General features: G+C 43.9%; 5 protein-coding genes across 12 annotated transcripts; 3 read left to right on the top strand and 2 right to left on the bottom strand.

Annotated features, from left to right (window-relative positions):
* Positions 1-1,260: 1,260 nt before the first annotated feature.
* NOSTRIN (nitric oxide synthase trafficking) lies at positions 1,261-26,591 on the top strand. 2 transcript variants are annotated; one of them, XM_035133169.3, is made up of 16 exons: positions 1,261-1,366; positions 6,815-6,900; positions 9,041-9,124; positions 9,813-9,875; positions 10,084-10,165; positions 11,384-11,446; positions 13,385-13,483; positions 14,795-14,920; positions 17,730-17,828; positions 18,684-18,809; positions 20,234-20,342; positions 22,388-22,476; positions 23,234-23,356; positions 24,386-24,500; positions 25,738-25,848; positions 26,406-26,591. In XM_035133169.3, the coding sequence occupies exons 1-16, from the start codon at positions 1,340-1,342 to the stop codon at positions 26,555-26,557; spliced, it is 1,554 nt and encodes a 517-aa protein (XP_034989060.1). In that variant the 5' UTR covers positions 1,261-1,339; the 3' UTR covers positions 26,558-26,591. The 2 variants fall into 2 exon arrangements, with proteins under 2 accessions (XP_034989060.1, XP_034989068.1); XM_035133177.3 differs by lacking the exon at positions 9,041-9,124.
* On the bottom strand, positions 26,583-35,204 carry SPC25 (SPC25 component of NDC80 kinetochore complex). 2 transcript variants are annotated; one of them, XM_035133188.3, is made up of 7 exons: positions 35,078-35,204; positions 32,114-32,271; positions 31,408-31,473; positions 29,670-29,816; positions 28,513-28,608; positions 27,259-27,357; positions 26,583-27,008 (listed from the first exon to the last, which is right to left on the bottom strand). In XM_035133188.3, exons 2-7 carry the CDS (start codon positions 32,265-32,267, stop codon positions 26,884-26,886), a joined length of 687 nt encoding a protein of 228 aa, XP_034989079.1. In that variant the 5' UTR covers positions 32,268-32,271; positions 35,078-35,204; the 3' UTR covers positions 26,583-26,883. The 2 variants fall into 2 exon arrangements, with proteins under 2 accessions (XP_034989079.1, XP_088516929.1); XM_088660803.1 differs by having other exon boundaries at positions 35,101-35,204.
* Positions 35,205-45,633: 10,429 nt separating this feature from the next.
* On the top strand, positions 45,634-51,069 carry G6PC2 (glucose-6-phosphatase catalytic subunit 2). Of its 2 annotated transcripts, none has more exons than XM_035133211.2 (5): positions 45,634-45,794; positions 46,358-46,467; positions 48,616-48,727; positions 49,330-49,445; positions 50,429-51,069. In XM_035133211.2, exons 1-5 carry the CDS (start codon positions 45,736-45,738, stop codon positions 50,938-50,940), a joined length of 909 nt encoding a protein of 302 aa, XP_034989102.1. In that variant the 5' UTR covers positions 45,634-45,735; the 3' UTR covers positions 50,941-51,069. The 2 variants fall into 2 exon arrangements, with proteins under 2 accessions (XP_034989102.1, XP_034989093.1); XM_035133202.2 differs by having other exon boundaries at positions 45,634-45,953.
* Positions 51,070-56,676: 5,607 nt separating this feature from the next.
* On the bottom strand, positions 56,677-104,623 carry ABCB11 (ATP binding cassette subfamily B member 11). Of its 4 annotated transcripts, none has more exons than XM_060280342.2 (29): positions 104,502-104,623; positions 100,433-100,527; positions 99,227-99,251; positions 94,875-94,928; positions 93,073-93,115; positions 91,878-92,119; positions 90,870-90,957; positions 89,262-89,395; positions 87,661-87,832; positions 86,180-86,304; positions 85,193-85,367; positions 84,310-84,423; positions 82,573-82,683; positions 82,337-82,462; positions 80,673-80,876; positions 79,362-79,532; positions 77,529-77,730; positions 75,835-75,898; positions 73,143-73,278; positions 72,829-72,993; positions 70,761-70,865; positions 70,482-70,643; positions 68,423-68,626; positions 66,150-66,391; positions 65,678-65,834; positions 61,281-61,478; positions 59,126-59,332; positions 58,476-58,622; positions 56,677-57,165 (listed from the first exon to the last, which is right to left on the bottom strand). In XM_060280342.2, exons 2-29 carry the CDS (start codon positions 100,506-100,508, stop codon positions 56,965-56,967), a joined length of 4,050 nt encoding a protein of 1,349 aa, XP_060136325.1. In that variant the 5' UTR covers positions 100,509-100,527; positions 104,502-104,623; the 3' UTR covers positions 56,677-56,964. The 4 variants fall into 4 exon arrangements, with proteins under 4 accessions (XP_060136325.1, XP_034989142.2, XP_060136329.1 ...); XM_035133251.3 differs by having other exon boundaries at positions 99,227-99,248; XM_060280346.2 differs by having other exon boundaries at positions 100,433-100,524; positions 104,502-104,606.
* Positions 104,624-116,636: 12,013 nt separating this feature from the next.
* On the top strand, positions 116,637-124,637 carry LOC118093693 (dehydrogenase/reductase SDR family member 9). Of its 2 annotated transcripts, XM_035133284.3 has the most exons (5): positions 116,637-116,771; positions 118,921-119,272; positions 121,765-122,023; positions 122,922-123,085; positions 124,150-124,637. In XM_035133284.3, the coding sequence occupies exons 1-5, from the start codon at positions 116,763-116,765 to the stop codon at positions 124,374-124,376; spliced, it is 1,011 nt and encodes a 336-aa protein (XP_034989175.1). In that variant the 5' UTR covers positions 116,637-116,762; the 3' UTR covers positions 124,377-124,637. The 2 variants fall into 2 exon arrangements, with proteins under 2 accessions (XP_034989175.1, XP_034989165.3); XM_035133274.3 differs by lacking the exon at positions 116,637-116,771 and having other exon boundaries at positions 118,803-119,272.
* The last annotated feature ends 1,884 nt before the right edge of the window (positions 124,638-126,521 follow it).

The following is a 126,521-nucleotide window of genomic DNA, read 5'->3' as shown; positions in this document are numbered from 1 at the left end:
CTCCCCTTAGCCTCAAATTTATACCCCAAAATTTTCCATACATTCAAATATAATTTCTTTTATCATAATAACATTTAAACACTTAAATCTAAACCAGCCCCCCCCCTCCCCTGGACTCAGGGTCTCCTAGATGAATCAGCCATTTCTATAGGTCATTTCAGTTTTGGGCCATCTTGATCAGTCAGAAAATAACATCCTTTATTACTCCTCCCCCCACTCCTGCTCTTTCACCACCTATCCACCACTCTCCCTCCCTTCTGCCTCCCCAATTTCCTAGCTGTTGCACAATACATCCAACTACATTTCCACTTTCCAGCCATGTCTCAATTTTGATACCACTTAAGTTCTGGCCCCAGCATGGGTCCTGTCCTCCCTCTCTCACTGGGAGGGCATTGTTCCATGCTGGTTCTTGAACGTGTGTGATTCGTGCACCCATTCTGCAGAAAGGCGAAATTGATCTTTTGTTTTGGCAGGTTGAGAAGCTTTGGAGCTGGAGGGAGAGACTTTGACTTAATGTTCAAGAAACAAGAGAGCAAGCCAAAAAAAAAGTTGATAGCGCCCTTCTCTCAACACACTTAGTGAACCCCCCCCCCAAAAAAAATTCCATTCCCTTTGATCCACACAACAGGTGTACAAGGTAGTTCAGCCTGAGATATGCAGCTGGTCCAAGATCACTTAGTGAGTTTCGTGGCTGAGAATTTGAACTCTTGTCTCACCAGCCCTAGCCTATAACAGCACCACGACGGAGCCTTGTATGAACACCACAACCGTGTCCCATTAGTGCAGTCATAAGGTTGCCATATTTCTATAAGTAAAATTCTGGACACAAAATTTGTTAAGCTTTTTTTGGGGAAATGAAACAAGGTTGTTGGGCTTTTCTTAAGCAATCAATCTCAAAATCACCATTTCCCAAAACTTCCTCCCGGCTGCTATTTTCACTTGGAAATTCCAGGTGTATGGCAACCCTAACTATGTGCTACATAGGACCAGTCAAACCCAAGTAGCAAAACATTTGCCCAAAGTTAAGCCTGGTTTATTATTAATGAATTAATTCATAAAGAATTTCAAAACATTTTGTAAGTGCATTAACAGAAAAACAAGGCTAGGGGCAATAACAGTTGTTGGTCACCTTGCTGTATACGATTGTTTGAGGGGCTCTGGATCCTGTTTGCATTACCAGGAAGTTGCTGGGATGAAACCAGCTGCAGGGTTAGTCCCATAATTAGCTGCTTGCCTGACACACCGGCTTGATTGCCATGGAACTTCCAGCCTCCTAGAATTCCAAGCGGACAAGTTAGGGCAGAGGCAGAAATACGAGAGTCGAATCCGGCAGTTCAGAATGAAGAACCCACTGGAAGGCTGCACAGTGAGTAACCTCCTACTTCATTCATAGGCTCTCTCTCAGCTTAGTATATGTGGGGTTTGGGGGCCACAATGAACTCATCATTCACAGCCACTGAAGAATACCTGGCTGGTGGTCTACATCAGAGAGAGGGACTGATTTTTCTGCAAGCTTGGTGTCTGCCTGCCCTTGAGCTGTGACATTGATCTTCCAAAGTGCTTTGCTGGCAATGCAACATGCACACACACACACACACACACACACACACACACACACACACATCCCGATTGCTTCTTCAAGATTCCTCTTCTCAGCCTCGCAGATGGGGCACCGGCTTTCTGGACAGAGGCCTAGCGAAGCTCGAAGAGTAGCCAAGGATGCTGGACTGAGCTAACCGAGTTTCGAGGGTGGCAGGAGTCTCGTCCTATCCTGGTCGGAAACTGGAAGGGAGAGAAAGCTGCTGGGTGGGGTTAAGTTGCTGTTTCTGCTATTTTGCAGCAGGGCAGTTGTATATATTTGTTGTTGCATTCCCACCCATCCCCGGGAGTGGATTGTGGGCATGTGCTGTTGCCAGAGCCACAAGTCTCCCACCCTGCACACCTCTTGCAAAGCTAGGCAGCTTGTCATTTTCAAAGGACCAGATTTGGCCCCAAGGCCTCCTGTTGCTGATTATCTCTACTCAAATGTTAGGCTTAAGCCATATATGTGATGCCTGATCATTTGAATGGTTTCCTTGAGTTCGGTTTGGAAGCTGTAACGTAGATTGGAACAGAGAAGCAGGCCAAAGTGACACACACTTCCCTGGAGCAAGTCTAAATCCTCCTTTGGTTGTGAATCTTACTGGGTTATCTTGAGCCAGTCATTACTTTTGCAGGGCTGACCTGAGGATAAAACGGGGTTTTCTTAGAAGAAAAGCCAATCTGAGGGGAAAGGTGGATAAATATGCAACAGAAAACCGTGGGGAGAACTTAGAAGAGGTATATATCCAAAGATGGATGTGAGAAGCTGAGAAAGAATAATAATAGAATTGTTGAGTTGGAAGGGACCCCAAGGGCCATCTAGCCCAACCCCCCTGCAATGCAGGAGTCTTTTTGCCTAACATGGGGCTCGAACCCACGACCCTGAGAATCGGAGGCCCTATGCTCCATCAACGTGAGTTATCAAAAATAAGGACATAAATAAAAAGTCACATGAAATTGTCTCCTCTAGGGAGACACAGGGATATAGACAAGATATACAGTATAACCGTAAGTTCAGGGCTGCAATTGTAAACACACTTTCTTGGGATTGAGCCCCAATTGGATCTGCTTCTGACTAAACAGAGGGGAGGAAAACGGCGCAGAGAGGGTGGTTTTGATCAGGAACACAGCATGCAATTAAAGAGAGGAGGAGTGCCATAGTGTGGGTTGCCTGAGCCTGGGGCCAAACTGGGGGGGGGGGTGGGTGGGTGGGAAGAAGGGAAACAGGTGCAGTATGCATGCACATTCAACTGCCCAACAGCATCCACATCACCTGGGAGATCTCAGCTCCAGAGCTAAGAAGAGAAGAGTTGATCTGTTGTCTGGAGCCCAGGAATGGAAGCTCTACTGAGGCAGCACTGGGTGTCGAAAGTTGGCACCCTTAACAATTTTGCACCTGGGGCAACTGCCCCGATGGGCCCCCCCCCATTCTACACCACTGGAGAGGAGCACAATTCCCCACTGCAGCCAGTCCCGCCCCCAAGATGCGCACTTCCGTACAGCTGCGTTCAAAAACAAGCCAGCAAACCGCACCCACGTTCACGTGGCTGCTGGATGCCTTGCGCATGTTGATCCTTCAACATCTACCAAGGATTCGAGCAAGCATTTTGTTTCCTTTGCCTCTGTTAAGAGATGGCAGGACCGCTTGCAGTTCCAGGCTTGTTGTGCATCCATTATGTGTGTGCGCGCAGGGGGAATTGCTCCCAGTGCTGTTGTTTTGTTGTTTTGTACGGCTCAGCTTCGTCAGCGAGTGCCGATGCATTGCAAAGATTTAACATCCGATATAAAATATTAATATGGCTGCTGCTTCTAGCAAACTGCATCTTGCACGGGAGGAGAACTGGGAGCGAGCCAGCAGAAGTTTCTGCTGCAAAACCTGCTTCTTTGGATTTGACATATTTTCTTTTAAAAAACCCCTCTAGAAAAGAGAAATGTTACCATAATGCCTAGTAATCAATTGCAGGGTAAACATCCCTCGTCGTAGGCTATTACCAGCATGACAATTGTAACTAATGAAAGCAATAATAATATTTTTTTAAAAAACAATTTATTAAATTTTTCCAAATAAACACATTAAAAACATTAAACAAAACAAACATTCAAAAACAAATACAACACACACAATTATCTTTTTAACAATTCTTCCCAAATCTCTAATTCCCAATGCTCTGCCGAGCTTTGACTTCCCTCCCTCCCTCCCCTCATTTGGTTTTCTCTCCAACTCCTATCTCGCAGTTCCTTGTTCCTTATTTAAATTCATTTCGTAGGATTTATTTCAGTCCTGCAAGTGTTTTTAAACTTCTACAGTTCTTTTCCATATGGTCCACAAATTTACTCCAGTCCTTTTGGAACCTTGTCTCCCCCTGGTTCCGGATCCTGCTAGTTAGTCTTGCTAGTTCCGCATAGTCTATCATTTTGGTCTGCCACTCTTCAATCGTCGGTAACTCCTGAGTTTTCCATTTTGGGGCTAATAAAGTCCTAGCCGCGGTTGTCGCATACAAGAATAGTGTAAGGTCCTCTTTTGCAATCTCCTGTCCAACAAGTCCGAATAAGAAAGCTTCTGGTTTTTTGGGAAAGGTATATTTCAGGCATGTCCAACAGGTAGATCATGATCTACCGGTAGATCACTTGATGTCTGTGGTAGATCACTGGCTCCCCTCATACATCCTCAACAACTTTGGCTCCCCTAAAAAAAGTTCAACAGTGTCGGACTTTCCTTCCTAACAGGGCTTTCCTTCCTTAAAAAAAGCTCAACAACTTTGATCTGAACCCCCCCAAAAGGGGTAGATCACTGCCAGTTTTTAACCCTATGAGGTAGATCGCAGTGTCTTGAGAGTTGGCCACCCCTGGTATATTTTTTAAAAAGCAATAATAATATTTTATAGCAGCTGTTAGCTTTGGTCACTTTGGGAGGAAAGGCATGGTACAGTATTTCTCAAAGCTATACTGAAATTAATATAGGGTGGTGGTCAACCAACTCTATGAGCTGGCACACTGGTCCTCAAAGGGTGTGGCGCACCACACTGGCGTGGCAGGAGAGAATGGCAAGTGCGACAGGAAGATTCAAGGACAATCAAAGAAATATTTAAACATTTCATTATGGCATGGTATGGTTTTGGGGAGTATTGGTCATCCGTTTTCAGAAAACTGTCTTTGTGAGTTTCTCCATGTAAGGGGAGCCCAAGGCGATTCTCTGGGACCTTCTCAGTGTCCCTATTTCCCAGGGACAGTCCCAGATTTACAGAAGCCATCTCAGTTTCTGATTTGATCCCAGAATGTCCTGCTTTTCTTTAGGACGCCCCTATTTTCGTGGGGGGTGGGTGGGAGGTGGTATGCAGTTTTGCGAACCCTGAGCCAAGGAGATAAGTAACTATACAATCTTTTAGTTACAGGTAGGTAGCTGTGTTGGTCTGAGTCGAAGCAAAATAAAAAAATTCCTTTAGTAGCACCTTAAAGACCAACTAAGTTTTTATTTTGGTATGAGCTTTCTTTCGTGTGCATGCACACTTCGTCAGATACAATCTTTAGAAGACATCTGAAGGCAGCTCTGCAGAAGGAAGTTCTTAAATGCTTTATTTTTTTATATGTTGGAAGCCGCCTAGAGCGGCTGTGGCAACCCAGTACGATGGGCAGGGTTGTTGTTGTTATGGATGTCCCTATTTTTATTGGAGAAATGTTGGAAGGTATGTTCCCCCCCCCCCCACCTCTCCCCTTGCTATGTGCATGCCCTTTGCCATCCCCACATCTGCCTGTCGAGGGGGAACCCAGAACACATTTAGCGGGAATGCCAAGACTGCAGGAGGGAAATGGTTCTGTCATGCAAGGAAATATCCTCGCATTGCTGGAATGCTCACCTTAGCACTATGTTGAATGAAACCAGTGATCTATTAATATAATAATTAAATAGCAGGCTATATGCAGTAGCGGTTGTGAATGTTGAACTCTACTGGTATAATGAATGGGTCTGTGCTGAATTGTCACAGAGCATGCTTTTCACAAAGCAAAATAAAAATAAAAACAACAAAATAAAAAGTGCCTTTTCTTGAGAAATCATGATCTCTTCCTCCCCGTATCTCCTCCACCCTTTGCAAAACACTTGCAGTTGAGGCAGAGAGCATCTCCGGCCACGTTTTTGTGGATAGCCTCCTTTTTTAAAATGTTCGGTGAAACTATATTAAAGGAGGTAATCCATAGCAGCATAGGGAGAGTGACCTTCCGCTTCTGGCTTGCGAAGAGAAAGGGGAGCATCGCATTGCAGAGGAGCTTCTTCAAAATAGTGACTTGCCTAATCGCAAACTGGACCTCGGCTCGCAGGGAGATCTGAATGGGCAAGCTGGCGTTCCCAGGAATGCTTTGTGCAAGTGAGGAAACCTAGCACACCAAATAGGAAGCTGCTTTCTACTGGGCCATGGGTGCTTCTAACTCAAGATTGACAACGCAGGACCTCTCAAGGCTTCCAGCAGGAGTCCTTTCTAGCCCTACCTGGAAATGCCAGGGACTGACCCTGGAATCTTCTGAATGCAAAGCTAAGACTGTGCTACAGCCCCATCTACCCTCCATACACTGGCCTTTCCCCAAATTGGCAGGAGGGGAGCCTTTAATGTGAAAGGAGAGTAGCACAGAAATAATCTCCATTATTTATTTTTCAGACCTGTGAGTGCGTTATAATGGAAATACTTCCATATGGGCTTTGATCTGGCACAATGTTTGAACGGGGTGATGGAATTGGGAATGGAAAACAAAATGAACCCCGAGAACCGTTTTATTTAAGCCGTGTTAGATCTCTCAATGCCAGAGAGGGTGTGTAGATGTGTGGGTGCTACAGAAACTCTGTTGATTTTGTAAAGGTCTCCTCCCTGTGTGTGGATGTTGGGTGGAGATTTTGGCTAGATTTCAGGGAGAAGTTGCAATCCATCCACCGGGAACTTCTACCTGTTGTTTTAGTAATGATAATAGTAACAATACAGGAGTATCTAAGGACATTGTACATTATCGTCAGCTGGTGTTCTGGCTAAAAAAGTACGCAATCACTTTGCATGCCCCATTCAGGGATGGAAAAGAAAAACAAAACCTTTGCTACTGCGAATACTCATTCTCTTCCCACACTAGCTGCACACCTGCTTCCTACTCTCTTTTCTTTTCCTGGATCTGTGTGGCAGGCAGAACAAGTGCAGACCTGAAATGTTGCCCAAACCTTAAAGCCTGTAAACAAGTCTGTATCTTGTTTTTTCAGTATGACAGGGCATATCAAGATCTGAAAAGATTTTCCAAAAATGGAGATAATTTCTGCAAGCAACTCATGTCTATTCTTCAGCAGAGGTATGTATGTGTCCCCTCAACCTGGTAGACTTCGATCTCCTTGTTTGCTCAGATGACAAATTATTTTCTCCAAATGGTATGTGTGTGCTGACGGAGGGAGTGGGGAGAGAGTTATTGTTCTCCGGAACAGACTTCTATAATACAAGGCTGCTTATCATTTCCTCCCTGCGTGTTTGAACAGTTTCTATAAGGCTTGGTCTGATGCCACTTGAAATATAACTTGCTCATCCAGTAATTACTAGGGTGACTGCTGGAATGTGAAAAGGGGGAGTGGATAAAAGGTCTAATAGCAAGGACCAGCTTCTTCCTTTGGCCTGATGAGCTGATTTAGATGTAACCCTAAACCATGGTTTTTGCATGATTGAGACAAAGTAGTCCAGGGAAACCTGCTTAACTGTCCCTTCCCTTAGCTTCTTCTGCTGGATCGTGCCCCAATTTAGCAGCCATACTGTTCCTGCAATTGCTATTGGTTTTGTAAAGTCACAAACAGAGCCTTGGAAGATTTACTAAGACACATTTCACCCAAGGGGGAAGGCTGGGAGGAAGGCTTTTAGCTCTGACTTGTTATTTCCTCCTGAAAACCTAATTCATTTTACTGTCAGATATTCTGAGTAGAGAGAGCAAGGATTTCATTAGCTGTGCATTCCAAAGAGAAATTGCCATTCCATAGAAGATTTGCCTTGCATCTTAAACCTCAAGGCTCCCCTTTCTAGGAGACACCTTTTTGAAAGTAATTCTTTTCTAAATATGATGAAATGCTTTACCACTTATGCAGCAGAACAAGTGAAATTCGGGCACACACAAAAACCCCTCAATTCTCTTCCTTTTTTTACAAGCTTGGGCTATCATCATTACTTCCATGCTACTTGGATAATAAAATATGACATTGGCCAGGAGATGAACTACATTAAGCCACGTTGGTGGGTAATAAATGTACCTTGTGAACATCTAAGCCGCATCATCAGCTGCTCCGATTCTTTTACATGGAAATGAAAAGAATGGAAACTTCTGCCTATGAAGTGTGCGCTCTACTACCAAGTGATGGTTGCCTCCCCTGAATATTTTTTGGGTGCCCCTTTGATTAATGCTGGGGTCTCCAACCTTTTTGGAATTTTGAGAAAGTGCCTTGGGCACCAGCCACAAAATGGCTGCAGTGGGGATGTGGCTTAAACCAAAATGGCTGCCGCATCTAAAGAGCTGGAAAATAGGACCACAAAATGGTGTGAGCTAAGGAAGCACGTACATCAGTCATCACCACACTCCCAGAGAAAAGCTATTTGCACCACTGCCTTTCTTCAGAACAGAAGGGATGGAGGTAATCAAATTATTACCTTCAGTCAAATGTGGGCATCGTTAAGGAGACTTGGGGCAAGCAGGTGCGGAGCAGGAAGAGCAATCAGTCTCATGTGTATTGTGGATTTTTGAAGGGAGATTTACTGAGACCTTTTTGAGGGCATCGTACAAGGCACTGGTGGGCTCGCTGGTGCCCACAGGCACTGTGTTGGTGACCAGTGTTATTGCCTGAACGGTGTATGTGTGAATGAGCCATTGCAAATTAGGCAGTGCACAAATACAATGTTCATTTCACCTCAAAAGACAATGCACTTCAGTGAAGTCAGTTTGAACATTTAATTGCATGCTATTAAATGATGTGTAAGAAGTCGATTTAAGTGAAGTACATGTATGAAGCAGTGCAGAAAACAGTTCCATTTGTGCGCACAATTCACCTTAATGCACCATTTCTGCACCAGAGAATTGGAAAGCTTGTCATTTGAGCTCATTGTTTTTAATTACGTGTCAGGCCTTGTCCTCCGGTTTCTCTGGTACCCATGCCCTGCCGCACCCCTCATTTGAAGAGCATTGATTGGTAAATCAAATTCTAATAAAAGCCAGCAAGAGTGGCTGAGTATTGCAAAACGATTTTCTTGGGTAAATTACATGAATGTTGAAGGCAAACAGGACATAACTGATTCATGATGGTGCATTAGCAGAGCACCGAGGAGTGGTTATGGCACGGCTGAGTGACGTGAATTGTGGGTCAGCATGGAAGAGTAAGAATATACTTCCAAAATGACAGATCATTGCTGTCAAGATACAAGGAGCTGCCTGCAATCATGACCTCTGGTTTCCTTGTTGGCAGGGCTGATTTGGAGATCACATATGGCAAAGGGCTGGATAAACTGGCCCACAAGCTCACCAAAGCGTTGGGCAAAATGAAGGTCGGGTAAGTGACATCATTTCCCGCCCAGCCCCCAGTTGCTCCGATGGGCTTTTCTTTTTCCTTTGTCATGGAAAGTCGTAGTCTAGAGCCCTGGGTGTACATGGGGCTCCCATTGCTTCCTGTGGCAGATGGTGCTCCAGAAGTGCACCTGGTCCTTTGCCCTTCTGTGCCCAACAATGGAAACCCCTTGCTCAACAAAAGGTCTGCCTTCTTGGCAGCCATACTTATGCTGCCTTCTGAGCTAGGCATATGTATTGAGGGAATGCTGATACACAGATGCTGCTGCTGCCACATTCTCAACAATAGGATGGGGTATGGGGGCGGGGGGCGGGGAGAGGTCGGTGGAATCCCCAACATCTAATAGAATGGGGCAGCTGTTCCCTGGAACCAGGTTTGTCTTTTCTCTAAAACGACTGGCACAAGTTTAAAGTCATCTTCTGCGTTTTTAAGGTGACAGTGGCTTGCCAAACAGCTGCAATTCCTCTTGCAAAACAACCGTTGTGGATTGAGTTTGATACCCAGTTATTTGCACAAAATGGCATCCTATGTAAATCTCCGTGCAGAACTGTTAAAATGTATTGTGTCTGAGACCAGATTTTTAGCAGACGTGTTGAAGTAAGAATAAATGTGTATACTATATTTCCTTTTTCCTTTCCTCCTCCTTCTTTTTTTTTTTTTGGTCTCCATTAAGTTATATTTGCAGTGCCTGGCAATGTGTTTCTGAAGGGATGAAATCTGCTTCCGATTTGCACAAGTAAGTACAGTCCGGTCCATTATTCAAAGTCCACTGAGAGCTGGGAGGGTTTTAAAACCTGTACAATCAACATGGCAGTTTTTATTGCCTGCTCTGGGATTGCATGGAGAATATTTACTGCATTTCCCTCGGCGGTTGTCTAGCAAATAATTTTTCGGAAGGCAAATGTTAATGCAGCAGGTGTATATGTTTTATGTTCTGTGCCCAGGAAACTTGGCAAAGCCATTCAGATGGAAGCTATAAGCCCAACAAATCACGTCCTGGAGGAGCATGAGAAGAGGAAAAAAGCAGTGAGTTCAAATAACCTTGCTTTTCTGGTGATCTGGTGCAATGTCTGTGCAGGTGATGATGCATAATGCACAAAGTTTTGTTTCTAAGTAAGGCTGCAGTTTTGCATTGTTAAAGTCAATGGCTTCTGATTGCTGGTGGCTTCTGATTGTTTCAGCAGGAGCAGGATCACAACCTAAGTCTATGAGGATTTGGTTTTGCAAAGGGCCTCTTACAAATCTGGTGTGATGCTAATATTATTGTCCACTTGCCATATATATATATATATATATCTCCTTTAAAATCTTTAGATTCCAACTTTCCTTAAAAGGCCCAATGTGGCTAGATTTTTAGGGACCCAGGTGGCGCTGTGGTTAAACCACTGAGCCCAGGGCTTGCTGATCAGAAGGTTGGTGGTTCGAATCCCTGTGACGGGGTGAGCTCCCGTTGCTTGGTCCCAGCTCCTGCCAACCTAGCAGTTCGAAAGCACGTCAAAATGCAAGTAGATAAATAGGAACCGCTCCAGCAGGAAGGTAAACGGCGTTTCCATGTGCTGCTCTGGTTCACCAGAAGCGGCTTTGTCATGCTGGCCACATGACCTGGAAGCTATACGCCGGCTCCCTCGGCCAATAATGCGAGATGAGCGCGCAACCCCAAAGTTGGTCACGACTGGACCTAATGGTCAGGGGTCCCTTTACCTTTACTATGTTTCCTTTAAAATCTTTAGATTCCAACTTTCCTTAAAAGGCCCAATGTGGCTAGATTTTCTTAGGCTGTACATTGATAATGGAACAAAGCCATATCGTCTCACCCCTCATATACCCAACCCATCACTGTGCTCTGCAGGAGAGGGCGTCTTGCAGATCCCATCTTAACAGAAGATCCATTCCAGACCTTTGGATTTCCCTCCTGTTACATATTAGTCAGGAACTATCTCTGTTGAAAGCCCTTCCTCTTTCAACAAGTTAAGATCTGTACTGTACATGTATCTGTACTAGAACCATTTTTATATATGGAATTGTCTTTCAAGTGTTTGCATTTATTTTTATATAGGTACCTGCTTTTAATTGTTTTTTTGTACTTCAATGTCTCATGGTTGGTTGGTTGTTTTTAATCATTGTACATTTTATGGTTGTAGCCTCCCTGGGGATGTTATAGTTAAGGACAGAGGAGAAATCCAATCAATCAATCAATATGCAATGATATGCTTCTCAAATGTCATCATGTTTCTCTTCTATAAGCTAGATAATACAGTTGTGAAGGCAGCGGACATGGTGACCGGCAACTGGAGCCAACAAATAAAGGCAAGTTTCCATCTTTCGTCGTTGCAAAGGTACCAAGTCAAGATCAACCCACAGGAAACTCTTCCGCATCCCGTTGAATTCAGTTATGTGAAGGGGGCTAAGAAGTGCTTGATTAGATTATGTCCCATGGTTTGAAATAAAAGGCATTGGTTAGCTATGCTAGAATGCAGATATACAGGGAGTTTGAAAACCCATCTATGGAGAGGAAAGGCAGCCCCATGTGGCATCATCTGTATGAGCATAGAAATGATCTATAGGCTAAATGGAGCATAGGAAGCTTCCTTACATTGGCCACTGGTCCATCTAACTCTATACTGTCTACACTGACTGGCAGTGGCTCTCCAGAGCTTCACAAATGAATCTTTAGTTGTCCTACCATGATTTGGCCACCTACTTTGGCCATCTCATGAGAAGAGAAGACTCCCTGGAAAAGACCCTGATGCTGGGAAAGATTGAGGGCACAAGGAGAAGGGGACGACAGAGCAGGGCCGTCTTAAGCATATCTGGTGCCCTGGTGCGAAGATCCCTCCGGCGGCCCCCCCGCCCCGTTTCCCAGCGCCCGCCGCACGGCTGCCACAGGCACAGCAGTGCACGGCGCCCTGGCGCCCTGTGCCACCCAGCCTTGTCGTAGGGCCGGCCCTGCGACAAAGGATGAGATGGTTGGACAGTGTTCTGGAAGCTACGAACATGAGTCTGACCAAACTGTGGGAGGCAGTGGAAGACAGGAGTGCCTGGCGTGCTCTGGTCCATGGGGTCACGAAGAGTCGGACATGACTAAATGATTAAACAACAACAACCATGATTGAAGATGGGTCCTTCACTTCACTTGGGTATACAGTCAAACCTTGGTTTGCGACCACCTCCGTTTGCGACCGCTTCGGTTTCCGACCACCGCGGACCCGGAAGTGTTTACATCCAGGTTCCACGGTGCTCGGATGCGCAGAAGAGTTCTGTGCAGCGCACACGTGCACAGAAGCGCTCTATTGGCGCTTCGGCATGCGACTGATTCGAGGAGCGACCGGCTCTGCAGAACGGATTGCTGTCGCAAACCGAGGTACCACTGTAGAACTTTCCTTCCCCTCACTCCCAATGGAACAACAAAGCTGTCTACCATTTTTCTGGTGCAAGGCACCTTCCTATGTTTCTATCAACTAAAAAGGTATCCAGCACCCAAAATTTCTCTTGCAGGCATTTGAAACTGTATAGATCTGTGGTGCCCATCTTTGCTGTCCCAGACCAGATCAACAAGGTTAAAAATGATTGTGTGTGTGTGTACATATTTGCAAGTAGTTTCTGCTTGCATCCACTCTATAAACTTAAAGCACATGGCTTCCCCCAAAGAATCCTGAGAACTTCAATTTGGGGGGTGCCTGGAATTGTAGTTCTGTGAGGAGGGAACTAGAATTCCCAGGATTCTTTGGGAGGATGCCATGCACTTTAAATGCACAGTGTGGATTTGACCTCTGTGACACAGGTGAAGAAGATACATACATCCCAGGAATTCCAGCCCAGGTTGCTGTTGGTGAGCCTGTGCAGATCAGTTTGCTGCATCTGAATCTCAGTGGAGGTCTTTAGATCAACACCATTTGTGGAGCTTACAGACACAAGGATTAATTTATGTGTTCAAGAGCAGCTAGTAACTGAAGGCAGCATAATGAGAAGCCATCACTTGTCCTCTGCCTGATGATATCTCCTTTGCACCATACGCTGCACTCGCCATTCCAAGACAATGACATCTTACCCACTGTCAGAGTCGCGCCCTAACCCCTTTCGTCAGTGAAAGACGAGTCTGGGCAGAGAACAACAATCACGACATCAAAGAATAAATTGTCTATGAGAGATCCCTACTCAGCTCGACCCCCAGCTCAGCTTGAAAAAAAATACGCAGTTTCCTTCAACCCCTCACATCCCAATTGATTTCTGTGTGTTTGGTGGCAGGCCAAGAAGAAATTAAAGGAGCTAACCAAGAACCACGAAGCGCTCTTCCGCGAAACAGAGAGCTCCCAAGCGTTGGCTTCACCAAAGACCAAAAGGAAGGTAAATCTTCAGACAAGCGCTTGCCTCTTGGTTTGCAGATTACCTGCCTGCAACCACGTGGGTTGAGTGTTAAGAGAATGGGGTGTCCCCAGGAAAATTCCCAGTGTCCCCTGGGCCAAGAGCATTAGGTCACATGATGCAGTGCAATCTCCTCTGCAGTAGAAGCTAAGGTAGGTGACAAATCATGAAGACAGTGTGGTGGCATGGTTAGAGTAGGTCCAGAGAGACCCAGATTCCATACACTCCAACATTTCTCTGATGAAAATTGGGACGTCCTATATATTTTTTATAATAATAATAATATACCCCACCCATCTGACAGAGTAGCCCCGACCACTCTGGATGACTTCCAATATACGTATACAAAAAACATACTGAAACATTAATTAATTATATTTATAAGAATATAAGTTTACCACTTCTCACTATCCTCCCTCCCTTCTTCTTCCCCAACCTTATTTTGTACACAACACTAATGTCTCACATCATATGTAACTGATATATAGAAAAGACTTTACAACCTGAGAATAGAAACAATGCACATACTTCTGTAAATGAAGAAAATCTTTAATAATATTTTTTTTAATAAAAAAGTAAACATTTAAAAACTCCCCTATAGAGGGCTGCCTTCAGGTGTCTTCTAAAGATTGTATCGTGGCTCGGGGGTTGCATAACTCCAATATTTATCTGATGAAAATAGGGACATCCTAAGGAAAAGCGGGACATTCCGGGATCAAATAAGAAACTAGGACAGCTTCTGTAAATCCAGGACTATTCCTGGAAAATAGGGACACTTGGAGGGTCTGAGAATCAAATCCATGCTTGATGGTGACCTTGGGCCAGTTACTATCTCTCTTCCCAGCTAATCTCATAGGGTTTATATGAGGATAAAATGGTGGACAAGAGCTGTGTGTGAGGTTATTGAATTGAACAGTGGGCTATAAAAGTAGTAATGATAATAACAGCCTACTTTTCTGAAGCAATTGGTCCCGCCAGGCTGCTAGACAGAATGACAGGAATAGATCTATTAGGTGTCTTTGAGGGGAGAGGGTGACTTTCAGCATTGTGAAGCAAAGACTCATGATTTGCTACACACAAAACACACTTTTCTGCATGTTGTCATGCACATGGCACATTTTAAACCGTAGGCACACTGTTAAGCTGTTGGCCTTGCCTCTCCTGACCTTACAGGTGCATAAATAGAAGATAATTTGCACCTGCCAACACGGCTATGAGAACAATGCCTCTGGTGAAAGAAGTCAATCATCTTTCTCTTTTTTAAAACAACTTACACTTATATTTTCATTTCAGTTGCTCAGAAACCTGGAAAAATCTGCGACAAAACTGGCAAAGGACGATGAAGATTACTATGGCAAGAATCTAGCCGCCTGTAAAACTAGGTTGAAATGGGAAAGCACTTTAGAAAATTGCCACCAGGCAAGTCGTTTGAGGTTCTTTTCTTGTGCTGTTGTACATTTTCATTCTGACACTTCCCCTTGAATATAAACAAGCCTCATTTCTGCACTGCCATTCATTTTTTTATTTTGATTTGCAATTCAGCGGGGACAATGAGGCACCTCCTGATTTACAGCTGTGTGTTCGAGAAGGGAAAGGGTCCTGGGAGCAGAGGACCACTCTTCGAAGTTATAAACATTAAAGGGAGGAGCTGCAGAACAAAATGCAGCTCAAGATTTGAGCACATGTTCTGCAAGCAGGACGGTTCCAGGTTGAGTTCCCCAACTCTACAACTAGAAAGGACCCAGGCTGGAGCCAGTTAGAGTAGGCAACCCCAGGTGAACCAGACCCAAACTCGGACCCAAATGTCCCAAGTTCCATCTCTGGCATCTCTCCAGAGAGGGCTGTATAAAACTCCAGAGCACTGCTGACTTGGCATATCCTCAGAATGACACAGCTTCATACGTTTGCGCATGCATTTGTCACCCCATGCATAGAAAACCGTCCCAGGGAATAAGAAAGTCAGCCCTCCAACATCCACTGGAATTGCTTGATGATTATGATGATGATGATTTTATTATTTATGTCCCACCTATCTGGCTGGGTTTCCCCTGCTTCTCTGGGCTGCTTATATTTCCTAGATTCTTAAGGGAAGATATCCCTTTGGCACCAGCACACCAAGCAACTTAATCTAGCCTTGAGATTGCTTGACTCTCACCCATCTCAAAATGCTTGGTGGAGGCTCACCCAGAGCCCCCGTTTGCACCTAACCGTAAGCCAAGCTAATGAAGAAGCAAACGTTTGGGCTCCTGGAGAGGAGATCCCAGCCTCTTTGCTGGTGATCCCTAGTCATTTTGCTGCATTGAGCTGAGCTGTACTTAGTAGTGTAGTAGAAGTAGTAGAAGTAGGCCTAGTAGTGTGTTGCCTGGGGGTGGAAAACAGCACTCACTGCCATGACTATGACAGGGCGTGGGAGGAGAGAGGCTCAGAAGCGTCACTGAATGTGAGCCATGGGGTCAGTGTGGATGTTTACCCCCATGGCAAAAATTTGTAGATCCAACACAGCCGCAACATCTGGTTTGTGATAGACAAGGCTTTTTAAAGAACGCCCCCCCCCATACACACAAAAAAACAACCAGTGTCAACAGATTGGCCGTAAATTTCATAATCATTTTTTTCTAGAAGCAGAAATTTAATTAAATGCTGTTAAGCATCACCACCTCCACAGAGTTACTGTATTTTTAATCACATGCTGAGCTCTACTCCAAGCCTTTTAGCATTCTTCAACTAAAGGAACACCTACATAAAAGAGACGAAGGGTGCAATGCAGCCAAAGCGAAACACTTTTAAACCCGGCTGATTTCAGTGGAAGGAGAATCATGTGCTTCACATGTGTGCCTATGGCTGTTTGGGTGTGCCCTTTCCACTCACGGGGGTCCTAAGTACCTGTGTTATGTAATGAGTAGGTTGATAGTAGGGACGCGGGTGGCGCTGTGGTCTAAACCACTGAGCCTCTTGGGCTTGCGGATCAGAAGGTCGGCAGTTCGAATCCCTGCGATGGGGTGAGCTCCCGTTGTTCTGTCCCAGCTCCTGCCAACCTAGCAGTTCGAAAGCACGTAAAAGTGCAAGTAGATAAATAGGTACCGCTGTGGCAGGAAGGAAATGGCATTTCCGTGTGCTCTGGTTTCCTCCATGGTGTTCTGTTGCACCAGAAGCGGTTTAGTCATGCTGGCCATGTGACAAGGTAGTTTACAACAATAAAATATACAAGGTAACACAACTTATAATAATCTGATCCAGTAATGGATTGTATTTGGAGAGAATACAAAATATTTGATGCAGTAATATTAGAATAGAATCATAGAATCATAGAGTTGGAAGAGACCACAAGGGCCATCCTCTAAGGTCGCATCAGCAGTGGTGAGTGGGAAGTCATTTATTTGTATTAATTTGGTATTGTAATAATTTGTGAAGATTGGGTTAAAATTCTGAAATTCCAAAAATCAATAAAAATAATTGGCAAAAAGAAATCTCATCCACAACAAAAGTAATAATAAATACATAACTTTAAAATAAGCAACTTATGTTAAATAAAGCAATATTCAACAATCCTTTAGAATGGTTGAGCACATAAAATTAACACATAAAAATAACTCTCAAAATTTTAAGAGTATGTTTATTCCCCCCCCCCACACACACACGTTCATATATGACCTCAAAAAGGTTTTGAGGGGCAAATCGCTACTTTCCTGCTTAGGGTTGCCATATTTTGAAGAACAAAAAAGAGGACACATTTGCCAACTTCTACTTTTAACTACAGAACACTATGACAACTCTCATTTTACATACTCGTGAAAAAGAGGATGTGTCCTAGAAAAAGAGGGCATATGTGGCAACCCTATCAGTCTCATCATCGGCTAAAGACTCGCCCATTCATCCAGGCTTTGGAGAGCTCCTGATGACTCATAGCGAACTGTATTGTTGCAGTATGGGGGTTCTGTAATGCCATACCCACTTCTGCTTTTTAAATTATGTACAGTTGTACCTTGGTTTTCGAACAGAATCCGTTCTGGAACGCCATTTGATTTCCGAAAACGTTTGAAAACCAAGGTGCGGCTTCCAATTGGCTCCAGGAGCTTCCTGCAGGCAATCGGAAGCCGTGGAAGCCCCGTCGGACTTTCGGGATTGGATATGGGGTTCCTCCAGTGGCTCTGTGTACAGCAGACGTATCTAATCCTTGCAGATTGCCCATTTTGTGTGTAGTAATGGCTTCCTCCCTTCCTTTAAACAGAGCATCCTAGAACTTGAAAAGGAGCGACTCCATCTTCTGTGGAATACATTAAATTGTTACAGCCAGCAACTTTCTAGTTTGGCACAGAACCTAATTGCGGTATGTAATATTAAGATTTTTCACCTCCAGAGGTTAGAAAGTTCATTTTTAAAAAGGAACTGTTTCCAGTTCAAGAACGTTGTTTTGCAAAATGAACTGGTTCAGTTCCAGTTCATCCAAATGAACCTTTTAGTTCATAAAAAGTTCATCCTTGGCATACATTTTTTCAGCATTCAGAATGTTACCAGCCAGTATGTTGAACCATAGAGTCCAAAAGCAAATTGCAGGCCACACACAAGTAATAAGATGATTGACAGACGGAATGTAAGCAGGTTAAACTTTCCCCATGATTGTATTTCCATACTAGAAGACTTACTCTGTTTTATTTCTGCCACCTGCACAGCTTTTAGAGGCACAAAGGAATGTGAGGCATTTCTCACTGTCTTCTAACCTGAATAGCTTGCAGCAAGAAGTACAGGTCCATGAACAGATGCAGGAAATGCCTCACATTCCTTCCAATTCCTTAGCAACAGTGACTGACTTAGTGTCCTTAGCAACAGCCTAATAAGCCTTAGACCGTTCCTGCCACATTTAGCTTTGCAACTTTCTTTAGAAATGTTTTTTTAATTTTTTTTTTAAAAAAATGAAAGTTCAGAGTCTGGGTCTCCTGGTGAGGGCAAAAGTAACGAACATAAAGATGAACTATAAATCATTCAGTGCTACCCCCAAAGTGAACTTTATTCACCTTTAGATCACCTGGCATTTACAAGTACTACTTTCAGGTTAGTTCAGGGATTTTTTAACTAGTTAGTGAACTTTGTTCAATGGGACTAGTTCATTCCAAGTGCTGTTCACTTCCAGCTAAATATTATTAGAACATCTTTTCATATTGAATTTTGTTTGTCCTTATTCTAGTGCCACACAAGGCTTCATCATGCGGTCAGTGAAGTTGATGCACACAAGGACACACAGATGTTAGGAGAAGAAATGTCCATGCCTGCTACAGAGACCAAGCTGGAGCTGTTATTAACAGACTATTATGTAAGTGCACTACTGAGATGCTTGTCATCACGACAGGCAATGTTTCTATGGAAATAGGAACTGCCTGCTAGGGCTGGGCGATATGTCGTCCAAACCCAGTTTGAAGTCCATATCGTGATATCGGTTTCATAATTTTTGACCTGGCAATATATGGCAAATAAGGACATTTGGGTTTGATGTGTGCTATGCAAAAATCACAATGTAGGAAAAAGCATGGAGCCAACCAATGCTGCTCTTGATTCCTGCAGCCCGTTAGCTCTTCCAGGTCATATGCTGGCATGCTAACATTACATATGAATAAACCATGGTACGTGCATTTTACTGTGACTGAGCACACACGGGATATTCAGGCTTTACCCATGGCCCACTTCTTGTAAAAATCAGGAGTGTGTTGCAAGAGTGGGACAAAACATTGAGAAGCAGCTTGTGTCTTAATAAACAGATACTATGAAAATATTGATTTGCGGGTTGCAAATAGGTTTGTAATTACCCAAACACTGTTTTGTTCTCTCTTGCGATAAATGCCATTGCAACCATGTTCGGCTAATAATGCAAGTTCTAAATTAACACCCCAAATGTAGAGCATCTGAAGCAGCCAAGCCACATTCTAGATCAGGGGTCAGCAAACTTTTTCAGCAGGGGGCCGGTCCACTGTCCCTCAGACCTTGCGGGGGGCCGGACTATATTTTGGGGGGAAATATGAACAAATTCCTATGCCCCACAAATAACCCAGAGATGCATTTTAAATAAAAGGACACATTCTACTCATGTGAAAACACACCGATTCCCAGACCGTCCACAGGCCGGATTTAGAAGGCGATTGGGCTGCATCCGTCCACGGGCCTTAGTTTGGGAACCCCTGTTCTAGATCCTTAAAAGGCCTTGTAATATTTCGGCACCACTGCTGTTTTTGCTTCACAAAGGACTGATCACAAATCAACGGGTACTGCCATTGCTTTATCCACACAGAGGAAGCAGTTGACATAAATCAGAAAGTAAGGTCCACAGGGCCAAAAGCCACAGCGGGTGCTTTCTTGACTATTATACTTTTTCGTGTGACTGTCTATATAGGGGAATCCAACATCATGCAATTACTAAGCTATAATACAATAGCAACAGAGAGCTGCTTTTTCAGCACTGTCGCTTTGCATGCCACTTAATCGCAAGGTTTTATTGGCATAGCAATTATGCTTATGCATTGCAAAAGCACAATATGATAAGCAGAACTGGAGTATCCAAATAATGGATCTGGATAAGCTTATTGCCTATAACTATTACTATTCGTGCTTGAGTTTAGAGTAGTACCAAATGCAGGCTTCATTGTACTTTTGCTCTTCTAATAAACATCTTTCTGCTTGGGTGCATTTTTTTCTTTTCCATCTGAACTGCATGTCTAAAACGTGGGTTTATTTTCCTGCAAAAAGGAGGAAGATGCTACGAGCCTCATCGAAAAAGAGAGGAGGCAGGCTTCCATCAAAGCCAAAGTACTACGTGTTCAAAAGGATTTGGAGAAGGCATTACAAGACAAAACAGGTGCCTTGAAATGCTGCCTGTATGCCTTGATATATTGGGTGTTGTCATTCAATCCTTGGCATTGCTTCTAGAGGAAACTGGCCTAGACAAGAGTCCATAGTCGATAGACTAAAACCTTTCCTTATTATACCCCTGGAACTGAAGACAAATGTGTAAGGAAGCTATGTGTATTATTAGCCCTTCAACACACAGCTTATTTACCTATACTGTACTTATTTATAAAACTTCTTACCTGTTCTTCAGCATAAGATCCTGGGGTGGAGTTACAATAACAGAATATACCATTATAAAAACAGATAAAACCATTATAATTATAATGCACACAAAAGCGTTCCAAATGGAACAGTGCAGTGTACAAAACAGTGTGGGATGGTTCCACAAAACAGCTTAATTTTCAAAGGGCAGGGGAAAGAGATCTCTTTAGCCCAATGCGAGAGCAGTAGAGTCATACCTCGGTTTAAGTACGCTTCGGTTTGAGTACTTTCAAGTACTCCGCGGACCCATCTGGAACGGATTAATCCACTTTCCATTACTTTCAATGGGAAAGTTTGCTTCAGGTTAAGTACGGACTTCCAGAACCAATTACACTCATACTTCGGGTTAAGTACGCTTCAGGTTGAGTACTCTGCGGACCCGTCTGGAACAGATTAATCCACTTTCCATTACTTTCAATGGGAAAGTTCGCTTCAGGTTAAATACGCTTGAGGTTAAGTACAGACTTCCGGAACCAATTGTGTACTTAAACCGAGGTACCACTGTACAATGAAGATGCTAGATACACCTCTGTGGGGAGGGAGGTACAGTCGTACCTTGGTTGACGAACACTTTAGCTCCTGAATGCCCGGAAGCTCCTGCAGCCAATCAGAAGCCGTCCCTTGGGAGTCTAACGTTTTGGAAGTCAAACGGACTTCCGGAATGGATTCCATTTGGCTTCCAATGTACGGCTGTATATCATTTTGGAGCTGCCACAGAAAAAGCCCTCTCAGGCTGCCATTCCTCATCCTTCTGATGTGTTTTAACAAGAAGGGCCAGTAGGGATGGAGATGGTATTTCGTATATTTGGGGCCTAAACTATTTAGAGTTTTAAACACGTGAATTAGCTTGGAAACTGGCAACCTGTTGCATCCTCCGTGGTGGATAGCGAGCGAATGAAAGCAAACAATAAATGCACGAGTCATCCTTAGCTAACAGAGGAATTGCCCACTTAATAGTCCAGGTTGGCTAGCCTCTTCCTTCTTGCCATTTTGAAAGTTAATAAAGGCAGTACTTAATTTAGGTTAATTTGTTCCCCTTGAATCATCTTGGGTCCTCCAGATGACTGTTATTGTTGCGTCTTTTATTATCTTGTCTGCTTTATCACAATATTATTGTACAGTGGTACCTCGGTTTATGAACACAATTGGTTCCGGAAGTCTGTTCATAAACTGAAGCGTTCATAAACTGAAGCGAACTTTTCCATTGAAAGTAATGGAAAGTGGATTAATCCGTTCCAGACGGTCCGCGGAGTAACCGTTCATAAACTGAAGCGAACTTTTCCATTGAAAGTAATGGAAAGTGGATTAATCCGTTCCAGACGGGTCCGCGAAGTACTTAAACTGAAGCGTTCATAAACTGAAACATGGGTGTAATTGGTTCCGGAAGTCTGTTCATAAACTGAAGCGTTCATAAACTGAAGCGAACTTTCCCATTAAAAGTAATGGAAAGTGAATTAATCCGTTCCAGATGGGTCCGCGGCGTTCATAAACCGAAAATTCATAAACCGAGGTGTTCATAAACCGAGGTTCCACTGTACACCACTTTGTGGGCCTATAGCGCCAAAAAGCAGCTCTTAATTTTTTAATATACATAAATCTGTTCTGGGAGTTTTCTAATGGCACTGTAACGCTTTACTGTTGATTTCCAGAAACATTTTATGAAGCATTTGTTTTCCAGAGACATATGCATGAAAGATTAGTAAATGTTCGGGGGGGGGGGGGACACACACACAATAGTACAGATTGTTTAATCTTTTATAAATGGTTATTCCTTCAATATTCTTTTTAAAGGTCTGGAACGAATGCTTAACGCTTATACGGAATCTCCACAGTTCTCAGATGCAAAGAATCAGAATGATATCACTGAGCAGCTTGATGAGGTAACATTTTTTGACTGTAATCTATAGTTTTATACCATCTTTTTAATGCCTGCCTGGGCTTAATTTGTGTTCAGTTCAAATCCAGCTTTCACTAATATCTAATGCCCATGCCACCCACAATCACTAGAAAATCAACTGGGCAGGTTTGGAATAGAATAACCTGCCAAATTGGATGTGATTTGTTTTAGGACAAGAGACAGTAAGAGAAGTAGTACATTTTAAACTGGAAGTCTGACTGTGTGTGTGTCAACTAGTGATGGTACAGAAATTTGATTCAGTTTGCATTTAAAGGTGAACCTATGTAATCTGCATTTTTCAAAACAATATGTAAACACAGCCATCCTTCAAAATTCACTTCTCTAAATTATGGCATTGCAACCAAATCCTGCGTACAAAAATTCATATAAGTAGGATAAAGTGTGCATACAAATGCATATATTACTGAAAACAATATACAAAAAATAATTATATTGGGGAAATTGCTTTGCAAGAAATATCTTTTAACAGGCAAACTTGCATACAAACGTGAGTATATTAGGAAAAATGTGCAAACATGAAAATGTGGAGAACTAAACTGAACATAAATTGGGAAAACGTGGAAACGAAGGGAAATCAAAACTGAGATTCACCCATCCCTAGGGTCAACCCCTGCCCCCACCTGAAATCAACATGAAACAAAATACCATTTTACTAAAAGTAAATTGTAAACAATTGTAAAAACTATTTATTTTATTTTAAAAACTATCTGCATTACTAGACATCTCTGAAAGTTATCCTTCTGCAAGCAAACCACTTCAAGCTGGCGACTGTGCTTGCAGAAATTGAGCAGATGCCCAAACCAGTCGAACCCTGGAACTGCATTTCAAAATGGAAGGAAAAGGTACTATGAAGGGTTGTGGCTTATGTCAAAGCACTTTTAGGGAACACTAGCTGGCCCTGCCGCACATTGCTGTGGCTAATCCCTGTGACTGCCCCCACCCTGTGCCGATCCATGACGTATCCCGTCCCCTCCCCCCCAACTCATCCCTGTGAATGGTCCCACCGTGTCCTGACCTATCCCGTCCCCTGGCCCCCCCAATCCCCACCCAGGCGAGTCAGTACCTCCGTTTGGCCTAGTCTGTAAAGGCTTCGGTCTAGTATATAAACGGCAGCCGAAGTGCTGTTGAGAGGGAAGGTTCTATAGGTATAGTACCAGTGTAGCCGCCGCTGGAGGGCGCTGGTTTGCAACCTGGCTCTTTTCCCAGCATGCACTTTTGTCTGATTTGTGAGTTCTGGAACACGTGGTTTTGGGGTTTTTACCTGGCCCAGGTGCAACATCTGTCTACGCAAACGGTATGGGCTTGATCTCATACTCGCATGCGGCATTGTGTCAAAATTTGAACGCAATCGGTCAAGCAGTTTTGGTGAAAAGTAGATACTAACAGACATGGCCAGTTTACATTTATATACATATAGATGTGTGAAACTATTACAGCCTTCTGTACATCCTAGTCCTTTCACCTGCCATTAGTGGGACCAGAATGTCATTGCTGGTAAGAGCATACATTTGGGAAAGATGATGATGATGATGATGATGATTATTTTTATTTTTACAATACAGCTAAACAAAAGTTTTTACTTACTCTTCAAAGTACTTATTTAGTTATCCTGTACCTTGAACTTTAAGTGTCTGCTTTGGCATCACAAATCTTACTATGATAGAGCAGAGTAATCTTTAGGAAGTCTTTTGGATTGCTAGATTGTGCTGTACACTGGTTTTCAACTGCTCACTTTTTAGCTGCAAACTGCACTCCTGTGTTGTTCAAGTATATTTATTTTCACCTGCCTTTAGGTACAGTATTTTTCCCAAAACTTTTAGCATTTCTCCTGTTAACAATAATGCTTTTTTCTTTCCCTCAAAACATGATAGGACTGTGTGCATCACTCTGTGGCAATCACCTGCCCTGTTAAGAAGAAACACTTTAAGCAAACTTTGAGCACAGGGGCCACCAGTGAAGAAGGAATTAACAGGAGTTGTCCGCCAGGTAAGGACACAATCCACTGCAGGATCAGCATGTGAAGTCTAGGGTTCCCTTCTCTCTCATAATCACATAGTTGGCAAAATGGCTGCCATTCTGGTACAGTGGTACCTCGGTTTTTGAATGTCTCCGCTGATGAAGATTTCGGATTTTGAACGCTGTAAACCAGAAATGCTTCGGTTTTTGAACACGCCTGAAGTCAAACATGCCACGCAGCTTCCGCTGAGTGCAAGACCCTGAGGCCTAAGCTGTCGGCTATTGAGTTTTTGGTTTTCAAACGTTTCAGAACTCAGTCTTCCAGAACGGATTACGTTCGAAAACTGAGGTACCACAGTAACAGTAGAAAGCTAAGGAGCAAGTGAAAGGTTTCTAGCTAGTAAGATGTCTCTCAGTTTCGGTACAAATTAGAAGCATAAAAAGCAGCTGAGCCTGCTGGCGGCTCAAATATTGTGTTAGTAATAATGATGATGATGATGATAATTTTATTATTTGTACCCCACCCATCTGACATAATAAAGCATTTAAAAGCTTCCCTATACAGGGCTTCCTTCAGATGTCTTCTAAAGAATAATAATAGGATTATTCTTCCCCTTCCTCTGTGGTGAGGCTCTGCATTTTCTGAGTGCTTGCCACCCTCCGGTCCTTCAAATTGCTGTCAGGTTCTAGAAATATGCATGTACAGCTATATAGTATGGGTGCTTTTTCTGTCCAGAAGCAAATACAGTGGTACCTCGCAAGACGAATGCCTCGTGCAACGAAAAACTCACTAGATGAAAGCGTCTTGCGATGTTTTTGGTGACTCGCAAGACGAAGTTTTCAATGGCCGCACTTCACAAGACAAAGTTTTTTGGCTTTTTTTTTTTGCCGCAGCAACCCGCACTTTGCAAGACGAAATTATTGCTAGACGAAGCGACTCGCGGCACGAATTAATTTTGTCTTGCGAGGCACCACTGTAATGCCACCTGCAAAAAGGGAAAACAGCAGTACAACTCCCAGGCCAAAATGTAAACTATAATCAAACATCAGTTTTCTTAAATAATTTAAAAGAGGGCAACATACCTAAAATGGAACAAAATACACCTGGCCCTTCAGATCCAAGCTGTTTTCAAATCTCTCCATCTCAAAAAATTAATTCAGGGGCTATAATTGGGTTGTTGTTGTTTTAAAAGAGCTAGCTGTTAGCACAAGACAATATTTGTTATAGCCTGCTGTAAATATTATCACTTTTGTCCAAACTTTACAGTAGCTGTTAGCAATTCTCTACCGCCAGAGAATGGTGATGCAGTGTATGGAACTTGTACAGCTTTATATGATTACCACGCTGAAAGGGAGGACGAGCTGTGCTTGAATAAAGGTAACGGCAACATTTCCCCTTCTCTAATCTCAATGTAAGAGAAAAGCCCCACTGGATCAGACCAAAAGCCCATCTACTCCAGCATCCTGTTCTCAGTGGCCAACAGAGGGACTAGCTTGAAACCCTTGAAACCCATTTCTGGCTACAAAACCAGGGGTAGAGTTTTAACTTTATACTGAAATAAGCTCTTGGGGGAGGGACTGAAACCTGCCCACTCTCCATCTAGTTTGGCTCTAAGCATATATATGGAAGAACACTTAAAAGCACAAGCCATACTCAAGAATGGTTTATCTGGTTTGGTCTCCACAGAGAAACCCTTCTGTTCTTTTGAAGGATGGTAAAGACAGAGTACTTTCTAAACCTATGTCGCTCATAGCTGCCAAGTTATCCCTTTTTTTAAGGGATTTTCCCTTATGCTGAATAGGCTTCCTCGCGAGAAAAGGGAAAACTTGGCAGCTATGATGTCGCTTCCTTAAGAAACTTGTGTGAACTGCCCCTAAGATCTTGTTTATTTGACCAAGGAAGTTAAAGTAACACTATGCACATTACTTTATTAGGTGATGTGATTGAAATTCACCAGAAGGAAGAGGATGGATGGTGGTATGGATCTCTCAATGGGAAAATAGGTATTTTCCCTGCTACATATGTGGAAGAATTAATTCCCTCTACCACCAAGAGCCTCAATGAAGATGATGAAACGTCATTTTAAACTGAAAAACCACAACTGGGACAGATTGCAAATGCAACTAACAATATGGATTTATTCACTTTGACAAGACATCAGTTCAAGCTTCTCTAAGTGCCTGCTCTTTCTTTCTTTAGAACTTTTTCACGTTCTAAAGAAAATATTGAGAAAGCCTTGATATGAAACTCAACTTTCATTCGTTAAATTATTGTCATTATCATAAATAATTAAAAACAATTGTAATACCAAATTCAAGCTCTATCTGAAGGTCAAATATTTACGATAAATGCCTACTTTCTTTTATTTAAACAGAAAAGATATCCAGACAGATTTACATATATAACAACATATCATTTGTAAGTCAAAGCGATGAAGGCTTTCCTGATGTTAGCAATAAATGCAGAAAAATTGTTGGTTTCCCTCACTTTTTGCTGCAGTTCTTCTATACAGTCCAGAGGAGGAAAACAAGAAACCACTAGGAGAAAATAGTGATAAACATGAGTTGTTTCATAAATTGCTACTTTATCCAAACCATGAAGTTAGTGAATCTTAATATACAGTACTGGAAGTAACAATTCTTGCTGCAAAGATTAGATGACTTTTAAAAGCAGAATCTAAAAACTAATGCCTTTTTACGTGTGGAGAGAGAATGAATATCTGAGATTAGATTTATAGGAAACAGTTCCACTATGAAATGCAACAGTGCCTGGAAACTTTATACATACCTTCATAAGCTCCCTCTTCATTTATGGTAAGGGTAAGTATGTATGGTTTCTCAAGATCTTTGTGGTCAATACAACGGAATATAAACTGCAAATGATTTGCTGAAGGCAAAAACAATATTTTGTTAAGTGTGTCAGGTAACATAAATCATTTGCATGCGTTTCATGTCCCTGCAACGTTTTACTAAGTCTTAAACTGCTGCTGTATTTTTACCAAGTTAAAGGATTCACATTACATAGAAATGTATCTGCTCAGTCTCGATAGCACCAGTCATCCTATTTTGTTCAAATTACGCTCTGAAAATTAGGGGGGCTGGATTCAGAGATCCACGGATGGAGTTCTGCTCATGGGATGCTCCTGTTCACAGAATGGGGAAAGGCAAGTTTCATCAATCCCACTCCAAGTGAGGGAGTGCCTCAAACCACATAAGAGTTGGTAGGGTAGGCTGCAGGGGAAAGTAGCCCTTTCCATGAGCAGAGGCCTCATTAGAACATGTGCCTCTTCAGTGAAAAGGATTCTCATTCTGATGACTGATATCACCCTATCTGATTACTTAAATCGTTATCATCTAACGTGAACTGCCACCCTCCTATCTGTTTTCCATATACCTAGCACAGTATATTGCTCAATCAAAACTGCATTTGGAAGGGAAGAGAGAATGTGTACAATAATCCCAATTTCTGGCCTCTTCCTTATGGAAGTATGCAAGTAAAACAATCCAAGATTATGATAATTGATTGGATAGGCAACATGAACCCACAGGGGAAAAAACAGAAGCAGGCATAATTTTGGTTTAGGTACTTAGAGAACTGATAGCGTAATGATACATGATGTAATGCTAGGGTGTTCCATCTCAAAAAGCTGCCTTGTGAACAAAAAAGCAACATGTTTGTTGCCATGATTGCAAAATCCTCTTTTCCCTACTGCCCCTGTAAAATGAGATTACTGACAGCACCGAACAGTTGTAGTGGTTGCTTCTCACTCATCTATAAAGGACCCAGAAAGGACCGGCACTATCAGCACCAATTATCCATTAGACAATGCACTTGCAGCACACGAGTATATGCTGGAGGCAGTGGCTTTCTCCTTTACAGCAGCCTTTTGTACAGGTGTTATGGCAGACTTGCATGGGAAACTGTTTCTATTCAAGTTCACTCTTGTTGCATTTTATGGGGCAGTTAATGGATTAATTCTGCTACAGCAAAACATTACTTAGTCACACCCAGAAATTATAGAAATGAACACATCAGTCTTACCACCAGTTTTGCGTATTTCTAACCCAAGCCGCTCTTTAAATAGTTTTTCGGACTTATGAAGTCTTTCCATGATTTCTTCTGTGGGCTTGCTTTTAACTGAGATTTAAACAAAATAAGACGCAGTATTTTTTTTTCATCCATGCCATTAACCTAAAGTTGTATTTTTTAAAAAAAGTATTTTATAAACCTATCAAATCATGGCCTCTCTTTTTTGCTGCCTCGTCTGAATTCTAAAAAATGAGGAATTAATCCATGCTATTTTTAAAAAATATACTATTCAATGAGCCACCTGCCCCATCGAAATTTCATTTTCTAGATGTGGTTTGTCCCTACTCAACCGAATACCTTAATATGAAGACATCTTTCCCACCAATGTTTTTTTATATATATATTAAGGTATTTTGATGGGTCATTTTGCTTCCCAAGTAAGAAAGCAAGTCTTACCATATAATCCTATGTACAGTGGTACCTCTACTTACGAATTTAATGCGTTCTGAACGCACATTTGTAAGTTGAATCCCATAGGAATGCATTGGGAGAAAAAATTCGTAAGTAGAAAAAATCCTATCTAAACCGCATCCAAGATGGCGGACGGAGCTCCGTTCGTAAGTAGAAACATTCGTAAGTAGAGGTACCACTGTATATATACTCAGAAGTATGCCAAGGATTGCAGTCATAGTCCTTTCTATTGCCCTAAATGTAACACACTTGTAAAGCTCCTAAAAGTGTCATATTTTAATGCATCCATTCAGAAGTGACACTTGCATGAGCTGTCAGATTTTTATAAATCACAAGCAAATACATCACACAGTCATACCTCGGTTTAAGTATGCCTCGGTTTGAGTATTTTCAGTTTAAGTACTCCGCGGACCTGTCTGGAACGGATTAATCCACTTTCCATTACTTTCAATGGGAAAGTTCGCTTCAGGTTAAGTACGCTTCAGGTTAAGTACAGACTTACAGATTTACAATTGTGTTTGTAAACTGAGGTACCACTGTACATTTTAGTACACATTTCACTATGGGGAAATCATCTTCATGGAGTTAAACTAATGTGATGTGGCCTTTTGTCACACATTTCTCAAATAGTATGGCATTCTCCAATCTCTCCAGAACTAGAATTCATTACAAGTATCACCATTTTGATTGTGACTTACTTTTACTTTTTCTGATCAATTCTTCTCTGAGCTCTTGAATAGCAGCCAGCAAGTCTGCCTCTTCCTTTTTGCCATCCTTAAGGTCAACAAGAACTTCAGATAATTTCGCCTGTTTTTCCTCCATGGATTTGTTCTTCTGATAAGCTTCTACATGCAACAGGGAGAACTTGTAAAACTTTACTCACTGCTCACCCCATATTCCTGATAATTTACAAACAAGTTGAAAAGCATTGCTACCGATATTAATAATTGGCAGACCCCACCTCTTATATCCTACCATTGTGAGAACTGTCCACTTATTTCTATAATCAGCTTCATGTTCATTATGAGTTTCTTATCCCATAAATTCTAAGTCTGCTGATTAATCTTTAGTAACAGAACAACAGTTTGACATTTTAGATTTTAGATCCTATTTTGCTGCTTGAAGCAAAACGGGAAGTGGCACCCTGCCCTGCTGTTACCCTGCACGCCCTGCCGTATTTGCCATGGCAGAGAAGCGGTGGTGCTTTTTTCAGACAATATCTCACTGATTTGGGGTGAGATCTCACATAAAATGGATGTGATCTTATTCAAAATTGGTGCTGCTGGCAGTGCTTCTCGGCAGCTGGCAGAGGGGCAAGGCAGGATACCTGCAAGAGTGCCACCTGAGGCCGTGGGCTCTCCCTGCCTAATGGCTGGGCCAGCTCTGGAAGCCAATATCTATAAGTTAACACAACAAAGCATTTCTCAACTCCCTTCTCACTATATTCAAACCTTGTTTTCAACCACCACATTTTCCCGTGTCCCCCACCTTCGCTCGCTCTACTCAAAACTCAGCCATGGTTTAAAACTACCACTTCCTGCCCCCCCTCCCTTAGTGTTGCTTCATCCCTGCCTTACTTAAACCTCTCCATCTTCCATTCCAATATTATTTGACTCCTAGTACCATGTGTTGTCTTCTACATTAAGTTCCAGATTCCATGTAGCCATTTAGAACAAGTCTTTAATTAACAAGCAAACACTCATATATTACAGGTAGGTAGCCGTGTTGGGCTGACGTGGTCGAAACAAAAATTAAAAAAAAAATTCCTTCCAGTATGAGCTTTCGTGTGCACGCACACTTCTTCAGATACACTGAAACAGAAGTCACCAGACCCTTATGTATAGTCAGAAGGTGGGGAGGGGTATTACTCAGAAGGGTGGTGGGAATGGGTGATTGGCTATATATACATAAGGGTCGGGTGACTTCTGTTTCAGTGTATCTGAAGAAGTGTGCATGCACTCGTATATTTTCAACATCCATTATTTAACCTTCTCTAACTAAACAAGCTCAGTGACAGGCTTGCTCTAAGATTTCTATACACCTTAAAGATACAGTAAGATACGTCTGCAAAAGTGAGAGGGCTACAGAATCAGAGGGAGGAAGAGGCATGGAAAAGGGAGGAATCTCAGTGCAAGCAATAGTTGAGAAAAGGAGGGAGGGAAAGGGAGGTGAAGATGAAAATGAGGGAGTGCAAAGGGAGTTTGCAAAAAAGGAAGGAGTAGGCATCATGGCCATGATTGTGAAGTTGAAAGCAGGAGTATGACGATGACTTCAGAATAGGAGGGGATATTTGCTTCATTATTGGGCAGAAGGTGAAAAGGGTGCTTAGGAGGAAGGTGGGATGGAGTTAGTTTGTGTACAGGGTGGGGCTCGCAGAAAAGGGGAGACAAGGTATGAACTCATGCAAAAATATTTCATGAAAAACTCATACTCTACCATCTGTATACTCATGAAATTTAATGATCATCTTGTCCCCGTCTATTAATCTCTCTGACCATTTATCTGTAATTAAAAAATTAAAAAACAGAGTTATCTGCCAGCCCGATCCTGAAACTTTTGTGCTTTCGAATGACTCGACAACCGAATTTTTCGACTTACGAATGGGGCAAATGGCTGCGTGCTTACGATTTTTTCGACATCCAAACGGAAACTGTGGTGCTTTAAGATAGGGTTTTTTTTACTTACGAATTTTTAGATGGGGTTGCTTCGACTTACGATTTTTTCCATTTCCAATGCATTCCTATGGGAAATCGCATTTCCAGTGGCATTTATCGACTTATGAAGGTGCCTTCGGAACGGATTAAATTCGTAAGTCGAGGCACCACTGTATACCCATATATGCCTCCCCAACCCAACATTGCTGAGAGACACGTGCAGGAGATGGGATGACATGGGACCCAATTTGGCTTTTCTTTCTCCCCCACCAGCCTCCCTCCCAACAGCTTCTTAGCCATGGAAGGGGATTGCTACTAAGGTGCGTCCTGCATTCCACAAATGTTTTAAAGGTTCACCACTTTCTCAGAGTTGCAGTTTAGCATCCCTTGCACGTAGGAAACTGTTTCTGTGTAGAACACCTTTGCCTCCATGGCAGGAAGTGTCAATTAACAATAACTTAATAGCAATAACCCATATAAAATTGTACCTGAAAGTTTACATAAAGACTCCATGCATAAATCACTCCGCGTCAGCGTCTGGTCAATCTTCTCATTGCTACAAGTGATTTTGAACTTAGTCCATAATTCCTTAATGTGTTCTGCAAGTTTTGCTGGTTCATCGTCACCTTTTTCCTGGGCCATGATTCTAAAAAATAGATTATGGCATAGTCACTCAGAAGTTTCTCCAGGTAGACAGACAGGCTTGCTGATTTCCTGGGCAAACGTAAAATAATTGCTTATTAAAAAATCCCACGTACCCAAGTCATTTAGATTTTAAAGGGCAAAACTCTAGGTATCAGAATAAGTGTTGGGCTGTTTACAACTGAATGCTATCATTAATCATAATGAGAGCCATAAAAGCTCTCACAAGACCCTATGTAAATCTCAACATGACAGAGCATATAAAATTAATCCTAACACACACACAACCCTTCAAAATGAATACAGCTTACAGTAATTCTTTAAATACTAAATAATGATGGAGCCAAATAAATTTTTAGTGGGAGTGAGTTTCATAAACTGCCAAGAAAGCCTTGCTCTTGGTAACTGCCTCTTACGGTAGTGATGGGTGAGACTGCAGGACCTGATTTTGTGTTATAAGGTTTGGTATAAGAGGCAACCCTTCGCATAGACAAGACCCAAACTCAAAATATCTTACCAGTACAGAATTGTTGCAATATGCAGCCTCCTGTGCTAAAAGGAATTTCCAAACCATCCTTAAAAGCTGCCTTACTTGCTGTGCTAATAATTCAGCTTGGAAGGAGTCAGAACATGACTCACTAGGGCAAGATTCCCCAGGAATACGATCACAGCAGGCAAACTAGCTTGGCCACAGATGCTCCTTGCACCTCCATTGGCAATGTTTGGGTGCAGATGCTCCCTACAACTACAGCTCATGTAAATCCCTCCCCTCACACAAGACAAGCTGCACAACTCCGTCCAGGTGTTGCCAGCTTTACCATTTTTAAAAAGGGGCATGGGGCCAAAGCTTTCCAGGGGAAGAAATCCAGTAGCAAAATCAAACCATATTGTAAGAAGAGATGAAACTGTTACAATTCTCAACAAGGATAGCTCAGTCAGTAGAGCACGAGATTCTGAATCTCAGGGCTGTGGGTTTGGCCCCCATGTTGGGCTAAAACAGGCATCCCCAAACTTCGTCCCTCCAGATGTTTTGGCCTACAACTCCCATGATCCCTAGCTAAGAGGACCAGTGGTCAGGGATGATGGGAATTGTAATCCAAAACATCTGGAGGGCCAAAGTTTGGAGATGCCTGGGCTAAAATATTCTGGCACTACACGGGGTTGGACTAGATTACCTTTGAGGTCCCCTTCAACCCTACAATTCTATGATTCTTTGAAATCCAGTTGGCAGAGTAAATAAAAAGTCAGTCTTGCTTTCTGACCAGCCACTTGCTTTTTTTATTTCTTTCCAAAATCTTCCTGAGAATGAGACCCTCACGACGTTAATGATGATGTCTATCTAATAAGATTTTAATCATTGGAGTCCATTCCAAATCTACAACTCTATGATTCTAAGCAGGGATCTTAAGGGGCTCCCCAGCCCCCTAAGTATGGAGCTAGACCAGGGGTCCCCAAACTACGGCCCCCGGGCCGGATGCGGCCCAATCGGCCTTCCAATGCGGCCCGCGACGACTCCCGCCGCCCGCTCTCACGGCGCGCGGCGCAGCGACGATCTAAAATATCGGCAAAAAATCGCCGAAAATCCTTTGTGCGCATGCGTATGGGCCTCTCCCGACCCGGAAGAGGTCATTTCTGGTGCACTTCCGGGTCGGGGGAGGCCCATACGCATGCGCACAAGCGATTTTTGGCGATTTTTTCCGCCCGTGTGCGTGTGCGCATGCGCACGGGCGCGCACTCCCCCGCCCTCCGGCCCGCTGCGCGCGCACTCCCCTGCCCTCCGGCCCACTGCGCGGTCGGCGCGGCGGGCACCGGCCCGCCGCGCAGAAAGTCTGGGGACCCCTGAGCTAGACTATTTAACAGAAAAATATCTGACCATTCTCTTTTTTTAAAAAAAAGTTTCTACTTCGTCTGGCAAAATCTGAATTCTCCCTCTCTCACACACAATATAGATCCACAAACTATATAGACATATATACACTACATATAAAAGGTAAAGAGACCCCTGACCATTAGGTCCAGTCGTGACCGACTCTGGGGTTGCACGCTCATCTCACATTATTGGCCGAGGGAGCCGGCGTACAGCTTCCAGGTCATGTGGCCAGCATGACAAAGCCGCTTCTGGCAAACCAGAGCAGCACATGGAACGCCGTTTACCTTCCCGCTGTAGCGGTTCCTATTTATCTACTTGCATTTTGACATGCTTTCGAACTGCTAGGTTGGCAGGAGCTGGGACCAAGCAACGGGAGCTCACCCTGTCACAGGGATTCGAACCGTCGACCTTCCGATCAGCAAGCCCTAGTTCTGATCAGCAAGCCCTAGGCTCAGTGGTTTAACCACAGCGCCACCTGGGTCCCACTACATATACGTACACTACATATACATACACATACACATATATAGACAAAATAAAAATAAAATAGAAAAATTCCTTCCAGTAGCACTTTAGAGACCAACTAAGTTTGTCATTGGTATGAGCTTTTGTGTGCATGCACACTGCACACGAAAGCTCATACCAACGACAAACTTACGGTAGTTGGTCTCTAAGGTGCTACATGAAGGAATGTATTTTATTTTATTTTTATATTGTTTCGACGGCAGACCAACACGGCTACCTACCTGTACATATATAGACACTACTGTACACTACATACACATACACATACACACAAACACATAATATCCACTATCTATTCTATACACACCACACACACACACACGCGCACACACACACACACACTTATATAACGAGAGAACACGCCAGCAGACACTTCCCTCCCCCCTCCGTCAGACGAGTTCCCCCCCCCCCATACCAAGGGACGCCACGGCTGCAAACCCGAGCCTGTCTCCCCGCAGCGAACAAGTGGCCGTGTCCACGCCGCCTTGTTCTCGGAGCGGGGCTGCCACTCAACTCACGCCCCGCGCGCGGCCTCCAGACTCGCTCAGCTCCGCCCTCACTTTGTTCAAAACGCGCGTCGTCTTCGCGCCCGCAGCCAGCGGCCAACGGCCGCTTTCCTCCTTCGCGCTCAGCGTGCGCCGCACCACGGACCCAGCGATTGGTCCGCGTGCGTCGAAGTCACCGGCGACGTCGCGTTCTCTCTTCGCTATTGGCCAAAGAGATGACGGGTGACGATCTGCATGATGGGAATTGTAGTTTGTTTAGGTCTCTGTTTTTCTCTCAACGACGAGAGCGGGTTAAAGCGCCCAACACGTCCCCTAATACTCACGAAGGGCCTCTCTGATCCAGCATCCTGCTTCTCGCAGGGGTGCTACCTTGTCACAGAATCAGAGTTGGAAGGGATCCCCAAAGGTCATCCTGTCCAACCCCCTGCAATGCAGGAAAATCTCAACTAAAGCATCCAGGACGGATGCCACCCAACTATGCCAAGCTCCAGACTAGTTTTTTATATATTGTGTAATATTGTGTGTTAATATTGTAAACTGTAAATTGGGAAGAGTGGCTGTATAGAAATGTAATAGGTAATAAAAATAATAGTAATACAATTATAGGCTAGTGCTATCTACTACGACTACAGTATTTATTGAATTTATATACAGTACTGCCCTATATCCAGGGGTCTCAGGGCAGTTCACAGAATAAAATCAAGATCTAAAACCACAAAATACCTAATAAAAAAACAACAACAACCCAATGGTTGCTACCTGACTTGACTGACACTGAAACACACAAACACACCTTTTAACTGGAGATCCTAGCGACAACCTATATTTAAAGCTCCTTTGTCACGGTGACAGTCATGGCAAATCTGAATCTTGTAAGTGCACTGGAGTCCGGAGCCTTACCTAGGGATAGGGGAAATATACAGTGGCACATAAGATGTGGCCCTGCTGGATCAGGCCAAAGGCCCTTCTTATCCAGCATTCTGTTCTCACAGAAGCCAACCTGATGCCTATGGGAAAACCACAAGCAGGATTCGAGCACAAGAGCCCTCTCCCCTCCCTGTGGTTTCAGGAGCATACTTGCCTTCAACAGTGGATGCAGAACTTAACCATTGTGGTTGGTAGCCATTGATAGTTTTTTCCTCCATGGATATATCTAATGCTCTTAAAGCCATCAAAGTTGGCGGCCCTCACTTATCTTCGGGAAGCAGATTCTATAGTTTAACTATAAAGAGTGTGAATAAATACTTTATCTATCCCGAATCTTGCAACATTTGGCTTCGTTAGGTGTCCCCAAGCTTTGTACTATGAAAAGGAGAGGGGGTGAACCTTTCTTTGTCAGTTATCTCCACACTAGAAATAATTTTCCGCACCTCTTATCATGTCTCCTCTTACCCTTTCCTAAATGTTAATTATAATCTGCTCTGCCCCTTGATCAGTTGGGTTTCCCTTTTCTGAACCTTGTAACTGGTATGGGCAGCCATGGTTTTTGTTTTTTTGTTTGCAGAGAGTTTTACATATAAAAAACAAACGTGTAAAATAATACAAGGACTGTACAGATTCTGTTTCAGTGAAGACTGATCACATATGCGTGAGGTTGTGGTCACCGCATGAAGCATCCTGTTAGCTGTGGCCACAGACCAATCCTGCAGGTGGTTGAATCCCAACACAGCACTGAGCAAAATGTTATAGTAAAAGGGCCAAGAGAGAGGATTTCTAGGGCCTTTACAGCACAATTTTTATAAATCAGAACTCCAAGGGTTTTGTGTTAGCTGTAAAAGATCCGGCTGAGATCAAACTAAAGCAATGCAAACGTTAGTTATGTTGGTTCAAGGAATTCCTGGAGAATTCCAGAATGCCATGATCCAAGTTTGGGGCAAGTACTCTTTGGTGAGAGAACCCCAGTAGAGATTTAAAATCACAGAATATGCAGAAAAGCAAAGCGTGGAAATATAGGCTGTTATACATTTAAAAATATGCCCTTCCAAGTTCCTCCCCTAGTGTAGAAAATGACCACGTTTGGTAAGTTAAAAATGGTTTACTTGCAAACTCTCCAAAGGTCAGATTCATGTACTGTCCTGGAGAGTTCCGGACAGTAAAACTTGGCTTAGTTACAGTGGTGAAAGTTCCTAAATTATTGGTTTTGGAACTCAAGAACATCGTGTTAGAGCCATGCGGTCTGAGCTGCAGCAACCAGCTGAGACCTCCTCACACCTTGAACTTCTCTGGTTGACTGAAGGGGGATAAAGGCTTGATTACCTAGTCCAGGCTTCCTCAACCTCGGCCCTCCAGATATTTTTTTCCCCACAACTCCCATGATCCCTAGCTACCGGTAGCAGGACCAGTGGTCAGGGATGATGGGAATTGTAGACTCAAAATATCTGGAGGGCCAAGGTTGAGGAAGCCTGACCTAGTCCATCCCAAAGTGAGTTAAGCCTGGCAGTACAGCTTACTCTATGTCTTAATCCCTTAGACTTAAGCATGTTGGTTATATGAGGCTCGTTATCCCGTAGGTTATTTGTAATAATGTTGAGGAATCTCCACTGGGGAAGAACAGTTGGTTCAGGGAGAATAGCCTTTGATATTATGTTTGAGTTTGCAGAACCCCAAAATATACCCTAAGTTACAAGACAGTTGGTAGACGGCATATATTTTTGAAGCTGCTTTAGCAGCATATGGAGTTCATAGTCAATGAGCCCATAAAACCTATTTCAAAAATATATATAGTATTTGTAAGGTGGTAATCCCCAATATAATAAAATGTTTTTCTAAGCTTTTCATTAAATACTCAGCACAGAAAGGAAATAAGGATACACTTCTGGTTGTACAAAACCCGACACACCAGGGTATTTTCTCCCTGCCTTGTCAACATGTTGTTCTGAATCCTGTTTTTGCAGACAGAGAGAAAAATCTTTTTAAAACCATCTGTCCACAGAATGTCTAACAATAAATAAATTAGGTTAGCATTGATTTTCACTTCCCTTTCATTAAATTTAATGCAAGCGTAGCTATTTCTTTTCCATTTCAGAACCTCTATATATGTCATTAAGCCTGCAAGGACTCACTCCCCTAGACTGCAAGTGCCAACAAAACTCAATGGAGTTTACTTCTGAGTAGGAGTTCACTGTAAGATGACTAAGTTGCACCTCTCATAAATTCAGGGCCAGAATGGGATAAAGAGCAAAGAATCAGACTGCCAGCTGAACTGCTATAATAAAACAGCTTTTGGTTCTTCTTCAGTGCTTGTAGGCTGAATATTTCTTTCATGTCACCTGCCTCAAGTTTGGGAACACATCATCCTCTTGCTTTTTAAATCACCGTGTGTTGCTTCCTAATGAGTGCTGTGTGCAGCAGGATGAGCTGAATCCATTCATTTACCTGTTGCAAAAATAGTTCTGTGCAGCATGCGTTGATCTTTAGCATCGCTCTCCAAAGGGGAACGATGTTTCCCTTGACTTTTTAGATCCAGTGAATTATATTGCATTCTTCTATTTTTACCTGTTGTCTAGCAAGCTGCCAACATGTCTTATTCCAGTTCTCCGTCTGTGCAGGTGCTGATGAGAGACAGCAATGGCTTCCTCCCGGCTATATTATTTTCCCATTGACGAAAATGTATCTACAGTACACAAAAAGGAGCCAGCACTCACCCGACAGAGTTTGCTAGCAATTCTCAGCTCTTTTATTAGGACTGCTCACCTCCAATTAAAAAGACCATCTGTTTTGTGTGACAACGACAGAGCATTATTTATTCGCGCCATTAAGAAGGATGAAAAAAGTTTGCAGATTTTTCCAAATCTGCTCATAAAGGACAGAGTACAGGAAGCTCTGCCTGAGTGGGGAAATCCTGTTAAGTCTTTTGCACAGTCTCACCTGATGAATGCAACCACGATGATGATGATGATGATGATGATGATGATGATGATGATGATGATGATGATGCAAGGCACAACTGATAATAGCTGCTTTTACAAGCAGCTCAACAAGACCCCATAACAAAACAGTAAGGTTGTTACAAACAGGCAGGACAATGGAGAGGAGAAAGAGGATCTTGGCGAGGGGTGTAGCTGCAACTGGGCATAGCTGCCAAGTTATCCCTTTTTTTAAGGGATTTTCCCTTATGCTGAATAGGCTTCCTCGCGAGAAAAGGGAAAACTTGGCAGCTATGCAACTGGGACCCACCGGGGCAAGACAGGGAGAGGGTGGTGTTGTGGGAAGCGCTTACAGGATGACAGGGGACGGCGAGGGGATGGGGTCCAGTGTGCAGGGACCAGAGCAGCAGGACCCATCACCAGAGCCAAAGTGGTCTCCACGAACAAGGCAGGCTCTGAGGTGTAGGGAACCACGGGAGGTATGTTCGGAGAGGCTGAGGCAGGCAAGGGCCCACAGCCGGCCAGGTGGGGCTCCTTAGCTCTGGGAGAAGGTTTTTGATTCCTCAGCTGGATTCAGCTCAGGACAGATGAGGGCCACATGCCTCAGCAAGCCCAGGTACAACCAAGACACAAAAGCAAAAAGGGGAGCAGGCCTGTTGGGCTGTGTCTGCCTATCTTTCTTTGCTGATGGACCTCAACTTGGAAGCTCTAGGACAGGCATCCCCAAACTTCGGCCCTCCAGATGTTTTGGACTACAGTTCCCATCTTCCCCGACCACTGGTCCTGTTACCTAGGGATCATGGGAGTTGTAGGCCAAAACATCTGGATGGCCGCAGTTTGGGGATGCCTGCTCTAGAACCTCTACAGGACTGTGTTTTAGGTTGGACTCTGGACTGTATTTCCTGACCATTGGACTTTGTGCTTGGCCTATTTGGATTGACCCTGGACTGTGTATCCTGGCTGTTGAGCTTTGGACTTGACCTACTGTATTTGCCAGTGGGACTTGGAGTCAGGGGTTCAGGACAAAGGTCAACAATGCTGCTGTGATTGTTGATCCTAGCCCAGGAGCTACCACGTATATTCATTAGGTCCAAAGTGTCAGTACTGGACAATGCACTATAAGATGCACTATTTGGAACTTGCATGTGAGGCATGAAAAGGAATCTCATAGCTGCCAAGTTCTCCCCTTTTTAAAGGGAAATTCCCTTATGCTGAATAGGCTTCCTCGCGAGAAAAGGGAAAACTTGGCAGCTATGGAATCTCATGGTCAGCAATCTCATCCTGTCGCTTCTTGCTCTCTGACCAGTCTTACCAAGAAGTCTCCACAGGACGCACGATAAATGGAGGCACATCAAAATTTGATAATTCTGAACAAAACGAATTAACTGAATTTTGGCTCTTCATCATCATCATTTTTCATTCCAGTCGTTCCAGATGATGGATTTTATCATCACTGTTCCATTCTGACTCTAAGAGGAGGGGGAAGGAAATTTGCTGCCTGATCTAGGATGACGCCTGAAGTTAATGTTATTGTTGCCATGAATGAAAAAACATCGTGTACCAAGGGTAAGTGGACTTCAGCTAATACTGTTAGAGAAGTCATTTTGCTTTGCTGCCTTTCCCTTCTCCTTGCAAACATTTGCTTAGCAACACCTGACCTCGGTTATCACATAGCCTAATGTTTACTTTGATAATATGCATACAGTAATCATGGACATTTTCTTGCATTAGTTAAAAGGTTTGTGAACTGAGGTCTGGGGATCCCAGAGATGCTTGTTGGGTGCTTATCAGGGGCTCCTCAGTGAGAAGACCAGCAATGACAGACAAGCTTGCCGACCACTACAAAGCTACACCTGTCATGAACATACATGACAAAATTCAGGAGTGTCCTAGCCGTCATCCTAGGGTCTCGCAGGGTGACAGTGAGGTGCAACCTGTGTAAAATGCTTCACTCTAGAACACCCCTCAGAATCCTAGTTGATATGCACGGCCTTAGGAACCTTGCAAAATTCTTCTTTGGGCTATCAATTGTAAAATCACTAATAAAAGGGAGCGCCCAACGATTCTCGGGGTCGCCTTCCCATTGATACCATTCTGTCTCATCGTGTCGTTCTTCACTGGCTACAACAGCCTACAGTAGGTCCCGATCTACTTTCTGCCTCCCTCAATGCTATTCGCTCATAGCTGTATACACAGGTTACAAAGACACCAGTAAACCTCTGCCTAGCCCAGGCACCCCCAAACTGCGGCCCTCCAGATGTTTTGGCCTACAACTCCCATGATCCCTAGGTAACAGGACCAGTGGTCAGGGATGATGGGAATTGTAGCCCAAAACATCTGGAGGGCCGAAGCAAATGAAATCGATTCTTCGAAGACTTGATCCGTTAAAGAGAGCACAAAGCATTCCCCCCTCATGAGTAAATTGATTTAAGGTCAACTGGTACTTTGTTGGGGCCAGAAAAAGAAAGAGCTGTCGGACCGTCAGGGATGAGCGCTTAAAGGACTCAAAAATGATGAGAAGCTTCATTTAGAAAGGATTCAATGCCACAGATTAGTCTGTATTGTTGAAACAATAAAAAGAGAGACCGATGTCTTGACATTCCGAAGCAGGCTGGGAGGCAAGGCTGTCCACTCATGCCAATAAGATGCTTGTGCTAAAATAATTTCCACAAGGCTCTAGGTGGAACTAAGGCTATGCACACATTTGAGGCTTAAAATGCAATAAGGTCATTCCCCCTTGCTGCTTTTTCAAGTTGCTTTTTCACATTACAGTACTGTACTCACCAGAGAGTGGGTGATGTCTTCACTCAATGCACATTTACCCAATTTGCTTTCCCTCACCAAACTCCTGTTCAAGGAGGCTGTTGTCTGTGCATGTGTTGTCAACTGCACATGCACGACAGCTGTCTCAAATGCACACACCTAAGCTTCACGTTTCAAATCGGATGGAAGCTGGTTTGAGGGAAAATGCATCAGAGAGCAGTATTTCATGAACTACAGGAGACAATATGGATTGTGGCTAACTTCCTCAGCTTCAAACACCACTGGAAGGAGCACACTGAAGCCAGAATCAATGGCAATGAGTACACAGCCTAAATCAGAATGGAAGTTGTGCAGAGTAGAGCAGAGTTTAAATACTTTAAATAAATAAATGTCTTGCTTAAAACTCTCCCTAGAAATTAAACATTATACGATTGAGATAGCATCATAAAACTAGATCCTACATTGTTTTAAACAGTTGCTGATTTATTTATTTCTCAAGTGGTTGAGCGAAGACATATGGGTATGTTATATACTGTGATAAATAACACGGTTAAATTAATATCTAGCCAGCCAGCTAGCAAACAATAACATGGCCGAGCCACCTTGTGGAGCAAGGTTGAATTTGACATCACTCACACACTTCATCAGGAGAAGGACAAAGAGGAGGGGAGGGGGGGTGCTCCAATCTGAATTACATAACAAAAATGCTTCTCAAACCCAGAGCATTAGGAAGTCAAATTACCTCTCTGATGCCTTTCCTCATAGCTTCATCAAACACTGCAGGACTTGAATCTGCTAAAAGGCTTCTTCAAACACATTTATCTTTGCTAAAGTAAATGAGTGAAATAGCTCTCCAGTAGAAAAGGTCCTTTAAGTTCACCCATGGAAACCATCTGTTGTGTGAATCAAACGCAATACCTTTATTTGGTTCCATTAAACACACAACATATATAGTTGGCAGAACATCTTCTCACCCCCTCATATTTTTTTATTAAAGAGCCACGAGAGGTTATTTACTTTTATTGTTTTCTTCTTCTTCTTGTTGTTGTTGTTGTTTAGTCATTTAGTCGTGTCCGACTCTTCGTGACCCCACGGACCATAGCACGCCAGGCACTCCTGTCTTCCACTGACTCCCGCAGTTTGGTCAAACTCATGTTCGTAGCTTCGAGAACACTGTCCAACCATCTCGTCCTCTGTCGTCCCCTTCTCCTAGTGCCCTCAATCTTTCCCAACATCAGGGTCTTTTCCAGGGAGTCTTCTCTTCTCATGAGGTGGCCAAAGTATTGAAGCCTCAGCTTCAGGATCTGTCCTTCCAGTGAGCACTCAGGGCTGATTTCCTTCAGAATGGATAGGTTTGATCTTCTTGCAGTCCATGGGACTCTCAAGAGTCTCCTCCAGCACCATAATTCAAAAGCATCAATTCTTCGGCGATCAGCCTTCTTTATGGTCCAGTTCTCACTTCCATACATGGATCAATGCCCTTCAATGCCTTGTTGTGGCGAAGTGGCTTGAATAACTCAGAGAAGCTATGAGCTATGCCATGCAGGGCCACCCAAGATGGACAGGTCATAGTGGAGAGTTTTGACTAAACGTGATCCACCTGGAGAAGGAACTGGCAAGCCACTCCAGTATCCCTGCCAAGAAAACTCCATGGACAAAGACAACAGGCATATTGTTTTCTTAATTCCTCTTTTCTTTCATGTTATTGGCAAGGAGCACCATGCACGCTGATTTTAAAAATGCCTAGACTGGTTCCCTCATTCATTTTTTTTTTATTTTTTATTTTTTGATACGGTAGTGTCATATATATTTTTAAAACCATTCTAATTTCATCTGGGGAATATTTTGTATGCAGGCACCCCCCTGTGGTGACAATTGGTATTTATGCCAAGTGAAAAGCTTGAGAACTGAACAGGATTACTTGACCAGGTAGAGATACCAGCCATCTTCACACAGCCAGGGTCAGGACACATTCCTAATTGTACACGAGTGAAATTGAGCGCAACTTTAAAAAATCTCCTCGTGACTTTGCCACATCAGATGTGGTGGGAATCCTTGCTTACCCAGTGCTATTTTTCTAGAAAAAAAGAGGTGCTGGAACTCACCATGAACACCTCCTTTGTTCTCTTATAATGGCAATGGCGCCCACCTGAGAAGGTCTGGAACTGAGTTCTGGCAAGTTCCAGCTGAGAAAAAGCCCTGCTTAAGGCTACTCTAAGGCCAAATATGCTACAGTCCTGTTGTTGTCCATGTAAACCTGATACCTTAGGGAAGGGCCACACATTATGAACGATACAGCGCTGCTGTTTAAATGGGCATCCCCACGGTGAGGTTTCCTCATCATCATCCCTACAATGAGGCAGAATGAGGCAGATGCTTCAGGCGGCAGATTCTGAGGTCCAGGAGCAGCTAGAGCTGTGAGTGCCTACGCCAGCCTCCTGCCCTCAACTGCAGTGGAAAACTCTGTCCTTTCCCAGGAATGGAGTAAGATTCAACGACCAGTCCAACTGGCTCCTATCTGTGCCTTGGGGAAGGCGCCATCTTGTTCTTCACCTCAGGTGGCAAAATGTCTTGAACAGGCCTTGGCAAAAGGGAATGTGGGAGATCTCATAATGGATTACCGTATTTATTAACAGCAAGCCTCTTTTAAATACATGCACTTCTGCCCTTTTTCTCAGTATTTTCTAGACCAGCACAATGACCAATAATAATAAATAAATTAATAATAACAAACCTTTATTGTCACTACACCACCTGTGTGCAGTGAAATTAAATGAGCCCCCTCCCCCCATACACTCAGTCTTGTTTGCACTCTGTGTGCTTGTCGGAAGTCAATTGCATCACTATTCCCCCCCCCCCATTCAGCAGCCCAACAGCCCACGGATAAAAACTGTTCTTTAACCTGTTGGCGCGGCTGACTATACTTCTATATCTCCTGCCCAAAGGTAGGAGATTAAAGAGGTGCTGGCCGGGGTGTGAGTCGTCCCCGAGAATTTTCCTCACTCTCCTGAGGCAGCGGTCTCCTGTGATGTCATCTAGCGAACCAGGGGACAACCCATGATATCATGTGTTGTATTCACCACCCTCTGTAGGGACTTCCTGTCCATGGCTGTCAAACCAATGCACAGAAGGTAACCTATTTGGACGCAACTGGGTTTTGTTTTTAAGATCTTGTTGCTGCATGATGTATTATTACTGTTTACAATTGCAATTTAGAAGTATAATAGGCTACGCCAGTGCTATTTTTCTAGAAAAAGAGGTGTAGGAACTCACCATGAATGCCTCCCTTCTTCTCTTATAACGGCAATGGCACCCACCTGAGAGGTACCAAAACTCAGTTCCGGCTTGGGGGGGGGGGAAAGCCCTGGGCTATGCTTAGAGATGGGCATGGTGACAGAAGCAGGTTTTAATTTCAAATAAAAACGCAGAGCTTTAATGGCTTCTGCCTGCAGCGATTATTCATGTATTTCTGGTTTTTATAGCAGCAGCGGCGGCAGTAGTTAATCAAGGGTGCAAATGGCCAGTGCCCAGTCTTGAAAGAAATGAGCTGTGCAAAAGATTCAGACAAACATGGCCCAACTGTTCATGTAATGGTTACATAAGAGGGGTATTTAGCATCACACACCTTTGCTCACAATTTGCTGCAGATCAGCATGTCCTTCAGTTCTCTTCCTCCATTAAAATGGCAAGCAAACAAAGAGGCGGCGGGGAGGGGGGGGGGTTCCTTTCCAAAACCAGGGGAGCCATGTGTCTTTGCCAAGAGTCACATGCCCCAGGAACGGACAGTATAAAAGCAAAAAATCAACTACCGTTCACTGCTTTCATGTCCTCGTCTACTCTCCTTCCATGGTTTTAATTCTCCCATTGAAGCTAAAGAACAAAAGGGAACTTGCTTCATGCAAGGGACTCGGTCTTAGTGCAGTTTCTAACAAGTTAAGATGGATCTCCTCCACAGCCATGGCGTGCTCATAATTCAGCATTTGCAGAAGGATTACAGGTCATACCAGAGCTTTCTAAACTTCATGTCACATGTCGGAGATCCTCGGAACATTTTTTCAATTTATTTTCCTCTTTGGTTCCAGCTTAATCAAGTGGTTGGGACAAAAATGATCTGGGTGGCAGTGATCGGTGATTGGTTTAATCTTATATTTAAATGGTAAGGTTCGTTGCTTCCTTGGAAACTTTAAGAATGGCAGGGTCCACAGTCTTCTGAGATGAGAAATCTTCCGGGGACTGTTGGTTACTGAAATTATTTAGGGTTTCATTGAATGCTAGCCGGAGTCGATCCATTAACACTGATGTATATAACTAACTTAGGCTCATTAATTCCAATGAATCTGTTCCCTTAGTTGGATACAACCTGTAGTATATAAGCTTTGAAGAGCTATCTTTCCCCCTTTTAAACAAGACAAAGGAAAGTAAGGCTTCTGCTTCAGCATATTATGGTAAAACCGATCTAGCAGTCAAGCAAGAACCATTAATATAAGAGAGGCTGGTATGTTGCTAAATAACGTGTTGGATTTGTGTGTCCATTGAAGATAATGCTTTCTTTTCTGGCAGGATTTTATTTGGTCATCGTCCATATTGGTGGGTCCAGGAAACAATGATCTATCCAAACCAAACTAGCCCATGCCTTGAGCAGTTTCCTATAACATGTGAAACAGGACCAGGTAAGATATAGGGTATGATCTGAATGCCACTGCAAAGCAGAACTGGGGTTGGTCTGTGCCTGCATGGGTGACTGCCTGGGAACATTGCCTTTGGTTCTATGATAGAAGGAAGGTGGGAAATGAATGTGTGTGTGTGTGTGTGTGTGTGAGAGAGAGAGAGAGAGAGAGAGAGAGAGAGAGAGAGAGAGAGAGTGATCGCATGCGTGCCTTCACTACTATAGAGTTGCAAATGGCCAGGAGATTTAAATTAGGGAAGAAAATCCCCAGAATGATTTAAAACAGCATGAAGAACTGAAAAGACCTGGTTCAACAGCTTGTGATAACATTCACATCCTTGCCGCCCCCCCCCCCCCAATCTGTGGACAAGCATCGTAGAAAATGCTAGTCTTAGCTGGACATTTCAACTTCGGAAGTTGGGTTTCATAAGAAGATTAACTGCAGAAAAGAAAGAAGGAAGAAAAGGAAAATTTGCATATTGGCCATCATTGTACCAGATGGGGTACTTTTTGTTCCATCAACTACAGTGTAGCTGAGTCAATCATTTATATAGGGATGGGCTTTAAGTTCTGGAAACCAATAAAACTGTTTAGGACCAGCAACATACCTGTAAGTAAAATAAAAAAATTCCTTCAGTAGCACCTTAAAGACCAACTAAGTTTTTATTTTGGTATGAGCTTTCGTGTGCATGCACACTTCTTCAGATACCTGTAAGTGTCTTGGTACCCATTTCCCTGAGAAGTTAATATCTAGTCTAGCTGCAGAGAACAGCTGCTTGAAGTGTTTTTTCCATACCATGTTACCAAGTATTACCACAAGCCCTTCTAGTCCAGCTAAATATGGATTTGTAGTGACATGACAAAAAGGAGCTGTGAGCAATTTATCAGGCACAGAAACATAGCAAGCTGCCTTATACTGAGCCAGACCATTGTCCCGTCTAGTGGAGCCTTGTCTACACTGAGTGGCAGTGGCTCTTCAGGATTTCAGGCAGGGAGTCCCTCCTAGCCCTACCTGGATGCTGGGGATTGGAACCTGGGACCCTCTGCGTGGAAAGCAGATGCTCTAACAGATGAGCTATGGCCCTTCCCCAAATGCAAGTGCCATGCACCAGCACCACGTGGTCTTGAGATTAGCCTAAGGCATGGGATGCAGTTCTACTGCTGAAGCAAAGGAACACTGGCCCCATCAGCCAATCGCATGGGAAACTTCCTGGCTATTGCATGTAAGTTGGAGGGCGAACGGGATACAAGTGAAATAAATTAATGTAAGGAAACAGCCAGTGACAATGGGCTGTTTGTTTATAGCTGTCCCACCCCACCCCAGCAGCTCCATACCCTCCAACATTTCTCCAATGAAAATAGAGGTGCCCTATTTAATAATAATAATAATAATAATAATAATAATAATAATAATAATAATAATGCTTTTATTATTTAAGCCTCACCCATTTGACTGGGTTATCCCAGTCACTCTGGGCGGCTTCCAACATCTATAAAAACATTATTAAATATTAAACATTGAAAAACTTCCCTATACAGGGCTGCCTTCAGAAGTCTTCTAAAGGTTGTATAGTTACTTATCTCCTTGGCTCAGGGGTTGCGTAACTCCATACCCTCCAACATTTCTCCGCTGAAAATAGGGACGTCCTAAGGAAAAGCGGGACCTTCCAGGATCAAATCAGAAACCAGGAAGGCTTCTGTAAATCCAGGACTGTCCCTGGAAAATAGGCACACATGGAGGGCCTGCAGCTCCATTTCTAATAGATTAGAGATTAAAATGCTAATTTTGCTGTCATGAGTATGGAACAGTTACCTTTATGGTTAGCCTCCCCCCCTTTTCATTGGCTGCTAGTTTCTGTGGGTGACTTCTCCTTCTCTGGTCTGATGGGAGACGTCTCTTAAGATTGGGCTTCTAGTTGCTCTGCATGAACTGCATTACGAATACTGCAGGCAATTTAGTCCTATGGGCACATCCCTTACCTGCTCCTGATCACAGTTTGCTGATCCCCACTGTAACTGCAGTACCGTTAATTAAGTCGTTTGGAATGCTACATGCCGACAACCCTGGCTTGCGACAGACACATAGGCTTTGGATATCGTACTGGTGCCTTTTGGAATTTTACCACGGCCCTGTTTTGTTATTTCTCCACAGGAAGCCCCTCTGGACATGCCATGGGGTCATCATGTGTCTGGTATGTGATGGTGTCAGCAGCCCTGAGCTACACGGTGAGGCAGAAAGGGGAATCAACCATTAATCTGCACAGGTCAGTCTCTTTCCCAAAGCCACCTGTTTAGGCCACAAGATGGGCAGTGCGAAAATGTGAAAATGCTTTCAGTCACCTTTTGTTACTCTTTTTTGATCAAGCAGCAACAATGCAAATAAGATTTTGCAGTGATCACTTTGGTAACTTAAAAGCCTTGTGTGCCATTAATGCCAAACTGAAGAGAGAGGAGCGGAGGGTGAGATGATAAAGACACGCCCTCACAGAAGGTTAGAGAGACCCAGGCTACTTCCAACTATGGAGACCTTTTGTCATGAAACAATTAAAAATGACAAAACATGAAAACAAAAGAAAGCAATTTTTTTTGTTTGATGCACATTAAAAAAAAAACAAGTAGTGGCATGCCAAATGCCAAAATAAAAAACAAGAAGTTTCTAAATTTGATGACTTTGACTTTGAAGTCCAGGCCAAATGACCCCTGTGGCATCCACTCTGATCAGCCCTAAACTGAGATGTGGATGCTGAGAAGAGAGAGGGGGGAAAACAGTCTAATCATTTTCATTTGGTTGTTGTTGTTGTTGTTGTTGTTGTTGTTGTTGTTGTTGTTGTTGTTGTTTATTTTCCTCCAACTGTTTCTTTAACAGACTCACCTGGTCTTTCCTGTGGAGCATGTTCTGGATTATTCAGATCAGTGTGTGTGTCTCGAGAGTCTTCATAGCAACACATTTCCCTCACCAAGTCATCCTTGGAGTGATTGCTGGTAATAAGGACAGAGCTTTCTTTTTCTATGGCAGGATTTTCGTACAGGATTTTGGAAATTATGGGAAAGTGGGTTCATAAGTATATTATGTGGATAGTGAGAAAGCATATCTAACCAGATGTTCATATCAATGTGAAAGTTGTTTTTAAAATCCTGACGCATCTTTTAATCTCAGGCGATAAGGAATAAGAAGCAGTGGCAGCGGGGCTAAATTTCACACACTGATTTTAACTTCTTTAGCTGCTGGCTTCTAGTTAAGAATTTTAAGTGAACAGGAAGTGTACTTAGTTTAGGCTGTGTACCCATTAGGGACTTAAACTCCTCTGCATTTCAAATCAAATCAAATCATATTTCCACATTGCGGTACACACCAGAGTGGCGGTAGGGCTGTCTCCACCTGATGTGCTGGACCTACGCCTGCAACCCCACGCCTGCAACCCCACTCCATTCAAGAAGTTGTCATCTGTGCATGTGCAATGACTTTCTCAAGTGGACACACCTCAGCTTAACTGCCAGAGTGACTGTGGTTTACCTTTTCAATTCAGATGGTGTGTGTGTGTGTGTGTGTGTGTGTGTGTGTGTGTCTGTCTGTCTGTCTGTCTGTCTGTCTGTCTGTCTGTCCATCCTCTAAGTGGTTTTTAAAAAGGTAAAACATTAAAATTAACAAAAAAGCAGTTAATAACAGGTAGTTTAAAACGTTTAAATCTTTTGGATGATTAAAATCAACAGTAAACAAAAGGATTAAACACATGCCAGCGTTCTTCAAGTCTGGATACTCTTGCCTAAACAAAAACATTTTAAGCAGATGCCGAAAAGACAACAGCGAAGGTGCCTGCTTTAAATATTTTGCAATACCTTAAATACCACACCAAACTCTCATTCTGGTGTTTGTTTGTTTGTTTGTTTGTATCTTTGCTAAGTGTGGAAACCTATCCATTTCAAGTAAACACATCACTTCTAATGTCTCATTTCTTCATTCACAGGCATGCTCGTTGCTGAAGCTTTTGAACATGCCCCAGCCATCCAAACAGCAAGTTTAAAAACATATATCCAGACAAACGTGTTCCTCTTTGTTTCGGCTCTCGGCTTTTACTTGGTTCTGAAGCTTATCGATATAGATCTTTTGTGGTCTATTCCGAAGGCAAAGAAGTGGTGTGCCAACCCAGAGTGGATCAATATTGACACGACTCCATTCGCCGGACTGGTGAGGAACTTAGGTGCCCTGTTTGGGCTAGGCCTCAGCATTAACTCTGAGATGTTTATCTTGGGTTGTAAAGGTAAACATGGCTATAAACTGAGTTTCAGGATGTTATGCATAGCTACATCCTTAGCCACGCTGCAGCTCTATGATTTTATCAAGATACCCACCCACACAGAGTATCTGTTTTACATCCTTTCTTTCTGTAAAAGTGCAGCCATACCGCTTACGGTAGTGGCCTTCGTTCCGTATTGCATATACTTGCTCATGAAGCCAACAGAAAAGAAGTTTCCGTAGACAGTATGGCCTTGGAAGATCCTGGGACATCTTAAGATGCCAAGGATGCTCTGTGGCTGAAGACTCAAACAGTTATTTCACTTTCTCTCACTCTCCATTCCGAACAATGGTGGGTATATTTCTGATTCGTAAAAACGAAAAGACGCTTACACCCAGGAGTGAGATTCTCATACCAGAAATAATGATCGGTTAAGACCCAAATACTGACAATTAGAACGTTACAACATGGCTGCCTGAGCTTCCAACAGTTATGAAAAGTTTGTATATATGTATGTATTGGTAGTCAAAGCATGCTGGATTTTTTCCTGCCCTGAAACTGAAAAGTGCTTCGCCTACCTGCTCCTCTGTCTCAGCCCGGGAGATGTATAGCTTTTCTCAGCACTGCATTTTATGTATGTGTGTGGGCATGTGTACATTTGTACAGTTACTAGTAAACTAAACTTGCATTCTGCAAGCACCTACCTATGTTTCTGGCGACCCCTAGAGCTCATACTTCCCTCACATCTAAGCCTTAAGCAACTCTGTGACCTGTGTGTGGCTTATTTTGCTCTCTGCTGAAATGCTGACATCTATTCTGAGGTAAATGTCATGACCCAAGTTGTTACTGTTGAGACCCAGTATAGTAATTTTTCAGACTTTTCTATTAATCAGTGTTTTGTGGACTGTATATGTGCCAAATTTCAGTTTGCTAGGTGACCCAGAATTTCCACAACCTTTTGGGAGTATATATATTTTTGTCTTGTATCTTCCCGTCCCCTAGGTTTTAGTGAGAGATAGAGGCTACAACCCTATACTCACTTAGCTGGGACTTAAGAGTCAGTGAACTCAATGGGATTTCAAGTAGAAATGTATAGGATTTGCACTGTTACTCTCTGCCTTTCAGAGCCTTTCAGTTTTTTTTCAGGTAACTGTTGAGTGTTTTGGACAACGAATGTGTAAACTTTCAGCTTTCTGGGTAGCCTGGAAGATGCTCAATCATTTTAGGGTCTTCTTTGAATCCTCTGTTTTGTGGGAGCTGTGTACAAATGTCCCATTTCAACTTTGTGTAGCAACTGGGGTGCTTTGGACTATACATGTACTAAATGTCAAGGCTTTACAATATCGGGGGTCATTTATTCACTGAAAAGAGAGAAAACAAGTGATTAATATTCACTAAAATTATGCTATTATATGATACAACTTATCTGGAACACATAATGATTTGTGAGGTAGCTACTAGTAAAATGCTGTCCTCAGATTTTTCCAAGAATGTGAAGCAAAAGTAACTACTTAGTTGGTCATTACATAGCAGGAAGGCAAGTATTTTTGCACTGATATGTCACTTGTGTTTTTGTATCTTGCATGGTATTTCTGCAGCCTCCCTTGCCTTGAACTGTGCAGTCTAGTGATGAAAATGGAAACATCTTTTATACATTAAACTACTCTTTCAAATACTGGTTATATCTGCATTACTTAACAGGTCAGGATTTTTTTGCACCCTGAAAGCAGCTGAATCATTGTTAGATAAGTATACAGAGCTTGTAGCTTAGAAAAGGACAAACTATTTATTGATATGCATGCTCTGTGCTACATCTACAACTTGTATTGAATCATAACGTTCAGCCTCAGCTTTTCCACCTTGGTAGACCGAGGAACTGAAAGACACAGATATGTGAGAGAGAGATAATGCGAGAGATCAAGTTCATAGCAGAGGTGTGACCTGAAGCCCACATTTCTTCATTTTGGACTGGTACCCCAAATTCAGCACCATTAATTCATCACATCCCAGCTCCTGCTAGGAAAGATCCACAGCAATACCATGGATGGTTGCCATAAGCAGATGTTTAGACAGAACCAAAGCTAGCCAAATTGTCTTTATTAATGGCAGTCACAAAGGTTAATCTATATATCATTCACACCCACTCATCATTTGGCAAAGTCATTTTGCATCTGGAACAATAAACACACACTAAATCTAAACCTGGGATGGGGAATCCTTTGGCCCTCCAGATGTTTGATTCCCAGCTCCCATCAGCCCCAGGCAACATGGCCAATGGTCAGGCACGATGGGAGTTGTGGTCCAACAACATCGGGAGGGCAAGAGGTTCCCTAGCTTTACTCTAGAATACAAAAATATCCTCACAATAAACAAATATGAGTGTACTGTATTTTAATTCTGCCCCTACACACTGGCACACAATGCAGCTTATCTTGGTCACTTCTGGATGTCAACTGTTCTGCTCACATCAGCATTCTTGCACTCCACGACTGTTTATGTAAAGCATTTTAACATTATGCTACATACTTTTCAAATGCAAAAAGTAGGGTGCCTTATCCATGCAGCATACAAGCAATTCTGAATACTGTGTTCATAGTATGGTGCTTTTGCCTTGCTTTAACGAAAGCCTCATACCTAATTGTATTATTATATTGCTGTGTTGTGTTCTCTCTTTTTAACTTTTCTTTTAAATACAAAATTCCTCTAGAGGCACAAAGTCATGTTCCCTTTGAGAGACAGAGGGAGAGAAATGGGATGGTGTCTGAGTAAAGAAAGCTTAGCTGATGAATGATACACTTTAGTGAATTAAATTTACGTAAATATAAAATATTAGTTGCGAAGGAAAAATCTTTTGCTTTTGATGATAGCAGGCACTATATTTGAAGAGGCATTCATTTCTTTTCTGTGTGTACAAGAAGAAGCAGTCCTATACCCACTTCCCTGGGGGTAAACCCCACTGAACCCAGTGGGACTAAGTTTTAGTAGACAGGCATAGGATTGTACTATAATGTTTGCTCTAAATATATTATTGAGCTATTGCCAAAGGATTCCCCCCCCCCTTTCCTCGGTGTAAATGTCAGTAATTTTCACAAACATTTCTGACATTCTCCTGTTAAGTGACAATCACCAATGCTTAACAAGCCTGGAGGATACTAGAATGTCACCTTGTGAACTTAATTTGCAATGCATGAAAAGTTCCAACACAGACCAGGGGGATTTGGGGGAACCGTTTATATCAAGCCAGCTCTAATCCCAATTATTCATTTCCTGTTAATGGTTTCCTCTCTGTAAATTGCTAACAGCTACATGAGGGAAATCTAGTTTTAAATTGATTTATTTTTGGCAGCATGTATATTTCCAAATTAACAGATTGCGTTTACAAAAAGGCCTTTTCCACAAATCTGATTTAAGATTTGGGGTTACCAAGTACCCTTAAAAACACACACACACACACACACACACACACACAAAACCCAACGCTCTGGAACATCACACCTCTATAACGATGGATAACCCTTGTTTGAGACTCATCAGTTTGAGCTGCCTTACTGCTAAGTCACTGCTTGATGCCTAGTTTGAATGCCCTTTCCACATTATTATGGGGAAAGCCCATAATAAATCCCATGAACTGCCCAGATGAAAAGGTAGAAAGTATGGGCATCTATAGGGATGCGGGTGGCGCTGTGGTCTAAACCACAGAGCCTAGGGCTTGCCAATCGGAATGTCGACGGTTCGAATCCCCGTGACGGGGTGAGCTCCCATTGTTCGGTCCCAGCTCCTGCCAACCTAGCAGTTCGAAAGCACGTCAAAGTGCAAGTAGATAAATAGGTACCACTCCGGCAGGAAGGTAAACAGCGTTTCTGTGTGCTGCTCTGGTTTGCCAGAAGCAGCTTACTCATGCTGGCCACATGACCCAGAAAAACTGTCCACGGAGCAGACAAACGTCGGCTTCCTTGGCCTGTAAAGTGAGATGAGCTTTGCAACCCCAGAGTCGTCCGCGACTGGGCCTAAGGGTCAGGGGTCCCTTTACCTTTATGGGCATCTATAGGCCTGGCTCTTCCCATTCAATCAGTCAAAGACAGCTGTGACTTGGCTGCACGCAGCTGTTAGGGACACCAAGGAGGATGCAATCCACCTCCGGGTGCCATCATGACCCTGGAGACAGAATCCCCTTCTTCAGGGGATGAGGCTGAGGATTCCGAACCAGAACAGAGAAGGCAGTCAGGGCCAGCTTCCACCAGATGAGCCAGGGGGAAGTTCCCCTCCAGCTTGAGAATGATTGGACTTGGGGGACTCCATTGCAGAAACCCCAGTGAGACCATTGCCTTTAAATACTAGTTCCTAGGAATCAGAGGTGGGCAGGATGACATTGCACCCAAGTCCTGCTTGCAGGCTTTTTATACGTATCTGGTTGGCTGCTATAAGAACGCGATGCTGGACTAGATGGGCCATTGACCTGATCCAGAAAACTCTTCTTATATTCCCACCAGAGGCTCCCCCACTCCACTGTAGTAGGAGACTACAAGAGCAGGTTGGGGCCACTTTAACTGAAGAAACTCCCTTAACCTTCCAGTGCAGGCGGAGCTAACCATTGGGATTCAGCTGCTTCCAATGCATAGGGCCCAAATTGTTTGTTGCTGAAGCAACATCAGAGCTCTGTGTTGCTATAGCACAGCCCGAGCCTTGCATCCACCCTGGATTTTGCCTTGTGCGGCATCCAGCCTGGTCCCTGCCGGCCTTGTCCTGCACCCAACCTGAACTACGCCTCACTGCCGAGTAGCACATCTGATTCCAGATAATAATAACAACAACAATAAATTAAACCACAATTTGCTGCCCTTTCATGACACCTGCCTCACTCAGCCTAATGGTTTTGGATGCCGTTTCTTCTTTCCGTCCTTTTTAAAAAGAATATTTAGTCAGCAGAAAACACAAGATAGCAAAGATCCAAAATGTCACCCCTTGCTTTAATGAAAACATGTCCGTACACAAGTAGCTAGGTAGCCAAGTGGTAAAATTAGGAGGAAGGTAGTGATACAAATTCTCCTTTCTGTATCTCCACTTCCATACAGTGTAGATTCTTTACTTACCAGTCTCCCCAAACCTGGTTTTGGATACAATTCCCATCAGCCTGTTGCTGGAGGCTGGGGAAAGCTAGTTTAGATATTCAGTTAGCATTGGTTGTTCACTTCTGCAAACACATGACAACAAACATTCCCTACCCCAAAGGACTGAGTGTAGTGTGCCTGCATTTGCCTTTTCCTGCATTTTCTTTTCCTGATTCAGCAGCACTGATGGTAATTTCTCTGTCACTTTCTGCAGCATCAGTATGAACAGCCTCCTGCACCCCCTAGCCATTTTTTTCAGTGTTCTTTGTTTTGAGAAAGGCATTGCGGCAGCTCCAGGTGCCTTTTTAACGAGCAAGGGAGAAACTGCAGCTGACTTTTTCTCCATTTGATGAGAAAGCTACCCTAACAGGAACTATAGCTTGCTGGTGGAACACATGCCCTGCCTGATCCATTTATATTCATGTGCACTGAACGGTTTGCAATGGAACTGTTCATCCCTATGTCAGACAGTTCAGTGTGCTGGAATGGTTGCAATATGGATCAGCACGCAAATCCATACATAGATCTGTGTTGGATTTTGTGCGCAATATCTCCCTTGTTTGACCGGTGGTGAATATAATTTCATAACTTGCTGAAACAAGCCGAACCTCCACATGTGCAGAACAGATGCCATGGGTAAGACGGTCTTTCTTGATGGATACACACACAGCCACCTTACAATGCTTCCTTCGTGTTTGCAAATATGTGGACACCTGCGTTTAGATATTTCCATGATCACAACTGTGCAATGAGTAACAGAAGGTCATGCCAGTGGATGCCACTGTTTGCCCAGAGTGTCAAGTGGAAGATCTGCAGTTGTTGACTTCACTGGTGTCGCAGGTATGTGGCTTAATAATCCAAACATATAACCACTTCGGCAGAACTTTAGTTGATTAAAAAGCAAACAGGTTCTGAGCACTCTCCCAACAGCATCACTGTTTGAGTAGATGTTGCCTTTCTTCGTACCACAGCAAGTTTAATGACTGATGTCACAAGCTGGCAAGCAGGCAGGCTGGGGTGTGTGTGTGGCATTTTCTCCTGCATATTTGCAATAGCAGAGTGAATGTGTAACGTAAAGATTGTTGTCATGTTCATCCTTGGTCTTATCACATCCCCAAGTAAATTATATTGATTGTGTTGTGGAGTAAGTGTGAAAGCTCAGCTGATAGGTGCCCCAGTGGTAACCAGTTTGTAGTATGCCCCTTCCTGGGCCATTAGTTCTTCATGAGTGCCCTTTTCAACGATCACTCCTTGCGACATGACAGCTATGATATCAGAATGCTGAATGGTAGAAAGGCGGTGAGCTATGACGATGCACGTTCGGCCTTCTCTAGCTTTATCCAGTGCAGCCTGCACAGTCTGAAGACAAGGGAGAAAGGGACAAAATGAAGGCCTGCAACTTACCGCAGAGTATCTCTATGTTGCGCCTGGCAATTGCATTCTAATCTGGTCATTCACATTATACTTACACACACACACACACACACACACACACACACACACCATAGCTGCCAAGTCTCCCACTGAAAAAAGCAGGATCAGCAGCGGCGTGGCACCGGAAGTCGCTTTTACGCATGTCCGGACATGCGTAGAAGCGACGTCCGGTGCCGCAGTACCCATGTATGGGCACCGGAAATCGGGCGGCGCCAGGACCCAAAATGGAGCCTCCCTGGCAGGTAGGAAATCTAGGGGATTTACTGGATTTTTTCCCAATCTGGGCTGCCAGCAGGAAACGGTTTTAAATACGGGAGTTTCCCGCGAAAACGGGAGACTTGGCAGCTATGACAGATGTGTGTGTGTGTGTAACCAAACAAGGCCTTTCTCCCCTGAAGTGGTGCTGTGCTCTAAACCATTGAGCCTCTTGGGCTTGCTGATCGTAAGGTCGGCGGTTTGAATCCGGTTGACGGGGTGAGCTCCCGTTGCTCTGTCCCAGCTCCTGCCAACCTAGCAGTTCAAAAGCATAACAGCGCAATTAGATAAATAGGTACTGCTGTGGTGGGAAGGTAAACAGCATTTCCGTTTGCTCTGGCACTTGTCACGGTGTCCTGTGCACCAGAAGCGGTTTAGTCATGCTGGTCACATGAGTCCCCAAAAAGCTGTCTGCGGACAAACACCGGCTCCCTCGGCCTGAAAGCGGATATTAGCACCACACTCCATAGTCGCCTTTGACTGGACTTAACCATCTAGGGGTCCCCTACCTTTTACCGTTACATCCAAGCATTCAGTCTAATTATTAAGAAAGTCGTTGTGTGATCATCACATGAATGTATGGGAGAGAAAAGAACCAAAGAAATGTTTCTGCACCCAGTGATTCACAATTGAGGGCGCAACTCTCTTTCATCCTATTCATTTGTTATCTTTGAGGCATGATTGATGCTGCAGAACCATTCCTTCACAGCAGGTCTTAAGATATGGTATGGGATTCAGTCATGGTGAAATAGCTTTGCCCCAACAACCAAGGAGCAAAGCCTAAATTTACAGTGAAGAAGGTTGGTAAGAAAGTTCTGCTTGCAAAGTTTCATCTGTGAGGATGACTTGCTCGTAGATGCACATCACCTTTTGTCGCTGCCATCATCGAAAGGTCAACATGCAAGTACGAATTGCCCCACTTTTCTCTATGATTTTTATTTTTATTTTAGTCCATGTGGTTTATTTCCCCTCCTCTTTACCTGTTCACTTTCGGTATCCAGCGCAGATGTTGCTTCATCCAGTAGTAAGATCTTGGGATCTCGGACAATGGCTCGGGCGATAGCAATGCGCTGCTTTTGCCCACGAGAGAGCAGCGATCCCTGAGAGCCAACATTAGTCTTGTATTGCTGGAAAACATACATTGGCTGAATTGAAGCAACTTCTTTTACCATCAGAAATATGCACAGTGCTGCAGTGCTGGAGGAAAAGAATGGCACTGCTTGTGGAGGCAATGTGGCGTGAAACCCAACTCTTCTTTGTGTTTTATTGGTGACATGAACGACCCTTGGGATATGGAAACTTTCTCAGGGCAGAGAGTAATCCACGTTTTATCCTCACAATGAACCTGTGAAGTAACTGAGAGATGGCGACTGGACCAAGGTCAGCCAGTGAACTTTATGGATGAGAAGGGATTTGAACCTGGGTTTCCTCGCTTTTAGTCCAACAACTCTAACCGCTACACCACACTGGCTGTCCAAAAGTGAGCTGCTGTTCAGGAGTATATTATAGCATGTGCATAGCTGCATCTAGGGAAATGGTTGAGATTCTGTAACTCACACACCATGGATTCCTTATTTAGCCACCGTTCCCTTTCACAACACTGAACACTAGTGAAGAAAAAGATGCTTACGTCAGGAAGCGATATGACGAAATCATGCAGCTGGGCCTTCTTAGCTGCTGCTACCACTTCTTCCATAGAAATCTCTCTGGTGTTATCGCCATATTTTATATTGTCAGCAATGCTACAGCCAAACAGCACAGGTTCCTGGGACACTATCCCAATTTTAGATCTCAGAAAGCGGACATTTACTTTCTTGCTGTCGTGTCCATCTATCAACTGCACAGGAAAAACCCAGAAAAGAAAAAATATTTATTTGTGGACTATTGGCGCCATCGTAAGGGAACCTCAGTTTTAAATTTCAAGTTAGGCTTACACTGAACTTACTAAACTTTAAATAATTTTCACATGAATCTATGCTGAATGCTTAAACCCCTTTAAGTAAAATTATATTTGAAGTATCTCTTCATTCCAGTGCCGTTTAGAACTGACCTTATAAAACAGTGCCTTGGGTAACTTATTTTGAATGCATTTAGATGAACCGTTTGTTTGGTAGATTTCATGCAAATAAGTCCACTTACCTTAAATGGTCAGGCGGCATGGCGGCCTGGACACGGCCCCATGCCAGCAATCTGGAGGTCAGTTGGGGAGATCTCCAGGCCTGCCTGTGGATTAGCCAATGGTAGGCAGGCTGGATATGGGGATTCCCCAGGGGGCGGGACCAACCAGCTGGTGACCATTGAGGAGTTGCTTCTGTCCAACACCCAGATGGGGGCTAGAGCCATAGAACTCCTCCAGTGGTGACCTTTTGGGGGAGATACCCTCATTTGATGTAGGCCATAGGGCCTCCACCCTCACCCCATGGCATAGCTGCCAAGTTATCCCTTTTTTACAGGGATTTTCCCTTATGCTGAATAGGCTTCCTCGCGAGAAAAGGGAAAACTTGGCAGCTATGCCCCATGGTGTAGTTTACGCTTAGATACACTCACAGCAGATGGACTGGAGTTAAATAAACAACTTCACCCAATGCCTATGTAACCAATGAAGCTGTGGCCTATTTGAACCCAAAGACTCTATACCAGGCGTCCCCAAATTTCGGCCCTCCAGATGTTTTGGACTACAATTCCCATCATCCCTGACCACTGGTCCTCTTAGCTAGGGATCATGGGAGTTGTAGGCCAAAACATCTGGAGGGCCGCAGTTTGGGGATGCCTGTTCTATACAGTATGCTGCTGTCTGCTTTGGTTATTGCATTACATAGGGGAGCAACTTGGTCACGGGACCTCGGCACTCAAGCTTTTATCCTCATTATCAGCTGTCATTCTGATGCAAGGTAAGTTTATTATATGGAATTTACACAGCAAATTGTTCATCCAAATTCATGTGAAATATGTTACATAAGTGAGTTCGGTGGAACTAGGGTTACCTAGTTAAAATATATATCTGATTGTGATAGCTAATAGATGTATGGATTTCACATAAATTTACCCTTGCATTTTACACATTCATAGCCTCTCTTTACTTTTTTAAAAATAAGGATGTCTGCGTAATTTCATTGATTGGCAGCAGGGCCAGCCAATGCATTAAGTAGAGTGAGGCACCCATGTCAGGCAGAGGTTGCCACCATTTTAGTGTGCATTTCTTTTAATATACACATTTCTGAATGCAATCATAACACATTTTATACACAATTTTGGTGCACATATTTCATATATGTATATGCAATTTTGATCTGGAACCCATAGGGAAAGTGTCAAGTCTGTTCGAAAGCTACCAGACCACAGACAGTGCTGAGTGAGCAGTTCGCACCAACAAATGTTGCAAGCAGACTTTTATGCTTCTGTTTCCAGATTCCACCCTCCCAGCTCTACCCCCAGAAAGGGCCAATGCTCTGGCTTGAAGACAGGCACTCCTATTTTATTCCATGACCTCCCACCTGGTGTATTCCCTGCACTGCAAAGCTGGGTGATTTGCAGTGAGATGCAGCTGCTCCCTTAGGGGAAAATGTCCACGAGAGTTCAGGCTCTGGCCCCATAAGCACTGATGGTCTGGGAGGTTCCCCTAGGAGTTCTCATCCAACCACTTCATGCACTGAAACCAGAACTGGCTGCTTCTGCAGCCTCCGACTGCTGGGTTCAGGGGGTCATGATGGGAGAACTGCGGGTTTGCTTTATAACAACTCTTCAGTGCTCTTTTACTATGTATGAAAGCAGAGAAGGCTACATACCACTCTTCCTTCCTCAGGGTCATAAAAACGTTCCAGAAGTTGGACACTGGTACTTTTGCCACATCCACTACTTCCAACAAAGGCAAGGGTCTGTCCAGATTTCACAGACACCGAAAGACCATTTAGCACTTGAACGTTGGGACGAGAGGGATATGTGAACTTGCAGTTCAAGAATTCAATGCTTCCACGAAAGTTATCCTGATTATACAGAGAGAGAGAGAGAGAGAGAGAGAGAGAGAGAGAGAGAGAGAGAGAGAGAGAGAGAATATGTTCTGGGTGTGGTTGAACTGAATTCACAAATGACTCTTACGGAAGTAATGATTACTATTACCACTATGCCTAGAACTGTTGCGATCAATTACACTTTTTAAACCGATTAGCCATGTAGCTCTTAAATGATAAGCAGATGGGACCTAAATCAATTTGCACGTTGCAAAACCTCACTGAGTAAGGAGACAATTGCACCTTATTGTGGGAACATACAAGACATTGGTTAAAAGGAGAAAATTCTACCACTTTGTTGTAGAAGGAAATAACCTCATGCATATTTCAATCAGATTTGCAACATTTGCAACATTAACACTGCAATAAAAAAACCCCAGGCCCCAGTTAGGCTGCAAAAATATAACACGTTCAGTACAGTGTGGAAGGTTTAAAAGCATAGCTGCCAAGTCTCCCATTTTTATCCAAGTCTCCCGCTGTTATCCCCCGGATTTCCTACCTGCCAGGGAGGCTCCATTTTGGGTGCCGCTCTGCCCATATCTGGGCACCGGAAATCAGGCAGTGCGGGCACCGGAAGTTGCTTCTACGCATGTCCAGACATGCGTAGAAGCGACTTCCGGTGCCGCGCCACTACTGATCCCGCATTTTTCAGCAGGAGACTTGGCAGCTATGTTTAAAAGACATGTTGACATTGACTGCAGCTGACCCCCACCAACCTCTGTTGTTTCCTGCGGTTCTTACCTAAGAGACAATGTCACAGCAGCAGCCTCACTGAGAAAAGTAAACTATTTGCTCATTTTCCATGTAAACTAAGAGCTTTAAGTCTCTTTCCCATCAAATTAGACCCAAGGAAGTCAGCGCATCTGTGCAACCTGCACAGGCTGGCTGGAGCTGATGGAAGTTGTGGACCAAATCATTTGGAGAGTATTAGGTTGGCAAAGCCTGCTAACAATCCTGAGTCCTGGAGCTTTGGCTTGCTGTTACCCAAATTATTAATCTGGATACACACTGAACCTGTGAGATTGAGTTGAATAACTGCACTGATTGATCAACGGGCAATGGACTTAAGTCATTTAATCCCTTTGATTTCAGTGTATCTGCTTTGACTGACACTGAATAGCACCCGCTTTCTTCAAATAGGGATTTCTTGCATAGGACTGCTGCCTGGGACTTGCCCCACAAATACCACTACTTTTCAAAATATATTCCATTTCATCTGTGAGCCGGACGCTCCTCAGAATGAACCTAGCGCAATGCCCCTAGCGCAATAGGAAGGAAAGTGGTTTTCACACTACTTTTATGTGTATGATGGCTGAAATAATTCTGAAGCAGCAGCGTACGGTTCCTGAAGATGCTGAACCAAAAAGAACCACCAATGAAGCAACAGAGGCTGGTGTATCAAGGGAAGCTTCCTTGTACTGTATGGCCCAACATCAGAGAAGTCCACTCTCTCCTATTGTTCATTCTGCGGGGTGAGCTACATCACTGAGGTTTCCGTTCCGTACGTGTTGAGAGACCATTCTAACAGCCGCCAGTTTACACATTCATGAATCTAGATGAACTGCTTTGTGATTTTAAATGAGTCATTTGTGCCTCATTTGTTAAATAACAGCCAACTTTCAATAGCCAAAGGAAGTGGCGCAGGATTCCTAATACACCTTTCTCTGCAGGTATTGCCTAAGTTCCTCATATTTGCACCATGACAAGGTGAGGCGCAGTAAATTCACTGACGTGCGGGTGAACATTACATACAGTATCCAGCATTACAGTCTGTGGCTTGTACAGGGCAAAATAAAACGTTTGCTGTTACCAGGCAATACCAGGCTCTTCATTTGATAAATGTGCCTTCATCAATAAATATTGCAGTCACACTTCAAGACCCTCTCTCTCTCTCTCTCTCTCTCTCTCTCTCTCTCTCTCTCTCTCTCTCTCTGTGTGTGTGTGTGTGTGTCTATAGTGCTATCTTCCACTTGTCTTTTGTGGAATCAAAGTGACCAACTGTGGGCTGCTTTGCACATCATGGCTTACCATGTATGAACAGACAGCTCACACTTCATTCCTCCCTTAGCTCTTGTGGCAGCAACAAACCAGAATCCTTGGCTTAGAGTTGATGTCTGGTCCAGGTACTGTGGTTTGTTTTCTCTCAAACAAGACATAATCAGGAAGCTGAGAATGAGCCTTGGCTTCAGACCATGCTTTGGCGTGTATGACTTGACACAACCCCAAGCCTGGTTTGGGTATGCTAAGCTAAGGACCGTGGCTTGTTGCTTCCACTTGCGCCAAGGGAGGAATGAAGTGGGAGCCAGTCCTTATGCAGTCACACAAACACACACACAAACACACACACATAAGAGGGAGGTAATAGTAGGTTCTGGGGAGCCCCAAGGTTTGCACAAGTGCAAAAACCTTTTAAGGCGAAAACCCCAAAAGGGTGGGAGGGGGCTGCAAAAATAGCCCCCAGGAAGACTGAGCATGCACAGCAGCCACAAAATGCTGACTAACTGATTTGGTTGGGTGGGAATGACAGAAAACCAGGTAGAAGGGCAATGGAATAGAGCAGGCATCCCCAAACTGTGGCCCCCCAGATGTTTTGGCCTACAACTCCAATGATTCCTAGCTAACATGACCAGTAGAAGAAGAAGAAGAAGAGTTTGGATTTGATATCCCGCTTTATCCCGCTTTTACCCGAAGGAGTCTCAAAGCGGCTAACATTCTCCTTTCCCTTCCTCCTCCACAACAAACACTCTGTGAGGTGAGTAGGGCTGAGAGACTTCAAAGAAATGTGACTAGCCCAAGGTCACCCAGCAGCTGCATGTGGAGGAGCAGAGACGCGAACCCGGTTCCCCACATTACGAGTCTATCGCTCTTAACCACTATACCATGCTGGCTCTCCAGTGGTCAGGGAAAATGGGAATTGTAGTCCAAAACATCTGGAGGGCTGAGGTTTTGGGGTGCCTGGAATAGAGTATTCTGAACCTCCACATTTTGCAACATTTTTGTCTCAGGTACGAGACAATATTGAAGAAAGACACCACTTAATGCCAAATCAATACTTCACTCACACATATTCAAGTCATTGTGCGATGGCTGCAGTGAGCAGGTGGCAAACATGGTGAGCCCATAACCTACTCCGCTGAAGAGTTATTACGGTATGTGGTGTGAACTTTCACTAGGAAGCTACGGTAAGTAAAATTCTGTGGAGCTGCTCAGTTCATGGCTTTGTTTCAAGTGGAAACATTTCCCACAGGTTCTAAATGGCCTGAAGAGTTGTCCATGCATGCTGGCCATGACTCTCCAGGGATCCAGACAGGGTACATACCCAGAGAATGGAAGGAATTGAGCTGGGGACCTTCTGCATTCGAAGCAAATACTCTGTGATGGCCACTGAATTTCAGCCCTCCTCCCATGCCAGTGCTATAGCAGGTACATGGCTATGCTGGCATCACTGGGGGCACTGGGTTGACAAGGATGCTCAAAGCACAGCTGCCCCCCCTTCTTCCTAGGAAAGATTTCCTAACAGACCACATTTTTTGCAGACTAAGAAAAAGGAAACCCACAATTGCTGCCTGTTAAACCAGGAGGTTTGATGATATTATTCCTCCTTAGCTGCTACCATCTGGTTGTTTGTTTGTTTTTAATTCTGGGTTTATTTTTTATGTTGTTGGTTTAGTTCCTAATCGGTTTTAATCGCACAACCTATTTTTCACAAGGTGCCTTTGAGTCCTTAGAAATGTGTCTAACTTTCAGAACATCAGTGCTCACAGAAGACTGCAAGAACAATAGTATGTTGGGAGGACTTAACAAGGGGCTAAGACTGGAGGGACAATCTGGAGACAAAGAGCATATAAATCTTGAGACGGGGAGAAATTTATCAGAATCATCACTAAAACTGAGAGCACAATGAAAGTCTGCCTGGGGTATGTGCACTAACTTTATTCAAACTGCAATTGACCCCAAATTGCCTTACCCTGGGCACGTATTATTTGTTCAAGCCAATGCGGTTCTCTTTAATCAAACACACTCTGTGCCCTCAAGGTACCAGCAGACCTTGTTTTGCTCTAATTTTATGTTCTTGACACACTATAATCTTCTTTGCGCCAGTACAGAAGAGGGAACTGGATGACCTTCGGATGCTACAATTATGTGATTCTAATAACACTAATTTCTGCTCTTACCCATTTTTCTCCAGCATCGCTGTAAACACTGATTCGGGGAGCACGATCCACCAGCTGGAAAAAGCGAGCTGCGGCTATTTTTGCTTTGGCATAATTTGGCGTATAGGAGGATGCTTTTCCTAATGCAGTTCCACTGGTCACAATAGCAGAAATCACCCTGAAATCAAGAAGGAAAGACGTCATGACGCTTAGGAAGAAGAGCTCAAGGTCAACGATCCTGTTTCCATCAGTGGCCTGGCAACTATGTCAAGCAAGGCTGGAAGGCAACAGCCTCCCCCCCCTCCCCATGGTTGGTCTCCAATAACATACCTTATATATCCAGAGTTATACTGCCTCTTAACATTGAGTTGTCATTCAATTTTATCATGCCCACAAATGTGTCTGTTGAGAATGCATGATCAACTAACAGGTTCTATTTGGGAAAGATAATTTGTGTGTGTGTGTGTGTGTGTGTGTGTTTCTGTTCCTTTACCTAAACACATAGCTGTAGTGAAGTCCTTCCTTGTCAACTAAAAATCCTCCATACCGATAGGAGACTGAATTGGCTATAAACAGAACACTCTGTGCAAAGCCAAAGCAGATTCCATAAACATTTGCTTTTTTGACTGCTGCTCTGTAAGGGACTTCCAGCTCTTTCTCATATGCTTCAATAAATTTTTTCTCCTTCCCAATTCCAGCGACCGTCCTGATGTTTGCAAGCGCTTCATTGGAAATCTGTTGAAAAGGAAAGGAAATGGAGGAGTAGCAAAGATCTGTTAGATGTCAGTCTGAGAGATATGGGCCATACAGCTGGTGAGCTGCTGTATCTCTATCTATCTATCATCTACCTACGTACCTATTATCTATCTATCTATCTATCTATCTATCTATCTATCTATCTATCTATCATCATCTGCCTACCTACCTATTATCTACTGTATCTATCCATCAATCTACTATCTGTCTATCTATCTATCTATCTATCTATCTATCTATCTATCTATCTATCTATCTATCTATCTATCTTTGGTTTCCACACCAGTTTGGTTTCCACACCAGTTTACTAAGAATCTCTAGTTTTGAACTGATTCAGTCGAACTTACCAAGGTCAGGCCAATGGAGACACTCTAGGCCCTCATACCCAAATCAGCTCCTCAGCCTGAGGAACTTGCCTCATTGAATAGCCACACAGACTTAACTTTGCTTTTCACCATGTGCTCCACCTCTGGCCCTTGACTGTCTATCTCCACCAGCAGCCTGTCTTTGATCATATCCTTGAATTCTGTCTCTCTGATCCTTGCCTGCTACCACTGGAACCTGACTGCTAGCATATATTTGCCCATGTTCTTGCCTTCTGGCCCTCTTACTGCAGATAGTTTCAGAATCCGACCATGCGTGACCCCAGGTTTCCTAATCTAATAAAAATTTTACTGTACTGGTGACTTTTCCAATATTGGGCAAGAAGCAATTCCTGGCATGGGTTCTCATATCTGGGTGAGGGTGATGCCGTCTACACAAGCATCTTAAGTACACATTGACAATACAGCTCAACAAACAAAAGGGTTTTCTTAGCTTGTTCTGCTCCTATTCTTTATCACATTCTTAAGTTGTTGGTAATAGCTGTGGACAGACACTGTTCTCTCATTGTAGGCTTTTACACCATTTGTTCTGCATAGCTATACTGTCGCTTTCAGTCCTGTTATCAAACTTTTAGCAGCTTCGGCTGATTCTCTGGCTGCATCCCTAACTGGAGAAAGAAAGCAGACGTAGTCCCGGTTACATCCGGATTAGACTACTGTAACACACTCTACATAGGGCTGCCTTTTGCAGACCATTCAGAAGCCTCAGCTGGTGCAAACTGAAGTTGCATGTGGAGGCTAAGGAAATATGTAAGATCAGTGGTGTACCAGTTACCCAGGCTGCCAGTACATGTCAAGGCCCACTTAAAGCACACACACCCAGGGGTGTACCCAGGATCAAAACTAGGGGAGGGCAAGAGAGGGGAAGAGAGAGGGAAGGAAGGAGGGAGGGAGGGGAGAGAAGGAAGGAAGGAAGGAAGGAAGGAAGGGGGAGAGAGAGAGAGAGAGAGAGAGAGAGAGAGAGAGAGAAGGGAGGGAGGGAAAAAAAGGAAGAAAGGAAGAGGGGAGGAAGGATGGAGCTCCCGCCGCTCCCTCCCCCCCAGCTCAGGCTGCTCCTCCCCCCTCCCATGTTCCTGTCGCTGGCTGCAGCCGCAGAGGGGGCGAAAACAGCCCAATTTCAAGCTGCTCCCCCCCCCGTTCCTGTTGCTGGCTGCAGCTGCGGAGAGGGCAGAAACAGCCCGATTTCCATAACCCGCAGCGACTTTTCCCCTTCAGTTTTCGGAGGGAAAAAGTGCGGGTTATGGTCCGTAAAATAGGGTATTTTTTTGCTGGGGGGCAGCTGCCCCCTGCCCCTCGCTGGGTACGCCCATGCACACACACCTTTGTGATTCGGATGCAATGCCAAATGTGTCTTTCAACTCTATCCAACCAATTACAACCAGAAGCTAAACATTTTATTTACCCTCTGAAGTCACACTGCCCTTCTGAGAAGAAAAATAAGGCTTACAAGACACAGAGACTTTAAAATACTGCTTGACAAGTGGGGGGACGGGACATTTCAACCCTACATGGTTATGCCAGGCCCAAAATGCCTGTTATTATTGACAACACTGGATGATTGCATTATTACTCACCATCTCATTTAATCTTAAATGATGTGCTTTTTTGTAGTTGTTTTAAACATTACCTTCCCAGTTGCTTCCATTGCTTGTTTGTCCTGAGAGGCAAACCCTGTTAGCATCTGAGACTGCACCACGCCAGATAAAGCCAAGAATGGCAAGAAGCACATGATGACCAAGCTGAGCTTCCAACTGAAGTAGAAAGCAATAACAATGGCCACCCCGATGTTGGTGAGAGAGTTCACAATCATTCCTATCTGGCTGCCGGTTGCCTTAAAACAAGCAAAAATAAAATAAAATAAAGGAAGATCACCAACACACTTCCCCACATTTAGCACTGGGACACTTTTTGCTACCTCAAAGCTGTGAAGGAAAGAGAGGTATTGTTTAACATCCAGCTCCTATTGCCAAAGAGAAGCAAAGAGTTTGAAGGGATGTTAGAGGTAATCAGTTGCACAGCCACCTTATCAGGGCAGGATCTGCAGTGCAGCCTCTCTGATAGATAGCCATTCAGGTGTTGAAATACCTCCAGTGAAGGCAGTCTGAGGCAGTCTGTCCCACTGCCAAACAGTTCTTTCCATTACAAAGTTTTTCCAGAAAATTTTATCTGAAATCTACGGTATTTCCCTGAAGTGTTCTAGACCTGCCTTCTGGAACAAGGAGACTGAGCAAGGATGTGTTGCCAAAGCACCTCTTTTTCCTGCCTATGTCACTGAAAAACCTTTGGCACTCCTAATTGTGAAAACAGGCCCATCAGCAACATACTCACAGAGAGGGTCTGCAATGGCTAAGCTGCCATGGCTGCCATGGGCTTTGTTCATTTTCCCCAGTTCGTAGCAACCTTCCAAGAAGTGGCATATGGGAAGATAAGTTGGGTCCAAAGTGTGAATTATGGATTTGAAAGGAATTCCCATTTATGCTCTAGGCCTCTATCTCAACCACTTCAGACTGCAGGTGGGGCATAGCTGCAGTCTGCAGTCCCGTTTTCTGCGGGAAACCCCCATATTTAAATCTGTTTCCCGCTGTTATCCTGAATTGCAAAATATCCCGTAAATCCCCCGGATTTATAAGACAGCAGCTCCTGCCGGCCGAGTGCTGCCGGAAATTGCCTCTGCGCATGCCTGGTCTAGGGTCTCTTCCCCCTAATGAGTCTAGGACTCTTCCCCCTAATGTTCAATTTCCCATGTACAGAGGTGATGGGGGTGTAAAGGTGTTCCCTCATTTGAGCCCCCACCTCATAGCTGTCAACTTCCAGATTGAAAAATAAGGGTTCAACAGCAGCACGGCACCAGAAGTTGCTTCTGTGCATGTCCATGTGCAGAAGCGACTTCCGGTGCCGGCTCTGCCCGATTTCCAGTGCCCAGACATGGGCAGAGCGGCACCGAAAATCGGTTCTGCGCATGTCCAGACATGCGCAGAAGCGACTTCCGGTGCCGGGCTGCCCGTGTCCGCATGTCTGGGCACCAAAAATCGCTTCTGCGCATGTCTGGACATGCGCAGAACCGATTTTCGGTGCCGCTCTGCCCATGTCTGGGCAATGGAAATCGGGCAGAGCCGACACCGGAAGTCGCTTCTGCACATGGACATGCACAGAAGCAACTTCTGGTGCCGTGCTGCTGTTGATCTCTTATTTTTCAATCCGGAAGTTGACAGCTATGAGGTGGGGGCTCAAATGAGGGAACACCTCTGTACATGGGAAATTGAACATTAGGGGGAAGAGTCCTAGACTTTTCCCTGATGTGCTTCATTTTTCGTGTAGGAATATTTGAATTTAATCTGTGAAGAATCATTCCATCATGTAAGCCCACACTTGGGAATGAAATGGTACAAATGAGACACAGCTTTATCATTTCGGTGAGAACTAGGCCTTATACTTTTGGCTGAAAGTTGCATGCTAAAAGATGCTCCAGTGTAAAATAAAAATAAAAAAATTCAAGGTGCGAAATAGCCATTTTTTTCTCCTTAAAATCACCTTACCAGCAGCTTTCATTTCTACGGAGTTTCAGAGGTGTGTTTATCCAATAAAACCATAACAATAATTATCCTCTCTCAATTTGATTGAGTGGATGCCCAGCTGATGTGGCAATATCTGAAGTGTGTTAGCTACTTTTATATAAAATCTCTTACCCCTTGAACCTGAGAGGCATCAGTTGCTAGTCTTGTGGTCAAAGCCCCAGGGCTGTTCCTGTGGTCATCGAACCAACCAATTTCTTCCCCTAGCATAGCCTCGAAGCCAACCTTCCTTAGCCGTCTTGTAAGCAGCTCACCAGACTTGGCAAATGTATATCCCTGAAATGCATTTAAAGAATGTGTAAGTCTAGACGTGCCAGCCACAAGGCACCTAAAAAGGAGGAAAGAAAAGCAACGGAACAGCCAATCTTAAAGGGGTACTCAATGGTCACTTACCTGTAAAAACTGTGTAAAAAATGATATAACTCCAACCAATACAAAGAGCAAGCAGATGCTGTTGATCTGTAATCTTTGTTCTTCTTCATCCAGGATAGAAAAGGTCTTTTAGGAAAGAAAAGAAAGGGCCATAATATTAAGTGCCGACTAAAATAGTATAATTTTATTATCTATTTAGGCAATTTATACATGGCTTCATTATAATCATCTCTAAGCAGTGAATTGAGAGCCTCTACTTCAGAATCCATGTCACATGATTGCAATGATATTGGAAATCATAGGATTGTGCAATCTAGTCCAGGGGTAGCCTGCAGATGTTATTGGACTCCAACTTACAGCCTGCATGGCCAGTGGCCATGGTTGTAGTGAGTTGTAGGGGGGGTCATTGTATTAGATACTCCTGAGTTAGCCCATTTTGGTTTTACAGTTGCCTTGAGTATGGCTCGTGTGAGATCTCAATGGAGTGCTGCAAGCATATTTTGCCCCTAGTACAGCAGTAATTAAAGGAAAGCTTGACCATACCCTCACATCAGTGGAGGTTTCTTGATTTAAATGGTGTGAATTTCCCCAAATGCAATCAATAGGCTGTAGATTTTTTATAAGGGACTTTTCCTCTACCTAAGTACAACTAGATACTAAAAATATTTCGAGGTGCCAGGCCTCAAATCTGTCAAAAGGAGAGGCCATTCTCTCTAATCTGAAATGCATTTGGTTCTACTATAGTGGATCAGACAAAGTGAATATTGTTTTTCTACCTTTCTCTTAACCTCTTTTCTGTTTTTTCTTTCTTTTTCCTTCTCTATTTCTCCCCCTCCCACACACTCATATTTCTGTGTTTTTATTGTATCTCTATAGAAGTCTTGGTTGGTTAAAAAATGGGAAAATATATCAAATTTTGTATTTTTTTCTATAAGCTTTTATAAAATTATTTTTTTAAAATGAAATGTATTTGTTTCATATAGAATAATTATCCTACTTTTCCTTATGTAGTTTGAGGTGATAAATAGCATAATTATAATAAAACACAATTAAAACCATTAAGAAAAAGGAACTATTGAGAATATCAGACCAGCAAATTAAACTGTGTTTCAGTAAAAAATAAAAAAAATCCTTCCAGTAGCACCTTAGAGACCAACTTAGTTTGTTATTGGTATGAACTTTCATGTGCATGCACACTTCTTCAGATGTGTTTCAGTAATTGCTGCAGGGAAGTATCCCATTTAAATAGTGTGTGCGCTATTCATAATTGATAGTACTAGGCCATTTGAACCCAGGTATGTTTAATGCCCGGGTTTCAAAAACAAAGTATTAATCAGCACCAAGAAACCAGAGAATGTGGACCCAACTGAAGTACAAGCAAATCACTGCAGGGGGGGGGGGGTGCGGGGACAAAAAAATATATTCCATGCAGTTTTTAAGAGCAGTAAGGGACGAATAACCAGAGGAGAACAACTGCAAGTAGCTTTGAAACATGCTTTTCTTGGGAGAGAAGCAATGACAAACCTAGACAGCATTCTAGACAGCATCTTAAAAAGCAGAGATATCACCCTGCCGACAAAGGTCCGTATAGTTAAAGCTATGGTTTTCCCAGCAGTGATGTATGGAAGTGAGAGCTGGACCATAAAGAAGGCTGATCGCCAAAGAATTGATGCTTTTGAATTATGGTGCTGGAGGAGACTCTTGAGAGTCCCATGGACTGCAAGAAGATTAAACCTATCAATTCTTAAGGAAATCAGCCCTGAGTGCTCACTGGAAGGACAGATTGTGAAGCTGAGACTCCAATACTTTGGCCACCTCATGAGAAGAGAAGAATCCCTGGAAAAGACCCTGATGCTGGGAAAGATTGAGGGCACAAGGAGAAGGGGACGACAGAGGACAAGATGGTTGGACAGTGTTCTCGAAGCTACCAACATGAGTTTGACCAAACTGCGGGAGGCTGTGGAAGACAGGAGTGCCTGGCATGCTCTGGTTCATGGGGTCACGAAGAGTCGGACACGACTAAATGACTAGACAACAACAGTGAAAAATCATATTCAATACAAGAAGGAGGAAATTGGTCATGACCTACTCCAAGAATCTGGCTGAAAAGCAAGGCATAGAGTGGGTTGACCGCCCCGTTGAAGCCTGCTCCAAGGGATCCAATCAGCATGTAAGGCCATTCAGGGGCATTGTATTTCAGAATTCTGGTCACATTAGCAGGCTTCACTTCTTCCCCTTTTACAGCAGTTGGCTCCTAAAAGAGAAAAGGGGCAAATATGGAAAGATGTTTATATTCTACTTTTCGTGCTGCCCATTAGAAACTTCGAGGAAGGGTTATACAGTGAGCTTTTCAACGGGACCAGAGAAAGGAAACAAAATGGATGTTTTTGTCAAATTAATGACCTTCTTAAATGGAGTGCCATCTTCTTCATACTGCCGGGTGCTATAGATATGCTCTGAATGGTTCTGGGCAACTGACATTGGGTGGTCTGGTACTATATTTGACAACTGAGATCTGGAACGCTGTCGAAGGGAAGCTCTATGAAAGAATAAAAAGAAAAGGTGAAGTCTTGGGAACAGCAGTTTGAGTAGTTTGCATCTAGGTGTTATTACTTATCAGGATCACAGTTTACTGAAATACTTACAATACCTATATCCTGAGATTTATGGTGCAAAGCTTGATATGTTTGCTCAGATGTAAGTCCCATTGAGTTCAAAGGGGCATACTTCCAAATACGGGCACCCCCAGACAACCTATTCACAGTATTAAGCCTTTGTCCCAATTTGTTTGCAGAAAACTTAAAATGGAAGTTATATGATGTCAGTTCTAAGATGCCTGTTTTTTATTTAGCTGATTTGTTCTGATTTGCTTGCAGGGAGGTTAAATGAAATGGAGCGTTCAACCTGATTTTGGGGGCATAGGTTATACATCTTCCAATCAATCAATCAATCAATCATTATCCTAAACTTTTTAGTGCATTTCCCATCCCCTTCCTAACTGCAAGATGTCTGTTTTATTTCTTGATGCAGGTGGCAACCATTTTGCATGTGTTCAATTTGTGTGCAACCACCGATGCGCGTACTGTTTTTTTGCCCCAGAAGCAGGCGGGACGGGCCAGGGGTGGAACAGGGCAAAATAGGCTTACACATGCTGCACCGATGCACATGATGGCAAACCCCTGCGCAAACGAGGAGTTGCCTGTATTTATTTTATATACACACACACAACCTACCTGGGTGAAAAAGCTGCCAGGGGGGCACTTCCTTTTACTTGGGTTGTTTGATTTGTTACAACTACCCTAAAATCTGGGTAGGCAGTCAGCGCCCATAAGCTGTTTCAGTTTATATCAGTAACTAGCTGGCCCTGCCACGTGTTGCTGTGGCTAATCCCTGTGATTGCCCCCACCCTGTCCCGATCCACGATCAATTCTGTTTGCCCCCCCCCTCCATCGGATTATCCCTGTGAATCCCCCAACTCCCTCTTCCCGGTAACCCCCACCCAGTGGAGGTGTGGTTCCCTGGGTGATCCTGGTATTTGGGGGTGGGTGGGAGGGGAGGGCTGAGGAAAGGTGAGGGTCCTTGGGTGGTGGTGTTATTTGGGGGGTGGGAGGGGCGGGTTGAGGATTGGGTGTATGTTGGATTTTGATTGGTGGGGTGGGTGGAGAGTGGGCGGGATTTTGGCAGTATGTTGGGTGTTGTTCATAGGATGTCCACTGGGGGGGCAATTTTTGGGTATACAAATCCAGGTTTCTACCTGGCGAGGGCTGCGGCGGAACCCAGGTGGCGCTGTGGGACCCAGGTGGCGTTGTGGGTTAAACCACTGAGCCTAGGGCTTGCTGATCAGAAGGTCAGCGGTTCGAATCCCTGTGACGGGGTGAGCTCCCGTTGCTTGGTCCCAGCTCCTGCCAACCTAGCAGTTCAAAAGCACGTCAAAATGCAAGTAGATAAATAGGAACCGCTACAGCGGGAAGGTAAACGGCGTTTGCATGTGCTGCTCTGGTTTGCCAGAAGCGGCTTTGTCATGCTGGCCACATGACCTGGCTCCCTTGACCAATAATGTGAGATGAGCGCGCAACCTCAGAGTCGGTCACGACTGGACCTAATGGTCAGGGGCCCCTTTACCTTACCTTTCTACCTGTCCTAGGTGTGTGTATGGACAATGTAAGTGGATAGAGACACTCTCACATGCGGTCCCGATGTTGTGGGCAAATTTGAGGGCGATCGGGTAAGCGGTTGTGGGGAAAGGTTTGTTGGAACAAAATGTACCCTCTACATTTTTATATATATAGATGGAATACTAATATGTGACAAGTTCCATGTGTCAAAATTGTGTCTAACCGGCCATGGCAGACATACCTGTGTATAGAACATTCCTCCCCCCCCCCACCCCGCCCTCCAGCTTGCATCTTGGCACAAAAAGGAAAACATAATTTCCAAAGCGGCCCCCTTAATGGGATGCTTTCATGGCTACCACAGTTGCTTATAAAACCCAGACACGCTTATATCCTTTTATAATAGATCACATAACAGTAGAGGAGAAAAGATCAGCATCTCACTTGGTAAACTCTAAAGCATGCAACAAAACCATTCTGGGTGGAACTACACATACACATTTTTGAATGGTATGAGATTCAATATTATTTTTCCTTTTGAGGAACAGTGCTTAAAAATCTCTCTTCAGAAAAAAAAAGCAGAAACTAATACATATCAACTTAGCTATTGTTCCTCTGGAAGGGATACTCGTGTTCATACATAGCTCAGTCTCAAAGTCTTCAGTAAAAAATAATCAGGTTGTAGCCAAATGTTTTAGCTATACCGGCAAGCTATATTTACAAGACCTCTTTAGATGAAGCAAATTTGTGAAACAAGCCTTCTGCTCCCGCCCCTTTGCCAGTTCAAAGAATACCCATTCTCAGTGGTGGGCTGATTCTCAATAAAAAAGAAAGAACTGCCAGGTCAAACTCCAAAAGAAACTGGTTGCTGCCTGTCATATGTCTAGGGGTGCTACATCCTGTTTCCTCACCTGAAGCAAAACAGGAACATGCTGTGACAAGGCTGCATAGTGTTGTGTTTTGTTCCCCACTGAAAGGCTTACCTCAAGCTGTCCCGATAACTTCCCCTGACGAAAGACTGCGTTTTCTCAAGGTTTGGTTCAGCTGCTGTAAAACAAAGCCAAAGAAGCCCATCAGAAAGTGAGATCATCCATTCCATTTTTATTACTTATATTTTGGTTTGCGTTTACAGTGTATAAAGCAAACCCGTTACGAGGCTGAAAGTCTTTTCTTCATGGGGGTTTGCTAAATATTCTACCTGAAGCACAGATATTCTCTTTAGTTCAAAAAAATGTGAGCTTAACTTCAAGTACACTTCTTTGGCAGAGAAGCTTTCTAAGGGTCTTGGATGTGCTCCTTTAGAATCATAGAATCATAGAGTTGGAAGAGACCACAAGGGCCGTCCAGTCCAACCCCCTGCCAAGCAGCCCATCAGTCTTCCACACATGCTCCTATGATCCCATGTTGAGCTGTATGGTTAACACTGCAGTTGCAAAAGGAAGCTATGAAGAACAATGTTCTTTGCGTGTACAAAGCACAGACCACTAGCACGTGAAATGTCTTGAGCAGCTGCCACACTAAGAATAGAAGCGAGCAGACATAGGAGCCAACTCCTAGGGGTCAAGGTCCCTTTACCCCCCCCCCAATAAACTATTTGAAGGGGCTGTCGCCCCCCCCCCCCAAAGTTGACAGGCATTGCCAGTCAAATGGTGTGCATGCATTGTGTCTTGTGATCTATTATGTGGGTTGGGGCTTATCTGCCCCCCTCCCTATTTTATTCGAGTTGGCACACCTGCGAGCAGAAAAACAACATGTTTTTGTTGGGGTGTACCACTTCAAGCTACAAGGGATAGCTTGCATATTCGAATGTTCCCTCACCTCATATCATCACTGCAAATATCACAGCTAGAATGTCAGGATATGGAAGCTAAATTATAACCATTTTAACCTGATGTACTGATTTTACAGATATGTTTCATTCTGAGCAGAATTCAAGCATGCAGTCTCCCTTACTACACTCTGAAATGGTGAACCCCAGCACAAATTGCACTCTGTCCTTAGTTTCTCCTCACAAATGCAGGGGCAATCGCTCAAGGCTGCTATAACTTTTCTTCTTCACTGGCGATTATGAAACACAGCGGGAATGGAAGCAGCCCTGAGACTATGTAGGCCTTTTGCCTTATATTTCAAAACAATGTATCCCAGTGAAGTCAGAAGGTGCTTTCAATTAGAAGAACGCCAAGATGTCTGAGGTTATATCAGCTCTGCATGCTCCAACAGCTCTTTCGGAAATCTGAAGGGTTCTTAAAAATGGACTGCAGCACAGCAAGAAGGCTTGTTCAGTTCGTGTCAGCAAAGAATGCTGGTTGAGGGGTCATCAAAGTGTGACACTAATAAAGCAGAGTATTCGGTTTGTCTTGCTCCCAGGGACCATAGCTCAGTAGCAGAGCACAGGCTGCAAATACATAAGAATCTAGATTTGAACCTCATGCATCTCCAGTTAAGAAGATCACAGGTAGCTAATGGGAAAGAGCAAGAGCTAGGGACATATCAGTGATCCAGAGATAGATGCACAAATAATATAACCCTGGAATAAGGCACAGCTTGTTTTTTACCTATGTGACTGATTTTTCATGGGGCCATAGGGAAATAGTTGTGTTAGTAAAGAAAAGGAAATTAATTCCTTGAGTTAGTAAACTTTGACCTCGTTTTCAGAAACGCAGAATAAGGTACTTGCTTTGCACCGGCGTGTCAGTGAGTGCCTTGTCCCCTTGGCTTTGCAAAGTTACCAGTGTGAAATAAACCCCTTTCCGTTCCATCAGCTCCTCGTGTTTTCCCCTTTCCACCGCTCTTCCATGCTCAAAGCCAATTATGACATCAGCAGTTCTGATTGAGGACAAGCGGTGAGCAATGGAGATGGCAGTGCGCCCAACGCGAGCCTAAAGCAATATGGGGAAAATATCGGTGAAGCAAACAGATGAGTGAAATAGGTAGGCTTTGCTTCCTTTGCTTGTGTGTGTGTGTGGTCGGTCACGGAGCATGGATTGAAGCCTAACTGGTGTAAGGACATGCAAAGAGCTCTATTGGATCAGATCAAAAGCCCATCAAGGCCACTCACAGTTACAAACCAGGTGCCTATGAGATGCTTGCAAGAGGAAGAAGAAGAAGAAGAAGAGTTTGGATTTCATATCCCGCTTTATCACTACCCAAAGGAGTCTCAAAGCGGCTAACATTCTCCTTTCCCTTCCTCCCCCACAACAAACACTCTGTGAGGTGAGTGGGGCTGAGAGACTTCAAAGAAGTGTGACTAGCCCAAGGTCACCCAGCAGCTGCATGTGGAGGAGTGGAGACTCTAACCTGGTTCCCCAGATTACGAGTCTACAGCTCTTAACCACTACACCACACTGGTTCTCATGACAGGGACATGAATGCAGTGGCACTCTCCCCACCAGTGGCAACGGGTACAAAGAAATCTGTGCGTTCTGTGTGTGCCTGTCATGCTGTCTTACGCCAGTAATCTTTATATTCATTTCCAAGCAAATGTTTGAAGAGGAGCATGCCTACCTCCCATCTCCAGCATTGCTTGCTATTTCCTGAACAATTTCCCCCCTCCCTTTTTAACCTACCCTTAGTGCTTGTGCGCTTGCTGGCTGTGCGATTCTGGTATTGGAACAATATAAATACGTACAAAAGGTTGGAAGCTTAAAAGTTGTGGGTTTCATTTAACTAAGACATACTCAGAGCAGACCCACTGAGATCAAAGGACTTCAGTCAGTCGTGCCCATGGATTTCAATGGGTCCATTCAGAACAGGAAACACTACCACTTCCATGTCATTCCCCAACATGACTCTTCCCAACAGTTCTTTGAGAGCTGTGTTGGGAAAGTCTTTTGGGTAAACTCTTCCCCACCACAGGTCAAGCTTCTGATCTGGCACTGCTCCCTCCCCACGTTTCCACTGCTAACAAGCCTAACAGTTCTGGAAACTGCATGCACGTTCGTTGGTTAATGGGTGGTTGTGAGGTTCTACGCTGTAGAACCTCCCTAGTGGGGGCCTCCCTTACTCCCAAGGGCTTCTCCATTCATTTCAAGAACACCCAGAGAACACCAATTGTGCATTGGAGCAAATGCAAAGCTCTGAATAGCACTGTTGTTGTTGTTGTTGTTGATGATGATGATGATGTTGATATTGATGTTGTTGTTAATAATAATAATTGCATTTTAGCCTGCCCTTACTCATTCTCTTCCCCACTCATCCTCACAACAGAGATCGCGACTGCCTGAATGTGGGGGTTGAATATCGGATTCCCACTCCTACTCTGGCATGATAACCACTTTTCCACATTAGTTCTCCTAACCACACCTAACCCTAATTTTATATCTTGGAACCTTATTATAAAAAGAAAGTTGTGGAGGGGAGAAGAGACTAATCTCTATCATTAAAGAGATTATAGTTAAGAGGGTTAAAAAACAGTTTCCTACCCCCACCTCCATGATATTGAATTATTATTGTTATTATTAGTAGTATTATTATTCCCTGCCCATCTGCCCATTCATTAAATATGCCAAACCTTATGAAGGGCCTCTTGCACTGTAGCTTCACTTTTGTTGTCCAGTGCCGATGTAGCCATGTCCAGTAGCAGGATTTTGGGGTTTCGAACCAAAGCTCGAGCAATAGCAATCCGCTGCTTCTGGCCTCCACTCATCTGACCACCACCTTCTCCAACTAGGGTGTCAAATTGCTAAAATAGTGGGATGGGAATATGAAACCAGTGACAAGGGTCTTTACCTCAATAGGATTCAATGGTGACAGCTTCACCCATCCTCCCAGTGCCAGTGTGAGCTCATGTATCATTCACACATTTCCTTGTTAAGGAAATAAAGCAAGCTTCTATTCCTCTCTGCATGAAACAGAAGCATGAAAAGAAGTCTGGTCCACCTAACCCAGTGCTATCTATCTCTCTTTCTTGAGTGTCCTGGATCTTGGACAATAAACTTCAGCTGGCTTTCTAGCTAAGGTATTTTTGGTGGAGCACCATCAAAGCATGTGCTCTGCCATGGAGATGTGGCTCGGTCCCCTCAAAATTGTCAAAATGGCACCTTAACCCACCCAAAAAATATCAAGGCACCTGAAGAAGCAAGTCTCTTCTCCGTATATTTGAAGATAAGAACACATGTGCCCACAGTGGCCAGCTATGTACCCATGGAAGCCCACAACTAATACCTGCATGCAACAGCCCTCTTCCATCCCCTGACTCATGTTCCCCAGCAACTTTGACAGTGGAGGTAGAACATAACCGTTGAAAGTCCTTATCCTCCATGAAATGTTACCTTCTACTGTATATAGCAGTCAACTTCCTGAGAACAACCATGTACATTTAACATCACTTTAAAGTCTCTTCATTACCCGGGAAAATAAAAAATACAAATAATGGTTTTAATCCAACAGGGGATTGTCTGCTGAAAAGCAAATTACCCAATAAACTCCTAGTGGGTGCTTAGGAACACACCTTTGAATTGCAGTCAATAAACACTAGCATCACCAAAAATCTACTTTCTCTCTCTCTACTTTGAAGGAAGGAACCGTAAGCAAACTTCACAAGATAGTGGCCATTGTAGAAGGTGACAAGTGTCCATATTGTCTTGAACACTGTGAATAGACCTACACAGTAATTGTCCACCACCAGCCATGTATAAGAACCCACCAAGGTGTGAGTAACATTCTGTTCTCAGTGCCTGCCTGAGACTGCAAAAACAGACAAACACTTCTGGAAAGCGACAATGCATGGCTGGTGGGCTGTGTGTGACTTTGTAGGTCACAAGCTAGATAGGCATGCAGTCATGTCAGGATTTTGAATATTGTAAACTGAAGCTTGCTTTACCCCAGGCAGATCCATGATAAAGTTGTAGGCATTGGCTTGTTTGGTTGCTCTGATGATGTCTTCCATAGTGGCATCTTCCCGACCATAGCGAATGTTCTCTGCAATGGTGGTAGCAAACAGGACTGGTTCCTGCTCAACTATGCCAATCAAAGAACGCAGCCACTGAATATTAAGTGAGCGAATATCATGTCCATCTAGAGTAATCTACACAACAACAACAACAAGTTGTTTGCAGGATAAATAGTCATAATACACTTGTTCAGTCACTCAGTATTTGATATTGGAATAGATTCTACACTAGGAATAGATGAATCTGTCAATTTTGGTTTCTCCAATTTTTCATATTTCTACACTACTTTCTGATTATTATTTTTTAAAGTTCCCATGAAAGTTCTTTAGCATGAATTTTGCTTAATGCACACATTTCTGAGATGCATTTTCCCTAATATAATGCAGTTTTATATGCTATATTTACTAATCAATGCCTTTAAGCACTTTGTACCCTACTCTATGAGGGCGGTAGGTGGCGCTGTAGCCAAACCACCGAGCCTCTTGGGCTTGCCGATCGGAAGGTCGGCGGTTCGAATCCCCACAACAGATTGAGCTCCTGCTGCTCTGTCCTAGCTCTTGCCAACCTTGCAGTTGGAAAGTATGCCAGTGCAAGTAGATAAATAGGTTCCACTGTGGCGGGAAGGTAAATGGTGTTTCCATGTGCTCTGGCTTCTATCACAGTGTTCTGTTGCGCCAGAAGTGGTTTAGTCATGCTGGCCACATGACCCGGAAAGCTGTCTGTGGACAAACGCCAGCTCCCTCGGCCTGAAAGTGAGATGAGCACCGCAACCCCATAGGCGCCTTTGACTGGACTTAACCATCCAGGGGTCCTTTACTGTCAGGGGATTCTTGCGACTACTCTAGAGTAACGACGCTCCGCATGCTTGTCTTTAAACAGTCTTTATTGGTACAGTCTATTTACAGTGAAACTGGTGTGTAAAAACATGTCTGCTCAGTCCGATGCAGAATCCGGCACTGGACCGCCCCTGGACCTCCTCCAACATAAGAGTGTCGGGACAGCAAATCTCCTTCCCCTCCTTCTCCTGCGTAATTCCGGAACCGGAGGAAAAAAGGGCCTGCGCTCCATGTTTTCCTCCTCCCCCCCTTCCCCCCCTCTCTTCCTCTCTCCTGTGTGGTAGGGGCTCTCCCATACTGCCAGAGCCCCATCTCTCTCTCTCCACTTCCTGACTGGACTCCTGGGCGTCCTTGCTGCTATCGCTGCTTGTGGAAGAGCTGCTTCTGATGCGGGGAGGAGGATCCCTATATTCTCTTCCCCTTACATCCACCTTTTTTACCTTACCCTATTCTATGTACATGCTACTTTGCTAGAGACCTGCACTGCAAAATTCAGAAAACTGTGAATTTCAAAAGCTGGCTGGATTTTACTTCATATATTGATTCAGAAAGCGCAAATTAAGTATGTTCACCTTTAAATGCAAACTGAATCTAATTTCTCCCCTATCCCTCCCATTCCAGTGGGAATGAATCATGTCCCAGGATTCTTTAAATGAAAATGGAAGTTATGTAGTCATTTTACTGCATTTTTAATTAAAGGGAGGGGATGAAAATGAAAGTGACCACTCTCTTACAAAGAAGTTAGGTAAAGCTCTCACCATGCCTTCACTAGGGTCATAAAATCGCTGGATGAGCTGTATTGTGGTGCTCTTCCCAGCTCCACTGGGTCCAACAAAAGCTGTTGTTTCCCCTGCCTTAATAACCATGTTGAGTTTTTCTAAAATCTGGAAATAAAAATGAAAAATATTGCATGTTTAAAAAAGTGTTTCCCCTGATGTTCAAAGCAGTACCTGGAAACAGCTATCATGGTTAACCAGAAAAGTGAAGCACTTACCTTTACGTCAGGCCTGGATGGGTAGTAGAAAGTCACATTATGGAATTCAATTTCACCACGGACTTTATCCAGCTTGTAGCCATCTTCTGACATACAGTCAATAACAGGTTTCTGGGGCAGAGTTAATCGGTTATATTACTTCCATTGTAGAAAAAGCTGCTTTCTCTCGCTCTCTCTTTTGCACTGGGTAGAATCCAAACATAAGGAAGACCCTTGTAAGAGGGTCTTAAGGAGTCGCTCCAGCTCCTGGCTGGAGCCTGGGGATGGTGCCACCCATTTCAGATTACCAATGGGATGCCTGACACTTGGGTAGCCCCCACACTGCCTCCCTAGATGCCGGTCAACTCCCATGGCACTCCCCAACAGGCGAATTGGGGTGGTGAAGGGGGCTTCAGATGAGAAGTCTAAGAATGTTAACAGATCCTGGCCCTATGCCATGCTAACTCCGCTCACCTCGCTGCAGTCCGTAAAGTTTTGGCCTGTTTTCATCCACCCCAAGTTCTGTGCTGTTCACCTCCCACCACCTGGTCTTTCAGTCAGGGGGCACAATGTGCCTGCTATGCAGAGACCACATGCCCAGACCATGCATTTCCTAGGAATCAATCCCATTGAACTTAGGCTTGCATCTGAGTAGCCATGGACAGGATTGCACTGCTAAAGATATTCTTCAAAAAATGCAAGGCATTATGCACGTTTTGCTACGGCCCACCCATGTCGTTCTCTAATCACGCGCATCAATTGGCTTAGGCATTGGACACATGAGCAAGCATGACTCCACCCCGCTCAGCAGGGAGTCAAATAAGGTTAACAACCAGTGGGAGGAGCCTGTTGATGCAAATACAACTGAAAGCTTCCCCTGATGTCACCGGGGGTCGTGCCATGGCCCTAGCCACCAGCAGGGCATCGGACGGGATCCACAACCGCTGGATCCCTTTAATGGGATACCCCTAAAAGAGGAGGGTTGGATGATGGCCACAACCAGTCCTCAAACACAGCAGACAAATACATATTCCAGTGCCTAAGACGGAGGCAGCCATGTGGTCAGCAACAAGCAGGTCCGAAGTCGGAAGGAGCTCAGAAGAGCCGACGGGATGCAGCAGCAGAAAGAGGATTTGAATGCTGCCGCGCTGCCTTAAATGCAGGTAAACCCCGCCCCCCAGCCCGCCCTATTGGCCAGCCAGAGGCAGGACGCGGAAGCAGGGATAGGTTGTAGCAGGGGGCCGAAACACGCCCCCCCTGCTTAGCGCAGGAAGCGGGTCCTGTCCGCAAAGTCTCCCCTCTCACAAAGAGAAGAGATCTTCTCTCCATTCCCTGAAGCTTTGGTAACACTATGTGTATTAATGTCCTTATCTGAGCCTTTGGCTTCACTTCATTCCTTATAAATCAAGGGAGACCATAACGGCTTAATTCCTGAAAACGTCTTGCAGAGCTGAGTGTCTTGGCGACCAGGCCGCTTATAGAGTTGACTCCTAATAGATAAATATTGGAGCTTGCTGATACTTTGAATATTCATAAGCAATAATTTAGAACTGCCACTTGGATGAATGCGCTCTTTTTCAAATGCACAGGCATGGTGCTGGTTTGCTTTAATCTGCAATCAATTTTTCCCTTAATCACCATAATATTTCTCATCTGTGCTGTTGGCAGAAGTCCTAAAGCTGATGTGAGGCTCATTTATTTCACCTCACCCCCCCCCCCAACACAGGCTAGTGGCGCTGAACCAGTTGAGCTACTCACTTTATTTATCGTCTCAAAGATATTTGTTGCAGCTCCTCGCCCAGTGGCGAAGGCTTCCAGGCAAGGAGAAGCTTGGCCAAGACTTAAGGCAGCTACCAGAACTCCAAAAAAAACCTGAAAAGAAAAAACGGGGACGGGGGAAAACAATTACGTTTTCTGGATGGTTTTAAAAATTGCATTGGTGCAGAAATTAAATTATAATTAGGAGGAATCATTCTGGGAGGCAGAAAAATGCCCTCACCCTGTGTGATATATTAAGGAGGGTACAAAAACGATATCTATAGATCTGAAGGTGGGAATGCAATTTAAAATGGCATTGTCGTTTTTTTTTCCCAACTAAGGGAAACGTTTCAAATTTTAAGATGAGTAGAGGGAGGTTCCAATGAAGGTTTAAACGATGCTCTGAAATATATCTTATATGCTAATAGTGAATTCGTTGTCTGAGCTGATCCTTGAGTAGTCAAAATGACACCATTTGTGCATAGGAAGAAGGTCTCAGCCAGCTGGAGGGGGAAAGGAGGAAATGACTCCAAGGGACCACCCCCCCCCCAAACACACGCACAAATACCAGCCCAGTGAACCCGAAATAATAAATTCATTCATTCATGAATATGCTTGGTAAGTGTACAATGCTGACTGGCTGTAGGGAAGTTTGACTGAAAAATGTGTGGGATGGTGGCAAAAAAAGAGAGAGAATTTTGCAAAAAGGTTAGCTGGGATACCTCCTACTAGATACACTGCAACTTTACACTACAGGCCCCACTTGTTAAGGTCACACTGAAAAGTTTACAAAGCACCCACTTCGTTTTTCAAAGCAATGAGGTGGCTGGAAGCGCAAGTGCTTTTAGGAAAAAGAAATGGGGAAAACCATTGAAAGCCTTACCTGTATAAGTGTGCCAGGTGAGTACTCCTCATCTTCAAGAACAAGTTTTGAGCCATACCAAAATGCTAGTGCATAACACAGGAAAATGATGCACCAGATGTAACCGGTGAAAAATCCCATTATTATTCCCTTTCTGATTCCCCAGTTTTGGGCAAACACTAGGTTTTTGTCATACCTGCGGAAAGAACAGAAGGGAACTTTAAAAGTGCATTTGAGAAAAATAAAACACAGCAAAGGGGGTAAGTAAGGGCCATGTTTGGGGTTGAAGGAAACTGTTGCAAAAGAGGAACGCTTGCATGCTGCAGGAGCAATGCCTGTAGCTCAGTGGCAGATTACATTCTTTGCATGTGCTCAGTTCAGTCCCTGACTTCTCCAGGTCAGACTGGGAGAGACTCGCACGTGAAACCCCAGAGATCTGCTGCCATTCAGTGTAGGCAATGCTGAACAATTTGGACCAATGGTCTGATTCGGAAAAAGGGGTGGGGAGTGCAAGGGAGAGGAGTCCCATCTTCTAATTTTTGGATGAGGGGTGCTGAACCCCTTTCTCCTTCCTGCACCTTATTTCCTCCCCATGGAAATAGTGGGAGCGAGTTGGAGAGTCCCTGTGGCTCGCAAGGAGACCCTCTCTGGAGCCCGAAGAGAACGTCAGTCCCAGAGCTTCAACTCTAGTTGGAGGCAGAGTTGTGTGGAGAGAGAGAGAGAGCAGTAGAGAGAGCTGGGGAGCGTTTAGAGGCTTTTTAGAGAATGCTCACTACGTACGCAATTTTCGCTTATGTGTGCAGGGGCCTGGAACGTAACCCCCATGTAAGTGGGGAGGACGCCTGTACTAGAAAGTTTGGTGGAAGGTGTATGGGGTGATAGACTGTGTGGATCTAAGCTACAGCAAAGGAGAGGATTCATCTTCCTGCACATGCTATGCTCTTAAAAACCATAGGCTTTGTTGCTTTTAAATTTCTTCAGGTCTCTGAGTCACTCATACGAACCAACCTTTCAACTTCTTTTCTTTCCCCTCCAAAAGCAGCCACTGTTCTGATGGATGAGAGCACTTCATCGGCCACAGCGCCAGCTTTTGCATAAGCTTTTAATTCTCGACCTGTCAGCTTTGCCACAGCCTAAACCAATCAGTAAGAAGATTCATTTAGGCAGTGAAGGTTTTTCTCCTTTGGATTGTACAAGCTCCTTGCTGTCACACTGGGTTATCTACATTTACAAAGGACACATTTATATAGCAAATTTGTTCTTTTTCTTTTTCTTTTTTGCTCACTTCACCTACCCGTAGGTAAAGGTAAAGGGACCCCTGACCATTAGGTCCAGTCACGGACTCTGGGATTGTGGCACTCATCTCATGTAATATTGGCTGAGGGAGCCGGCATACAGCTTCCAGTTCGTGTGGCCAGCATGACTAAGCCGCTTCTGGTGAACCAGAGCAGCGCACGGAAACGCCGTTTACCTTCCCGCTGGAGCGGTACCTATTTATCTACTTGCACTTTGACGTGCTTTCAAACTGCTAGGTTGGCAGGAGCAGGGACCAAGCAACGGGAGCTCACCCGTTGTGGGGATTCGAACCGCCAACCTTCTGATCGGCAAGCCCTAGGCTCTGTGGTTTAACCCACAGTGCCACCTACCCATAGTCATGTGCTAAATAACTTATGTGATAGATCAGGTTGGCTTATCTAGTGCATTATAAATGCCTGCCTTCCACAGAGTCAGCTTTCAGAGGGCTGGATGTGCTTGCTTGTGCAGCAAATCCAAGGAAGAGACTTATGGCACAACAAAAATTATGTAATGCAGCATTCCCCAAATGGATGCCCTGCAGATGTTGCTGGAATACAACCAAAACCACCCTGGCAATGCTGGTTTGGGACTGATGGTAGATGTAGTAACATCTGTAGTCCAATAACTCCAGCTCTAATCCAGTAACATCTGCAGAACACCAAGTTTGAGAAAGGTTGATCTAAGGTTTTGTGACTTCCAACACTGCATGCACATTCCACTGAAGTCAATGGCAAAAATCCAGTTGGGTTCACTGAGGCTCTCAGTTTGGTTATAGGAAACACAGAGAGCACCACTGAACAACAGTGAAAAATAGATATTGGACAGATTTTTTAAAACCTTTAGTAGATGGTTTGACGGAGTTCTGTGGAGTACAGTGGTACCTGGGGTTAAGAATTTAATTCGTTCTGGAGGTCCGTTCTTAACCTGAAACTGTTCTTAACCTGAGGTACCACTTTAGCTAATGGGGCCTCCCGCTGCCACCGTGCGATTTCTGTTCTCACCCTGAAGCAAAGTTCTTAACCCGATGTACTATTTCTGGGTTAGCGGAGTCTGTAAACTGAACCATCTGTAACCCGAGGTACCACTGTAATTGTTTTTTTTTAAAAAAAACGGCCAGTGACTTTAAAATCTTACCATAGTTCTCCATGACTATAAAGCAGCCATAATTAGATAGGAATGGCATTGTTCCTTACCAGGCCAATCATGGCAGCTCCAACCCCAATTAGTGGACTGACTGAGATAATAACCAAGGTCAGCTTCCAGCCTCTGACAAATCCTAACATGAATCCACAAATAAAGGTGGTGAACCGCTGGATAAAGACTGCTACTTGATCAGCAATAGCATCATTTATTTTATTTACGTCACTGTGAAGAACAAAAAAAAGTTGAAGCAGCAGTTGCATATGACCCTCATTGCAATCCCAAATATACATTCAATTTGTTTCTACATTGGAGAAGTATTGATGAGAGCCATTTGCTTTTATCTCTTCGTTCCTTTGTTCAGACATTTGGGAACTGAGGTCTGAAGTAAACAAGCCTTTCCTTTTAGATTCCAGGCAGGCTGTAGGTTCTTGGGTTTCTGGGATGGGCTTTTGGCCTACGAACCACCCCACTCTTGGACTCTACTTGCCAACAAACCTGTGCTTGTGTTTCTCCTCCTCACCCCAGTTCTCCTTGTAAGTTTGGAGACTAGCTGTGCTATGTGTCAGCCATGGAAAAGGAGGGTGAATGAGCATTGGCAGGGTCACTTAGCAACAAAAGTACATGCTCATCAAGCATCGCCAGCTTGTGAAAAAATGGCAGGCCAGTTGATGGTGCAAACAGGGCTGCCTTCTTCCAGATGTTTTGGACTACAACTGCACTGGTTGAGGATGATGCAGTCCAAAGCACGTCAAAGGTACCAGGTTAGGGAAGGCCTTAGATGTTTTTGCTGGGAAAATGCCTACATGGCACACCTGCCTTGTTATCTGTGTGTTTCCACCCTCTCCCTGTGAGGCTCATGGCTGCTTCTTTCCACCTGCTTCTACATCTCTGCTTAAATGCCTATGGTGGTCTTTTCGACATCTGAACACACAAGCAAAGTAATGGTTTCCTAATGGTAGGAAGTTTCAAGCAGAGATAATAGTTTTATCTTCTACCCTTTTAATACCTGTTGTTTAATACCTGCAGCTGCTAAAGATGGACAAATCCATCAGTTTGGGGTTTTTGTTTTCTTGTTTTTTCTGGTCTTTGCAGCACTTTCTCATCAGTTTGTCCTCACAGAAATGCTTCAATGTTTCCTTCTTATTATTTATAATTTCATCAAATTTATGTACCACTTGATTGTTAAGAAAAACCTCAAAGTGGTTTCAGTGTGAACATGTGTTTTTGTATGTAATTTTGTCTAACACACACATTTTTTTGCAAGCTGTACTCCCTTATGTAATGCATTTAGTGTATGTGATTTTCACTAATACGTGCATTTTTAATGTACACTTTCCCCCAATATATGCATTTTTCTACACACATTTTTAATTGAAGAATTGCATCACAAAATTTAGCGAAGTGTGAATTTGGAAAGCCAGCTCTGTTTTCAGTTTGTTTATTGTTCTAAGAAGTGCAAATTCAAACCAATTTTCTCTCATATTGCTAGCAAAATCCAGTGGAATATTAGCTCTGCTTTGGAGTCAGACACCAGTCTGGTACAATAGATGTTATTCTTCACTCACATAACCTTACACAGACTACTCATTAGCATGCAGTGTCTTAAAAACATGCTGGACTTATCCACCAATGGATGTCCCAGATTACTCACTCAGAAATACGTGTACTGAGTTCTCCCACTGATGTACAATCAAACCAGCCTATATCCATCCTCATTATTTTCCTGAAATAGGCTTTTCTGATTTTCTGTGTCTGTCGAGCGGCTGCGATTACCCATAAGCTGATCTGTAGGGGGTAGGGAAGAATGAGAGATAAAGAAGAGTCACAGTTAAAAGGGGGAGGGGGTGATCATCTAGGAACTACTAAACCACAATGCAAATATTGACAACACAGCCAGCTAAATGGAAAAAAAAATTCTAATTTCGGGTATACTTGGCATTGATTATTTCTGTTACAATAACCCTGCACATGCTTTATAAGTTGATTCAGGCATCTACAGATATATGCTGCAATGGCTTGCAGGAACCATTAACAAACATTAGTGGGAATTGCCTGGCTATAACCAGGTACAGAATATATACCGTAATTTTCTGTGTATAAGACTAGGGGTTTTTTCTTTTAAAATTATGCTAAAAAGTGGGGGTCGTTTCTACACGGATAGTGCATAGGGTGGACGTTTGATTGGTTGCTGCCGTGTCTGTCAGCGGCTATGGGCATGTTATTGGTTGCTGTGTCAATGGCTGGTGTTGATTGGCTGACGCTGTGGCAATTGGGTGGGCGGTTGGCAGCTTCTGCCGGCGAGGGGACAGATGAGAGGCGGATTTTTGGACGCATGCGAATGAGCGATTTTGGGCAACCCCCCCCCAACAACCCTGCATAATCCCCCCCGAAAAAGCTCAACAACCCCGTGCCATTTCCCCCCATTTTATTAAATTTGAGTCCCCCCAAATAGGGGGCGTCATTCACGGAAAAGTACAGTACATAACAGGGTTCTTTTATGTGCTTGGGAACAGTAGTCAAATCATAACATACACTGCTTTCATAAATTTCTACCTCCACAGAACCCTTTCCACATCATATTGTAAGCCACATAGTGTTCTCGAGGAGCAAATTCACTGCTGCTGTCTGAGATAGTTGGGCCTTCCCATCAGGAGTTAGAATACACCCTAGAATATTCCAACCTTGCACATTGCAGCTGCATTTTATAAGGCATGGTGAAATGTGGTGGGCAAGCTACCTCCAGAGAGCCTTGTCTACCATTACTGATCTTGACATTGAGGAGCTAACTGTAAAAAACAAAACAAAACAAACCACTTCTGTTAACTCTTATGATTAAAGGGCAAATAAACACTTGGTCCTTTTGTGTGTATTCTACATGACATGGAGCATGGGGACAAATCTCAGGCTTACAAACCTACTCCAGTATGTTGATAACAGAGGCCTACTAAACACATGGACATGTATTTAACTGGATGTGGATTGTCACCATGAGATAGGAGCATAAAAATTGCCTCGCAATGCCCATCATTGAAGGATTCCAGTCAACAAATGTCCACAGGAAGTTGGGAGGGATGAATGGGAACCCAAGGCAGGGCCTTTTGGGTGGTTGCATCCCAAATTGGAAATGCCCTATGACTGTGCCCCAACTGTGGAGAAAGGAGTTTAGCTGCCTTTTTGTTGCTTTTCAGGTGAGTGCCACCGACATTAAACCATTTTATATTCTGGAAAACAATATGGGGAAGTAAATAATAATACTGACCTGGAAGTATGCCAGCACAAGCACTGCGCAGCCTATTCCCCCATAGTAACTTGCAAAATAACTCATTTCCGTTTCAATGTCCAGCAACCTGATAGATAAAGAAAGAATTAAAGAAGATATATGACCTTGGTAAATCAGTCCATCTTGAACCGATGTGCCTGCAGGCATGTGTGAACAGAGCCAGCTAATTTAATAGCAGAAATAATGTAACTTCGATAGCAGCTAGATGAATATTCTCCATTAATATTAATAACAATAACAATAAGATATCATTTATATGCCATCCATCTGAATGGGTTGCCTCAGCCACTCTGGGTGGCTTTCAACAAATTATAAAACCACAGTAAAATATCAAACATTAAAGGCATTAAATGCTAACTGGTTGGTGCAGGCACCCCCAAACTCGGCCCTCCAGATATTTTCGGACTACAACTCCCATAATCCCTAGCTAACAGGACCAATGGTCAGGGATGATGGGAATTGTAGTCCCAAAACATCTGGAGGGCCGAGTTTGGGGATGCCTGGGTTGGTGTGTAATTCAACAAGGGCAAAACAAAGAAGAAATATTAGTTATTGTTCAACATTTGCATAAACTGATCCAGTTTCAAACTATTTCCTTGTGGAAGACTAATGATGCAATCTATGCACATATACCTGGAAGCAAGTCTATGCAAAACTACAGAGCCAATGCCCAGTTGTGTAATCACACATATATGAAGGCAGGCTGGTAAACTTACCTGGAGTATCATTGGTTTGTCTTCTGTGCAAGAATGCAGAAGATTTCAGACAATGTCATTTAATAACAGAGGAGATAAAATGCTTTGCTTATTTGTAAGGTCTATAAATTTCAAAATATTGAAATATTACTGTAAGGTTATGTCCAGCTTCTACCCAGAGTCGACCTGATGACACTAATGAACCCAAGTTAGTCATGTTCTTTAACTTTCAGTGGGCCTACTCTGAGTAGCATTAGCATTGGACGCAACGCAAAATGTCTTGTTCACTTACCCACAACTCACTGGTGTATTATTGTCATTTTGGTGATGGGAACTGTTGAGCCATACTATAGTGTTATTCACACATCCTTTGTTCGGGTCACTAAGCTCTTGCTTCTCGATATCATATTGAATAAATGTGTCTGTCATTACCCCAAAAACAATCAACATGGCTGGTTGGGCAGCTCCATGAACAGCAGCACAGATGCCACCAAAAACCATCATCAGTTTCTCAGATGAAGAAGCAAATCTAAACTTTAAGAGGAGAAAAAAACAACAAAGAGCATTCACAAAAAAATTATGCAACACTCCTTTGTATATTAATGTTCCAATCGTTTTTTACTAACAATGGCTGAAACCCAAGGCTGCTACTTCACTAGCAGAATGGCTTTGATCCAGCAGAGGCAGCCACTAAAATAAATGGAAGTTGTTTTCTGATCCCACCTTCCTGCTACAGTCCATTGAGAACTGAAAATCTGTTACAGAAGCTTGTAGGACCCTCTAGATAAGTGCGGAAGAAGGCACAAGGGTTGCGCATGAAAGAGAGTTATCAGTGCAAATCACCTCCCTTCTTTTGCATTAGTAGATGCTCTTCTGAGTCAAAAGTCGCTCCATGAGTGGAACTGTAGCACTGGATTTCACCCTGTCTAATGCTAGGCTCCACCATTCCTTCTTGGAGTAAAACATGCACCACCTTCACAGTGAACGTCAGGCTCCCCACAATAGTTTTGGAAAAACAAAATACAAAGCTGTCTCCATTTGAAGGGTGGTTGCGATTATGACGACCCTATAAGGAGTGTCTCTACCCCCATTGTTCTACCCGGACACTGAGGTCCAGCGCCGAGGGCCTTCTGGCAGTTCCCTCGCTACGAGAAGCCAAGTTGCAGGGAACCAGGCAGAGGGCCTTCTCGGTAGTGGCACCCACCCTGTGGAAATGCCCTCCCACCAGAGGTCAAAGAGAACAACAATTACCAGACCATCAGAAGGCATCTTAAGGCAGCCCTGTTTAGGGAAGCTTTTAATGTTTGATGGATTTCTGTATTTTAATGTTTTGTTGGAAGCCGCCCAGAGTGGCTGGGGGAACCCAGCCAGATGGGCGGGGTATAAATAAATTATTATTATCATTATTATTAGCTGGGAATCTGACCACCCTGATCTATAGAACCACAACAGATATATAAAATGGTGGAAAGCAACCATTTTATTACCAACTCAAAGAAGCCAACTCGAATCTCATTCTTCTCTGATGTCCTGTTAAAAAAAAGAAGAGCAAAATGTGTTGTATTATGAAAGTTGCATTCTTTCCCCTAGATATGTTAGGAATCAAATCCCTATTGCTGGATTGCCTGATGATGGAAGAACCTCTTCACAGTGCCAAAGAAGTCTGTGTGTAAAGGCAGTTCCATCCTACCACCAGCAGCCTCTGCTTATTGACTCCCCCCCCCCCCCGCCCGCCCTGAATCAATCAATCCAAGACAGTCAAGAATTCTCCAATATTTTCACACACACACTGCCTTCTTGAGAAGTCCAGTTTCACGGCATGTTCCCTAAGTGGTGTTTTTACAGATGCTGGACTACAGGAGCATATCTCAAAAGCCCTCCTCATGTAATAGATATTGGCTGGTGTTATAAAAAAACATTTGCAAAAATAGCATATAAAAGTTTGCTGTAATGCCCTTTTCTGACTTCTGTGAAAGAATGTGCTTTCCTTGACAAATTAAAGGAGAATCCTGTTATCCTAGATCCAGCCACAACCAAACCCTATTTTAGCCCTAAAAGGAGAAGAGTGAGCATAGCACAGAAGGCAAGGCGGTTCTTGGAACAATGAGGCAGAGATGGGAGAGGCTGGCAGCTTAATCTGAGGGATAAATTTGCGCTGCCTGAAAGGTTGCAGGCTGTCATTGAACCACCCATATACTTGCACAACATCAATGCTTGCATTGAGAACACACACACACACACACACACCAATATATTCTGACAGAATTTACCACACATTATGCACCAATCTGTATTGCCCTGCCAAATGATGAAGTGAATCTTCTGCACACGAGCAGAAATATTACCTAGAAGCAGGGCTCCCCACCCACCCCCACCAGAACTCAGTTCCGGCACCTCCCAGGTGGGAGCCATTGCCATTATAAGAGAACAGGGGAGGCATTCATGCTGAGTTCCAGTACCTCTTTTGTCCTAGAAAAATAGCACTTGGTCGAAGAGAAGTGGAAAATAATCTTATTGCCACCGTCCATCTGGATGATACAGACAGGACACAGGGGGGGGGGGAATAGAATAATAGAATCATAGAATTATAGAGTTGGAAGGGCCATCCAGTCCAACCCCCTGCCAAGCAGGAAACACCATCAAAGCATTCCTGACAGATGGCTGTCAAGCCTCCGCTTAAAGACCTCCAAAGAAGGAGACTCCACCACACTCCTTGGCAGCAAGTTCCACTGTCGAACAGCTCTTACTGTTCTTTCTTGTTGTTTTTTAATTAAAGATTTTCTTGGTTTACAAAAATATACGCAATGTCTCTCGTAACATTTTTACAAATCAGTTTCATTTGTTGAGACATTGGAAAGAAAAGGGGGAAAGAGGTAGATGGAGGGAAGGTAGGGGTCGGGTGGCGATGTTTCTATTTTGCTTAGTATATGTGGGGTTTTTTTGTCAGCGTCGCTTGTGTAGGTTCTCTGCTATTCGCTTGTGTTCCTTTGGTGGTGAGAGATGTTGGGGTTGGCCTAGGATATAGTTGCTCCCCATCAACTAGTAATTCAAAGACATGATCCTGGCCACAGTTTACGACCATCATGGCTAGCAGCCAGTTAATAGTCCTAGGCTCCATGAATTATTTTTCTAATCCCCTTTGAAAGCTGTCTGAATGGATGGCCATCAGCACATCTTGTGGCAGAGATTTTGCCTCCTTTACCACCCTCTGTCACTCCTGCAAAGTTTAGCAGAATGAATGAAGGGGTGCAGCAATTATCCTGATAGAAGAGTAAACAGCTTAACTTACTTCTTCCCCTTTGTATTGTTCTTTGAAGAAGTTTCCTTTTTAGTATGGAAATACCTGTAAAAGGCAAGGCAATATCCATGTGAATAATCTTAAGGGGCCTAATTCCCATGTACTTCCATTCAAATTTATTTTATCCACCAAAATGTATGTTATCATCTTGGGACGTTGTTATGGCTTCAGTTGCAACGTCATTTTGAAACACAAGGAAGTGGACTTTATTTTGAATAGACTTGAAATCCGCCCCCTTAAAAAGTAGATTACAATAAAGGTTCTATTCCTTCAACAGGCCTGGTTTTTATGCCCTTCTGATACCATTAGTCCACAGGACAACCCTTCCCCATTGCTGTTGTCTTCACATTTCTACACCAATTTATGATTGTAAAAAATAATTCTCATGAAAATGCACCTGCCTTTTAGTGCAAATTTGGGTTCCTAATGAACCCATTTTTGTATGCGGTTTTGACTTAGATACATATTTTTCCAAGCATCTTCCCCATATATAAATCATTTTTGCATGCTACTTTCTCTAATAGTCATTCATTTTTATGGCATTTCCCCCTAATTCATGCATTTTTGTACACTGCATTGCAAAATTCAAGAAAGTGCAAATTTCAAGGATAGCTGCATTTCAGTTCATGTATTTGTTGGGGAAGAGTGAATTAGAATGTATCTTATTAAAATGCAAATGAAATGAAAATTCTCTTCTATTCCTACAAGAAAGGCAGTGCTAGTGGAATTCTTAAAGGAAAAGAATAAGAATTCTTTTATGCACCGTTAATTTTAAGGTTGGGACTGTCTAGCTGCCTTCACGGTTCTCAGTGCAATGCTGAGGTTCAGAGGATCTTCAAACATACATGATGTGAGAGTGTCTGAGGCAGTTCTGGTTACAGGATCATAAGCTGTGTCTTATCCTATATATCTTAATATTCCACCTCATTGCTTCATCTGGCTGTACTCCCACAGGAAAAATTTTTTGCATAGCACTATAACAATGAGAGAAGAATATAACAGGGGCTGGCACCCTTCCCAGACCCTGCCAATCCCCTAATTGGTCCACTATAGTATAAAGAGTATTAACTATCCTGTTCCCCAGCCTGGGTGGATACGTGAAAAATCAGTATCATTCAGAAGGGAGAGAGAGTTTGATTTACTCCTTAGAGGCCTAGGTTCCTCTTGTACTTCCTGAGTGGCCTCAGGCAAGTCCTCACAGTCTTAGCTGCCATCAAGAATGACACATGAATAATGCCTACAGGTATCTGTGCTTTTCCTAGAAAAAAAAGCAGCTTTGGGGAAAGGCAGTGTTGCGTGGGAAAAAACGAAGAAGGGTGCTTTATGGTCAAAACCTTTCCTTCCTGCTGCCTTTCTACCCAAAATCATTACAGCAGAGGTTTCCAACCTTTTTGAAGAAGAAGAGAAGAGTTTGGATTTGATATCCCGCTTTATCACTACCAGAAGGAGTCTCAAAGCGGCTAACATTCTCCTTTCCCTTCCTCCCCCACAACAAACACTCTGTGAGGTGAGTGAGGCTGAGAAACTTCAGAGAAGTGTGACTAGCCCAAGGTCACCCAGCAGCTGCATGTGGAGGAGCGGAGACGCAAACCCGGTCCCCCAGATTACGAATCTACCGCTCTTACCCACTACACCACACTGGCTCGCCACAGTTTCCTACATTCTTTCTACAGCACCCCTGTGGGTCTCAGGAGCCTAGTTATGTCACCCCTTGCCCGCAGAGCTGGCGGCCTCTCACTCTATTTTGAACACCCTTGTGGCGTGTTCCCTCAGCCTCTTTTCCTCTCCCCTCTGCTTGGGAGTCCTCTGGGCAGCCACAGTTGCCACCTCTAGTCTCTGAGCTGCGCCCCCACCCCAAAGAGAAATGTCTCCTCACAGTGCCCCACAAGGACCTGGGACTTGTCTGTCCATTCCCAACAGCAAGGACTGGAGGACTGGTTGGCTGGGATCCCTCACCTGCTTGCTTGCTTACTTACTCAAAGGCCGCCTCAGCTCCTGGCAACCAGCACCCCCAGCCAGCCCCAGCGGCACCATTTGCATGCAGAGCTTGTAGCCAGGTCTGCTGCAACAAACAGTTGCACAAGCCTTTGGGGGGCAGAGGTGCGAGAGGTCATCAGAGGATGAAGGGAAGGGAAGAGGGACAGAGGCCAGTTTCGCCCCCAGCACCTCTGCCACAGCCCATTTGTTGAACAAAAAAACCACCACCCCGTGGAGTTCCTCAGAAGTGTATTAGTGTGACTCATTATGCAAATCAGTTAATGGGGCCAACACTTTCCTGAATGATAGCTTTCCTGTCTTTACTGGTCTCTCCTTGGAATGCTCATCTTTGCCCTCATCTGCACTTAACACTAAGCCAAACCATAATTTAGTGTAAGTGACCAGATTTGGTGGGCAGAGAAGGCATGTGAGCGCTTTTTCATTCCTATCTGCATGGGCCATATCAGGGAGAAGTACCATCCAATTCCGTGTTAATTAACAGGCAGATACCTTCTGTATACAAAGTTCACGTGTGCTAACATGATTTTTTCAGTTTTGAAAGACATTGGTCATATTGCTACAATGGTTAGGCTACATTATACTTCTGGTAAAAACAGTCAGATCCCAGTCCTCCCAGAATCCAGAATGCATCTCCATGCTACTCTGAGTTTCGCCTCACCAGAAGGCTTAATCTGAAACTTAAATCCCATTCATAGAATCATAGAATCATAGAGTTGGAAGAGACCACAAGGGCCATCCAGTCCAACCCCCTGCCAAGCAGGAAACACCATCAAAGCATTCTTGACATATGCCTGTCAAGCCTCTGCTTAAAGACCTCCAAAGAAGGAGACTCCACCACACTCCGTGGTAGCAAATTCCACTGCCGAACAGCTCTTACTGTCAGGAAGTTCTTCCTAATGTTTAGGTGGAATCTTCTTTCTGGTACCTTGAATCCATTGCTTCATGTCTCTGGAGCAGCAGAAAACAACCTTTCTTCCCCCTCTTTGACATCCTTTTACTGTATATATTTGAACATGGCTATCATATCACCCCTTAACCTTCTCTTCTCCAGGCTAAACATACCCAGCTCCCTAAGCCGTTCCTCATAAGGCATCGTTTCCAGGCCTTTGACCATTTTGGTTGCCCTCTTCTGGACACGTTCCAGCTTGTCAGTATCCTTCTTGAACTGTGGTGCCCAGAACTGGACATAGTACTCCAGGTGAGGTCTGACCAGAGCAGAATACAGTGGTACTATTACTTCCCTTAATCTACCGGTAGATGCTATACTCCTATTGATGCAGCCCAGAATTGCATTGGCTTTTGTGTGTGTGTGTGTGTGTGCCTTGCACCAAACATTGTGACAACTAGTTATGAATGCAATTCTGAGCTGTGGAAACATTTTTAAGGGCTTGGTGTTTTCTCTCTCTATTTCTGCTTATCTGGAGCACAGCTCCTCAGAAATTTGCTTAAGGCTATATTCTCTCCATCAACTGTACAGTGATACAGCAGGAAACTTTCTATTTTAAGACATATTAGTTTTGCTTTCACTAAATTATAGCCTAGTACAAATTTCTTCGTATTTAATTCTGTTTTTTTTTTTTGTAACAGGGGTTTTCAGCAAGAATACTGTATTCTACTCTAGAATATTCTGTTGTGGCATAGACCACAGCCATGCACCCACACAAAAACGATTGATTGGCTGTCAGTCAATGTCATATCTGAGGAAAGCAGCCAGAGTGGGAAATGTTTGCACGTGGGAATTGCTAATCGTCACATCATGCCATGAAACCTGTGAACAGATCCAACCTGCATTGTAAGAGGAATTGATTGAAATAGTAGCATTTTTCTTCTTCTGATATTCTGTTATTGCCTATTGTATTCTGAATTCTTGCTTAACTCATACCAGTTGCATGATATTAGAGCTTAGAAAATTGAAATGGCTGCATTTCCTATCTTGCAAACGCACCAAAGGATTATGAAAACTGCTGTCTAGGCATCAAATAAATGAATAGTGTGGATCTTTTAATAGCCAAAACTGCACCATCCACTCGCAACGGGGGAAGTATCAGCAGGCTCAAGCGACACCCCCCCCCACGAAGTACCAAAGAGGTGCAAAAAAATGGGGGGGGGTTCAATGAAGGGGGGGAACCAACAAAACAGACAAATGAGCTCTGACTATGCTCAGTGGTCACATCATGCTCATTGGCAGTTGGAGAAAGGGGAAGGTGTAAAACCAGGAGAGGGGGAATGGAATGAAGCATGGCAGGCTAAAATCCGGAACAGAAGGACTTTCTACTACACTGCAACAATTTGTCGCATGCCCTACTTGTCCAACCAAATAATTTGTAAATATCTGCATTACTTACTCTGGTTTGCAGATGCCGTTATCTGCTGGGGGAAAACAAATACATCCTATAGTTAGCATTTTTTTGAAAATTAATCCATACTCCTAGATACACACACACACAGCCATTTTAATTATGTACAGGCAGTGTTTGATTAAAGAGAACTCAAAGAGTTCGTACAAAAATCCCAGTAAGATCCCAAATGGACCAAATTGGAATGATTCATGTTGGAGATCTGATTCCACCAAACCAGTTCCCAAAACAGGTCCAGGAAATGGAAAGAGACATAACCTAGTGGTGGAGCCAATGCTTTGCATGTAGAAGATCCCATAGAATTGTATCATCTTGCCACTGCTAACCAAAGACTATGTTCAGGCGCAGGAGTGCTTGTACAAAAGGCTTTGCTTTTGTTTTTTAAGATGCTTCTATTATTACAAAACACTGGGGAAATTCCCACTATATTAAAATGGCCGCTATATTTTATTATTTATGTGTATTTTTCCAGGCTCCTATTCCATTTAGGAATAAATTACAAAGTAACTCTGAAACAGCATAAAATAATAAGCATGATATTGCCGGGGGGTGAGGGTGGGGATCAATCTAATGCAGAAGATACCACATCAAGATGGGGCAGTTGGTTGTTTCAAAATTGTGAGACCTAATCCCCTTCCACGTGCCCAGTCCTATTCTCCAACAATCCACATTTCCTTTCATTATAATTGGACCCCCCCCCCAGGTTTTGACTGGTTTGGTTTTCAAGGTAAAAGATCATGCAGAAGGGCATGCTTGCAAAGTGGACACCAATGTTTTCAGCCCTGCTCTCTCACCTCACCCTCTTTGCCTGCTCATCACCTCCGCTGCTACCTCTTCCTCCTTCTCCAGCTAAGAAAGGTAGCAACCCGCACCCAAGCTCCTGAGATGCTCAAAAAGAGAATATCAGTCTTGGGACCAACCACAATCCCTGCAAACTGGTCTATTGCACACTGGAACTTGGGGAAGAGGACCATCCTCTTGAGCTGCAAACCCTCCTCCCACGTCTTGCAGGATAATTCGTTAACTTTTCCACCCAGAGGAAGAGGAGGAGTTAGCAGTAGTGAGTGGGTAAGCAAATACTTCCCCCCCCCCAAAAAAAACATGAGCATGGGATGATATGAGCAAATGGGTCTTGAAGAGATTTACAGAAATGTGTCGAAAGTCAAGAGGTATTTAAAATGGAAAACATCATACGTGATTCTTCCGGCTCAAAGCCATAGTTGTCTTCTCCGATTTTCTTAATACTGCACAAAGTAACTGGCTCGGGCATGATCTTCCTCTTTATGCTGCTAAATAATAATGATAATGATAATAATGATAATGATACAGTGGTACCTCGGTTTACAAACACAATTGGTTCCGGAAGTCTGTACTTAACCTGAAGCGTTTGTAACCTGAAGCGAACTTTCCCATTGAAAGTAATGGAAAGTGGATTAATCCGTTCCAGACAGGTCCGCGGAGTACTTAAACTGAAAATACTCAAACCGAGGCGTACTTAAACCGAGGTATGACTGTAATGATAATGATGATGATGATGATGATGATAATAATAATGTGTCCCATCTTTGCAAACCAAATGACAATTTTCTAAAGCTCTCTTTCATACAGTGGTACCTCGGGTTACAAACGCTTCAGGTTACAAACGCTTCAGGTTACAGACTCCGCTAACCCAGAAATAGTACCTCAGGTTAAGAACTTTGTTTCAGAATGAGAGCAGAAATTGTGCCCTGGCTGTGCGGCGGCAGCAGGAGGCCCCATTAGCTAAAGTGGTACCTCAGGTTAAGAACAGTTTCAGGTTAAGAACAGACCTCCGGAATGAATTAAGTTCTTAACCAGAGGTACCACTGTACTTGTATGATTTCACTTAGCAAAATGAAATGAAATCCTTATAAGTCAGTAGGTCCATGGTTCAGCTCCACTTTGCTTACTTACTTACTTACTTACTTACACTTACTTGCATGGGCGTACCCAGGATCAAAACTAGGGGGGGGCAAGGGGAGGGGCCAAGGCACGGAAGGGGAGGGGCCACAAAGTGGGCGGGAATGGCGAACTCGCGCTCCGCCGGGCTGTGCCCCTCCCTAGAAGCAGGGCTGGTGGGCGGAGGCGAAGCCCAGCCCAGCGGAGCGCGAGTTCAGCGTTCCCACCCGCCGCGCTCTCTGGTTCCCCGCCGCGCTTGGCCTTGCCAGAGGGCGTGACGGGGAGCTGGAGGGAGGGCGCAGCGCGGCGGGCGGGAACGGCGAACTCGCGCTCCGCCGGGCTGTGCCCCTCCCTAGAAGCAGGGCTGGTGGGCGGAGGTGGAGCCCAGCCCAGCGGAGCGCGAGTTCGGCGTTCCCGCCCACCGCGCCGCGCTCCCTGGTTCCCCGCCGTGCTTGGCCTTGCCTGAGGGCGCGCTGGGGAGCTGGAGGGAGGGTGCGGCGCGGCGGGAATGGCGAACTCGTGCTCCGCCGGGCTGTGCTCCGCCTCTGCCCACCAGCCCTGTTTCTAGAGTAGGGCAGCTGCCCTAACTTGCCCCGTGGTGGGTACGCCCTTGCTTACTTGCTTACAATAGCTCTGAGCTTCAGCTTGACAACTTCCAGTATGAGTTACAATTAGTCTTTTTAAAAAAAGAAAAGAAAACTGCAGCAAAACAAAATACAGTACAGTAGAAAGAACTGATTTAAACCCTAGCCAGCCAGTTTTTAACTCCAGATACATTAAATCCCAGGTGCATTAAATTATTCTAGAGCAGGGGTGTCCAGCTCCGAAGAGACTGCGATCTACTCACAGAGTTAAAAACTGGCATCTACCCCCTTTTTTTGGGGGGGGGGGAGGTTTCAGGTCAAAGTTGTTGAGCTTTTATTAGGAAGGAGGCAGGCACATTTTGGGTAATTTCCGTAACAGAGAGGTTGGGGTCAAAGTTGTTGAGTTTTTTTCAGGGAGGAGGTAAAATGTTGAGCTATTTTTAGGGGAGCCACAGTTGTTCAGCTTCTTCAGGGGGAGCCATTGATCTACCAGTGATCTACCACAAATGTCCAGTGATCTACCGGTAGATCACGATCTACCTGTTGGACATGCCTGCTCTAGAGCTTGCTGTCTTGTTTGAGTTACAAGGAATTAACAGCTAGGGGACAGCATCATAAGGCTGTCAGGATCAGTTTGGTAGTTTACATTGTTAGACAGCTCTATCTGCCCCCCTTCTACATAACTAAAAGGTGGCAGTGGTCTAAATATTTTGATGGGGGCCTGGGGTAGCTGTTGCTGAAAAATAAAGTGAAGGCCTTTCCCCTACCTAAACCTCAGAATATTCCACCCCTCATGCAGAAGGCCGACCCTATCATGTGACAGAGGGAGGCAGCTGCCTCAGGCAACTGATTTTGGGTGTCATGAAAAGCAGCAAATTGCTACCTGTTTAATTAATTATTGCTGCATTTTTATTTATTTATTTTACCACCTGGTAGCAGTAATTGTGAAGAGATAACTCAACGGAGGGCAAGGGGGAATATTTTGCTGCTCTGCCTCAGGTAGCAAAATTGCCTTGGTCCAGCCCTGCCAAAATAGCCGTCGTTGTAGAAAATCGTATCCCCTTTGCCCAGTATCTATTGGGTGTTCTTGATAGTCAAATTCCCCTTCAGTGACTGAGATTGCAGGGCAGGAAAGTAAAGCATAAATGTAATATTTACTCCCTCTGCTCAGTTCTTCCACTTTCAAGTTGCTGCTCCCTCATCAAGGCCTTCTGCAGGCTTCTTAGTGCAACAGTTATTATCATTGTTATTTATTAAATTTATTAAAGATAAAGGGACCCCTGACCATTAGGTCCAGTCGTGACCGACTCTGGGGTTGCGCGCTCATCTCGCATTATTGGCCGAGGGAGCCGGCGTATAGCTTCCAGGTCATGTGGCCAGCATGACAAAGCCACTTTCTGGCAAACCAGAGCAGCACACGGAAACGCCGTTTACCTTCCCGCTGTAGCGGTTCCTATTTATCTACTTGCATTTTGACGTGCTTTCGAACTGCTAGGTTGGCAGGAGCTAGGACCGAGCAACGGGAGCTCACCCCGTCACAGGGATTCGAACCGCCGACCTTCTGATCAGCAAGCCCTAGGCTCAGTGGTTTAACCACAGCGCCACCTGGGTCCCTTAAATTTATTAGGGTGGGGTTATTTTGCCATGGCAACACAAAGCAACTTATAGTATTTAAACAATTTTAGACAAACACACACACACACATTAAAGTTAGCATTAAAAAAATCTAAAAGACCATTCTATTTTTTTATATAAAAAAACTTGATTAAAACATCCCACTCATACAAAAAAGGCCATAGATAAATCAAAGCCGAAGGCCTGATGTCTAAAGATATATAACAGCAGTTTCACCAGCTGGCAGATGTGCCCGTAGCAACCCCTGGCCTAAGACATTTCCTGTGCCTTTAAGGTTTCAATCCTATGCACTCTTACATGGGAGAAGTATGGTAAGTGGGTAAGTGTTGCAGAATTACAAAGAAGAAAGAATCACAACAGAAATCACTTTGCCCACTTCAGTACAAGTGTTGCACAGAAGGGAAACGTCAACTGAGGTTACAGCAGCCACCCCAGGATTCATAATCGGCATAAAAACAGAGACCTAACTTGTCTCCCTCCCCAACCCCAACCATTCCCACCCTATTAACAAATGCTCTTTGCCCTTCTATAGGAATTTTGAGTTCTGTTAATGAATAACAGCAGCAACATCCTCATCACCATTGTAATAAAATAACAGTTTAGGACAATGACTTTAAGTAGGCTTTTAAAAAACACTCATGCTTATAAGTAAGTATAAATATTTGTTCCCAGTAGGAAATAGAGTAGCTGGAGCATATGATATCAGAGAAATGTTGCAAGAAGGAAGAGATATCAACATATTCCAGTTCTGCTGTTCCAATCCAATTTAGATTCCTCCTTCCCAACACACACCTCTGCTTTTAAATAAAACTTAAAATATCATGGATCTCCTATATCTGTTTGGCCCTAGAATACTCTGAAAATGAGATGTAACTGACTTCTTCAGTTAATATAGCAAATTCATCTTGTGCCCAGGAGTATTTGAAATAGTTATTTCAAATTATTACTTATTCTATAACAAGAGTTTCAGAAAAAAGCAGCTTAACACTTTTCACGGTGTTATTCCCTTAATTACTGTTAAGACCATTACAATCTAGTCACAATATATTTTGTAATTTATTTATTTTTAAGTTGCTTATTGTTTTATCCAAAGCTAACACGGTAACAATACATATATTTTTCCTCACCAGTTGAAGTAAAAAAAGGAAGAAACAGAGAAACAAGTTCCAAAGATCCTATGGAGTGAAATTAGCCAACAGTTTGTACATCCATTTTCAGCACCATCAGCTTTCAGCGTAGTAACCCATTTATCAAGATTTAAGCCTCTAAGTAGTCAGAGACTATTTACACAAAGGTCAGTAACCGAGTGGTCCTCAGAGTTCATTGACATCCAGTGTAGAATTTTAACTTGAGTAAAATTATCATACAGGTGAACAGCAAAATGAGAAAATATAAATCTTTGAAAAACTACGCAGAAAACAAAAACAAATGTCTTATGCCGTCTCAGAAAGGCAATATTATAATAATTCTTGACTAAAGGTCAACAATGAAGTCTCATGTATGTGGATTGGGTACAAAAATCACTTTGAAAGTCCCTCTCTAAATCTGAAGCTAAAAATCTTTGTTCCTTTTCCAAAATTTGCACAACATTCATTCCTTATCTTTCTCAGCTGGAGGCTAAGCAGCTAACTAACCAGAAAGCTTCACAAAGTTCCCCTTTGATTAGACCTAGGCTGGAAGCATTTTTGAAAGCTTTCTAGAGAAGTCATTTATGGATTCACCTCCCACAGCAACGTTTGACAGAAGCAGTAAGAGGTCTCCTCTGGTGTGAATAGTAGAAACCCCTTCTGGAGCTCATGGAGCCCCAATGGAGACATTACCAATTAGGAGCCAACAACAAAAGCTCTGAGCTGTATGTGTATCATCAGTGTGTTGCCAATACACAGGTAACCCTTCATTTGGTCACTGAACATTGGTGTGTGAAGCAACTGGACCCCTATAACAGCAGGTGCAATCGCAGTTTAAGCATCTTAATTCACCTGTCATCTTTCTAATCTTTTCTATTGACTTCACAGATTCTCTACAATTTTAATTACTGGCTTTCAGAATCAAAGACTCAGGAGTAGCTGATCATGTTGGGATCCACCTTTCACACTTCAGTTATGAGCAAGTCTTAGAATTTATTCTAATGGGTCCTAAAGTTGCCCATCTTTGGGGACATACAAAGTCTATGGTATCCCATGGGTGTTTGGGGAGGGTACTCACGTTGTGAGGTAAACTTGCAGTGGGTCTGTCCTACAGACAGGGCTCAGGGAAACTCCAACAGTTGTATTTATTTGCAACAGGGTGAGCTCCCATTGCTTGGTCCCAGCTCCTGCCAACCTAGCAGTTTGAAAGCACGTCAAAGTGCAAGTAGATAAACAGGTACCACTCCGCAGGTACCACTCCGGCGGGAAGGTAAACGGTGTCTCCGTGCGCTGCTCTGGTTTCGCCAGAAGCGGCTTAGTCATGCTGGCCACATGACCCGGAAAAACTGTCTGCAGACAAACACCGGCTCCCTCGGCCTGTAGAGCGAGATGAGCACCGCAACCCCAGAGTCGTTCACAACTTAACTGTCAGGGGTCCTTTACCTTTATACAAATGAGCTTGGACTTGCTTCACAATAAAGGCAGTGCTATGTGTGTGGTGGTACTCATTGGTACAGAGTACCATAACCTTTCTTTCGCTTTTGGCTACCCATGGCAGCCATTTTCTTCCTAGGGCTTGCTGATCAGAAGGTCGGCGGTTCAAATCCCTGTGACGGGGTGAGCTCCCGTTGCTTGGTCCCAGCTCCTGCCAACCTAGCAGTTCGAAAGCACATCAAAGTGCAAGTAGATAAATAGGAACCGCTACAGCGGGAAGGTAAACGGCGTTTCCGTGTGCTGCTCTGGTTTGCCAGAAGCGGCTTTGTCATGCTGGCCACATGACCTGGAAGCTGTACGCCGGCTCCCTCGGCCAATAATGCGAGATGAGCGCGCAACCCCAGAGTCGGTCACGACTGGACCTAATGGTCAGGGGTCCCTTTACCTTTACCTTTTTACCATAACCTTTCTTTCCCTTTTGGCTACCCATGGCAGCCATTTTCTTTCTTTTTTTATAATATATTTATTAAAAATTTTGCAAAAAATACAGAAAAGGAAAAAAACAAGCGCAAAAGGAAAAACATTAGGAAAAAAGGGAAAACCAAAAAATAGGTAAAAAAGAAAAAAAAATACAGGGTATCAAAACGAAACAATATCTCATTACAATCTTATCCCCAACTTCCCCGTCCCTCCCTCCCCGGGTCCATTACAAATCTTGTTTCACAGCATTGACTATATTAAACCTATTAATTATATAATTCTCAAAATATCTTCATTTTAACTATTTCTTTTAATTTCCCTTAGCCTTTAATTTCCCCCTAAAAAGAAATTCTTTTCCTAATTTCAAATTCTAACAATCCCCAACCCCTTTCTTAATCCCAGGTTCCGTCCTCCCCCTCTCCCCAAGTAGCAATTTCCCTAACTCCCCGGCCAGCATCTTTATACCATCCAAATTCAAACCTTTTAATCCATCCATTATTTATATTTATATACCTTTCTCACCCCACACCCACTCTTGTCCATTTCAACCCACCCCATTCATTCTTCCTCCCATTCTGTTGCTTTGTCTCTTCAGCCAGTCTCCCACCCCAATCTTCATTTTCATTGTTCTCTGTTGTAGCCAGTCTTCTATCTGGCTTGCTCCCCCCCACACTCTCACTGGGGGAGAACAAACCAAAATGTTCCCTCCCTCCACGTTTTTATAGTCCATTTCTGGGGTCTGATCCCCCTCTCTCACTGGGCGGACCAGTTCCCCAGGTCCATCTTGGTCATGAGCTTCTAAAGTCAAATGGGTATTCAGCGTTTCCTCTCTCACAGGGTACGCTGATTTCTCAGTCTGTTGCTCCTTGTCTTCTTTCTGTTGTTTGTTATTCCCTTCTTCATCCAAGTCCAAGGTTTCCGTAGGAGGTATTTGCTGCTGATCTTCTTCTAAAGACTGGATATTTCTTTTGCCATAACATATTTCTTCTGTCATTTCTCGGATAAATTCCAGAATGTACTGTAGACTATTTTCCTCTGTTTGCATCATGGTTTGGTATGAGCTTTCGTGTGCATGCACACTTCATCAGATCATGCACACAAGAGCTCATACCAAAATAAAAACTTAGTTGGTCTTTAAGGTGCTACTGAAGGAATTTTTTTTATTTTGTTTCGACTCAGACCAACACGGCTACCTACCTGTAACTAAAACAAAACTAAGTTTCCAACTAGTTCCTGTCACCAAACTGTGGAGGGAGCCACACCTACCCAGGGCGGGCATTTCTATTACAAACCGCCAATTATCACCACCGCCAACTACCGTGCTGGCATTAACGGCAGCTGCACTTACGGTACTTTGTAACTACCATATCCCATCATATTATACAACTCAGAAATGTTGCAAGGCTGTGAGATTTAGAGCAAAGGTCGCGGCTGCACTGCTTCCCACAGTTTTATGACATTTGAAAAAGGAAACATGACACACGTAGGAAGCACAGCCTTCCAACAACCAATTAATTCTTAGGAAACGACCTCGTGTAGCGATGGGCTGGCATCAGCCTGCTCACCTCAGAAATGACAGTCCTCATCAACAAATACTTGAGTGCGCAGAGAAGAATCATAGCTATATTACCATAAATTGTATTGCATTCCTTCTCTTTCTTCCACCCACCTTTTTCACTTTATTTTGTACCACTGCAATACTTTAAAATATTAATACAGTTATACCTTGGATCCCAAATTCCTTGGTACTCGGACATTTTGGTTCCCGAACGCCACAAACCTGAGTGTTCCAGTTTGTGAACGTTCTTTGGAACCCAAATGTCCTATGGGGCTTCCACGGCTTCTGATTGGCTGCAGGAGCTTCCTGCAGCCAATCAGAAGCTGCACTTTGGTTTCCAAACATTTTGGAAGTTGAACAGACTGCCAGAACGGGTTCCGTTCGACTTCCAAGGTACATCTGTACCAGGGCCGTCTTAAGCATGCCTGGCGCCCTGGCGCCGTGGTGCGACGGATCCCTCCAGCGCCCCGCCCCCACCCTGTTTCCCAGCGCGGTGGGCGGGCAGGCGCAGGGCGCAGCAGGGTCGATGCCTGGAGGGCCGGTGCCCTGCGCCACGCAGCCTGGCCGTAGGGCCGGCCCTGGGCCAGGGTGTGCTGCCCACCGCCTGTTGCAACGCCCCTGCGTGCGGCGGAGGCGGCCCCAGGCCCGCGCGCCTTCAGAGAGCGGCTGGGGCTGCATCCAGTGTGCCTGGGGCGGCCTCCACCGCACCTCTCAGCAGGCGCCCCGCGCCACCAGACCTGGGCCTAGAGACGGCCCTGATCTGTACTAATGATATCGTGGAGTTGGCAAAGGTTATACTCTCATACAACAGTGATGTGTTGATGGGAAGTGCTGTAGCTCACTGGTAGAGCATCTACTTTGAAAGTCCCAGGTTTAAACCTTGGCATCTCCAGGGAATGTCTCATCTGGAACCTTAGAGAGCTGCTGCCAGTCAGTGAAGACAATATGGAGCTTATACTGGTCTGACTCAGTATAAAGGAGCATCCTATATTCTTGTGGTGAATATGGGGAAAAATGAACACCATGTTGGAAAGTATTTGTTAGAAAGGGAGTGGTATTAAAATGAGAGAGCAATTGCTCTCAGGGTGTACACCAGCTGCTAGTCTCTTCACATATTGCATCAAGTGAAGATTACTTCATTTGATCAGTATTTCTTCCCCTCTCTGCAAGTTAAATATAGAATCACAGTTGATCACACATTTACCTCATGTTCATCAATGAGAAAAAGCTTTACTGTGCCTTGCCTGCAGGGCACAAAATCTACTTACTTACTTACTTACCAATTTTATATTTCGCCCTTAATCCGAAGATCTCAGGGCAATTCACAAGATAAAAATACAGGATAAAAAGCACAAAATAAATAGTTAAAACAAAAACAAAATAATAACCTCCCCTCCCGCAAACACATTTAAAAGACTGTAGAATATGAATCAACCAAAATTCCTAGCATAAAAGGGTAATGTGATTATCATTCCTGACAGGCTGTACTATTATTGTTCCCTGATGGACAGTATAGTTTGGTTCTATGTTTGTTGAAACTTGCATATTTGACTCATCCTCTAGCTCAGACCTCACTGGTTTATTAAAAGGGTTCTGTACTAATGGTGGGTCACAGGGGTGCGAACTTGAACAAAATATTGGGGGGGGGGGTCCCCAGGCAAGCCCCATCTCACATAATCCATTACAAGACACGGTGCACACACATCATTGGAATGGCAATGCCTATCATTGGGGGAGCTGGCCCCCTCAAATGCTTTGGGGGAGGTCAAAGGGACTGTGGCCCCTAGGAGTTGGCTCCAATGGTGGGTCAAAAGCTCAACATATGGCTGATTTTTATTTTTATTTACTTGGGGAGCATGGAGGCATTTAGTGGGCAAAAGGGGCCATGCATCCCCTTTATGTCTTTTTGTGGCCGTTACAAGAGTTTCAAATGGCGGCAACAGTCCTGCTGGTGCTCGTCTTGATGGCCGCCATCTGGTAGCTGTGGAACCACTGGTCTCACCATTCAGGAAAGTGATGTGGCTTGTGAGGGTTGGGGTTAGCAGCGGCAGTTTCTTGCCGTTTCCTCGTGAGCTCCCTCGCCATTGGCTATGTTGAAGAACAGAACTGTGAGTGCTACGCGGCCTACTCAGTACCCTTAAGCCTGCCTTCTGTAGTAGAAAAAGGCAACCCTGAAGTAAGAGCCCTCTCTCAGTTCAGTCAGCTTCTTCAGAGAATGCTGCAGGAAGCAAAATCGCTTTGGCCTAGGATGCCATGTTTTGCCTAGAATGGCAGGTGTGTCCTACAATGAGGTTGAAAATGGGGAGACTTAACCTTGAGAGATGAAAACAAGCATTGATTAGGATGCCAATGGTGCCAGTCAGAAGAAGGCGTTTGTCTTGCCAGAGCTAATAACCAAGCAGGGCTTACTGTGTTCTCCAATATGTTGCTGGACATGATTCCTATGATGTCCATTGGCCATGCTGCCTGAGACTGATGCGAGGTGGAATTCAGGTTACCGGTGGTAACCTGCAAAGTTATAAATATCTAAAGTTATTTTAGATTATTTGTTTGTTTCGTTTCGTTTCTCCCGCCCTCCAGTTTGCAATGGAACTCCCATAGTGGCTCACAAAAATATAACACCACTATTAAAATATAGTAATTTTAAATAATTGGTTAAATTATTTAATTCAATTGAAGGAAGTATTACTCATTTACACCAATACTGTGACCCTTGACTCTGGGCCATGTGTTTCGTAGCTGAGGAACCACAAATGTGACTCACTGCCAAACTGAATACACCTGTACAACATAAATAACTTATGTAATCAACAATGTGACTCATGAGAGCCAACTAAACCTGCAATTTGTTTATGACTTGAGTCAGAAGGCACTCATTGTGATGCCTTAATTTAAAAAGTCAAAAGGTTGTTCTGTGCAGGAATCATCTTTAGAAGATTGCCAGGGAAGAAGGAGAGAGAGAGAAGGAGAGAGAGAGAACACAAGAAGTTTTTGGACTAGCTGTACTTGTAGCCAACCTGCCAACATATTTTCTCCGACTCAGTAGGTACGTACCAATTCCATATTTGGGATGCAAGCATTTTACTAATTGGTGTAATGTAGTGGCTGTAAAAGTGTGAGTTATGAGATGGTGATCCTCTGGTTCAAATCTCCATACTGTCATGGACTCGCCTGGGGGCCTTATACAAGCCAAAGCAACAAAGAGTATTGTGGCGCCTAAAAAAATCCCAACAAACGTAAGCTGTTGTGGGTTTTAAGTCAGCCATAGCCTCCTAGACACCCAATCCTTGTAACGCAGGGACCATAATGTTGTTGTACCACAAGGTGTTATTGCAATGATAGAGATAATGCATAGCAAGTACTTTGGGAACTTAGGGCATAATTGGTACATAGTACATTATTATTATTGTTGTTGTTGTTATTAATTATTCTAACTTTTCCTTACTGAGATGGATAGAAACAGGGTAGAAAATAAAGCATATTGTATGTGCATGTCAGTCTGTCTGACTATCCACCCATCCTTCTCGCTGGGTTGTGAATGATTAAATCATGCTCTATGAAATTATAAATGAAATCAATGGGCATGACTAACTCACGTCGATTCTTTCAATGGGTCTACTCTATTATTTGCCCATTATTATAGTTACTTATTATTTCCTTTAATATTTACAAATGCTGTTGGAAAATAAAGAAAGAAAGAAAGGAGATTCTTCCAAATTATCGTCTGGCAACTCTACAATGATTCCATAGGGACCTTGAGTTGCCACCTTTCCCATGACATAAGCACATGTCCCCACATTCCCTCACTCATGCAACGGGGAGCATGTGAAATTTACCACCCCCCTTTTCTGGTTTTGTCTGCTCTTTCAGCCAGCCTTGCGGTGCTGCTTTCAAACACCAGGTTCGTCTACTGCAGGTCTTTAATGCCTATCTAATTAACTTGGTAACATAGTAAATCTCTTATTACTATCTTAAAATACAACTCTATTCTAATTAATTCTTGATACTCAATACAATAAAACACTTAACTAAATCTTACTATACAACAGTAACTCAACTAATCCTCATCTACAACCTCCTTATACTTCCAAATCTTTTATTAAGCACTGCTAATCTTACAATTATTTTCTAAATGAACTTTAAACTTCTTCCAATCTTCTTCCACCGATTCTTCCCCCTGCTCACGGAGTCTCCCGGTCAGCTTGGACAGTTCCATAAATTCTATCAGCTTCAACTGCCAGTCGTCCACCGTCGGTATATCTTCAGTCTTCCAATTTCTTGCTAATACTATTCTAGCTGCTGTTGTGGCATACAGAAAAAAACGTAATATCTTTCTTAGGTAATTCCTCTCTAATTATAGTCCCCGGTTTTTCAAATCTGTCCCCAGACAAAATCCGTCCCTGGAATGTCCCTGGATTTCATTTAATGTCCCCGGATTTAAGTGTTGTAGATTTATTAGTCGGGAATGAATGATGCGTGATTGGTTCAACGGCACAAGACCCATCATATGGGGACTTCTGGCGAGGCAAAATGGCGGGCGCCAGGGCAGTGAGCAGCTCCTGAAGCCGGCCAGAGCCAACTGCGCTACCAGCCTGGCTCCGGGCTGCTGAGGCTGCCGCTGCCACCGCCACTGCCAAGGGGGAACCGGATACGCCTGCCGCGTCAACTGGGGGAACTGCTGACACACACACTCCCACGACCCAAATCAAGCCGGGAGAGCGCTCGGCCACCCGGCTGACTGCCCAGCGGTGCTCTGGGGCCAGGAAAACCCCAGAGCTGATGCAGGGAGAAGGGGAAGGAAGAGAGAGAAAGACGAAGGAGAAAAAGAGGGGAGGCCTGACCTTGCCATGCTGCTGCCGCTGCTGAGGAAAAAAGGTAGGAGAGCTCTGGGAGGGCAAGGACATGTGGCTGAGCCCAGGCCCGACCCAAGGCTACTCCATGGTGGCTAGCGCTCCAAGAGAGGAAGGCCAGAGGAAGGCCATGCAGCAGAGGAGGCCACAGAAGAGAAGATATTACTTCTTAATTTTTTAAAATAATAATAATTAATAATAATAATAATAAAGTGTCCCCGGATTCTTTGAAAAAAATCTGGTAAGCTGAAGCTACCCTGCTATCTCCCCTTTCAAGCGTTTGACTTCCCACTGGAAAGGTGCCTGTGGACACCCATAAATGGAAGAATTTGGTGAGGAACCAAGGAAAAGGGGAGTCAGAGAGAAAAAGAATATAAAGGAAAGGAAGAAGGAAGCAATTTAGAATGAAAGATAAAGCTAGGAAGAAAGTAGGTGTGGGTTGCTCTGCTGCGTGTGTGTGTGTGCGTGCGTGCGCACACGCACAAACACGCCCAAGGATGAGTATGAGAGAGAGGTGTGTTTGTTTCTAGGAATGTTGGCTCATTTCCTTGTGTGATCTGCTTTGCAAGGGCATGTGATCTTCACTCCATGGATTCATAGGATTTGTGACATCACTAGAGCTTGCCTTGTGACATCACCAGACCCTGCCATGTGAGCCCCAGGCTTTTGGATGCTGGAGACCAGGGAATCTCAAGGGCAGGAGATCTGCTACATTCGCTCTGCCCTGCCAAGGAAGGAACATGGGAGTTGTGTCAGCAACCACTGGGTGGATCCAACCGTCAGCTCCTTACGATCACAAGGGTGACTATTCTTGTTGTCATCTCCTTCATGATCAGTGTAGCTCACCTCTAAGTGTACATAGCTCAATGACAACCTTCTTCCTCAGATCGAGACAGCAAACAAGGAAAAATTAGCATGGCATAATCTCAGAGAGGGTTGGAAACTGAAGTCCACGTCTTTCTAGGTCAGGATACCATTAGAGGGAAAGAAGCGGGTGTACACCTCGACCCTGATTTCAAACAACATTTGGATTTCTGAGACTATTTCACCCTTTCTGTGTGCTAAATTGTAATTTCTTTTTTATTCAGTCAGCAAGCTACAGAGCAGTCAAAGAAAACCCATAACTACAGAAAAGCATGTGTGAGACCGGGAAAAGAGCAATTGAGACACTCTTTCCGATCCAAAATTGTATGGCATATAGTGGGATCTTAAAATACAATATGAGAGACTTTCATATTTTATTTTATTTTTGAAAAAAAAGTACTAGTTTCATGTAATCCAGAATTTGTAAAAGAAAATTCTTAGAAAGGAGGCATTGGAATGTGGCAGTAACCAAGCCACTTATCTCAGACCTGATTTATTGTAAATTAAAGCAAAACTGAAGCATCTAAATAAACTCATTCATCTGTTCTCCAAAAGAGTTTCCTGTGCAAATGCAGGTCAGTGCCTTGACTGCCAGATTAAACATGCACTGTTAAGATATGGGAATATGATCTGAGGCACTATTCCTGACAGGGTGTTGAATGGGCATTCCAGGATAAACTTGGAGGTGAAATGTGAAACTCCTAAATTTACATGGATTCTTAAAAGGAAATGCTGGTAGGTGAAGCCAGAGCCAATGAAAAAAAGAGAGCTAGCCGGTTGGTTGTAAGATCATAGAATCTTAGATTTGGAAGGGATCCTAAGGGTCATCTAGTCCAACCCCCTGAAGTGCAGGAATCCCAGCTAAAGCATCCGTGACAGATTGCTATCCAATCTCTGCTTAAAGACCTCCAAGGAAGGAGAGTCCACCCACCTCCCGTGGAAGTCTGTTCCACTGCTGAACAGCTCTTACTGTCAGAAAGTTTCCCCCAAAATGTTTAGTCGGAATCTCCTTTCTTATAAATTGAAGCTATTGGCTCGAGTCCTACCCTCAAGAGCAGGATAAAACAAGCATGCTTCCTCTTCCATGTCACAGCCCTTAAAGTTATTTGAAAGTAGCTATCATATCTCCTCTCAGTCCTTTCTTTTCCAGGCTAAGCATACCCAGCTCCTTCAAGCATTCTTCAAGGCAGGTGTTGAGGGGCTGATGAAGTAGTTCTCCATTAGCCCTAATTGGTCTCCAGTGGCTTTTCCAGACTTTTCCAGTACTTTGTGTGCTGCAAAGAATTAGGTTTGTGCGATTAAAGCGGATGAAAATGCTTTGTTGCCCTTGTGCGAAAAACCCACTTTTAAAAAATGGAAATGGCCTTTTTGCAGTTAGGAAAGTGATGAAGAAATGCCTTGAACCAGGCATCCCCAAACTGCGGCCCTCCAGATGTTTCGGCCTACAACTCCCATGATCCCTAGCTAACAGGACCAGTGGTCAGGGAAGATGGGAACTGTAGTCCAAAACATCTGGAGGGCCGAAGTTTGGGGATGCCTGCGAACAGTGTGGAATGCATGAATGATTGGTTGGTGAGAAGGTGAATATACAGCCTGTAAGCAAATCAGGGTGAATGTAAAAAGGGATTGGACAGATTTGTGGAGAATAAGGATATGAATGGCTACTGGTCCAGTCTCAGAGGCAGTACAGCTCTGAACACTAGCTCCGTGGGATTGTGAGCAGGAAGGGCTCTTGCACTCAGGTCTTGGTATCTGGTTGGCTGCTGTGAGAATAGAACGCTGGACTAGATGGGCCTCTGGTTTTATCCAGCAGCCAGGCTCCTACTATGTGTGTTTGAAAAGAGAACAGAGAGTTTTAAAGGGTTTCCCCTTCCCTTTCCTGAAGAAGTGAGAGGTGACTGAGAAGCATTTATCCTTCTTCCATTTAAAAAAGAGGAAGCAATGAAGCTGAGAAACTTTACTTATCTGAGAAAAGCTGCCTGGATGATCTAAAATAAATTTTAGATTTAAAAAAATGGGGGATTTTTGAAACAAACGGAAGTTGAGGAATGTCATGCTCCTTGGAGAGGATATAAGCTTCTAAGAACGGAGCCTATACAGTTGCGGCTCTGAAGTCGTAGCAGGCACACCCTTCAAGGGAGGTTTGCCTGTGTTCCTCCTGGGTCTCCTTTCGAAGGCAAGTGAAAACATTTTTATTTCACCAGGCTTTTGGGATGTAACTGGAGGCGTGCTTTAACTGTTGCTCTGTTATCAACAACTTTCGTAACTGTGTATCTGCATGCAAACTGTTCTGGGGGGGGGGGAATTGTATGGAATATTCAATATTTGCAGGGAATGACACAATTGGTGGGTTATTTTCCTTGCAGGGTAGAACAAATTTATACATTTGTTTGTTTGTTTTTTAAAAAAATCTTGTTTATTTATTTTAAATAGCGCTATAACACCCCCTTATCAAATTTGGATTCAGGATAGTTTGCAACGAGGGTGATGGGCTTTTGAACTTCCAGGTGCTGTTGGATTCCCAGCTCCTGTCACAGCCGACTGTTGTTCATGCTGGCTGGAACTGAAGGGTCATAGATTCCCCACCCTTGTTTTACAGCATTAACAGTACAATCCTACACATGCCTACTTGGAAGTAGAAGCTTCCATTGAGTTCAATGGGTTTTCTTCCTGAATCGCAGTCTAAAAATTCAGAAAGCTATAAACCATACAATTTTTTTAATAAAAAAAAACCCAACTACTTCTTATGTTATGAGAGGCTCAATGCTAGTCCGTAGCGATTGTTGCAAACTTACTTCAGATCTGTGCGAGCTTACTAAAGAGCAGCTGTATTGTTCCGTAATTATTTCACCAATAGGTTGACTGCATCTTTGCGAGCGAAATTCCGGAGGAAGTGAGGACAGACAACCGCATCTACCTATTCCATTCTGCAACATCGTGTGCGCAATGTCCTGCTTTTAAAATGAGTCCTGCCACACAGAGGGAAGTAATCTGAGAAGATAAACAAACAGCATATTGATCCAGCCAGATCATATAGGAGGAGAAACACCCTTTCCCGGAGGAGCCACAGCCAGCATGACAGCGGTAAATGTATAGATGGACTCTGTTTTGTTTTGCAACTCTTTAGTTTTCAGCCAGCCTCCGAAGCAGGTGATTGCTTTATGCTGCTGTACCTCTATGCGTACAAGTGATCTGAAGCCATGGCACTGAAGAAGTCAAGCCAGCATTGCCTTCAGCAGCACTGCAGAATCAGGGCAAGAAATGGGTGTACACAAGTCTGAGCTCATCTTTGAAATATCTAGATGGCCTCGGTCAAGTGATTCTTTCCCAACCTCAGTTTCCTCTCTCTGATGTGATGATACTGATGTCCTGCCTCACGGAGTTGTTCTGAAGATGGGTGAAGTGATAGTTGTAATTAATTCTGTGCTGTGGAAATGTTACAGGCATGCTCGTTCCAGGCTGAAGGCATATGGTGGAGCCAGCAAGCTGAATGAGCTAAGCAGAGCTGGGTCTGGAAAGTGCGCATAAAAGTGCATTAGACTAGGGAGGGCGACTTGGACAGATGCATAGATTAGGCAAAACTGCATTAAAAACGTGCATATTTCGAGAAATGCACATTAAAAAGCTGAGGAACTTTTCATAATGACTTTTTAATAATAATAATAATAATAATCACAGACTGATGCAGAAATGTTAGAAACATATATAATTGTAGAGTTGGAGGGGACCCCAAGGGCCCTCTAGTCCAGCCCCCTGCAATGCAGGAATATGCAGGTGGCCCATATGGGGATCAAACCTGCCACATAGGTGGTGTTAGCACCATGCTCTAACCAACTGAGCTAACTCTCATTGTGGCAAACTGAATTAAAGACTGGGGAAAGTGTGAAACTGAGAGAAACTGAAATTGGCAGAGTTGTACATCCCTACATCCTGCCAGTGCCTGAGTGGGGATGTTCAGGAAGCCCCATATAATAAGATACCTTGAGTTCAAAGGAAGAAATGTAGGGTATAAATACTCCCTCTCTAGAAATGCTAGACTGGCTCCCTCCTTGCTGCCCTTCTGCTGGCAGGTGAAGATTTCCTTATTCCTACAGGCTTTTAGGGACTGACTGCTTTGAATGAAAATTTCATTGTAATTCTCTGTATGTTTTTAATAGAGCTTATTTATATGTGTGTGAGACGCGGGTGGCGCTGTGGGCTAAACCACTGAACCTAGGGCTTGCTGATCAGAAGGCCGGCGGTTTGAATCCCCGCGACGGGGTGAGCTCCCGTTGCTCAGTCCCAGCTCCTGCCAACCTAGCAGTTCGAAAGCACGTCAAAGTGCAAGTAGATAAATAGGTACCGCTCCGGCGGGAAGGTGAACGGCGTTTCCGTGTGCTGCTCTGGTTTGCCAGAAGCGGCTTTGTCATACTGGTCACATGACCTGGAAGCTGTACGCCAGCTCCCTCGGCCAATAAAGCAATATGAGCGCCACAACCCCAGAGTCGGTCATGACTGGACCTAATGGTCAGGGGTCCCTTTACCTTTATGTGTGTGTGTGTGTGTGTGTGTGTGTGTGTGTGTGTGTGTATGTGTGTGTGTAGTTTTAATTTTATTAATGTTTAATTGTTTTGTTTTTCTATGTTTTAAACTGTTCCTATTTTAACTGTAAACTGCCTTGAGTCCCTGTCAGGGGGAAAAGGCAGGGTGTTGATGATAACACTAACACTAACACTAACACTAACACTAACACTAACACTAACACTAACACTAATGTAGTCAATAGAACAGATATCATACAATACATAAGGGCAAGTTGCTCCAAATATTACCTTACATCCTTTATTAATTCACTGGCCACTACCGTATTTCTGAGTCTCAAAACCTGTTGTCCTCAATAATAATAATAATAATAATAATAATAATAATAATAATAATGTATGCTATATTTCAGATTCTGTTGCATTCAAGGGACTTTACTCCCCGTATACAGCCTGATTGAGAGGCAACAAGTCTGTGGTGCTTCCTAACTACTTAAAACTTCCACACTCTGATGAATGCAAAGTGACCATTTTATTTACTGGCCCCCAGGGAAGCTTTCCTTATTTTAACAGAAGTTAAAGGCTGGCGATGGAAGGTGTGAGTGGCTCTCAGCGTTGCCCCGCTTTTTATTTCCTTTAGATTTTCACAGTCAGGAAATGATGCTAATGGCAGGAAAATGCCTGTTGTAATGTGTCTTTCTGTCTCTTTCAAGGAGGAAATGGAAGATAGCGGTCTCGAAATAGGACTTTTTTACTACGTGTTTATGTGGTTTGTCATCTGCTTCATCTGGTGGAAATGGAGAGCAGGGCAGAAGTTAAAAGACATGTACCTTGTAGGGAAATATGTGTTCATCACCGGCTGTGACTCTGGATTTGGGAAGCGGGCTGCCAAAACCTTCGATAAGAAAGGGTTTCAAGTGATCGCTGCCTGCCTGACTCAAGAAGGAGCCGCAGAGCTGAAAGCAGAGACTTCCAGGCACCTCCATGCTGTGCTACTGGACGTGACAAAGACAGAGAGCATCAAATCAGTTACGGAATATGTTAAAAAAGAAGTAGGGGATAAAGGTACGTGATGGGCACCTGCACTCTTCCCAAAATCTACTAAATGCGGTGCAGACCCCAAGAGGGCTTCTGTACATTTAAGAGAGGCATAGAATTGGGGCTATGGTCCATGGGGTCACGAAGAGTCGGACACGACTAAACGACTAAACAACAACAACAGAATTGGGGCTGCCGTGAAGGAGGAAGGCTTAACGCACAGAACTTCCCCTTCTGTGCAACATTTAAATATACAGCAGGCTCCCTCCAGGTACATATCTACCAACCTGCACAAAAAGCCAATGAATTGGTTTTTCCTTTCCTTCTTAATGCAAGCTTTTAATTAAACTTACGGGTTTGAGAAATAAAGGGATCATTGTGCATTGTGGCTTCCGTCCACTGGGCGAGGGCTCAGCCACACTTCTGCTTGCCCCATGTCTAGAAAGTATGGGTCCAAGTGGTTTCTCCCTTTGTCCCACTGCTTTTCCCCAGGGAAAATCCCCTGTTTAGTGCTAAATCGAAGCAAACATCAATCTGGAGGAATGCCCAAATTGCCATTTGCTCCGATTGAGCGCTAAAGAGCAGTGGGTACCTCCTGTGTCTGCTAGGACCAGACTTGAAATTATTTGTATATATAATTGTTACATTTACCTTTTATTTTATCGGCTGTTTTGTGCAGAGTGAGCTCTTCCCCCCCCCCTTCCTGTTTCCACAGCCTTCATGTTTTAAAAGCATAGAAAGGAAATGCCAAGTAGGTTGTGCAATGGTGTGGCACAGTGTGGGTGAGGCTGTAAAATTCTAAAACTTATTAAGAGGCTTGTTGAACAAAATGGGGCTTACTTCTGAGTAGGTATGGGGGTAATAGCATGTGAGCAGTAGAAAAAGTGGTGAGCATTACAGGGAAATTGCAGGCATTTTAAAATTATGGCTTTTTACTGTTGTAAGCTTGGTGTTGTAACTCAATGTTGTAATTTAGCCACTGCCACACAAGCCTTGACTCTTATTAGGAGCAGTATTGGCTATGGCAGGGTAGAAATAAAAACAATGGTCTTATTTTTAATAAGGGTGTCCGCAGGAATTCTTCCAGGGTTGGGGGACAGTAGAATACCAAAATGATAGGAATGTATGAAATGGCATGGAGAAAGGGGATAAATAAGTCTTTTTCTCTCCAAGTCTCATAATGCTAGGTAAAGGGACCCCTGAGCATTAGGTCCAGTCGTGACCGACTCTGGGGTTGCGGCGCTCATCTCACGTTATTGGCCGAGGGAGCCGGCGTACAGTTTCCAGGTCATGTGGCCAGCATGACAAAGCCACTTCTGGCGAACCAGAGCAGCACATGGAAACGCTGTTTACCCTCCTGCCGGAGTGGTACCTATTTATCTACTTGCACTTTGACGTGCTTTCGAACTGCTAGGTGGGCAGGAGCTGGGACCGAGCAATGGGAGCTCACCCTGTCGTGGGGATTCAAATCACCGACCTTCTGATCGGCAAGTCCTAGGCTCAGTGGTTTAAACCACAGCGCCACCCTCTCATAACGCTAGCACTCTAGAATAACTACTCCCATAAGAGGCAGTGACGGCCACCATCTTGGATGGCTTTAAAAGAGGGTTTGACAGATCCATGGAGGACCAGGCTGTCAACGGCTGCTAAGAACAATAACTATATTCTCCCTCCACTGTCAGAAGCACTGCAGTATGCTTCTGAATACCAGTTGCAGGAAACCACAGGCGCAGAGAGTGTTGTTTTGCGCTTATGGGTTTCCCATGGGCATCTGGGTTGCCACTGTGAGAACAGGATACTGGCCTGATCCAGTAGGTTCTTGTTACGGTCTGGGGAGCAGGCTAGTTCCTCATAAACCAACAAACAAAGAAACGAGAAGAATACCTGCCTCATTTCAAAACACCTTAAAGTTTTAAGGTCATGCCGCTGTTCATGATTTGGATTTGATTTTAACTACGTCCTGCATAATAAATTGTTGAGGAGGCACTTTACTATTTTATATGGCAAGCTCCCTCATATGACAGGATGCAAACTGAAGTATTGCATTAGTGAGTGAGCAGTTACGCGTGGAGCAATTATGTGGAGATAATTGTGGAGATAATTGTCCTATTCAGAGCTTTCACATTGCCCTCATAATATAACAATACTTTTCAGCAGTGGCAACACACACATTCATCAGTGAGTTGCCGCATGATGAAATGTCAAGTGGTGTGCATGCGTGTATGAATTAACCCCCGCTCACTCAGACTAAAGTGTTCAGAGTAAAGAAATGGCATGATTGTGAATTGCTACCAATTAACATGGCTGGGTTACTGTTATGACCTTTCTGTTTTTACGTAGATGTAATGATATTTATATACCATTATGATGATGATCTTATTCTCTGCCTTTCGAATAATAATGATAATGGGGATGTTAAATCTCAGAAATCAATTTCTCCCCAAATGTTTCATTCTCAGACCTAATAAATTATCTTTTTCTTTGTTTTTTTAAAATCTGTCTCCCCTCCGCCCCCATAGGTCTGTGGGGCCTGATCAATAATGCAGGAATTATGGGAGTCTCAGCACCAACTGACTGGCTGACCATCGAGCAGTATAAAGCACCGATTGATGTTAATCTAATAGGCCTCATCAATGTTACATTACACATGCTGCCATTGGTGAAGAAGGCAAAGGGAAGGATAATAAACGTAACCAGTGTTGGAGGTGTTCTACCAATATGCTCAGGTGGTTATTGTCCATCCAAATATGGGGCAGAAGCATTCACCGACAGTTTAAGGTAAAATGGTAGTTAATGGATGGCCTTCATAATGCATGCATGATTCAACCCAAACTGAGCATGGGTTCGGTGCCTGCATGCAGGGGATAAAACTGGGCTTGGTAGAATTCTGTTTCCACCATGCCACTGGCCTCACCACCACCAACATCCATCCAAATCTATCTCTCATGCTACCTGAATCAGGGGTCATCCGGCAAAATGGCGCACCCATGAGACAGTGCTCCTTATATGTATCAGTTCAAAAACTAACATAGTTCTTGGTCATCTGTTTTTTTATACCCAACTTTCTCCACTTGTCCTCCATTTCAAGATAGTACACAAAATACTAGTATATATGACTTATTTGGGTGTAAATCATGGGCTCCATCTGCCCATATTCTGTCACAAATGATCTCTTACTTGAAACATAAGTGCTGCACATCATGAAAAGGATTTGAAGGTCTGTGCTGAACATCTGAACCCAATGTCTTCTTGGGTTGCATTGGCGCATTAATTGTGGAGCAAGAACCAATGACCAAGTTGTTGCAGAGAGTGGCCCAGATCCCTGGGATCTGGTGGAGCCATTAATAAAAAATGAATGAAGAGATACAATCTGGTTTAAATGTCAAGGAGATAGGCAGGAGTTCATATGAGGACATGCATGATGTATCTCTTGTGAGGTTTACCACAAGGACTCCAAAGGCATCCCATGACCTTGACTCATTTTATATATAAACTGAGAAGTTTCATTTATAAGATCTTTGTGTGTGTGTGTGTGTGTGTGTGTGTGTGTGTGTGCATGCGCGCACGCACAGAAACTATAATGTGCTGCTGACAGAATCTACATATAGTGCTTTCTCTAAAAATCCACCCAAACCATTGACCAAAATTAATGACAGCTTTTTTACTTTCTTTGCAGACAGGACATGATACCATTTGGAGTGAATGTTTCTTGCATTCAGCCAGGACTGTTTAAAACAGGGCTTTCTGACAGAGACATGGTCATGAGACAAAAAATGGCTGTTTGGGACACTCTTCCTCAAACTATACAAAAGCAGTATGGTGAAAAATACTTAAAGGAAGGTAAGCCATGAGTTTCTTTGTTTTGTATTAATGGAGAAAGGGCCTAAACATAATTCTGAAGTAGTCAGAAGTAGAGATGCCATCAAAGCTCACCCAAGCCTGGTTGAGAAATTACCAGTAACTTCCAGGTTTCTCAAAAGGGCACCTCAAAAAAGAGGAGAGCACAGTGACTGAGTCAATATATGCCATGGTTTTGTTTTAATATATTGAATATGTCTCACTGAAAATAATGAGAATAATAATTTTAAAAAGAGATTTTCTGTGGCAGAGAAGACTTCCTAGCATTCAACCTCCTCTGCTCTCCACCAGCCCACGGTCAAAGCACACTCCTAATCCTTCCCAGAGCTGTCTTCCCCATTGGGCTTACTGGCGCGTTGCGCCAGGGCGCTAACCTCTCAGGGGCGCCCCAGCAAGTGGGGGAGCTGCATGGTTTTGCCGGCCGCCTCCCCTTTCCCTCCTGCATGCCTGCCAGCTGCGCCCCGTCAACCATATGGCTGGCGGACGTGCAGCTTCCTTCCCAAGCCCCCATGGGAGGAGAGCAATCCCCGCAGAGGCTTGGGAAAAGGTCAACAACTCTGGGAAGTGGGGGTGGGGGCGGGGGCGGAGGGATTCTTGCGCCACGGCGCCACATATGCTTAAGATGGCCCTGGTCTTTCCCTTCATTTACCAGAGGTGAATGCAGTAATGGCAACATGTGGTAGAAAGGAGGGAAGCTTTATTGCTTCCTTCCCTCAACTTCATGCTCCACAGCATACATCATGACTGAAGAGTGGTAGGCCTTGGAATCGTCCCAAGGATTACCCACAATGCCAATAGACCTTGCAAAGACTTCCATGTCCTGCCTGCTGGATAATGGAGAGAGAAGGGAAGGGAACGAAAGGAGATAGGAAGCCTTATTGTTTAACTGCAAGTAACAATATGCCAATGCTCTTTGCACAGTGCAAAACTGGCTCCACATCAACAGTACTTCAAATAAATAAGTTAGTGTTGCACAGAATTAAGACTCTTGAAGCTTATTGCTGCATATATTTTACCTCCCTCTCCTGCTTTCATTCTCTCTGCAGAAGCAGTAAAGAAGGAGAAACTAGTGAAGCTGTGTCAGAATACAGACATCTCATTGGTTGTGCATTGTATGGAACATGCCTTAATGAGCAAATATCCAAAGGCACGGTACAGTGCAGGCATGGATGCGAAGATTCTTTGGCTACCACTTTCAAAAATGCCATCGTTTGTGCAGGACTTTGTACTCATGAAGAACAAAGTTCAGCTATTTGACCCAAACGCTGTGTAAAATGACATCCGAAAAGACTCCAATTTGTGCTGTTTCAAGCTGTGCGTACCGAACAATGAAGATGAATGCATCTGTGCTCACAGGTGATCAAGCATCCAGCGATGTTGGCAATAATTCCTTCTCTTTTCTTGTTTACCCCTTTTTTTAAAAAAAGCAGTTGTCATAAGGACTGTTTTGCCCAGGGGTAGTGAAGGCAGATCTAGATGACTCGGGTTTAGCATTTGCCAACTCAAATAAATCTTAGTGAATCGACCAGTCAAATATTGTTCGAGTAATAGTTTGAAATCATCAGTTTGTCAGAACGTTGTCAAAATACACAGACAATTATGCCCGTTACAAATACTACAACCTGTTTACAGAGCCCCGGTTCCTCCTAAGAGCTCTACCCAACACCATGGAGGTATCTCTTTCTCCTCCCACAGAAAATACTATTGACTTGTATTATTGACTTCCCAGGAACTTATGACTTGTCCCATTTTTCCTTAACAAACATTTTGGTGCTAAATGCCTCTGAGCATATATAGGCTCTCTTCCCAAAGGCAATAGATCCTTTGGGGCTTCCAAGGGCCCCTGAGCATGTACAGAACATTTTTCCTTTCTGAATAAAATGTTCCCTCGCGTATCTGAAGACTGGAAGCGCATATCCCATGCCCCACCCCCAGGCTGCTTGGCTAGGGTGGTCTCTGGGGAGGCTAGTAGAGCAGAAGTGTGCCAGCTCCTTCCTGAATGAGTAGCTGGCCTGGCCGGCCCATGAGGCAAGCTGAGACTCCTAAATCAGTGGCCAAATGTCCTGGGCCGGCCCTAATGAGCAATGAGTGGTCCTGACTCTTGCAAAGCTATGAGTGACACCCCCTTACTTCTCCCACTGCTACGCCATGGTTGCCACTGGCAGAAGGGTGCTCGTGACATATTTGGCTATGGCTGGATGGTGTCAACTAACACAATGCAACTGGTGGCAACCCCATGTTATGTGTGCTGGCTGAAAGTGTATTGAGTGACAGAATGCTGGTGTGAAACAGCTACTTGCACTTTGAACTATGGCACCACAGTCACCTGCCATAGTCAGAATGCATTGCCCACAGGAAGGAAGGAAGGAAGGAAGGAAGGAAGGAAGGAAGGAAGGAAGGAAGGAAGGAAGGAAGGAGAAGGAAGGAAGGAGAAGGAAGGAAGGAGAAGGAGAAGAAGAAGAAGAAGAAGAGGAGTTTGGATTTGATATCCCGCTTTATCACTACCCGAAGGAGTCTCAAAGCGGCTAACATTCTCCTTTCCCTTCCTCCCCCAAAACAAACACTCTGTGAGGTGAGTGAGGCTGAGAAACTTCAGAGAAGTGTGACTAGCCCAAGGTCACCCAGCAGCTGCATGTGGAGGAGCGGAGACGCGAACCCGGTCCCCCAGATTACGAGTCTACCGCTCTTAACCACTACACCACACTGGCTCTCGAAGGAAGGAAGGAAGGAAGGAAGGAAGGAAGGAAGGAAGGAAGGAAGGAAGGAAGGAAGGAAGGAAGAGCACTTGTTAAATACCACCTTCTAGTTAGTGTTTTCAACCTTGTAGATGGTTCATCCAAGGTTTTATAAGTGTTGAGCAGTAGGAGACATAAAGATTCAGCTTTCCAGTGAGGAAAAAAGAGGACAGAATACCTTGGGGCTGAATTCCAATCTGCAAACCAGTTCTTTGTGTGGCTTATAAATTTTACCTGTGAGTGGTTTACCTTGCAGGGAGGGGTTTATTGGGTTTTTGGGGGGGTTGGTTGTTCTTGTTTCTATTATGCATTTTGTGTTTTATCTTGTGTTTTTATATTGTGAACTGCGCTGAGATCTAAGCAGTTCTCAAACCATGGGGCAGGTTTCTCTTCAAGTAGTGCAGGTCACCCTATTTATGGTAGTGTTGGTGTTAGATATTCCAGAGAAGGACAGAGTCCTGAGACAGGTGAATCCTCCTCCTCCAGCTTTGATCCAAGATCTGGGTAAGTGGGTGGGCAGCCGGGTGGGGTGTAACTGCATCCTCACTGTGATTGCTTTGTAGTAATTTTACTTTTGTGTGTGTGTGTGTGTGTGTGTGTGTGTGTGTGTGTATTTAGGAAGGGTGGGCAACATATCCTGTTGTACTCTTCTAAGGCCAGTAGTACCCCAGTCCACACATCTG

The sequence above is a fragment of the Zootoca vivipara genome, chromosome 1 (genome assembly GCF_965207765.1).
Source record: "Zootoca vivipara chromosome 1, rZooViv2.hap1.1, whole genome shotgun sequence".
NCBI lineage: Eukaryota > Metazoa > Chordata > Lepidosauria > Squamata > Lacertidae > Zootoca > Zootoca vivipara.
Note: the sequence above shows the minus strand (reverse complement) of the source record. Positions and strands in the feature narration are given on the sequence as shown.

Coding starts and splice junctions, on each gene's coding strand:
- NOSTRIN (XM_035133169.3), top strand. CDS start 1,340: ATGAAGAACCCACTGGAAGGCTGCACA. Junction 14,921..17,729: donor CTTTAGAAAATTGCCACCAG/GCAAGTCGTTTG, acceptor TCCTTTAAACAG/AGCATCCTAGAACTTGAAAA. Junction 17,829..18,683: donor TGGCACAGAACCTAATTGCG/GTATGTAATATT, acceptor TCCTTATTCTAG/TGCCACACAAGGCTTCATCA.
- SPC25 (XM_035133188.3), bottom strand. CDS start 32,267: ATGGCCCAGGAAAAAGGTGACGATGAACCAGCAAAACTTGCAGAACAC. Junction 31,474..32,113: donor GTCTTTATGTAAACTTTCAG/GTACAATTTTAT, acceptor TTTTAATTACAG/ATAAATGGTCAGAGAGATTA. Junction 28,609..29,669: donor ATTGATCAGAAAAAGTAAAA/GTAAGTCACAAT, acceptor TTTAAATCTCAG/TTAAAAGCAAGCCCACAGAA.
- G6PC2 (XM_035133202.2), top strand. CDS start 45,736: ATGGATCTCCTCCACAGCCATGGCGTGCTCATAATTCAGCATTTGCAG. Junction 45,954..46,357: donor TTTAATCTTATATTTAAATG/GTAAGGTTCGTT, acceptor CTTTTCTGGCAG/GATTTTATTTGGTCATCGTC. Junction 46,468..48,615: donor AACATGTGAAACAGGACCAG/GTAAGATATAGG, acceptor ATTTCTCCACAG/GAAGCCCCTCTGGACATGCC.
- ABCB11 (XM_060280342.2), bottom strand. CDS start 100,508: ATGCCCGAGCCAGTTACTTTGTGCAGTATTAAGAAAATCGGAGAAGAC. Junction 93,116..94,874: donor AACAATACAAAGGGGAAGAA/GTAAGTTAAGCT, acceptor TTTTTTTAACAG/GACATCAGAGAAGAATGAGA. Junction 70,644..70,760: donor TTTTTACACAGTTTTTACAG/GTAAGTGACCAT, acceptor AATGCATTTCAG/GGATATACATTTGCCAAGTC.
- LOC118093693 (XM_035133274.3), top strand. CDS start 118,885: ATGCCTGTTGTAATGTGTCTTTCTGTCTCTTTCAAGGAGGAAATGGAA. Junction 119,273..121,764: donor AAAAGAAGTAGGGGATAAAG/GTACGTGATGGG, acceptor CCGCCCCCATAG/GTCTGTGGGGCCTGATCAAT. Junction 123,086..124,149: donor TGAAAAATACTTAAAGGAAG/GTAAGCCATGAG, acceptor TTCTCTCTGCAG/AAGCAGTAAAGAAGGAGAAA.